At 43.9% G+C, this 144179-nt stretch overlaps 1 pseudogene; it reads right to left on the bottom strand.

Annotated features, from left to right (window-relative positions):
• Nucleotides 1–33395: 33395 nt before the first annotated feature.
• Nucleotides 33396–118645, bottom strand: LOC149524579 (uncharacterized; annotated as a pseudogene).
• Nucleotides 118646–144179: the final 25534 nt, after the last annotated feature.

Below are 144179 nucleotides of genomic sequence, written 5' to 3'. Positions count from 1 at the left end.
TGTGTGTTTAGTTTCTGAGAGAATTTAGTGCCGGTGAGAGGTGCCAGATAAAAAACCCTGTGGACTGAGAACCTTTGTTTTATCCACAGAACAGGCAGCATGGGCAACAGCAGTGCAAGATTATTCACTGATGGCCAGTTCTATAGCCTTGTTGCAGTCAAAGGAAACACATCAACTGATACCAATGGACTGGCTATGAACCTTAATGTGCGTGAACCTTGCCCTAGAAAATCCAACCCGAGGCAAGACAGGGTGCATCTGTTTCCATGCGGTACGTCTACACTACAGGCTTTTGTCGACAGAAGTTTTGTCGACAGATACTGTCGACAAAGCTTCTGTCGACAAAGAGCGTCTAGACTACATCCAGTTCTGTTGACAAAGCAAGACGCTTTGTCAACATGACAGTGTAGTCGCAAAGGACACTGTTATAATGCCTTCTGTCGACAGTGATAGAAATGTAGCCGTGTTAGTCTGGTGTAGCTTGTTAGTCTTTAAAGTGCTACATAGTCCTGTATTTTGTTTCTGTCGACAGAACTCTATCGACAAAAGGCGTTATTCCTCGTAGAATGAGGTTTACCGCCGTTGACAAAACTGCTGAGTTCTGTCGACATTATGTCAACAGAACTCAGTGGCAGTGTAGACACAGGTATAGTTTTATCGACAAAAGTCCACTTCTGTCGACAAAACCCTGTAGTCTAGACACACCCCATGTGTATTTTCATACTTGTGCTGGTGGGTTTTGTGATGTGTTCCAATGGGGCTGGATTAATACCACTGTGTCATCTTCCATGGATCCCTGGCTACGTTACCTCATGGTAATAACTTAGTCACCACCAACCTACACCTCAGATCAGGAAAGCACCCAAATAAACACATGGAACTTCATCCCTAAGCATGGGTTAACTTTAAGCATGTGTTTAAACTCAATGAGAAATTCATATTTTGCAGGAAAGCATTTTGGCTGTAATATTTAAATGAACCTAAGGAAATTAGGCACCCAACTCTCTCTGAATTTCATGAGGCTCCTTTAAAAATCCCTGTTTTTAACTGTGTAATGTTAATGCTCTATTCATTGTATGTTTGAGCATGTAGCCTTATATAGTCATTGATTTTATTACCATTATTTAAACTGAAATAAAAACATAAATAAAACTTATTTATGCAAAAATAACTAGATTTTCCAATATTTAGTGCTAAAAAATTCAGAATTTACGTTTTTATTGGAGCTGGAAAGTTTCCGGTGGTGAGAGAGGATAAAACATGTTAAAAAGGCAAACTGTAGTGGAGTATATATAATTGTGCACTTTGTCTTGATCAATTACTCAAAACTCATCTGACTTCTTAGCACATATTATGTCAGTTTGTCTTATTTCCCTAGCCCTCAATGGGCTGTTTTCAGATAAATTCTTCCTTTGCAGGAACTGTACAGATTCATTATTATTTTCTAGCACCCACAGATGTGCTAGGCATTGCAGACATATAAAAAAGACTGGCCCACATTCAGCCAAAAAATGAAGCATATGGTTAACTTTAGGCACATGTTTAGCACATGGACTTCAATAAAACCAAAGCATGTACTTTAAACCTTTAATGAATTGAAGCTTTACATTCTAAGGGTGTGACCTAACACCTAATTAAATCAGTCAGGGTATGTCTACACTACAAAGTTAATTTGAACTAACGGATGTTAGTTCGAATTAACTTTGATAGGCGCTACACTAGCGCTCCGCTAATTCGAACTTAATTCGAACTAGCGGAGCGCTTAGTTCGAACTAGGTAAACCTCATTGTACGAGGAGTAAGCCTAGTTCAACTTACTAGTTCAAATTAAGGGCTGTGTAGCCCCTTCATTCGAACTAGTGGGAGGCTAGCCCTCCCCAGCTTTCCCTGGTGGCCACTCTGGCCAACACCAGGAAACCTCTACTGCCCCCCTCCCGGCCCCGGCCCCCTTAAAGGCGCACGGGCTGGCTACAATGCCCGTGCCAGGTGCAAGCCTGCCAGCACCCAGCTAGCGGACCCTGCACCTGGCACGGCTCGAGCCACCCACCCGATGCCCCCTAGCCCTCCCGCTCTTCCTGGGACCAGGCTAGTGGCTCCCAGGAGCTTGTCCGGGACCGCAAGAGGTGGGCACCCGCCTGGTCTAGTGTGGACATCGTGGACCTCGTCCACGACCTCTGCACTAGGCACAGGAAAGTGGCCGTCTAGGGCAGGAGAGCTGCCAGCCTGGCCACCCAGGAGCAGGTGTGCATGAAAATCAAGGTGGTCCACTGAGACCCCCGACCCTGAGCCCTGAGCTTACAATGGCCGTCCTGGGTCAGACCAAAGGTCCATCTAGCCCAGTAGCCTGTCCGCCGACAGCGGCCAACCCTAGGGACCCTGGAGGGGATGGACCGAAAACAGTGACCAAGCAATTTGTCTCGTGCCATCCCTCTCCAGCCTTCCACAAACTTTGGGCAGGGACACCACTCCTGCCCTCTGGCTAATACCACTCCATGGACCCAACCTCCATCACTTTATCTCACTTCTCTCTAAACTCGGTTCTAGTTCTAGTCTTCACAGCCTCCTGCAGCAAGGAGTTCCACAGGTTGACTATTTGCTTTGTGAAGAACAACTTTCTGTTACTAGTTTGAAGCCTGCTACCCATTCCTTTCCTTTGGTGTCCTCTAGTCCTTCTATTATGGGAACTAATGAAGAACTTTTCTGTATGCACCCTCTCCACCCCACTCATGCTTTTAGAGACCTCTATCCTATCCCCCCTCAGTCTCCTCTTTTCTAATCTGAGAAGTCCCAATCTCTTTAGCCTCTCTTCATATGGGACCTGTTCCAAACCTCTGATCATTTTAATTGCCCTCCCCTCTCCCATCCTCTCTCTTCCCCTCTCCCACCTCCTTTTCCCAGTCTCCCCGAGTTTTGTTCAATAAAGACAGATTCTATTTTTGACCACACGTTTTCTTTATTTTGTACATCAGGAAGGGGGGGCTAGGGAAGGGTACGTGGAAGGAGGTGAGGGAGAAATGGGGTACGAGCCCCCGATGGGGAGGACTGGGCTGGCTCTGCGAGCTTCTGGGGGTGGAAGCTCTCCTGCAGCCCCCTAATTGCCCCCTCTCCCCAGATGGCAGCCTGCGGCAAGTGCAGCCGGTCTGATGGCCGAGTGCTGTGATGTGCCCAGTGTGGGCACTCAGGGCACTCCAAGCCAGGACTGCTTTGCAAGCGGGGCATCCCTGAGAACTGTCTGTCCGGGGTGGGGGTCGGGTCCCTTTAAGCACAGCCCTCGGCTAGCCTGAGACAGCAGCTCCACGCTCTAAGTCCTCATCTGATGCCCTGCCGGCACTGCTTCCGGCCATCCTTAACCCCGGTTCAGGGTCCACTCAATGTGGACATGTTAGTTCGAATTAGCAAAACGCTAATTTGAACTAGTTTTTAGTTCTAGATGCGTTAGTTCAAATTAGCTTAGTTCGAATTAACTAATTCGAACTAAGTTAGTTCGAATTAGCGCTGTAGTGTAGACATACCCTCAGAGTGTTGCCATTGACATCAGTGGGCTTTGGGTCTAAATAGTTGATTCTTATGGTCATAATATTTATATAAAATTTTAAGAAGTTATAATATTGCTTTCCCTTTTTGGTACATTTCAGTCAAAATGCTTTATGAAAGTTAATTGCTTTATGAAGGTTAATTTTCACAATCTTTATGGGAGGCTAGTAAATGGTGTCACGCCTTTTTTACAGTAATAGAGATGTGGCCGTGTTAGTCTGATCTAGCTGAAACAAAAGACAGGACTATGCAGCCCTTTAAAGACTAACAAGATGGTTTATTAGGTGATGAGCTATGGTCGTGCCAATTTTCTTCCACAATTTGATCTGAGGAAGTGGGTCTGGCCCACGAAAACTCATCACCTAATAAACATCTTGTTAGTCTTTAAAGTGCTGCAGAGTCCTGTCTTTTGTTTCACCTTTTTTACAATCAGGTTAACTGGGGCACAGGCAGTTCAATGACTTGACAATATTCACCTACTAAGTCAGAAGCAGAACTGGAAACTGAGGCCAGAGAGCTTCTTTAACCATAAGATTACTTTCACTCTGAATTTAGGATGGAGTAACTAGAAAATGAAATTAACATGTTTATATGCGCTTTGTATAACTGTTGTGTAATATGGTTTGTGCGATGTAGACATCCAGATCAAGGATGCAGATGCTCCTCTACTTTCTAAAATTAATGGCAATTATCTCTGCCTTCGATGGCAAACAAAGACGGGAGCCTCTCATTTCCACAATCTATCATGCCACATAAGATTTGCTGACTTATGTTTTGTGATGGGCCAGTGTGAAAAATATACAAACACATATGCCAATGCTGCAAATCAGTTCTGCAGCAAAGTGGAAATAAGTCTAGTACCAATAAGCAGCAAAAGCTATGAAAAAATACCTTTTTTTTCTCTAAATTTTCAACTTGCAGATAGAAAGCACAGCCATCAATCATGCTTGAGAGCCTCCATTCCGGGGATGTTGTTCTTAAAGACAAGCCAGATGAAATCAGACAAGACCAGAATATGCAAAGACTTTTTTGTAGGTGTTAAGAGGAGGGAAACTTCTTTTTTCTTTTTCTTTTTTTTTAAGGCAAACTTGTAGCCTGGCAAAGGCATGTATGTTGGCTAAGTTTACTGACAAAATGACTAATTAATTGCTTCACAAATGGCTATTAATCATCCATTAATGAGATAGTCTCTTTTCTTTGGCAAATACAGGTTCTGTGGCAATCCTTTCTCCTTGGTACCCCAAGCAGGCTAAAAGCATGTAGGACTCAATTAATCTTAGAGCAGCATGGGGTGTTCGAAACTGCTCACAAGCTGAAAAGAAGCAAATAGCTAAGACATTTAAACTGTCCATATTTCACTGTGTAAATTCAGAGGCACTTAATCATCCCTCCAACCATTCTTTGTTCCTTTTCTCTCTCTGCCTTGTTATATGTATGTTTCAAGCCCACCTTGGAAAAAAATATGGGAGAGGTTCTAATAAATCTGATTCCAAACACATTCAGAGAAACCTTTAATGAATAGACACAGATGTGCACTGTTCTTCTTGAAAAAATGCTCAGATAATTTTGTTCAAAGCAACTACAGAATACAACCAAGTATCTCTTCAAATCTACCTGGCTGTGTCTACACTGGGCCACTTATTCCGGAAAATCAGCCGCTTTTCCGGAATAAGCTGCGAGCTGTCTACACTGGCACTTGAATTTCCAGAAAAGCAACGACGCTCTACTGTACAAAATCAGCCGCTATTCCGGAAAAACTATTCTGCTTCCGCTTGGGGATAAGTCCTTATTCCGGAACACTGTTCCGGAAAAGGGCCAGTGTAGACAGCCCAGTAGTCTTTTCCGGAAAAAAGCCCAGATCGCGAAAATGGCGATCGGGGCTCTTTTCCGGAAAAGCGCGTCTACATTGGCCACAGACGCTTTTCCGGAAAAAGGGCTTTTCCGGAAAAGCAGCCTGCCAATGTAGACGCTCCCTTTCCGGAAAAACTGAAAATGGAATAGTATTCCGTTTTAAGCAGTTCTGGAAATTCATGCCAGTGTAGACACAGCCCCTGTGTTTAGAAGAAGGGATAGGGCTTGTTTCCCCACAGTGTGACTCCAGTTTCACTTCAGAGGAGTTACATCGATAGATAACTCGCGTTAACACAGTGGTGCTTTAGATACAAAATGTGCAATGCTCGTTTGGTTAAAAGATTAGGCTAGATTGTTGCCTAGTGTAAATTGGTGCAGACTTACACCATCTGAGGATTTGGCTAATTAGACCCTACAGCATGGTATGACTATGTATTGTGACACATATGTAGTGCCTGTCTGAAGACTCCATTGGAAAAAATAGATCATGTAAGGCTAAATCCCACAGTTCTTCTTGAACAAGGCTTGAAGGATTTGGGCTGTTGTCTTTATAGATATCTTAAGAGCCATTTGAGAGCAATACAGCAATTCTACTTTTCTTTTAATCTCTAATAACATTGTAAGAGCTGAAAGGAGCACTGAAGGGGTTGGAATTGGGGGAGTGTGATATTTTAGGGGATAACCCAACCTCTTGCTATTGGGAGTTTATGAGGGAAATTTTCCCTAATGTATGTTACTCCATAAAAGCTTTCTGCAGGGTTTCTTGCACCTTCCTGTGATGCAGCTGGTACTGGCCATTGTCAGTGACAAGATGCTGGATTAGATGGACCACTGGTCTGATCCAACATGTCAGTTCCTGTTTCTGTGTACCATTTGGTGGCCAGTTCAAACTCACTCTTGATAGCAATAGAAAGTGATTCCTTTCTTCTGAGCGTTCAGTAGTCTATGTGAAGTCAATTTGGTGGTCTTAGTCTAATGTCCACATTGCAAAAATCACCACAGTAATTGACCCTATATAGCTTCCTTGCTGGATGTCACAGAAGAAAGGTCAGAGATTGAATGGTTGTGCCCTCTGAGCTATAGAGGGGAGTTAGGCTAGGACAGGTCAGGTCAGGGTTGAGGAACATTGCCTGGATGGTACAGAAAAGCTTGCACTGCTGCTTCCTTAGTAGCAAGTCATCACAGGAGAGTCCCCAAAACTCTCAATCATGGATATGGCAGGACATCAGTCTCATCATTTTCAAAGCAGTTCTGTTAAGTATTTTTATTACGAAGAATGCAATGACTACAAGCATTAAAACATTGGCTTCACTTTCTCTCAACGTCTCTGTCTGTGATAGTCTTTGATGCTCATTTCTACTCTCTAGGAGCTTTCTTCGCATGTCTCCTGTGCCACATGGCCGCTCATTACCAACACTGGTATTGAAATAGCCAAGATAATAAGGGACCAAAGCTGTTCCTTGAAGTGGTTTTGTGCCTTGTTTTACAAAGAACAATGTGTGTTATCTCTGTGTACAGAAGAATTGATTCAAATAAACTAAGTACCCATGGCAAGCTTCCTGTTAAACTCAAATGTACCCTTCTGGACATTTTTAAAAATTAAATTCTAAAGTGTTTACACTTCCTGGCTTTCAAAGGGTCAGGAAGCTGTTCTGGCAAATTATCCAGCACATAGTTATGAATATTAAATTCATTTACGAAACCATGATCAACTGATGATCATGTGGAGACCCAGAAAAGGACTACATTTGTAATTAATATTACCTGTAACAAATCATTTGACCTTCTCTGCTATCTGGCCAAGGGTAACCAACTCAAAATGTATTAGGAAATAGTCTAATAGCTATGTTTGTTAGGTGCAATTCATTACCCAATTGACGAAACTGTAACTTATCCTCCCTTTGTACCTTCCAAATGGCTAAACCTTATTTTTTCCAGGCCTGGATTTTTAAATATTCATCTTATAGGGGAAAGGCATTTTGTTTTCTAAAGGGTACTGTAGAGTGCTCTCCTTTTCCTACAGGACGATGAAAACAATAAATTATTCAGCCTAAGAATATCTACAATGCTGACTCACAGCTAGTTCTGATTTTTTTAGGCCTTGTTTTCATTAACTTCTCCAGTAATAGTCCAAATCTGTAGTCGGATTGAAATGTCCTATGAAATTGCCCTGTTCTACTCAAACCTGGAAGCCCTCAACCTCTAGCAAGTGTTCTGAGATATTGTTTCTGATTCTGTGAAATAAAATATGGTCTAGATTTGACAAGAAAAGATTAAGCTGTAACAATTTGTAGGCTACCCCTCCCCATAAGACAGAATGTGTGCCTTTGCAGCTGCAACCACGGTAGGAGTTGTTATTAGAGAATGTATCAAAATGACCTTTTCTTAACTGTTGAGCTCTATCTCTGACTTGCTTCTTTCCTAATGAAAACAAAGAAATAAGTTCAGAGGACACCAGGGCAAAGTCGACTGTTGGATAATTTTTGCTTTTTCATTCACAGAATATATTTAACAATCAATCAATATATAAATCCCGGTCATGTAAACCAAAACTTTTTTTACCTTATTTAAAATATACATTGGAAACATTCATTCTTTGTCCCTTGAAATACAATACACTGGCCTATTCATCTGCCAAAATATACCATCAAAATATACAAAATATATATTACAGTAATATGGAACCAGATCAAACAGTCCTCGTTCGCAAGTGTAATCACTACTTATGTGAGTAGTTCCACTTATGTCAATGAGATTACTTTTGTGAGGAGAAAGGGTTGCAGGAGGTTGAATGTTGCACTGGAATAAGAACTATGGATTCGGAAATAACCATACTTTTGTGCTGAGTGATATAGATACACAGATTGCATGGGAGAAATCGATTAAAAATTAATTCCATAAAATTTCAAGTTTTATAATTTATAACATTATTTTTGTGGATCTTAGGGCTTTGTGTGACTCAGTTACGGCTTAGCCCATGCATGGAGCAGCCTATAGCTGCACTACCCTAGGAGTAGCCTGGGACTGAATCACACCTCTTCCCCCACCCCTGCCCCCAGGTTTCCTGTCAGTTCCAGGAAGGATAAACCCTGTGCCAGCTTTATACCTGGCAATGAGCTGCATCCCTGGCAAGACAGCCCAGCTGCACTGTTGATGCATAGGACTCCCTGGTGGCATGTATTTTGGGCCTTATGGAACTACTGTATTAGGACATGTTAGGAATCATATCTCTATCCTAACTGTCCTAATATTCCAAACGTGTCTTAGGAACTGCTATAGTAGAAATAATAAAATAATATTAAAGGGATCTCGTGCAAATAAGATATTTTCTGTCTTATTCTGTATCCATTTTTTAATTATTTCTAACATGTGCCAATACAATGGAAATGACATGTGCAATTACATAGGCCATTCCCACCCCAGAGAACTCACAATTTAAGCTCATGAGAAGATGCAGCAAGTAGAAGAAATGGATTGGATTTCAACCTACTGTTGCAGAATGAGCATTTTTTGTCATACCAGTCTGTAGTCTCATGCCAGTGAATGAGAGCAGAATTTTGGCCCTAAAATACCTGCAAACTGGCGAGGAATGTCTTACATTTATCAGAAGTATTTAAAATAAAAATAAATGTACTGTTCTGTTGCTGGGAAATTTTAAAAAATACAGTGTTACTGTAGGACCTAGATAAAACCAGCATTTTACACTATTGTGTTCTCAGCTGCTGGATAAGCAGCAAATGTTTTCTTGCAGTCAGTATTCATTGCTCTAGTACTACCACTTCAGCACAAATGAAGAAGTGAACATTAGAAGTCTGGGGCTTATTGTGCCTGCCAGTTGCTCTTTTCTTTTTCGGTCTTTTGTCAAACAATTTACATAGGAATAACTTTTTTTTTCTTTATTCAGGTAGCTCTACTGTTAATACATCACCACATTGAAACTGTATTCAAAGATGTGATATACTAACCACTTGTTGTACTGTTCTGTTCCAATGTGTGATTGCCAGACAAACCTTTCAGTATTACTGAATGATGTTAAGGTTAGTCACATGATTTGTTATGCTTTGTCTTAAATGTTATTTTTATTTTTACTTACTGCTAATCACTTTCAATGACAGCTTAAAAAGAGGCTAATTTTATGTGACATTGTACTAATTGTCCTATATGAAATGTATGATGTTTCTGAAAGTATCAAACATGGAGTTAGGCCATCATAGAAAAAAGCACTATGTTCCTGCCCTAATCACAAAAGCACTCAGGATATGTCTGTATTGCAGGCTTCTTTGGGAAGAAGCTTTTCCAGAAGAGATCTTCCGAAAAAGCTTCTTCTGAAAAAGTAGGTATACACAAAAGTGCATCAAAGATAGCGTTCACACTGAATGGACACTATCTTGCATTTAAGCTGTGATTACTATGGACGGAGTGGCCACCAGGGGCACCTGTGCTTTTTCCTCTTTTCTCTTCTGAAAAAAATTTCCTCTTCCCCATCCACGCACGCCTTTTTCCGAAAGAGCTCTTTCAGAAAAGGCTTCTTCCTTGTAGAAAGAGGATTACCAATGCCAGAAAAACCCCCTCTGTTCTTTCAATTTTCTTTCAAAAAAATGTGATTGCAGTGTGGACGTAATTGAAGTTTTTTCTGAAAAAACCCTATTGTGTAGACGTAGCCTTAAAGATGTGCTTAAGTCCCTCTCAGATATCGTGCAGAATAAGAGAATTCTGGAAGTAAAGTAGGAGTGCTCATTTGCATGTCACTAACAAGAATGAACTTCTGGCTAGCACATTACTTCACAGAAGTGCTAGGAACAAAGGGTGTGTCTAGACTACAGTTTTGTCGACAAAAGTGGACTTTTGTCGACAAAACTATACCTGCGTCCACACTACCGCTGAGTTCTGTCGACATAACGTCGACAGAACTCAGCAGTTTTGTCGACGTATGTAAACCTCATTTTACGAGGAATAACACCTTCTGTCGACAGAGTTTCTGTCGACAGAAGGTGTTATTGAATGGAAACTGTCCTTTGCGTCCAGACTACCATGTCGACAAAAGCAGCTTGCTTTGTCGACAGAACTCAATGTAGTCTGGACGCGCTTTGTCGACAGAAGTTTTGTCGACAGTATCTGTCGACAAAACTTCTGTCGACAGAAGCCTGTAGTCTAGACGTACCCAAACTGAAAGACCTAGATATCCTTCAGCACACAGGATTCTTTTCCATGCACTTTCCAAACAAAAACTGTAGAAGGCTTTTCCCATTTCTATCTTCAATGTCTCTTTTGGGTATGGAATAACCCCAAATAACACAAATTCCATCCTGTCCCATTATATCACAGAGGTAGCTTTTCCTATTTGTACGGCAAATGTCATTGTTTTCTAGGATTCTTGTCAGATACCATCTGTCTTTTCATCTACACTATTGCACTTCCCAACTCCTCTCTCCAACAACTGAATTCTTTTCTAAGTACGGAAACATTGCCATATATTTAGACTCTCCTGGGAATTTTCTTTTTGTATTTGTGATGACAATAAACTGACAAGCTTCTCTTGGCATGACACTGTGTATCAATCAATCTATGCCAGGTCCAGGCTACTTTGTTCATAGTTAATTTGTTAAATTCTTTGTGGGAATAGACATGTTCCCCACTGAGCACTCAGCACAGCTGCAAGGAGAGTGAGTGGCTGAACAGAACCTACTGTGTAACATGTGTTGAGAGCTTTGATACTGTGGTAGATTTGAGGGCAGCAAAGTTCAAAGAATACACTCTTGCTTTGGGGGTTCTGTCCATAACCAGAATGACAAGTAAACCCTTGAAGCTGCAAGCTCATGCACTTTCTCATCAGTAAACATATAATAGGAGAAGAGAGAGAGAGATTTTCCTCACCTGTATATTCTCTTGTGTCAACAGCAGGTGATAATTCTATAGTTTCAACATTTCAGAACAATTGTTTTTCATCTTGATCATTGTGTGGAGCTGTTTTGGTAACTTACCAGTAGCCTGCACCTGGTACAATTTGACAGAGTCAGAAAAATTAACACTGTGAACTGTGGGTACAGAGACCATGTGGTGATAGTATGAAATGCAAGTGAATACTACTACTACGATCCAATCAGCAGAGATTAAGCACAAATTTAACATCTAAGCACAAACTTAACATCACCTTGGGATTTTCCTTTAGACTATGCTTTCACATTCAAACTTAAGATAGCATCATAACTTCACAAGAACCCCCAAAGGCTTACTTTGCCCTGAAAGTGCATGCTCTTTGATATTTTGCTGCTTTGATTGCATCGATATCTCACCAGTCAATTGCGTGTAACCAAATTCCAGCTGGTCACAGTTTTCTACATGCTCCCATGGACATGAGTTAGATCCAGCTGTTTTCATGCTGTTACTGATTTTTGAATGCCTCAATTATTTGCTCCCAATTTCAGATCTTCAAAGTGCCTGGTTATCCAAAAAGTCCTGAGCATCTAATACTCTAAAAATTGTGCCTCTTCAGAGTGTCTCAAACTAGGTTCTGAAAAACAGAGACTCCCAAAATTGCAAGTAATTTTTTAAAATGTAGTCCACCACTGAGGAAGAAGGGGAGGTTGAGTCACTCTGTTTACCATTGTTCATCACTGCAGACCCTGTAAAATGTATCAATATGATGATTCAATTTCATTTCACAAAGAGCCTATAGAATTCTATTGAGGTTTTTTCAGATTTGTTTTTTTAATTTGGAAGATGAGGAAGTTGGCATAGCAGATTCCCACACAAATCTGGAACTGTGTTCCAACCTATTTTACTATATTTTCTGTAACTACCTTACTAGATAGTACAATATCAAAAGGTGTCTAATTACATGCCAGGGAATTCCAACTGTTCCCCTTGTGTTCTGCATTACACCTGGTGATGTTGGAAGAGCCTGAAAAAGACCCCTTGTCTCAAAGTTGTTTCTAGCTTCAAAAGAGTTTGTGCAGCAGACGATTTCCCTTCCTGTGACTGGTGTGCCCTTCCTGTACCTTTCCATTGATCAAATCACATTAAAGCGGAGTTCTGTTGTGCAGATTAAGTGACCATTCTTTTCCTCCTCCTCTCTTGGTCCCCAGGTCTTGTAAGGCCCCAGCTGATCATGGCTCTGGGAGAGTTAAATAGGCTGTGTTCTTTCAATGTCACTGCCAATATCAACTGGCAGCATTGGAGGCCAGGCTCACTGGCCAGATGCTAGCCTTTTAAATGAGATATTGAGGTTTTCCATTATGCTTGATTTAGACTGACATTTATGTCATTCTTCTGCACAGATGATTTCTGTAGCTGTGTTGTGCCTATGGAAGAATGTGATCAACTCTGAGGTGACTCGGGGTATGTTTCCGTTTTGTATAAATGTTAGGGCAAAGCTGGATGAGCTTATTGTCCAGGTTTATGGAGCTGGTTTCTACAAACAGAGGAAGGTCAGAGACAAGGCTGAATGCCTTCCTTCTTTGCTTTATTTTTGATCTTGAAACACTCACCCTTCAGTCAGGCTAATGCTGGTCCACATTGTGCTTCAGGGAGTCACACATTGTAGGGTCTTCCACATACAGGCCAGTAGATGTGGGGTAAGGCATGAGGAAAACTAACTCAATAAAAACATATTGTTTGGAGCTGGCCCAGTTCAGGGCTGGCCTTACCATGAGGCGAACTGAGGCAGCCGCCTCAGGTGCCAGACTGTGTGTGGGGGCGATGCTACTAGGATCCAGAGTGTAGAAAATTGTGTCTCCTGCTGGTGCATATGTATTCTCTCTGCTCTAGATGCACTTAGATGATGGAGCGCTATGCTGGAGGAAGGAGGGCAGAATTGAGACCTTTCAAAGATTAGGCCCAAGCGACGGGGCATGGGGGCATCATTTGAGCTCCCCGCCTCAGGTGCCAAAATGTTGTGGGCCGGCCCTGGCCCTGTTCTCACTAAAGGCAGTGGGAGTTGTGCCCTCTCTTCAGCAGGAGCAGGACTGAGTACCTATGACCAGATTTTCAAAAATGCTCCGCTCCCATTTAGGCACCTAAATGAAGTGGCCTGACTTTCAAAAGTGCTCTGCATTGCCGCCAAGAACCACAGAACCGGCTGGGGACAGAGCTCTTTTGAAAAGCTGACCATTTTTGGCTGGCATGCCAACGCCATGGATATTATTCATATCAGTGGCATATATATCATTCAGGATGGCCTCTGAAGTAAAGAGAGAGCTTGCTGAACATCCATGAGTCCTCTGACTTGTAACCCACTGACATGCTGCATGAGCAGCTGCATTCTTCTTCGACAGACGTCCCTGGAGGTGCTCCACAGTAGGTGTAGGTGCATCCCAGCACCTTAGAGCGGATTTTTGATAGCAGCGCATTGGGGCTGCGCATGCGCGGCGCACAGTGTGCGTTGGTTCCCCCAGTGCCATTGCGCCTGCGTGGCCACTCTCCCTTCAGTTCCTTTCTACCATCCCCGGCTTCAGACGGTCCTCCGCAGTGCTCCTCATTCCTCAGCTGTTCTGAAGCGATTTAGATAGATAGATTAGTTCATTCCAAGTTCCTTTCCCTTCTAGTTATTAGTGTTAAAGTTTACTAAAAGCCAAAAACCTGCAGCCTCATCAACAGGCCTCCTTGGATAAGGGATAACATTGCCGCCATATGGGCTCACCCGGCTTCAAATGCTGTGCAGACTGCAACAATGCTATGCCTGCCTCAGATGGCCATGATATGTGTGTTCAGTGCCTCAGGCACTCACACTCCCAACGGGACTGCACACACTGATAAATGAGAGCAAATCAATGCTCGCACTCACTCAATCCATACAATTCATCAGCGCCCATCTCGACTCCACCACCGCCATGGCCTCCCTACCTACCAACAGGTTCCTCAGGATCAGCCAACTAGTGTATTCACTCTGTACAATGCCACTCGTCATCGTCAATGACTGTCTACAACTTCTCAGTCACATGGCGTCATGCAACCCTGTGGTCCCCAACGCACGCCTATTTATGAGGAGTATCCAGGCTCAACTACAAGCTCAACATCCATCCAATGAGCAAAACACTATCACTCCCACATGTGGTAAAGATATCACTACAGTGGTGGACAAAACCATACAACCTCTGCAGGGGCATACCTTTTCAAAACCCAGAACCCACAGTGGTCATCACCACAGATGCCTCTCTCACTGGGTGGGGAGTGCACATAAAAGGACTCACAACATACGGCCTATGGACCACAGCAGAGGGGACATTACACATCAGTGTCCTTGAACTCAGAGCCGTATGGCTGGCATGCCAGCATTTCCTTCTCCGCATCACTGGAACCCACGTCAGAATATATATAGACAATACGGCCTGTATGTTCTATATAAACAGACAGGGAGGTGCATGATCACAGGCGCTTTGCAAGGAGGCCATAACACTCTGGAACTGGCGCCTTGCCCACGACATCTCCGTAAGTGCATGTCACCTCCCCGGTGTCCTCAGTACAACAGCGGATGCCCTCAGCTAGTCCTACCCCAAGATCACAAGTGGGAACTCGACAGCGCAGTTCTGACGGACATAGTCATGCGATGGGGATATCCCCATATAGACTTATTCACCACCAAAGCGAACAAGAAATGTCCACTGTACCGCTCCGGAGTGGACATGGGGAAGCAATCCCTCGGAGATGCTCTCGTCCGCAAATGGGATGCACCCTTGACAAATGTGCTGCTGCCACATGGGCATCAGAACACACCTTCGCAAAGCACTCCGGACCTCTCCACTACACTAGAGCAGCAAAAGCCGTACTGCCAACAGCATACCTACCTGATCCAAAGTCCCTGCCTCCTTAAAACAAATTGCTTTGCAGTCACCTACAGTGGAGCACCCCGCAGGAAATCTCTCTCTCGAAGGAGGGGAGGTTTCTCATCTTCCTGTACCTGATGTTCTTTGAGTGGGGATGCTCCACTACCCTCCCTTCCTGCCCTCTACTTTGGAAAATAAAAGAGAAGCTGTTCTCCTACTCTGACTTCCGGATAGAGAAGGAATTGAAGGGAAGGTGGCCACGCATGTGCGATGGTACCGGGGTGGGAGGGAGGCTGTCGTATGTACCGCATGCTGCACGTGTGTGGCCCTAATGCACTGCTATCAAAACTCCACTCTGAGGTGCAGGGACGCATCTACACCTACTGTGGAGCACCCCCAGGGATGCTCATCTCAAAGAGTGTCAGTTACAGAAAGGTGAGTAACCTCCTCTTTTTATTTCCAGGTCAGATCCAAATTTGGTCTTAAAGGCCAATGGCTCCAAGGACCATTGCTGTGCATTCTCAGTCCTTGGAGGAGATTAGTGTGCTTCCTCAGTGAGCCACTGAGTCCTATATTACCCAAAGAACTTTGGGAGAAGGGAGAGTCATGGCATCACTGTACTTAAAAAATGGTGAAGAGTGCGCTCTTTTCCTTGCCTCTCTCCTGGTCCTCCGTCCTCTCCCTCTCACACACTCAGGAGTGCTGGCAGGGTTTCTGCTTACTTGGGCTATGTCTAGACTGCAAGCCTCTTTCGAAAGAGAGCGTCTAGACTGCACACGGAACTTTCGAAAGAGCAAGCCGCTTTTTCGAAAGAAAGCACCCAGTGAGTCTGGATGCTCTCTTTCGAAGAAGCCCTATTTACATTCAAGAACGCCTTCTTTCGAAAAAAGCACTTTCGAAAGAAGGCGTTCTTCCTCGTGAAATGAGGTTTACCGCCGTCGAAAGAAAAGCCGCGTTCTTTCGATTTAATTTCGAAAGAACGCGGCTGCAGTCTAGACGCAGGTGAAGTTTTTTCGGAAAAAGGCTACTTTTCCCGAAAAAAACCCTGAGTCTGGACACAGCCCTGATGGCCAAGTTCTCCCTGGATGTTCCCTTGGCTAGTGCTGTTTCTCACGGCCCTCTATCCAGGGTTGTGCCTAACTTGCCCTTCAAGTATTTCTGAATACAATTTGCTATGCTCATATGTGACCTGATCTATTTTCAGGGAGTCAGAGCCAACTTGGGAAGTACCAGGGAGAAGCCAACCCCTGACCTGCAACATCACACTGAAAGTTCTTTGTTACCCCCACCGACCACCCAGGTATGCTTGTTGCCCTTGCAACCTAAACACACCTTGCAAGCTTTCTGCAGCTTTTCTGAGCTATAAGGAGAAGCCAGTCAGCTCCAAAGGGAATCGTGCCCGGTTAACTTCCATCAGGCATTCTGACTTCATCTGCATTCCTGAAAAAACAAAAGAAAGAGAGAGGAATAAGTGTATACTCATTTGAAAACAGTAACAATGATGCACTGAGATTGCCTTGGCACTTTTTTTATCTCCCTCTGGTCGGGGGGGAGTTTGTTATAAAAAGGTCAGACACATAACTTTGCAGCTTTCAGCCGTCTCTATTCTTTTCTTTTGCAATTCTTCTCTCTGATTAAACTTCCAGATGAGTCTAGGCACTGTTGCCCAGCCCTTCACATTTAATGATTTTATGCATCACTTGCTCTTGGCACTGCTCAGAGCCCTGCCATCTCCACTGCAGTCTGTGATCTTTGCCTTTCAGTGTCTGCCATCCACTAGCATTTCTCTCAGATTTCAAGATGCCTTTTTAGTTTTTCTGGGTAGGATCCAGAGGGAAGGTGCTGATGGGTCCCCCAGACGGGAATTACAAAACACCCCAGGTTTTTCTCAGCTTCCTCACTTTTAATGACTATTATTCACCATCCTTTTCTCTTTAATATTTGAAAAATCAGCATTAAGATCACATAATCAAACAGATGTACGTGCTGAATTCCTGATGGAATGCAGGGCTGGGACTGCATGGGAGGGATCAAAAGGTGACCCCCCCCCCCCCAAAATGGACAATGTTCATTATTCATAAGCAAAAGGGGAAAGACTGCATGTGTTCTGTGTGTGCTGTGATTAGGAGAGGATGAGGTGTTCCATGTAAAGGTTTGTTTTTGCCACTGAAATGTAGAAAAGGACAGACTATTGGATCACTCGGGTAATGCAGGCTGTGAAAGGTTCCAAGGGCAGGTGCAACAAGCTCAGTACAGTTCCTGTTGGCCGAGATAGAATGGAGAGAAGGGCATGCAAAAAAGGATTCTTTTCAGATCTCCTGGCAGAATCTCTTCTTAGCACAGTGCCCCTGATTTAAGTTTTTGATGCAGTAATGCACCACGTGGGTGTTGAGTAATGCACTCTGCTCTGGTGTCTGGTTATCAGCTGGGCAAACCCAATGCAAACCACGGAATGACTGACTCAGAAACATCATTGGCACAGTGGGGTGACAGTCTAACACAATATCACTCTGAGCCCCACAATCATTTACATCTCTCAGACGGACAGGCCCATCTAATATTTTCTTCCAGCGTTACATACTTGTGACTAGTCTCAAACAAAACCTTTTTTTACACACCCAACATTTTTATTTTGCTGGGCCTGGATTTACTCTCTTATCCACAAAGAATCAACGCTTCTATTTCTGTCTGCTCCATTACAGTCATGTCACATTCTTTGTACTTCTTGTTGATTTGCCTGTCTATATGGCCTCAGTGGCTCAGAGTAGCCACCCGAGTATGACAGAGGGAGTCAGGCGAGTTTGCCCTTGAGCAAGTAACATGATCATGGCCACATCAAGGCCACAGTGCTACTTTAGCACACCAGCTCAAACAGAGCCAGTGCCTGTCTGTCTACCTATGCTGGGAATCACCCTCCCTGCTCCTGTGTACACAAATCCAAATACACAGCACAGGCAACTGTGCATTATTACGTAACCCAAGTATGCAAGCACAGCTAGTTTCATAATATCTAAAAGATACAGGGCTAGATTGTGCCTATTAGAGTACATCTAGACAGCGGTGCTATTTCGGGATACCAGAGGTCTACCCTGTGTCTTTTAAATGCTCCCGTTATTTCAAAACATTTTTCAAAATAACAGGTGTGCTATTCTGGCATTACTGTAGCTCTCATTCCATGAGGGCTAAGGGATGTCTTGAAATAGCATGTTATTTTGAAATTTGACAGTGTGTGGACACACCACATTTCAAAATAAGCTCTTTTGAAATCCAATTGAAATAAGATATGCAATTTGCATATCTTATTTTGAGTGTAGGGTGCTGTGTAGACGCACTCCTTGGCTCAGATCCATGTTAAGAAATTCTGTGGAGTTACAAAGGCCCATCAGAAACTCCAGTTGGCTTAATATCTTGTGGAGCTGCTGGAGAAATTAGCCACTATGCCACCTCTTAGGCATAACCACAAAGCCATTAATGAATTAGTGCACAAAATTACAGGGACTGAACTATATTTAAAAATCAGTGTATCTTTCCATATTTACTTAGCAAGATCTGAGTTCAGTGGTTCAGTTTTCTCCCCTGAAGACTGATGATGTCAAGAGCAAACAAAAAAAGGGCAGTCCTTCCACTATTTTGGGTCCTTCGTGTTAGCAGGGGATCATGAAACCTTGGCTCTCACCAGGTAAGTTCAAAGGAAACTGATTCAAATATTTTGTTTAAAAGTGGAAATGCATTTGAAATGTGTAAGTATATGTTATGGAACAAAGGCAATGACTCTATAGTTAAATTCTTTTGAACAGTTTCTGAGAGACATTGATTATTATTGAAATGTTGACATTTAGTATTTGAAAATAATTAACACTAGTAAACATACCGGAAATTAGGAATACATCCCTCTGATAGTGCCAGATCATCACCATTACATGCTCTGTGGGCTTCTCCATGGTGTTTGTAGTATCTGTCCTCCCAGCAACTGTTACAGTAGTTCATGGCCTTTATAATATAATCGGTCTGTTTCTCTATGGGGATTGTAATAGCTGTAAATCCAGAAATAGCCCATTCATACATACTGTACACTCAGTTGGCTCCTTTGTGGAGTTTATAATAGCTAGGAGTATAGAAATAGCTGGTTCATGACCATTACAAACTGTCATCTTGTCAGAGTCGTTTATATTAGCTACGATCCCTGAAGCACAGTATTCATAGAGATTATAAATCCACACCTTATAAGTAGAGCTGCAGGGGCCTGATTCTTTAACACTTTACTTGCATAAGTAGTCTTGCAAAAGCCAAAGGGGCTGTTTGTATGACTACTACTTCTCTGTATGGCTGATGTAAATGTAGAGCAACAACTATCATTTTACCTTTTGGTGGTTAAGCCAGATAATTACATCAGATGGTTAAGCCAGATACTTGCATGTGTCACGTGTTCCAGGGTTTGTTCTGGGTGACTACAGTCATATACTGGAGAGTTTTCCATTTTCCATTTGTGCATCAAGTACCTGCCTCTACCATGATTTGTATGGGTGTGGTTTAAGGTTGCCCAAAAGCTTCAGGGAAGATTGAAGCCAGGGATCTTCTGTATTGCGTCTTTCATAAAGCGTTTTGCTTGTGACTTGTGAAAGCCATTTAGCTTTCCAGTCTTTATCGGGATTGAAGTCACATTATCGAAGTTTAAGCATGTAGGTCCAAATGGCTTGTATGGCTTCAAGTCATGGAGAGGGAGATTCCTGAGGTCCTGGTGGATAGGAAGATGTTTGTTTTCCTCTATGCAATGGACATTTTGGACGATTGAGGCATTGTGGAGAATGGATGAGGGAGCCATGTGTGACAACACAGACAGCCAAGGTATTTGGCTTGAGTTGAGGTTGCCAGTGAATAACTAAGGACTACTAGTGTCAGTTAAGTTTCCAGGATCAGGTGGAGATATTGGTGAGAAACATGAATATTAAAAATGTGTTACCTTAGACCTGGGGTCTCCAAACTACGGCCCGCGGGCCGGATGCGGCCCGCGAGGCCCTCTCATCCGGCCCGTGGAGACCTTTTTGTCTACGGAAACAATTTTGGCATCCAGGAAACAATTTCACCATTCACACTAATACAGGTGTTCATGTGTAGTGTATCAATGTGTTATTAAATAATAACTGAATAAAATAATATTAAATAAATAATTAAAAACAACATCCATGTTTTGATTGTTTTTTATTTGGACCTCAAGTGTGTAGTCGGCCCCCGAACTGCTGTTTGATAGTTAATGCGGCCCTCGGGCTGAAAAGTTTGGAGACCCCTGCCTTAGACTGTCACTGGCATTTTTGCTATTGATTTAAATACTGTGTGTCAGGCTGAGAACACCAATCCCACAATGATGCACAGTAGTCGGAAGGATTAGGCCTGTGAGTAACTGCTTGCCAGTGTGGATAAGAGTTTCACAAGTTGGCCCTTGGATTTATGTTCATTTGGTGGGAGTGCTTCCCTGTCCTATAAGGGTGTTTTAATCCCAGATTTGTCCCATTGCTTTTCCTCCAGGATAAATACATCTAACATGTAGCACACTCCACGTGGATGATATTTTGATGTGCTATGTCAGAAGAGACATCCTGAGTAAAAATTTGCCCTTTCTTTACCTTCATGCATCTGATGAAGTGAGTTGCAACTCATGAAAGCTTATGCCACCAGACTTCTTGTTGTAATTGCTGAAACAAACTAGCCCGGCTACTTCTGAAAATTGTTTTCGGTTGCACTCAGCACATAAAAGTAATGTCTGCTTTGGAGATACCTATGGAAATATCTGTCAGAGATTATATTTAGTTGGCTAGTCTTGCTATGACTCCTTTAAGGAATACATTTATCATTCCTGCCTAGTCTTTTAGATTTAATTTTTTTAACGAGGGTCATTTTTATCTAAATAAATCCTACCAGCCAAGTGATGGTATGTTTAGATACTTGATTTCGATGGGCAATGGATGAGCCCTTCAGTTATTTCCTGCTGTACTGCAATAGTTGTCCATATAACTGGAATTACAGAATCTTATAATGGCATTTTGGCATTGTTTTTATGATCAGATTATTAAGATCTACAGTTTTACAGTTGTTTTCCTTGATATTTTTCTGGATGAGTTTATTTCCTGGAGTTTCCTGAGAGCAGAACATCAATGGCCTGCCTATTACATTTCCAGTTTGGTAAATGAGTCTCTCCAATTTCATTTTCCATTGCATTTTCATGAATATTATCTGTGATCTTTTGTCCTTGACAGGCAAACTGTATGTACATTTTTCTTTTCCTTTATTGCATCACTTGGAAGCAGAGTGGGTAAAATTGGAAAGAAATACAGTGTGCATGTGGGATTTGTTTTGATTAATAGGGCTTTTCCAAAAAGAGAGAGAGGTAGGTCGTGCTACCTTAAAACTTCCTATAAATGTGTGGTACTGCTGGGTTGCTGATATAATATTTGAGTGACAAGTATAGAGCTAAATTCTGCCGCTCATACTCAAATGGAGTATCACCTTACCCCAAGAATAACTTTGTTGAAATAAATGAGGCTAGTTATAGAATAAGGTGAATATGGATGGCAGACTCTAGTGAGTATTTATTAAGATTTGCAGAGAGTTTTTGATAGTGGATTCCAGAATGTTTTCAGACGTGGTATGAAATGGAATAAAATCAATTTACCCATGTTTTGGGACAGTTCCATTCTCCAATATGTAAATCATTGATCATTACTATTTAAATTGCAAGAACTTCAGGGAAGGGATCATCTCTGTTACATATAGATTATCTCCTGTGTACAGTGCCTAACACAAGAGTACCCTGATGCTACTGCAATGAAAATTAATAATAATAATATATAAAATAAATAATAAAATAATAAAAATAAATAATAATGATCAAGATAACGACTAATTAGGTGTAGTTTTCATTCAATGGGAGTGGTTCTGATTTATGCTGATATTGAAGCCTGAGATTTTTAAGAACTTCATCTAGTGAAGTAAGCAAGTCCTCAGTGTTACTTAACTGGTGTCTGCAAGGAGAGGTCTATCTTGTATTCCAGCTATATAAATTGATCTTATTTCCAGCTATAGCTAGTTATTTGCAGATAGCAATTGCTAGTGTTTCTACTCAGGTGGCAAACATAAAAAGGTATTCTTGCTTCAGTCCATATCATAGAGAAAAGTTTCTATTGATTTCCTTTTGAAGTTTAATGAAGCTTCTGGTGACAGGTAATTATCTCACATCTCAAAAGTCAAATTTTGACCAAAATGAAGTCAAATTATGCCTGGCCCTAGTACAGGTTTACTAAAAAAGGACAGAATGCAATTTGATACTTAATATTCAAAATATGTGCTACTGTGCCTAATTTTGATACCATAAGTCACATGATAGTGTTTCCATTTTTCAATTGGCCGAGTTGAATTTTTATAATCTGATTTCAAGTGCTCATGAAAAATAAATTTTAAATTTGCTTTCCAGGATCATTTAAATATATAATATGGACATTCACTTTTGAGAAGATGTATAGCAGTAAAGCCCAACTAAATGAATTTTCACAGCAGGGAAGCAATAGGGGTGAGGATATTTTTATTTACACTCAGATGAATACTTGTGGGAAATGTTTTTCATGATTCACCTAACTCTTGTTCATGGGAATGTTTCTAACATGTTTTTAAAGGGACACAATGATATTCTTCCATTCTATAGGGTGGCGTGCCCTGGATAGTCCCTGTAACATTTTGTTCAATTTTGAAATACTTGAAAGTAGAGCTGGGTCAGATTTTTCAGATTAAACGTTTTTAACTAAAAAATAATTTCAGATCAATTGACATATTTCATGAATTTGTGTCAAATTTATTAAATAAATAAATTCCCCCCCAAAAGAGGAATGTTTCCTTACTACATTTTTGTGTTGACCTATATCAAATTTGCCTTTTAATGTTTTGGTTTGGCCACTGAACCATAGATCAGTTATTCATAGAACACTTGTTGAAAGTTCATGGTGGGATATACGACACAACAGCAAGAATTTAAAGTTACTGCCAATTCACCAGTTACCAGAAAAGGGTTCACAATGGAAAAGGTTCAGGTACTACAGAGCTAGCGAACAAAGATGGAAACATTGACTTTTAATACCATAGCAAAAATAAAATTATCAGAAGGAACTACAGGCAGTCCCCGGGTTACATGGATCCGACTTACATCGGATCCCTACTTACAAACGGGGTGAGGCAACCCCGCACTAGCTGCTTCCCCCCAGCAGACCAAGGAGATGTGAAGCTAGCACCTCCCCCCCCCAGCAGACCAGGGAGATGTGGAGCGGCTTTTCTCAGCAGACACCTCAACTTGAGAATAAAGGACTGAGGGAAGTGAGGTGTGGGAGAATAAAACTGAGCTCTGGAGAAATGTTTGGCTAGAGTTTCCCCTACAATATGTACCAGTTCCGACTTACATACAAATTCAACTTAAGAACAAACCTACAGTCCCTATCTTGTACGTAACCTGGGGACTGCCTGTACCATACTTTTCATTATTTTTGATAATGAATATACCACTTACAGGAGTACTTATACCATTACAATATCAACAAAGCTTTTGTGTTTTAAAGTACTGAACAAAATATAAATTAATCATAACTTACACATTTTCTGTGAGTTACCAATATGACCAGGATCTCTCTCTTTTTATCCACCAACATACCTACGATTTGTGCATGCACATGCTCACACATAGCCTTGTTTGCTAGCCATTTTGTTTGCATTATACTGATTTATGCTCAAACTAGACCATTAAGTTTGGCTCCCTAAGTAAGAGTGGTGGTGAAGAGCTCCTAGGGAAGGATTCCTCCTTGAGTTGATGGAAAACATGTTTTAGGAGAATATAATATGCATCTCGCCTTAGAGGAGTGTGGCATACACATCTCTGTAACTGGCCAGATCTGTTGACAAATATGGAAGAAGTGCAAGGACTGCTCTCCCTTGTTTCTCACACCTTCCCATTTGGATAGTCACTGCCTGTAGTGCAGGGGTGGCCAACCCATTACTGGCAAAGAGACAAAATAGTGGTGGACATAGCGCAAAGAGCCGAGGGGAAAAAGTTGTCATGCAAAAACAAAACACCCAGCCATCACGTTTGGTCGAACAAAAAAAAAAAAAAAAAAAAAGGAAGCTGCCCCTTTAATTTTGGCTTTTTGGCCACATCAGGCTCCCAGTGGCCATCTTGTTGGTGCTATTTTGCTTTGCCGCACTGGACAGCTCAGCACAAGGAGCACCCAGTAAGCACAGGGAACTGGGGGCGGCTTTGCAAGCCAGGAGGAAGCTTCACAAGCCTCACTGTCTGCAGTGAAGAGCTGCATGTGGCTCGCGAGCCACAGGTGGCTCGCGAGCCACAGGTTGGCCACCCCTGTGTAGTGACTCTAACTATGGCAGCTCTTGCATTTGAGGAAAGAGAAAGGTCCTTGTGCCTTCTCTGCAGAGATGCCAGAAACAGCCTATATTAAGGTCTGTGGGTAGTGTTTCAAGTAATCAGTAGGCAATTTTGGATCAGCCATAAGCTGAAAGAAAACTAAAATTGTAGCATGGGTAGGCAAAAATATCTGGTTAATTCTTAAGGTGTCTAGAGTCTGAGCAACTCCCAAAGCAACATCCTGGTTTGTATGTGTGTGCCCCTCCATTCCCTGGGACATTTTCAGTACTGCAGGAGGAAAAAAACACAAGAACCTCAAAGAACAAATAAGAGATGCTCAATGAATGCCGGCAGAATCATTGTAGGCATCCTGACTAGGCCATTTACATAAGTGCCAGGGGAAGCGGGTGTAAAAGCAGCTGTTCTTGTCAGGTAGCATTTTTATACTCACTTTGCACTGATGACATCACATGGTGCAAGCAATGGTGAGTTGGGCCCTTCTCCCTTGTTGGACTAAGTGGGAGTGGGTTACATGGTACAATGCTAGCCAGAGAATGAGATCTTAGTGCTCTGATTCTCCATTGTCCAGACCCTTGTGTAGCTATTTGCATCTGTGCCATTTTGATTCAACACCCACTGTGGACCTCTTTTGCACTGAAATGAACGGCTACATGTGGAGAGCAATGAAGAATCAAGACCTTAATGTTTCCAGAAGCCTGCGCAGAATGACACGAAGTTCAGTGTTAGTAAGAATATTTTGCCTTCTCTCCTGAAAACATAATTCCTGAGTGCTTAGTAAATAATGCAGCAAAACAACATGCGGCTCAATGAATGTGCAGAATAAATGACACATCAAATCTAATTTTCCTCACATTTTACACTAGTTCTACAACAGTGTAAATCACTGGCTTCAGTGGAGATACTTCTGATTTACACTGGTGTGAGCAGAGAATCAGAATTATTTTTAAAAGGCAGCAAACAAAGTCCTGATGAATTCATTGCTTCTTACTACTTTTCTAAAGCAAAATGATTGCCAGCTGATGCAAAACATCTCACAGATTTAAGAATTAGTTAGATTAAGAACAGTTAAGCCTCATAAAGACGTACCACCTATAAAAACAGTCACATTAGGAGGGATTAGAGGGCTAATTTGATCCCTCACACACAAAGCTCTAATTTGAAGCAAAGAAACCAAATTAGTCTTAATTAAAGTCTTGTTTGAGACAACCATTTAAACACATGCTCCCTTCTAATAGGGCTGATTTTACAGATGTAGTGTCATGTATTTACTAAACCAATATGTTCTCTTTCCAAATTTACTTTTACGTGTCAGATATTTTGGATCGGACTTTATCTCTACTTTTAAATAAAACCTTTACTGAACAGGATTGGGAAATCATATCTGTGAATGGAAATGTGAGTGGTTTAAATGGCAATCAGAAATCTTTATAGGCTTAATAAAGTGTCTTTGGGCAATTACTATAGTTTATTTTGAAACAGGACAGATTACAAATAACTCTATGGCTACGTCTACACTGGCATGAATTTCCGAAAATGCTTTTAACGGATAAGTTTTCTGTTCGAAGCATTTTTGGAAAAGTGCGTCTAGATTGGCAGGATGCTTTTCCGCAAAAGCACTTTTTGCGGAAAAGCGTCCGTGGCCAATCTAGACGCGGAAAACAGTACAATGCTGTCTACACTGGCCCTTTTGTGCAAAAGTCTTTCGGAAAAAGACTTTTGCCCAAACGGGAGCAGCATAGTTTTTCCGGAAAAGCAATGATGATTTTACATGAGATCGTCAGTGCCTTTCCGGAAATTCAAGCGGCCAGTGTAAACAGCTGGCAAGTTTTTCCGGAAAAGCAGATGATTTTCCGGAAAAACTTGCCAGTCTAGACACAGCCAACATGTTTACATGAATAGCATCTCATGAGATGTCTGAACAGCAAATCTTCTTTCCATTAAAAATAAATATATCCACAAATATTGTCTTGGTTTCCTCTATGCATCCAATTTGCTTATTTCACCTGTTCGATGCCGTAACGTACAAATGTCTTGTATTGGCTAGCCTCCTAATTTGCATCCCACCTTTCACAGAGAAGTCCCAGAAGAAAACCACAGAAAGCTTCTTTTTTTCTCTGCCACTCTCTGTCTTTTTGTCCCTGACTGAATAAAGTCCTACAACAAGAAATAAGGATCTTTTTCATAGGCTGTAACATTGAAAAATCACCAAAGTACTCTCCAATATAGCTGAAATTAGACAGGAAAGCAGAGGCTTTTGTCTCCAGTAGATCATGTGAAAATATTTACTAGAGAAGATAATGTTACCCGGGGGAAGCTGACAACAACTTAAACATGAAATGCAACCATCAGGAGAGCACAGACTGTCACATCAAGCTGGTGACATGAAAGCCTCGGTCATGCTGTTTAAGAGAACGAGACTTTGTATTTGAACTGGGTCATCAGAAACTTCCCTTTGACCTCAGCAATTTCTAACTGGCAAGAGCTGCCTGCTAACATTTGTCATTTAATTGTCAATGGCCAATAAGCATGACATCTGTTATTTTCTTGCTTGCTTGTTTTCTTCACCCTCTTCATGGTAAGTATGAGTGCCTGGGGTTCTGTGGCTTTGCAAAGCTGTATGTGGCTGTGTAGGCAAATTCTGTGGAGCAACAGAAATGCTCCAGCACTCTTGCTTGGTTACCACTTTACAAGTTGCATAAACTATTCATCTAAACCACACCATTACATAACTGAATACACGCTAATCTTCACAATGCCCCAGGGAGATAAGTATCATTGTTCCCATTTTTTAATCTATTAGGGTATGTCTACACTACAAAGTTAATTCGAACTAACAGACGTTAGTTCAAATTAATTTGATAGGCGCTACACATACAAACCGCTAGTGTGAACTTAATTCGAATTAGCGGAGGGCTTAATTCGAACTAGGTAAACCTCATTCTACGAGGACTAATGCCTAGTTCGAATTAAGTAGTTCGAATTAAGGACTGTGTAGCCACTTAATTCGAACTAGTGGGAGGCTAGCCCTCCCCAGTTTTCCCTGGTAGCCACTCTGGCCAACACCAGGGAAACTCTATTGCCCCCCTCCCGGCCCCGGAGCCCTTAAAGGGGCACGGTCTGGCTACGGTGCCCGTGCCAGGTGCAAGCCTGCCAGCACCCAGCCGGCAGACCCTGCACCTGGCACGGCATGAGCCAGCCACCCGCTGCCACCCAGCCCTCCGCCTCTCCCGGGACCAGACTGGCGGCTCCCGGGAGCCTGCCCAGGTCCGCAAGAGGCGGGCGCCCACCTGGTCTAGTGCGGAGATCGTGGACCTCATCCACGACCTCCGCACTAGGCACAGGAAAGTGGCCATCTAGGGCAGGATAGTTGCCAGCCTGGCCACCCAGGAGCAGGTTTGCATGAAAATCAGGGTGGTCCAGTGAGACCCCCGACCCTGAGCCCTGAGCTTAGAATGGCCGTACTGGGACAGACCAAAGGTCCATCTAGCCCAGTAGCCTGTCTACCGATAGCGGCCAACACTAGGTACCCTGGAGGGGATGGACTGAAGACAATGACCAAGCCATTTGTCTTGTGCCATCCATCTCCAGCCTTCCACAAACAGAGGCCAGGGACACCATTTCTACCCCCTGGCTAATAGCACTCCATGGACCCAACCTCCATGACTTTATCTAACTTCTCTTTAAACTCTGTTCTAGTTCTAGCCTTCACAGCCTCCTGCAGCAAGGAGTTCCACAGGTTGACTATTTGCTTTGTGAAGAACAACTTTCTGTTACTAGTTTGAAGCCTGCTACCCATTCATTTCATTTGGTGTCCTCTAGTCCTTCTATTATGGGAACTAATGAAGAACTTTTCTTTATGCACCCTCTCCACACCACTCATGCTTTTATAGACCTCTATCATATCCCCCCTCAGTCTCCTCTTTTCTAAGCTGAAAAGTCCCAGTCTGTTTAGCCTCTCTTCATATGGGACCTGTTCCAAACCCCTGATCATTTTAGTTGCTCTCCCCTCTCCCACCCTCTCTCTTCCCCTCTCCCACCTCCTTTTCCCAGTCTCCCCGAGTTTTGTTCAATAAAGAGAGTTTCTATTTTTGAACACACATGTTCTTTATTTTGTACATGAGGAAGGGGGGCTAGGGAGGGGTGAGTGGAAGGAGGTGAGGGAGGAATGGGGTACGAGCCCCCAGTAGGGAGGACTGGGGTGGCTCTGCGGGCTTCTGGGGCTGGAAGCTCTCCTGCAGCCCCCTGATTGACCACCCCCCTCCGGATGGCAGCCTGCAGCAAGTGCAGCCGGGCTGATGGTCGAGTGCTGTGATGTGCCCAGTGTGGGCACTCAGGGCACTCCAAGCCAGGACTGCTTTGCAAGCGGGGAACCCCTGAGAACTGTCTGTCCGGGGTGGGGGTCGGGTCCCTTTAAGCACAGCCCTGGGCTAGCCTGAGACAGCAGCTCCACGCTCTAAGTCCTACTCTGATGCCCTGCCGGCACTGCTTCCGGCCATCCTTAACCTCGGTTCAGGGTCCACTCAATGTGGACATGCTAGTTCGAATAAGCAAAATGCTAATTCGAACTAGTTTTTAGGTCTAGATGCACTAGTTCGAATTAGCTTAGTTCAAATTAACTAATTCGAATTAAGTTAGTTCGAATTAGTGTGTAGTGTAGACATACCCTTAGATACTGAACTGAGATCACCTCTAAATGCAGAACCAACATATTCACTCACTTTTCTTCAGGCTATCATGAGCAAAATATAAGGTAAATCCTTGACTTAAAGCAGGTAAAGCTGTGAGTAGTATACATTTTTATTGTTTGGTTTAACTTTATGAGGAATCTTATCATCATCATCATCATCTAGCATTAGAGAATCTACACCTACTTGATGATGTAAAATAAAACCTCTGCCTCTCCAGTTCTTCTTTTTCTCCTCCATTGAATAAAGACCCAAAACAAAAAGGATCTTTTTCAGAGAGGCAAAATTTAACACCCCAGTATGTACAGGTCTAGGGGTTTGGTTCAATCCATAAACTGGGGTCCCACTGTGCAATTTAACCCTGCTCTCTGAGTTTTGAGTTTCCCAAAGTTCAGGGTTATTTATGTATGATGTTTGGATTAGGTCACTCTCTACTTTGGTATGCACATGTTGCAGGGAGGTACAAACACTGTAAAAGCTTAACCAGTAGAAATTGGACCCAGCAACTGCATGAGAACAATAAGTTTGTTTTCTTTCTGAAGTAAAATGGGCAGTTCATATAAATACATTTTAATAGACATCCCATTACCACCAGCAACTTTCCTTTCCCAAATTCCCATCCCACCACCATTACTCTTTGTCTACCACTACATCAATTATAGGGAAGACTTGGCACTCACTGATATCTCCTTCAGTACACATACACACAGCACAAACTGCAACTGCAAGTCAGTTTCACACAGCTATACTTCCTTATCAGCTAGCTAAAAGCATTTGATCAACAGAAAAACATTTTTAACTTCTAAGTTTTGACAAAAAATAGGGGAGGGGGACAAGGGAGAGCTTTTCATGGTCACTTTGTCATTGAAAAGGAAAAATAATTACCGGAAAAATAATATTTTCACTGACAGTTCAGGGTAATTAGTTTCCCAGGGAGAAGGCGTTGGTAGCAAGGGGCTTTACACAGGGAGTCTTTGTCGTTTTATGGATGCTCATCTGTCAACTGTCAGGTTGTTTCAAAGGCGCTCTGGCCATAATGTTTTCCTTCTGCACCTTTCCCATCGTGGTGGCCCAAATTTGCCTGAATAACCATTCGTCTTCCTGTTTGCCTAGTCTGGGCATTTACAATGAGCTGGGATGGAGCGGCGCTGCTGGAGCTGTATAGTGTGAGGGTTCGTTGGGGAGAGTGTTTAACATTTTATAATGGCTTGGATGCGCAAGATGTTCTGGTTGGATACACTTTATTTTTCTGGACAAAGTACTCTTAGCAAATTAGAGACAGCTCCTTAACTTGAAAAACTAAGGATAGTTCAAACAAAATACAGGACTATGTAGTACTTTTTCCTGTAGGGAAGAACTTTTCCTCAGCACAAATACATAGATAAGCAATCTACTGCATTTTTAGTATACCACATTTATCACCATAAACCCCATAACTCATATTCTCAGACAAAAATCTTTGCGAAACTGCAGTGAAAGTTGTAAAACCACATTAAGACCAAAATGTTCAAACCTGGATGCCTAAAGTTTGGGAGCTAATGAGGTGTCCTGATTGTCTGATGTGCTGATTTCAGGAGGAGTTGTGGACAAAATGAGGCCACTTACTTACATGGTTAGAGATGGATGCAAGTTCCTGGTTATAAATATCTAAGTCCAAAACACTTGACCAAGTAATTTAAAGGAGGGGAAAAGTATTAGTGATCTAGAGGTAAAATATGCAAGTGTCTGAATGACAGGATATTCTTAACTCTGCCTCCCTGTGCTTGTCTGCTCTCCAGGTTCAATACCTGCACTAGTTATGTGATTGCCGTTGTGGCAATTAGGGTCACTTGTGGTCAGATGTCAACTTTGTAATAATAGGGCAGTGAGTGATTCCCCACCTCTAAAATTCACTTCTATAAAATATTATTAGGAAAAAAATGCACCATCTTAGAAGTTCATCAGGACCCTGTTTCAATGACCTTTGGCTGAGATGCTTGCATTTACTTTTGAACAAGCAGTTTTGTTGTGTTTCTGATTTTGAACGCCTTATTGCCATAGTGCTGTAGAAATTAATGAATTAACTGGGTTATCCTCTGCATTACTTTTCTCCTCGGCCCCCAACTTGGGAGCCTGCAATCCTCTTAAAAGATATCCACCATGGTTTATGCAGGAAAGTTCATGTAGCCTAATATTGTCAGGAAAACCAGCCATCGTCCGAGGAGGACTCCACTTTTGTGAGGCCCTGGGCCTGAGCAGGTGGCAGGCACTTGTTGGGAAAGCAGGATCAGGGCATGAGAGCATCCCCTGCCTGCCCAGAATTCCTGCCAGGGAGTGGGGTTCAGACATGGGGGCTTGCCCCACTTTGTCCTCTCATCATTCCTGCTGGGGAGCAGGGCACAGGAGCTCGCCCCACGCCCTGGCAGAGCAGGGCAAGCCCCAATGCTCCAATTCTGTTCCTTATCAGGAGTGTAAGGATGCCACTTTCTATGCCCACCCCTTTGGGCAGGGCCCCTTGGCATGGCGCCCACTGACCCAGTGGCTATTCTACCACTGGAAATAGTGAACAGTAAAGAATATATGCCCCAATTCTGGAGTGCCACCGAGATACATTCCTACCTTACAAAATATGAGCAGTTCCACTGAAGGATTACCTGGTTATCTCTCACCTTGGATTGGAAATCTTCTTCAGAATTGTCAGCTGGAACTTGCTGTGGCAAATGGTCCCTTGACAGCTGCTATTACATTCCACTCCTCTCACTCTGCCTGATTTCGAGCACTCTTTGCAGAGCACTGCTGTGACCATGATGACAGTCAGTAGAGCTGTACAGAGGGACTTACCCGCTCAAGTCCCAATTCAGCAATGTGTTTAGACATGTGCTCCATCTTACTGCACATCTTACTCCATCTTACTGCATCAGCAGTCCCGTGGAGTTCAATGGGAAAAGCCACACGCTGAAGTGTTTTGTTGGACTGGGTACTTGTATTTTTCCAATGGGACTATTTGTGAGGGGAATCAGAGAAGCAACAAACCATAAGTTTAGAAGGGACCATAAGGGTTGAGGGGCAGGTTCTGGGCAGGAGGTAGGGTGCAGGAGTGAGCTGGGTATGTGGTAGGGGGCAGGGGATTGGAGAATTTACCTAACACTGCTCCGGGGGGGGGGGGAGGGGTGTCACAGGTAGCCCCACTCTGCCTTCAGCACCTTGCCCTGCCTCCTGCACCTCCCACACACCCCAACCCACTGTCCTGAGCCCCTCATCTAGCCCAACCCCGACTCCAAGATGCAGGATTTGTTGTGTCTAGACCATCCAAGACAAATGTCTGTCTAGCTTCCTTTAGATAAGTCCTCACCTAACGGAATTAAGTTTGAGCAATCTGACTCAAAGTATTGCTTCTCTAACATTTGGTAAAGATCACAACAAAAAAGCTTCAGAGGGGTAGCCGAGTTAGTCTGTAACAGGAAGAACTTAAAAAACAACAAATAGTTTATTAGCACTTTAAGTACTAACCAAACATGTAGATGGTATCATGAGCTTCCGTAGGCACAGCCCACTTCTGCAAATAACCAGAGTGTTGGAAGTCTAGAACCAAGACTAAATAAGGAAGGAGGGGGAGGAAGTTGAAGGGGGGGGAAGACATTGGGTAGATAAGTTTCAAAGCCGAGCCAGTCTGTAACAGGAAAAACTTAAAAAACAACCAATAGTCTATTAGCACCTTAAAGACTAAATAGTTAAAAGAGGCTGATGAGAATCATTAGTTTGCACAGGAAAGGAAGAGTACTAACACCAGATCACAGACATCAAGAACACAGAACACAGACATCAAGAACCATTGGCGCCTTCATTGTTTGATTGGTTGATAATGTGCGAGCCATCCGATATCGCGATTTAGACCATTTGCATGAGTTAAACTTGTGAACGAAGTGGAGTTCCAATCCTTCTCTGTGTATTTGGCTTGTGGAATTGGCCTGAATCAAAACTGCAACTTGGAGATCCATTAATGAGTGTCCAGGGAGGCTAAAGTGTTCCCCAGCAGGTTTTTGTGTTGCCTTTGTGGATATCTGATTTGTGTCCATTAATTCTTTCCCATAGGGACTGTCTAGTTTGTCCACTATATATTGCAGTGGGGCATTGCTGGCATTTGATGGCATAGATCACATTACTGGATGTGCAGTTAAATTACCCTGATTTGGTGGCTGATGTGGTTGGGTCCAGTGATGTAATCACTTGTATAGATGTGTGGGCAGAGTTGGCACCAGGGTTGATTGCAGGAGTTGGTTCCTGGATGCGTATGATGTAACTGTGTAGAGTGGTTACGAGAAAGGATTTGTTTCAGATTACAGGGTTGTCTGTAAGTGAGAATAGGCCTTTCCCCCAATGCCTCTGAGAGTGAGGGGTCATTTTCCAAGATAGGTTGTAGATTGTGGATAATGCGTTGGAGGGGTTTACGTTGTGGACTGTAGGTGATGACAAGTGGAATTCTGTTGTTTTCTCTTTTGGGTCTGTTTTGAAGTAGTTCATGTCTGGGTACATTTTTGACTCTGGCAATCTGTTTTTTCACTTCACCAGGTGGGTATTCAGTTTTAGGAATGCTCTATATAGATCCCGTAGGTGTTTGTGTCTGTCTGTGGGACTGGAGCAAATCTGGTTGTATTTTAGGGCTTGGCTATATACAATTTATTGAGAAATTTGTCTGGGATGGAAGCTAGAGGCATGAAGGCAAGTGTAGCGGTCGGTAGGTTTCTGATATAGGGTGGTGGAAATTTGTCCACCATTTAATTGTACTGTAGTGTCAAGGAAGTGGATTTCTCTTGTGGATTGATCCAGGCTGAGGTTGATGGTGGGGTGGAAGTTGTTGAAATCCTTGTGAAATTCTTCAAGGGTATCTTTTCTGTGGGTCCCTATGATGAAGATGTCATCGATGTAGCGTAAGTCGAGTAAAGGTGTTAGGGGGCGAGACCTGAGGAAATGCTATTGAAGGTCAGCCATAAAGATGTTGGCATATTGTGGTGCCATGTGGGTGCCCATGGCTGTGCTGCTGACTTGAAGATTCCAATTATCTCCAAATCAGAAGTAGTTGTGGGTGAGGACAAAGTCGCAGAGCTCTGTAATCAGGTTTGTAGTGCTGTCTTCAGGGATGGTGTTTCTGATGGCCTGTAATCCGTCTTCATGTGGAATGCTGCTGTAAAGAGCTTCTATGTCCATAGTGGCCCGGATGGTATTTTCAGTTAGATTACTGATGTTTTGTAGTTTCCTCAGGAAGTCAGTGGTGTCGTGGAGATAGTAGGAGTGCTAGTAGCAGAGGGTCTGAAGAGGGAGTCAATATAGCCAGATAATCCTGTTGTAAGTGTGCCAATGCTTGAGATGATGGGTCGTCCGGGATTTCCAAACTTCTGTATCTTGGGTAGCAAATAGAAAACTCCTGATTGGGGATTGAGGGAAGTGAAAAAAAGATGATCATCCAGTCTGAAAAGATGCAAGAGGGCAAAAACTAAACAATTTTACTATTTAATAATAATGGCATGATTGATAGTTGACATTATTTTAATATGGCAAATAGGTTTATAGTTTGCATTTTTCTGGACATATCCCCTAATTCTGATTAATTGAATAAACAAACTACACCGAGCCCCTCAAAAGGACAAATTCACAACTCTATGGACTCCATAGAGTCCATATTTGTCACTAAACAAATATAAAAATTACAGCCAACTACCACCAGTTCTTTTTAATTTCCAGTGTGGTCACTCAGTGATACTTAAGCACTGCAAATGCTCCCTTTTGGAGTCAGATTGCTTCTTTATTAATTCCATTCATAAATATACCCTGGGTGTCCAGAGCAGCATTTGAAACCCTGATAATCAAAAGCTTATTGTTTGTTTGAGGATCTTGAAAAGGAATTTGAAGTAAATGCCAAGGGAGAATAGAATAAAGATGGAGTTTTTCCTGCTAAACCAGCAGGAAGCCATCTAAAGTATAATGTTATGCACAACTTGTAGCTTGAGGGACAGGGGTTTGGAGGTGTGTGTGCCCAAGTGACTCTGTGTGCGTGCAATTATAGTAGTAAAGTCACTGTTCCATGCATAATTAATTTGGCACTTCACAGATGGTAGATTCCCTGTACAGCATTAACAGTCTTATTATGGTTGAGGTGCATGTTTGATGTTTTGAAGACTTGTAGCTTTAGCTCAGATTAGTATTTAACTCAATAGAACACAATATTGAAAAGCCAATCCCCAACTTGTACAACATAGAGGAGAAGAGTAGCTCTGGCAACTTGAGCAAGGCAGGATTTTATTTGTGTGTACAGGCAGTCCCCGGGTTACATGAATCCAACATACATCTGATCCCTACTTACAAACGAGGTGAGGCAACCCCGCACTAGCCGCTTCCCCCCAGCATACCAGGGAGACACAAAGCTAGCGCCCCCCCCCCCCCAGCAGACCAGGGAGACGCGAAGCTAGCGCCCCCTTCCCCCGCCAGCAGACCAGGGAGACGCGGAGTGGCTTTTCTCAGCAGACACCTCAGCTTGAGAATAAAGGTGTGGGAGAATAAAACTGAGCTCTGGAGAAATGTTTGGCTAGAGTTTCCCCTACAATATGTACCAGTTCCGACTTACATACAAATTCAACTTAAGAACAAACCTACAGTCCCTATCTTGTACGTAACCTGGGCACTGCCTGTATATGTATGTGTGTGCGCACTTGTGCATAGAGCAGTAAACAGAGGGTCAGACCTGCAGCTGGTATAATATCACCATGGCTCCATTGACTTCAGTGGTATCTGTTTGCTTCAGCTGGAGAGCGCACATCTATTACACACTTCTTAAAGGAAATGCGTTTCTGCTTTTGGACTGGTGTTGCTTTCCTTTAAAGCATATATACCTGCACTCCTGTGAAAGGATTAAAGATAAATAGAGGCTGCAATGCCATAGTATAATGAATATGGCATATATTGACTGTATATTATTTGAACTGTAGCCTAGTGTAAAAATGATCACACTGTTTGGCAAAGAGAATAGATACCAAATGATGTCTGTTTGCTCTAATTTAAAGCATTGTTGCATTTCCAACTAGAAAAGGGATGAACTGTTGTTGGCATAAGCTTCTCTCTGCTACAGAGCTATCCTGCTATAAAGTCAGTGTACTGCCACTGTGACTCTTAAATTCACCATATCTCTGTATTACACATACATTCTTGGCTCAGCACACTTCTTAACTGGCCCTCACTTTCAAGGATAGCCTAAATGTACCCCCAGTGCCTCTGCATGCAAACGCAAAGATCAATCCTGCAGCCCACTTAAAAGGCCTGATTTTGTAGCCTCTTATTTAAATGTGCTAATTCAATGGGATTCCAGCAAAACTCTCCTTAATATCAAAAGGAGTGAGTAAGGACTGGAAGATTTGGCCACTCGTGTTTTTATAATGTTGCTATTAAGAATTATTTCTACTAAAATGCTGACTGATGAAAATACAGCAGGAAATGTTTATGATACAAGAATCAGACACAATTTTAAGTTTCCTTCTCTTTATGTTGTGTCCCATATTTTGGCTCTCTCGTCTCTCACATGTGAATGTTAGCAGGTTAATAGATACTGGGCTGAATGCAGATGTGGAATACATTGTGGTGCATTGTATATTAGGGTATGTCTACACTACAAAGTTAGTTCGAACTAACTTTCATAGGCGCTACACTAGTGCTCCGTTAGTTTGAATTTAAATCGAACTAGCGGAGCGCTTAGTTCGAACTAGGAAAACCTCATTTTACGAGGATTAAGCCTAGTTCGAACTAGCTAGTTCAAATTAAGGGCTGTGTAGCCCCTTAATTCGAACTAGTGGGAGGCTAGCCCTCCCCAGGTTTCCCTGGTGGCCACTCTGGCCAACACCAGGGAAACTCTTCTGCCCCCCTCCCGGCCCCGGACCCCTTAAAGGGGCACGGGCTGGCTACGGTGCCCGTGCCAGGTGCAAGCTTGCCAGCACCCAGCCAGCAGACCCTGCACCTGGCACGGATCGAGCCACCCACCCGATGCCCCCCAGCCCTCCCACTCTTCCCGGGACCAAGCTGGCGGCTCCCGGGAGCTTGCCCGGGACTGCAAGAGGCGGGCACCCGCCTGGGCTAGTGTAGACATCGTGGACCTCGTCCACGATCTCCGCACTAGGCACAGGAAAGTGGCCGTCTAGGGCAGGAGAGATGCCAGCCTGGCCACCCAGGAGCAGGTGTGCATGAGAATCAAGGGGGTCCAGTGAGACCCCCCCGACCCTGAGCCCTGAGCTTACAATGGCCGTCCTGGGTCAGACCAAAGGTCCATCTAGCCCAGTAGCCTGTCTGCCGACAGTGGCCAACCCTAGGGACCCTGGAGGGGATGGACCGAAGACAGTGACCAAGCCATTTGTCTCATGCCATCCCTCTCCAGCCTTCCACAAACCTTGGGCAGGGACACCACTCCTACCCCCTGGCTAATACCACTCCATGGACCCAGCCTCCATAACTTGATCTCACTTCCCTTTAAACTCTGTTCTAGTTCTAGCCTTCACAGCCTCCTGCAGCAAGGAGTTCCACAGGTTGACTATTTGCTTTGTGAAGAACAACTTTCTGTTACTAGTTTGAAGCCTGCTACCCATTCCTTTCCTTTGGTGTCTTCTAGTCCTTCTTTATGGGAACTAATGAAGAACTTTTCTGTATGCACCCTCTCCACCCCACTCATGCTTTTATAGACCTCTATCCTGTCCCCCCTCCGTCTCCTCTTTTCTAAGCTGAAAAGTCCCAGTCTGTTTAGCCTCTCTTCATATGGGACCTGTTCCCAACCCCTGATCATTTTAGTTGCCCTCCCCTCTCCCAGCCTCTCTCTTCCCCTCTCCCACCTCCTTTTCCCAGTCTCCCCCAGTTTTGTTCAATAAAGACAGATTCCATTTTGGAAGACACGTTATTTTTATTTTGTACATCAAGAAAAGGGGCTAGGGAAGGGTAAGTGGAAGGAGGTGAGGGAGGAATGGGGCACGAGCCCCCGATGGGGAGGACTGGGCTGGCTCTGCGAGCTTCTGGAGGTGGAAGCTCTCCTGCAGCCCCCCAATTGCCCCCTCTCCCCAGATGGCAGCCTGCGGCAAGTGCAGCCGGGCTGATGGCCGAGTGGTGTGATGTGCCCAGTGTGGGTAGTCCGGGCAATGCAAGCCAGGACTGCTTTGCAAGCGGGGCACCCCTGAGAACTGTCTGTCCGGGGTGGGGGTCGGGACCCTTTAAGCACAGCCCTTGGCTAGCCTGAGACAGCAGCTCCACGCTCTAAGTTCTTCTCTGATGCCCTGCTGGCACTGCTTCCGGCCATCCTTAAGCCCGGTTCAGGGTCCACTTAATGTGGACATGCTAGTTCGAATTAGCAAAACGCTAATTCGAACTAGTTTTTTAGTCTGGATCTGTTAGTTCGAATTAGTTTAGTTCGAATTAACGTTGTAGTGTAGACATACCCTTACACACTGCTAAATGGGTGCAACTTGCACAGTAAGGGTGTGTCTAGACTACATGCCTCTGTCGTCAGAGGCATATAGATTAGACACTTAGGCAAAGGCAAATGAAGCCACGATTTAAATGATCGCGGCTTCATTTAAATTTACATGGCTGCCGCGTTGAGCCAACAAACAGCTGATCAGCTGTTTGTCCGCTTAGCGCGCTATTCTGGACGCTCCCCTGTCGACATCAAAGCCCTTTGTCGGCAGCCCCGTTATTCCTCGTGGGATGAGGTTTACCGAGGCATACAGATAGTTCGGAATGGCTTGCTAGTTCGAACTATCTAGCCCGTGCTGCGTGTAGCCGCGCGGCACGGGGTTCGAACAAGCCGGCATTTAAAAATGGCGCCAGCCGGCTTATGCAAATGAAGCCCGGGAAATTCAAATCTCGGGCTTCATTTGCACGTTCGGTATGCATACATTACCCTGCTAGTTCGAACTAGCGGGGTAGTGTAGACATACCCCATGCCTCTGACAACAGAGGCATGTAGTCTAGACACACCCTAAGTGGCTGATTGTTCACCACCTTAAACCTCATGTAGCTATTTCCATGACAACCCAAGGCACTTGGGGGAAGCTGTTCTTGATTTGATTTTAACAAATAGGGAGGAACCGGTTGAAAATTTGAAAGTGGAAGGCAGCTTGGGTGAAAGGGATTGTTAAATTATAGAGTTCGTGATTCTAAGGAATGGTAGAAGGGAGACCAGCAAAATAGAGACAATGGATTTCAGGAGGGCAGATTTTAGTAAACTCAGAGAGCTTGTAGGTAAGGTCCCATGGAATGTAAGGAAGCAAGACTAAGAGGAAAGACAACTGAAGAAAGTTGGCAGTTTTCTATAGTTTAACTATTCCACTGCAGAGGTGTAATGGACAGGAGAAGTGCTGACCAGAACCCAGTGACTAAGGGGTTAACTCATGTAGCTAGCAAAGGTGACTAAGGAGTTAACTCATATAGCCAGGAGGCCAGTAGAACCAATTGATATAGAGTGTTGAAATTTGAATTGGATATAGGTTCCCTGCCATCTTTCTTTGTGTGGGAGAGAGAGACCAGGAATTGAGAGAGACAGAATGATTTAAACTCAGGCAGGACTACCATGTCTCCAAACAATTTCAGGCATGGGAGTGGACTGAACAAAGAGAAAATTAGAAGTAAGTAAAAAGGGAAAAGTGAATCCAGTCACATTCAGGGTAATTTTTCTTTATTTTGTGGTTTGGTCTCAACTGCTCTGTGTGATTCTATGCCTTCCCTCCCCAATTACATCTAAACATTATTCCTAGAGATTTTCTTTGTTTTTTAATTTATTTTCCCTTGTTGCTCCGTGACACCTAGCAAACAAGTATGCTTTAGCAAGTTTATTTTTTGTTTTGTAATAAAAATCACTTTTTTCGAGGTGATGATTTGATTCTTGTGTCCTGGAAGGTCTGTGTGTGTGTATCTGCATGACTTTGACTGAGGGGTCAGCTACCAACGACTGCAGCTTGTTTTTCTCTTTTCTTTTTTAAAGCTCTTTTAGGGCAAAACTGCCAACTTTCTTCAGTTGTCTTTTTTTTATCCCTAAAAACCACGAGTGAACATTTGAAATCATCCCCAGCAGCATCCCCAAGCTCTTTTAGGGCAAAAGAGCTTGGGGACGCTGCTGGGGATGATTTCAAAGGTTCACTCCTGGTTTTTAGGGATAAAAAGCACTTGCTGATGGCAGCAATACTCCAAAATCTGTGTATTATGATTCTGGGGAGAAGTTTTTTGTAACCACAGTCTGTAGAGGCAAGGTTTTGAAGCTCTCTTGCGGGCACTCACCTTCTGCACTTGGCGTGGCGGAGTGGGGAACAGCCCTAACAGGAGCAAAGATAGAATGATCCAGGAGGCCACCTTGGATCAACCTGGAGATCTTACATGATCTAAAAATCAAAAAGCAGTCATATAAAAAGTGGAAGCTATGTCAAATTACAAAGGATGAATATAAGCAAATAATACAGGTATGTAGGGGCATGATTAGAAAGGCAAAGGCACAAAACAAGCTAAACCTAGCTGGAGATATAAAGGGTAACAAGAAGACAGTCTACAAATATATTAGAAGCAAAAGGAAGACCAAGGACAGAATAGTCTCATTGCTCAGTGAAGAGGGAGAAACAATACCAGGAAACTTGGAAATGGTGGAGGTGCTTAATGACTTCTTTGTTTTGGTTTTCATCAAGAAGTTTTATGGTGACCGGATGCCTTACATAGTGAATGCTAGTGGGAAGGGGATAGATTTAGAAGTTAAAATAGAAAAGAACATCTTAAAATGTCTTAGAAAAGTTAGATGTCTCCAAGTCACCAGAGCCTGATGAAATGCAACCTAGAATACTCAAGGAGCTGATAGAGGAGGTATCTGAGTCTTTAGCTATCATCTTTGAAAAATCATGAAAGTCAGGAGAGATTCCAGAAGACTGGAAAAGGGCAAATATAGTGCCCATCTATAAAAAGGGAAATAAGAACAACCCAAGAAACTACAGACCAGTCAGTTTAACTTCTGTAACAGGGAAGATAATAGCGTAAGTAATTAAGGACTCCATCTGCAAACATCTGGAAGATACGTCTACACTTGCTCCCTAGTTCGAACTAGGGATGCAAATGTAGGCGACCGAAATTGCTAATGAAGCAGGGATTTAAATATCCCACCCTTCATTAGCATGATCTTGCCGGCGCATTACTCCGCTCAACAGCTGTTTCAAAAGTGAAAGTGCACGCCAGGACGTGTTAGTTCGAACCAAACCCCTTGGTTCGAACTAACATTACTCCTGAGGAGTAACCAAGGGTTTGGTTCGAACTAATGCATCCTGGCGTGAACTTTCACTTTTGAAACAGGTGTTGAGCGGAGTAACGCACCGGTGAGATATTTAAATCCCTGCTTCATTAGCAATTTCGGTCGCCTATTTTTACATCCCTAGTTCGAACTAGGGAGCAAATGTAGACATACCCGAGGATAATAAGATGATGGGAAACAACCAGCATGGATCTGTAAAGAACAAATCATGTCAAACCAGTCTGATAGCTTCCTTTGATAAGACACCAAGCCTTGTGGATCAGAGAGAAGTGGTGGATGTGGTATACCTAGATTTTAGTAAGGCATTTGTCATGGTTTTGCATGACCTTCTTATCAATAAACTAGGGAAATACCACCTAGATGGAGCTACAATAAGGTGGGTGCATAACTAGCTGGATAACCATTCTCAAGAGTAGCTATTCACAGTCATGCTGGAAAGGCATAAAAAGTGGGGTCCACAGGGGTCTGTTTTGAGAGTGGTTATGTTCAATATCTTCATTAATGATTTAGATGATGGCATAAAGTGTATCCTTATTAAGTTTGGAGATGATACCAAGCTGGGAGGGGTTACAAGTGCTTTGAAGGATAAGGTCAAAATTCCAAGTGATCTGAACAAACTAGAGAAATGGTCTGAGAAAAATAGGATGAAGTTTAGTAAGGGCATATTCAAAGTATTCCACTTAGGAAGGAACAATCAGTTTCATGTATATAAAATGGGAAGTGATTATCTAGGAAGGAGTACTCCAGAAATGGATCTAGGGGTTATAGTGGACCTCAGTTGGAGTATTGTGTCCAGTTCTGGGCACTACATTTCAAGAAAGATGTGGAGAAATTTTAGAAGGTCCAGAGAAGAGCAACAAGAATTATTAAAGGTCTAGAGAACATGACCTATGAGGCAAGACTGAAAGAATTGGGCCTTTTAGTTTAGAAAATAAAAGACTGAGAGGGGCCATTATAGCAGTTTTCAAGTATCTAAAAGGGTGTTACAAGGAGGAGGGAAAAAAATTGTTCTCCTTGGCCTCTGATGATAGGACAAGAAGCAATGGGCTTAAACTGCAGCAAGGGAGGTTTAGGTTGGACATTAGGAAAATCTTCCTAACTGTCAGAGTGGTTAAACACTGGAATGAATTTCTTCGGGAGGCTGTGGAATCTCCATCTCTGGAGATACTTAAGAGCAGGTTAGATAGACATCTATCTGGGATGGTCTAAACCAGTGTTTTTGAAAGTGCTCCACAGAACCACTGGCCCATGCCGCTTCCCATGGCGCTTCTTGGCTGCAAAGAGCAAAACAGAGCCAGTGGGAGCTGCGATGCTCCGTGGCTGCAGCGCCAGTAAATAAACAAACTGGGATGGCCAGTTAATGTGTTTCTCAAAGTGGTTTCCCAGAGCACTTTCAGAAACACTGGTCTAGATGATACTGGGTCCTACCATGAGGGCAGGGGACTGGACTCGATGACCTCTCGAGGTCTCTTCCAGTACTAGTGTTCCATAATTCTAAGACAGTAAAAAATCCCAGATGAGGAGCTCTGGGAAATGCTGAGAATTGGAAATAAGAGTACCAATTAGATAAACAATTACATTTTGACCTCAAGGAGGAAGCAAAATTGGCTGAGTAATGCTCGATCTCTCCCAGGGCTCCCATGCATGGGTCTTTGCAACTTCAAGCTCCTCTTATGGACAGTGTTATCAAATGTCGCCAATGTGGTGCCCTGACATGTCTTTCTCTGCTGAATTTTGATAACCTTGCAGGAGGAATACCAGGTAGTTTGATTTAGGGCTTTAATTCAAAATACCAGGTCCCTGCCGCGTGTAGACGCGGGCAGTTAGTCCGGACTTGTAAATTTCAAAAATGGCGACCGGCCAGGAAAATGCAAATCAAGTGCGGGATATTTAAATCCCGGGCTTGATTTGCAACTTCGAAAGCCTACATTAGCCTCCCTATTTCGAAATAGGGGGCTAGTGTAGAGATACCCAATCTTCTCTTTTCTAAACTAAACAAGCCCAATTCTTTCAGTCTTCCTTCAAAGACCTTTAATCATCCTTGTTGCTCTTCTCTGGACCTTCTCCAATTTCTCCACATCTTTCCTGAAATGTGGTGCCTGGAACTGGACACAATACTCCAACTGAGGCCTAATCAGCACAGAGTAGAGCGGAAGAATGACTTCTCGTGTCTTGCTCACAACACTCCTGTTAATGCATCCCAGAATCATGTTTGCTTTTTTTGCAACAGCATCACACTGTTGACTCAAATTTAGCTGGTGGTCCACTATGACAAATGTATTGCCTTTGTTGCAATATGCTCCTTCATACGTGCCAGGGCTGAGTTTCATTCCTGCTTCTTTTCCTTTTCAGAATATACAGATTGTCCCTGATGGTCAGACTTTCCTGTAAAGGACCCAAATCTGTTGCCCTTGCATCCATGTCAATGGGACTGCTTTCCCAGCAAGATTCTACTGTTTTCTCCTTGAAAACTTTTCCACACTGTCATAATCCTGCATTCACATGGATCCCCAATGAAACCAAGCTGTCTCTATGAGGGTGCAGGGGTCCACCTTCATAGAGCAACTTTCAGGATCAGAGCTTAAATTCAACCTAGTCCAGGTGAGAAGTGATGAGTTGCAACTGTTTACAAACACATGAATTGTTTTTTATCATATGCAACCTGTTGTTTAAAAACAGTTTCAGTATTTCCCCAGGACCCGAAGACAAACATTTGAGGATATGTGGTTATTTGTGAGGCCAAGAAAGTTACAGCATTTCCTTTTGATGTTGCATCAGATAGAATTTTCTCATGGCTTATGAGTTTATAAAATAAAGAATGGGGAAAGGCAGTAAATCATTCAGGATCAGACAAGGAAACTTTTTTTTTAAAAGCCCTACAAAACAATAGATATTTAAGGAGAAAGTGTTCCAGCTCCTTCTGACAAAGACCCTCCAGAGGATTACAATGCAGTCAATGTTGCTTTAATTAAATTTAATGCTGTGTGAAATGCACTCCGAGAAACTTTGATGAATGACTGGGGCAATTCACACAGCACACTAAAGGGCATCCAGTCCTTGCAGGGGTGTCAAGCCACGATGAATTGGTTAGTACAGGCATGTTTATAGACTGCCTAAGGAACCTTGTATCTGTGTGGTAATGTCAGAGATAATGTTATGATTCGCTGGACCTTGGGGGGCTTTGATGACACGGTTAATGAGATGTCCCAAGGAGTGTCCCAGCAGGTTACTCTCAGACCTCCCACATCAAACGAAGCAGCTTTGCTTCTTCAGAGCCTGCCGTCCTCCAAATCCCTCAGCTGAGCTTTTCTTTCCATAGGCTACTTTTTTTGTGTGTCCTTAGTCAACATTAACTTTGTCTGGCAGCTGCAATGCAAAAAGTTAGTTTTTAATTTGGTTTCTCTTTGACCTGCCTATACAATGGCTTTCTAGAATTTTACAGAAAGGGGGGAGGGGAGGAGGATAAAGCAAAGGAGGAAAATAAGGAAACAAAAACTTTTTAAAAAGCTGAGGAATGTTTCCTTCACACTGACTTTGGTTGCAAAGCAATGAGCTGTGATAGTGGGACTGGATCTTTTATCTGCTTCATGCAAAGAAGTGAAGAAGAAGAAAAACCTGATGGATTAATTGATAAATACAATTGTTGTTGTTGTTGAAGTTTGTTCTAAAGGGTTGATTATAGGGCCATACTAAAGGTTGAACTTCTCTTTGTAGGACAAAAAACTCACTATAGGTTTTGGTTAAAAGTGAGGTTAAATGGCAAGTAAACATTCTTACAATAATACATCTATCTGTAAAATTCCCAGGGCAGGAAATGGACTTGAGGAATTACATCATTAAAGGGGGATGGACATCAAAGTGAACACAAGACCATCTCAAATGACCCCTCTCAAATATAAAAACTGTATTTTTTTGGTATCTTTGAAGTTTTGCAAAAACATTTTGGGCTGATAATGGTTCACAGATTTGACAGATCTATGAATGGCATCAGCCATAAGAAACACTCTCATTTGGACAGTATAACAACCAATTAAGGCAAGAAGTCATATACTCGTCTAGACAGAGATACAATATTTAAGAAAAATTAAGATGAACACCTTTGTATCTACAATATTGCAACTGTGCCCAGGAACATTTTGACACAGACCACAGAAGGGTGCAGTGATCTGTATTCTGATGTGCAATGGTTTATGGGCTTTATATATTGCTTTTGATTGATTATTTTATCATTGTTGCGTAGCAATATGAATATCTACTTCACAGACAATAGCCAAGACACTAAGGCTGTGTCTACACTGGGCCACTTATTCTGGAAAATCAGCTGCTTTTCCGGAATAAGCTGCGAGCTGTCTATACTGGCCCTTGAATTTCCGGAAAAGCAATGACGCTCTACTGTACAAAATCAGCCACTATTCCGGAAAAACTATTCTGCTCCCGCTCAGGCATAAGTCCTTATTCCGGAACACTGTTCCAGAAAAGGGCAGTGTAGACAGCCCAGTAGTCTTTTCCAGAAAAAAGCCCCGATCGCGAAAATGGCTTTTTTCCGGAAAAGCGCGTCTACATTGGCCACAGATGCTTTTCCGGAAAAAGGGCTTTTCCGGAAATGCAGCCTTGCCAATGTAGACGCTCCCTTTCCGGAAAAACTGAAAACGGAATAGTATTCCGTTTTAAGCAGTTCCGGAAATTCATGCCAGTGTAGACACAGCCTAATATAAAAGTGGGCCTGATTCTTGTTTAGAGAAAGGTCACATGGTGTTGCTAAGACAGTGGAAAGGGGCCTTCGAGTGGGCATAATTTATATTTATAATCTCTTAAAGGCCTTTACATTGCTAGAGCACTGTAAAGTATCTTTGGTGGAATGCAAATTAGGGCCAGAATCTGAGGGTCTGATCCTCAGACAGATCTGATCCAAAGCCCACTGAAATCAGTGGAAATTTTCCCACTGACTCTAATGAGTTATAGATCAAGTTCCTGGTGTAAACCAACATAGCCCTATTGAAAGTAATGTAAATAGGCTGATTTATTTCAGTAAAGTGTATTAAGGTGGCATGCAGTTGTAGATATGTCAGTCACATGATATTAGAGAGACAAGGTGGATGAGGATCTTTTATTGGATCAGACTTCCAATAAAATACAGTATCTCTCCCCCCCTTGTCTCTGTATTAAGTCAGTACAGCTTTCCATGGATCTTTATTTCAATTTTTCACTGAAATTGAGTTTTGAAAAATCATGAAATATAAAGCTTGACATTTATATTTCAATATGGTTTCAGCCTCATTGCCCATTCAACATATGGATGTGAATGTTGTGGTATCTACATGGAACACACCTAGGAGTGTGTCAAAGAGGTGTGGGGAGTCACTCGGCCCTGCACCCCAAACCGCAGCCAGATGTGACTCTCAGCCAGCAAGTAGGAACAGAAGGTTTATTGGTTCACAGGGACACTGCATAGAACAGACTTCTTGTTAGCACAAGAACCAGGAGCAGTCAGTCAATTCAACTTGGGGACATGGGGCCCTGGGCCCTGTTCACCCTATCCTGCACCAAGCCCCCCGAAAAAACCCACACTCTCAGCAATCTGTCCCCGTCTCTGGCAGCCCCGCCTTCCTCTTTGACTAGCACAAGGTTTCTCCTGGTCACATCCCTTCCCATGCTCAGGTTACAGGGATCATTGTCTACTTGATGGGCTGCATTATCTCTCAGTGAGTCACCTGCAATTCCCATCCCCATCTAGATAGTAAAGCAGTACCCAGGGAAACAGAGAAACTGAGGCACACATGGGACTACTACAGGAAAGTGGAAATCACGTACAAGAAAGCAAACAGAGTGAACACTTCGTCACAGAGTGATACATAAACAAGAGATTTAGAAACAGCAACAAAACAGGAAACAGAAAATACCAACGGACAAACTGATTTGGATTATATGCTCATGAAAGAGAGCGAGGGGGAGTCAGACTATACCATTCCTTTTATATCTCTGCATATGTTACCTGGAACTTTGTCTGGGCTTTCAGAAGTAAGAGGTGTGACAGGGTCAGGCCAGAGGGATTCAAGAGAGTAATGGAAGGGAGATACATTAGCCTTAGATTGAGTAAATCTCTGTTCCCAGGGCAAACTGTCAAGGGCTAGTCCAGAACCAGTGAGAACTTGCCAGAATCAATCAGGGCAGATAAGCACCTGGAGCTAATTAAGTGGGCTTACAAAGCCAAATGAGCCAAGGCTGGTTAGAACACCATGAGCCAATTAAAGAACCCATTGAGACTGGTTATAAAAAGAGCTGCTCTACAGTTCGTGCCCAAGGAGTTGAGAGGCTCAAGCAATAATGAATAGTAGGAGGAAGTGCCTGAGAGAAGGCAGGTGCTGGGGAAGGTGTGAGAAAGTAGCCCAGGGGTTTTGTAGCTGTCTCTCAACTGATGTTAAAGATTTTTATAGGGAGCTGCTATTACAGGGTCCTGGGCTGGAACCCAGAGTAGAGAGTTAGCCTGGGTCCTCCTGATCTCCACTTGGGGAAAAGACTGAAGTCTACCCAGTGCTGTATCATTTGGGGATCCACCAAAACTGTGGAGTTTGCTTTCCCTTTATAGCTTATACTGGCTAGGAATAAGAGTAGCTCAACAAACAGCCAGCTGATGCCCTAGGTGTGGTGCTTAAAATGAGGGCTGCTGTGAGCTTCTCAGGCAGAAATCCTGCTGGAAGCTCAGGATCCCCCAAGTTTGAGTAGGAACTTGGTCACAGAAGGCACAGCATACCTTCTTACTCCCTTGAGCAACTGGATTGGGAAAGAGCAAGGAAGTCTAAGTAGGAAGTGGGTAATAGGGTGATACCTTGAATCCAGACCCCTATTTATTGTGCTGCAAAGCTGAGCCTGTGTAGGGATGGTAGGGTATTCCTGCTCCACAAGAGCAATAGGGAAAACCATGTGATTCAGGTGTCTCCAAATCATTAGGGCTCCTGAGGAGTATTCCCTGGGGTAGTGCATCTTGCATATCTCAATCTCTAAGTCACTCGCTGTCTGTGCAACAACTGCAGTGCAGCTATGCAAATCCTACCACAGGAACCTTGTTCTTTGCACTACAGCTTGTTATATAATGTCACACATGTAGATTTTGATGTTAATTTTCTAGGGGAGGGGGTTGTGTGACTTGCTTTACTGGTTCAGTTTTTTGTTAATTTTGTTCTTAATATTTACAAAAATAAACAAGAAAACGAATGCTTGTGTGAGCAACAGGGAATGGATATGTTTGGAAAGCATTGATGTCCTGTCTGTAGAAGTGCACTCAGCTTTAGCTGTACAATTAATACAAATGCTCCTCAAGGATTGCATAATTAATTGACAATTGACACTCTGTTTAAACCAGCTGCACCAGTACTTCCTTCAATTCAGCAAAGGGCCTGAACAGGCAACTCCAGCCAGCTAGAATGGGGAGGGGGAGCAAATAAAGTGTTGTGTAACCTCTCCCTACCAGGAGGAGAATGGACTAGTTGGTTCCTACTATCCATTATTTTTGTATCTCTGTAGTCGAAACCAAGCAGAAACATTTAAAGTTAAATGGCATTTATTTAATATGTTACTCACTGCTGGCCAATATTGTTATAATGAAGTTGAAACGAGATCACAGAGGAAGCAAATGCCAGATTTGGTTTGTCTTGCAGGAAAAAAACAACAGAAGAGCAGGCTGGAGTGTTTTCCAAGAATCTAATCTATTTTTAAATAGGTGTCTCTCTAAATTGTAACACCCACAACAATCTCTGCTATCGTTAATGGGCTGCCAGTTCTTCCATTTAAATGACTGGTTTCCGAATTAGAAGTTAAAGACATCATGTCATTGTCACTGAGTCAGTGGCAGTAAATCTAGCAAAGGACCCTAACATCATTGGGAGCAACAATGTCTGTCAGTTTCAAACAAAATAGCAAGGTCAGCAAAGAGTCAAAAAAATGGCTTATGGTGTGATGGTCTCATCAACATGGCCAAATGTGTGAAGCAAGCCTATAATAAAAGACTTGCTTTATGGTGGACTTTTGGCAATAATAAACATATTAATAAACATATCTTATTTCTTATGTAGTAGAAGCACCTGTTACTTGAAGTCTTCAAAAATAGACCTGTACAGTATTATTTAAAAAATTAAATGTAGACTCAAGGAGCTGTAACTTCTTAACACGCTTGAGGACTACACGAATAGCTCATTGATGCAAAACATGCTCTGTCTATTGCTCTGTTACAAATCCAGTGGATTGTTTAGACTGAAATCCTGATACAAGAGTGTGATTATCCTCTGACTCGGCCTCACAAGCATTTAATATACAGCGCTTCTAGTGACTTCAGTGGGAGTACCACATACTGAGGTCTAGCAGAATTTGGATCTAGGTCTTTAAATGTTTGGGAAAGACCAATGCTGTAAGCAGAACTCCATCACGTTGACAAGGTGCAATTCAATTTTTAACATATAAAGAGGCATTTTCTTTCTTTAGACTTTATTTTCATGGTATAAAATTGCTCAATCTTGAGGTATTGCCTGGTACAAATGATTGGTTAGTTTAAGGGCCATCATCTTCACCTTGATTCCTAGACTCTTCCAGCCAGAGTCTAGTGTATAGAAAAGAGGAGGCATGTTAAGGGCATTGCAGGATGGGTAGAGGAAAGGTCAGAGCAGAGTAAAGCTCCACTGTTATTTAATATTTGTATTCCTACAGGATCCAGTCATAGATCAGGAATGCATTGTACTAGGTGTTGCTGAAACACAGGACAAAAAGACAGCAGTTGCCCATTTACAATTTAGGTATGTGCAATGATCTTGAGTAAGTGGAGACTGCCCCTGTGTGGCCCCAAATGGTCTGGGATTGAGAGGCCCTGAATCAAGCAGCCACAACTAGTCCACCTTCCACTAATTCAAAGTAGTAAATCATGGCTAGACTATCTTCAGCACTTATGCGGCAAAAACTCCATATAGTGATCTTTCCCTTAAACAGATTTACCTTAAATTATTTTTATCACTACCTCAAGCAGCCACCTCTTGATGCTGATAATCTTGCCAGTTATTGTCCTGTCTTCAGTCTCCCTTTTTTAAGGGGAACGTCCCTGATAAAGTTGTGGCCATGCAATTATGGCAAAACTGGCTGGCCTCACACTAACTTGACTACTCTTGCCTGTCTGGAATGCTCTGCTCTCCTTTGATTAATGACCTTCCCTGGCAATGGGCAAAGGTTAAACGGCCGCACCAGTTTTATTAGCTCTGTCAGGTGCCTCGATCCTGTTGGCTACTGTATTGCTGGCGATCTTGGTAGTTAAAAATGGAGCTGCTTTCAAGAGGCACCACTCATTTTATTCGTAAAGCAACCAGAGATAGAAATGGATAATTGCATCCCAACACCAACTGTGCTGTCGTGGGGCTTGACAGAGGCCTGTTTTTGTTGGATGTGAATGTGTGATTGTTAAGGGAGATCCTAGAGCGGTGCCTAGTGGGGGGATATCTCTTTAAGAGTCCTACAGGGGTGGGAGAGGTAGAAGTGAGTAGTGTCTGGGACACTGATGCTAGGCAGATTTAGCACTCCACCCCCACGAGCTTCTGGAATTGGGTGTGGTAGTTTGGGGTCTGCTCCAATAGATTCTGTCTCTGTTGCTGAGGTCAGGCTCCATGATCAAGCAGGCAGGGTAGCTGCTTTTCTAAGGCCATGTGGCCTGGGTGAGCTGGGAGAAGCTGAGCTAGGAGCAGGAAGCAGGCTGCCGTCCCTCACTCTGAAGCACTTTGCAGCAGGTAGTGAGGATGTTAACCCTCTGCCAGCGAACACGGGCAATGTTAGTTACAGCAAGGGGAACTGGGAAGGAAAATAACTTCTCCTGGGTTTGTTGTCTGCTTGGAATGTTGTTTGCTTTTAGTCGAACTGTTCTAGTTACTGTCTCAGCCAGTGATATTCTTCAGCTACTCTTTAAATGTAGCAGTGGGAAAGAGTCATTTCTATTTCGCTGGTCTCAGTTTTCGTATGATCTTGTAACAGGGTTTTCTTTAAGTTTGTATACTTGTGAGCAAGGCTCCCTGCCAGCTGCACACCTGCACAGGTACATAACCCTTTTCTGAACCCCGCACAGAGGTTCAGAGCTCCCCCCAAAGGCAGGGAGCTCAGCTGAGCTGGGGGGGGGGGGCACTCACCCTCTCAGAGGAGCAGAAGCAGCAGCTGCTGCTGCTGCCTACATATAAATGGAGAAGCTGGCTGTAGCCAGAACTTCAGGGCTGGGCAAAAGATGATTGGCAGGCCAGATCCAGTGATGAGAACCTCAGCCGTCTCCCTGCCTGCCCCGCACCTGCTGGGCACTCAGGAAAGCCAGATTCAGGGTCACATATGTTTTTCTGAATAGGAATGTTAAAATGCGGTTAATTGACTAGTCAACTAGTCGATAGAATTTTCATCGATTAGTCGATAGGCACGTCCACATTCCTCCTTTGAAATGTACAAGAGCCCCAGCTGGGCGGAAGCACCACTTCAAAGGGGCTTTGCAATGGGGAGCTGGGGATCAGCTGGGCACTCCAGCTGATCCCCGGATCCGCTTGCACTTCTGCCCCTTTGAAGCGCCGGAGCAGCACTTCAAAGGGGGAGTGCAGCATTATTGCCTGCGATTAATAGGTTAAAAAAATTAACGCATTAATCCTGTCCTGGGTTAATCGCAGGCGTTAACGCAGGTCAATTGACAGCCCATATTTTTTAAAATCCTGTGTCACTAATTAGTACATGGTAAACCATATTGCATGAAGGCCAGATCTTTGCTATCTGGTAGAGTTCTCACTCTTACGAGTCAGAAGCAGCAAGTACTAGGTGTGATTATAGCTGTTTCGTAGGGTATAACCTTATTTGCAAAATCTTTGAAACATGCATCTGTTAGAAGGGATGATGACACACTTACTCCAAGGTTTCAGAGGGGTAGCCGTGTTAATCTATAACTAAAAAAACTTAAACAATGGCCCTGTAGAACCTTAGACTAACAAATATATAAATAGTATCATGAACTTTCAGGTTCAAATAGAAGAGTTAGCATGGCATCCTAATGAGGAGTTCCTGACATTCCCCGCCTCTGTCCAGGATGGTCCGAATCTATTGATTTTTTTCAGGTCTTATTGTGAAGCAGATTTATTTTCCTATGATGTAATTTATGGTAAATTTGTTAAATGGGTAAGATGAGGAAAGTCTTGATTTTTTTTTTTTTTTTTTTTTTTTTTTTTTGCTGGGTGGAGGTCAGCTGTGGTCACAGAACTTTCTTGAATTTTGTGTGCATTTTATAAACAGATTGATAAAAGATCCTAGAGCTACGACAGAAACAGCAATAAAAAATAAGACATACATTAAGTTCAGGATAAATCATTGTACAGAATCAGTTAATGTTAACAAGTGAGAAAATATGAGGATGGTTCCAGGGGAACTTTATAATAGCACATCATCTCCTTTTACTTGTTTTAAAAGAAATCTACAGAAATGGAAACTAAATGAAATCCATTAAGTCTCTGTAATACCAAATATCATCTCCCACCATTGGATGATTTTACTACCATATGGATTGCAATGTCTGGACCTAGTGTGGTAGGCTGAAACTGAAGTTCCAGCTTTCATTTGGACTTTCTTTCCTTTGGCAGGTTGTAATCAGACCTTTAATACTGTTTTAACATAGGTTTTTCTGTATTCAATTTTCTTACATGGGTTAAATTAATTTCAGAGCTATGATCTAATGGCAGTAATTGCCTCAGAAGTGTGTACAGTATAGGATATGTTTATTTTAGTTTCAGCCAAGGCAAATGATTGGCTTCACTTGGCTTCACTTCAGGGATCAGTTGTGTTAGGGGAGCCAAAAACAACAGCTACCTTTGCAATCTGGCAAGCAGGTCCAAAATACCTTACACGAATATTTGATTTAATGATATGAAGGGCAGTGAGAGTAACAGAGCAAAGCTCTTTGTGTCCTGCTTTTCTAGTGGGTGGCTGGAGTGGAAATCCCTCTGTAGCTCTTCATTGTGGTGTGAACCATCCTTGTCATATAATGACTGCTATTCCCTAATTTCAAATGGCAATTTATTCTCTAGGTTCTAAGAGTTTCTGAGGTACTTTTCAAGTAGATCATAGCTAATTCTGACAACAGGAAAGAAGAAAAATAATTGAATAATTTAATTTATTACTCCAAAGTGTGTGTGTGTGTGTGTGTGTGTGTGTGTGTGTGTGTGTGTGTGTGTGTGTGTGTGTGTGTGTGTATCTATCTATCTAGTGCATCTGTGTGTCTGCAACTCCATTTGTTCAAGTACTCCTCCTAACTGTAAGTGCTAGGACCACCAAATTTGCTTGCAGCTTCTTCCTACCCTAACTTAAACCAAGATCAGGGTTTGGATGTGCCTGGAAAATGGGAAGTGCCAGGAAAGGTACTGTGTTCCATAACATGGAAAGGGATGGCAGAGAGAAGAGGAATGTGAAAGGGAGGGGCAGAGGGAAGGGATGCAATACTGAGAGTGGCCTCTGGGGGCAGCTGCAGCACCAAGAGAGTGGCCAGCAGGGTTAGGGCTCTGCCATCTTGCCTGCCAGCACACTGAAAAGGAGCCCCCCCCCCCCCCCCCCCCCCCCCCCGCTGTAAACCTATAGCCTGACCCCCTGTGGAAAGGCTGCAGGGGAGCTCTGAAGGAGGAGGCACTCCCCAGAGCCTTGCCCCCCAGTCAATTTGCAGTCTGCAGAGTGTGCTGGAGTGGGGGGGACTATTGGAGAGGGACAGCCCCCCCCCCCCCCCCCGACAACTTGCCAGGGGAGTGAATCACTGTCTCACCCCTGAATTCTCACTCCAGCTTTAATTTTCCTTTGTTTTTGGAAAAATACAGTCATTGAAATCTCTCTCTCTCTCTCTCTCTCTCTCTCTCTCTCACTCACACACACACTCACTCACACACACACACACACACACACACACACACACACTGTGTGTGTGTGTGTGTGTGTAAAAATAAATGTAACTACAGTATTTCAAACATAACTCTGCCTTCTATGCTATTAATGTCAGTTGTTTGTGGAAGGGAAGGTCTGTGTAGAGGCTGACATATTTATGGGTTTCAGCAGACAGTTGGTTGACAGAGGATGGGAACTTGTTTAGGATACCTTTCCTTCATATTTGGCTTCAGAGATTTCTTTAAAATATCAAACTAAGTGCCAGACTTCATGCAGTTTCTGTAAGGTCATGAAAGCATGCGAGGCAAGCAAGAAATGTCTCCTCCCCGTATTCTCCTCATATGGTCTCTGTGCTATATATAGGGCAGGTCTGCCTGTTATGTTCATGGCATACACCCGGGGAAGTTAGATAAAAACACAGATTCTCTTCCGGTAAGGTTGCAATGCAACACTATTTTATTTCTTAGAATTGAGAATAATACACCAAGGGTGTGTCTAGACTATATGCCTTTTCTCGAAAAAGGAATGTAAATTAGACACTTTGAAATTGCAAGTGAAGCCAGGATTTAAATTTCCTGTGCTTCATTTGCATAATGGCGGCTGCGGTTTTTTCAACACGGGGCTTTTCGATAGAAAAAAGGCAGTTTAGATGGGGATCTTTCGAAAATAAAACCCTTTTTCGAAAGATCCTGTACTCCTCAAAAAATGAAAATAAAGGGGTTTGATTTTCGAAAGATCCCCATCTAAACTGCCATTTTTCTATCGAAAAGCCCCGTGTCGAAAAAAACTGGCCGCCATTATGCAAATGAAGCATGGGAAATTTAAATCCTGGCTTCACTTGCAATTTTGAAGTGTCTAATTTACATCCCTTTTCTCGAAAAAGGGAACCACCCCAAGACAAAAGAGAGAGACAAAACAGACTGCTCCTTAAAAGAGAGGCACAACTCACTTCACTAGGTTCTCTGTCTGCAAGCTGACTCTTCATTCCATGCTTTCCTACATAGTGGCCTAGTTTGCAAGCAGACCAGGAAAGCCCTTACAAATTAAAGTGACGGTGTGATGAAGTGGGCCGGGTCTAGTCACAGCTGAAGGCGTCCACTCAGGGCGAATTGCTTAAACTCGGGACTCCTTAGAGCCCCAGACTGGAGACCTTCCCAAACAGGCCACAAACCAGTCACACTGAGCACTCCAGCTGCCTATCTGGCTGGCCTGAAGCCTCACTATCAAAACCCCTCTGATATCCCAGCTCCCTTTGTGCTGCAATCACCCCTGGGCCTAACACACAGGTGAAGGGTTATAGAACCCAATCCCACTTACCCTGAATGAGTTCTTCCCATCCCAAGAAACCAGCCACAGTTCCCAGTCAATTTACACTCTGGATCTTACCCACAAGATCACGCTGGGCCAATCCTTTAGAATCTACAATCTAAGGCTACGTCTACATTGGCGCGATCTTGTGCCAAAGCTACCGCTTTTGCGCAAAAACATGCTGCCTGTCTACACTGGCAAGGAGTTCTTGTGCAAGAACACTGACATTCTAATGTGTGAAATCAGTGCTTCTTGCGCAAGAACAATGATGCTCCCACTCAGGAATAAGCCCTCTTGTGCAACTATTCTTGCGCAAGAGGCCAGTGTAGATAGGCAACATGAATTTCTTGCGAGAGCCCGATGGTTAAAATGGTCATCGGAGCTTTCTTGCGCAAGAGAGCGTCTACACTGGCACGGATGCTCTTGCGCAAAATCACATCTCTTGAGCAAAGGCACATGCCAGTGTAGACGCTCTCTTGCGCAAATACTTTAATGCAAGAACTCTTGCGTTAAAGAGTATTTGTGCAAGATCATGCCAATGTAGACGTAGCCCAAAGGTTTATTACTAAAAGAAAGAAAAGCATGAGAGTAAGGTTAAGGAGAATACATTACATGCATCGAATCACCCAGTTCTTGATACAGATTCTTAGCAGAGATGTTATAATCTGCTATTTTAAAAGTCTCTGGTGTACATCCTATGTCAGGATGGGTTCATGGTTCTTTACGGCTCGCTGTTCCTTGCAAGGCTACATCTGGTACCAGTAGCTGAACTGAAGACAAGACGGAGATTGCCACATGGCACTTATATATCCAGGGGCAGATGACGGTTTTGCGGGGCCCCGGGCAGCATACTTCCACGAGGCCCCCCCTTTGCCACGGCGCATGCGCAGTGACGCCATGCGCATGCGCAGCGGCGCCACAGCACATGCGCTGGGCTTTCTGAAGCGCGGGGCCTGGGGCGGCCGCCCCGTTCTCCCTGCCATATATCCGCCCCTGTATATCTCTCTCCTGGCATCTCCCTGTCCAGAGCAGGTCACATGGTCGAGTGACCTATCTGTTTCACATGCTCGCAGCCATTATGCCCTGGCTGGTTTGCAGGTATCTAGATTTCCAGACGCGTTCCTCAGGTGTGTATTGGCACCTAGAGATTCATTGTCCTTGGAGCTTTGCTAATTCGCATAGACACTGAACGAACATTCTTTACCCATTGCTTTGTCTCTTCCAGCATACGCACAGAGAACATATTTATAACTCCACATACAGATATCATACAAATACATTAATACCATGTACAGAATCAGTAAAACACAAGCTTTTATTTGACACCTCACATGGCCCCCTTTGTACCGACTTTTGGGGAAAACACCTCCCACCCATGGGTGCAGCAATTATCTTTTTCAGAGATGCTGAACACCCACAATCCTCCTAAAATCAGTGGGCCCCACTACTAAAAATAGGGCCATCATGCTTGAGAATTTTGTTTGACTCAGTCTGTTTTCTAGCAGAATGAGACTTGATGTGATGTTACATTCTAGTCTGTTTTTCCCTGTTTTCGTCTGGGTGATTTCAGTGGCCACAACAGAGCTACTTCAGATTTACTCTGGAATCACCAAGGATCAAATTGACCCCTTGGAAAAAATATTATTTCAATATTTTCTGTCTTTCTCACTTCATAGTCTGAATTTCTCTTCTCCCACAGATCCACTCACTCACATCTACATTTAAAATTTAAAAGCAATATATATTTAAATGTAAAACAATTGTAAGTGTAAGTATGTGTGCATACATATCTCTTCCTCTCAAGCACGCGCGCGCACACACACACACACACACACACGAGATTGGGCCTCAACCCAGACAAGGAAAAGCCCCCATAGGGATAGTTCAGACTCCATACCTACTCAATTCTTGGCCCTCCTCTTGAGATTATCCACCTGTCTGTGTCAGGCCCCATTACTCTAGTAATTAAGGACTTAAACGTAGAAATAACATATCTCCCACCCCCCATACATATACACATACACCCTGCTTCTCAACCTGGAGGAGAAATAGCTTGATTAGTCTGCTTTTTTATGTTTGTGCATGGTATTTAGTGTGTTTCTTTACATTTACTCTTTGAGCTACGGTTTGATTCCCCTGCTTGTGTATACACACTTGCTCTAGCACTCATAGAACTAGTGTGAGTATAAATAATAGGGTAGTCACAAGCAGTAGCCACTGTGAACATTACAAAGCTGCCTGAAACTGGTGAGTACATACCTGGCGCAGCAAAAACATGTCTCCACTACCATGTCTATTTATTTCACACTAGCATGACTGTGCAAGTAGAAGAATTGCTACCTCGTGGAATAGACAAGCCTGAAAGTGATCCAGTCTGTGGTCATTCATATCTCTTGCAGAAGTGATTTTTATAGTGTAAATTTGTCAGCCCAGACAGGTCTTGAACACAGGTCTGTGGCAGTCATCACACACCAATTCCCCACCAGCGTCTTACAGACAACTGCTGTGACCAAAGTCCATGAAGCACAACTATGGCAGAAGATATACCCCTGTGCCCAGACTGAGAGAGATCTAAGGCCCCGATTGGGTGCAATCTCTATTTATTTCTAGAGGAGGAAACTGGAAGTTGTCCATACAAGTAGGATTCATTCTGCCATGGACCACTACTCTGGTGTTTTCCTGATCTCCTGGTATCCTGACTTGGCCTGTCTGTTAGTAAGTGGCTCTTGATCCCTGCCTACTAGTTTGCCTCATGTTTCTGATCTTCAGGTGTTCCAACCCAGCTGATTCCTGATAACTGGCAGTTGGACCCCTCTTCCATGCCCAGTGCTAACCCCAGAGCAGTATTCCCGTGCTCTCACCCTGACAGCAGCACGGCTTCTGAGAGAGTGCTCTTTCTCACACTCACGAGGTCTGCACTATTAGATAATGGTGTAATGCTTCCAGTAGAATATAACTGTCAAAGCGAAGCCACACCCACAGAGTGAGAGACTATCTCTAAGATAGGCAGGTCCGGTTCCATAAAAACCTATGAATATCTGGACTCATCTGGGAGCTGGTGCAAAGAGCAGAGTTCCAGGTCAATGTATTCATAGGACCTGAATTGCTAAGCAGACAGGTTGCTGTAATTCTAACAGCTGGACTTCTCAGGCTATGTGGCTTGCTTCCTCGATTTAATTAACTTCAAATAGTGTCAGTTATGATGTGGACACTTGTCCAGTAGGAACTGGATTGAGTCCACTATCTAATCTCAAACAGATCATCAGCTAGTAACAGCTCTTGTCATTGCCAACCTAATGTAGCTTTGCACAGGAGACACAGAGGTGAAAAGCTTCCTATCTTTCTCATTTAGCCCTGAGAGATCCTCTGGATTTTAACAGTCTTTTAAAAGACATTTACTGTGGTTTTTAAAAACTGGTGTCAAAGCTGCTCAAAGGAAACCACACACTGGTAAGGTAGGATTGTACAGGTCCTATGACCTGTATAATACCTGAATGACAAAAGGTAGTAGAGCTCACATATCATATGAATATTTTCCCAAGAAGATTTTGAAGGTGGATATTAAAGTTATCCCAGTTTTCTTGAAACAAATGACAGAGTTTATTTAACATTACTATTGTGCTTATTGTGGCAACCACTAGTTACTGTTATTAAAGCAGGGGAGATGTCAATATTATTATATCTAGAGATGTCTCTTGACTCCAACTCAGAGAAGACAAACAAAATGTAAAAGCCTTTGAAAACATACCTTTGATTGGACCAACTTCAGTCAGTGAAAGATGGTATCAAAGTTTGTCTCTTTCACCAACAGAAGCTGTCCAATAAAAGATAGTGTGTCATGCACCTTGTCTCCCAGGAACAATAGGGCTACAACAACACTGTAAATAAGAAAACATAGTTACACTCTGTCATTAATGTTAGACTCCAAAATATTAAGAAGCCAAGATATTCAAAACTAAAGGAAAAGGCCAAAAAAAGGCATTTTAAAATGTCCTTAGTCACATAGACATTAGAAAAGCAAAGATAAACTCCAACCGTACCATTCAGACATAAGCAAACTCAAATGAAAGGCACATACATTTGATACATTTAGCTACCCTGTTAGGCTATATCTAGACTACATCCCTCTGTTGGCAGAGGGATGAAAATGAAGCACTTTGAAAGTGCAAATGATTAGTAAATGGGAAAAACTTTTCTAAAAACAGACCTTCCCTAGTTAAATCTTTTTAAATAAAAAAAAATCATACTACAAAAACTAAATTTTCTACACTGTTGTAGCTGAGAATTTAAATATTAGCAAATGCTAAAAATATTGGGACATTTTCATGTAAAATTCCAACAATTTTTCTGTCCCTGTGTCCCCACTAACCTGCCACATCTGGACCAGAGACGCTTCCATATGCCCAATGAATCTTGATTCTGCCAATGCTTCCTCCCCATCACCCGTTCTCTATTGTAACCTCCCAGTAGAGGCCAACAACCACAACCATCTCAATTTACCATCTGCAATGCACAATTGCAATACTCTCTGGATCCTTTCCTTTTCCCCCTATGTTCAGTCCACAATTTTGATATGGATTGGGAAGGTGTATTTGGTTCTCCTACCTTTTCCGTGTCTTGCCTTTTCAGACTAACTTTTCAGGACAGGAACTATTACTTACTAGGTATATATAGAGTGCTTAGCATAATAGAATCCCAAGCTCATTCGGAATCTGTAGTTGCTACTGTAATACATCTAGTAATAATAGAAACAGAATATTACAATTGGCCTGGATGTTTCAGACCACTTTTTGTAGGGCTGCATAAGGTGGGTGAGGGAATATTTGTATTGAAAGAGGCAAGGTTCCCAGCTACACAGAGCTCTTGTTTGGGTCTAGGAAAGGTCTATGTAAGTTTTTAATTCATACTAAAAGTAAGTGAATCTTTGAAGAATGTTTGTAATTTTCAGCCGTATCCAGTAATGGTGCTAATTGTGCTTTAATTATGTCACCTTGAGAAACATAAAATATTTTTAATTGAATAAAGGTCCCTCCCTAAGTATTTCCCCTTGGTGTAAATACAGAACACACAATCAAACAAAAAAGAAGGATAACAAAGATGAAAGGGATAGAGTACAGTATGAGCCAGATTTTCAAAAGAGCTCAGACCAATTTTTCAAATGCTCAATACCTACAACGGGAGCCAGACTTTTTTTAAAAAAAAAGCTGAGCACCCAACAGCTTCTACTGGGACATTTATGGCTGTAAATTCTGAGATCTTTTGAAAATCTGGCCCTATATCTTTATCTAGAACAATTGTATGTTATTTTTTTACTTACGTCAACTAGTAGCTGAGCCCAGCTCATTTCAAGCAAGAGAAAGACTTGCAATATCAAAGATGTACTTAATTTTCATTGCTGCACATAAAACATCTGACAATATTTGCGGAGGAAACCAAAATGTCTTCCTTTGTTTGAACAAGCAAAAGGATCAGTACAATGTATCCATCTGCAAATGAACATCAAAGCACTTGCATAGAACTCAGGGATGGTGACATATATTTGGAGAAGCAGTATGAGAGCAGTCTTTTGCAGTCATGGGGGGTCTCTGCGTTTAGCAAGAACAATGCTGATTGGAGCTGCATCTTTTCTTTTTTCTTTTTATTATCACTTCATGGTTAACATCTGTGGATAAGTAGGATTAACAGCACATTTTCAGTGACATTTAGCTCTTTTAACAAGTTCTCTCCAGTCAAAGGTGGCTGGCCTGAAAAAAAGGAGAAAAGTCATTAAGCAAACAAATCTTTGCCAAGATTTGATGCTAAACATGCCATCGCCCTGTGTGAGTTATTCACTGTATATGAAATTTATTCCACAAGACTGTGACCTTGATGTTGATTAACCAGAAATCCCCTTTTTCTTGTCATTATTAACAGCTTTAGGTGCCTGAATTGCCCTTTTTTTAAAAAAAAAATCCATTAAAGAGGATTTTCTTAATTTATCATTTATTTAGTAATGCGGCTCGTCAGCATAGCCTCAGGAGACACAACAGCTCAATTCCATGGAACCGCCAAGGATGGCAGCAGGGGATTCCTGCAATCAGTCTCCCCTTTCTATGCTTAGTATATCTACAGCCATGTGAATAATGACTGACCTGTGACAAACAGGGAACAACCCTCATGAGTAACTGAGATGTTCATTTACAGTGACAACACATTTGAAGAATCGTATAGATTCATACCAATTGGGGGGATCCTGTGGGTGACATTGTCTTGTTTCAGGCAATTTAGTCCATTATTCAGAAATTGGTAGGCATATGTGGTTCTTTCTTAGTTGTGCTTTTCCAATTCTGGATTTTCTGGGCACACTAAGACCCTTTTATGCCAATCTGGTGACCGCACAGAATGGGTGGAAAATGCTCACTGAGAATACACTTGGCAAAGAGGGTTTCCACAGTCAGTGCCAAACTGGTAGAAATGGTTCTACATTCATCATGGTCCTTGTGAAGGGACCCATTTTGGGACTTGGCTGGGATACACAGCACTATGTCTGTTCTCATCTTCCAGGGACTTCTGGGAAGACATGGGAAGCAGATTGTAAGTGAGGATACCCTGAAGTTACTCTGACTTACATTTGTGGACAGTAGAGCCATGCTCATTGCTAGGCTATAGGGAAAATGAAGATGACTTAAATCCACCCTTGTCTGTTCCATTCTATCTCCGTCCCAAACACAGGACCAGAGTAACTAAGAATCAGGTCCTTTGTGTGCCAGCTGCTGCGTGTAAACTGAGATAGTGAACAGAGAGGGGAAAGGTGAAGCTATCTTACCTCCAAAATGTCCCCAGGCAGCTGTGACCTATGAAAGAGAGAGAAAAGAAAAGTCAGGTATGCTTCTTATGATTCTGTTTGCATAGAGTTACACAATTGGGAAAAATAATCCCAACTATACATACAAAATTTAGCTATAACTACTCAAGAGAGAGATCTTGGAGTCATTGTGGATAGTTCTCTGAAAACATCCACTCAATGTGCAGTGGCAGTCAAAAAAGCAAACAGAATGTTAGGAATCATTTTAAAAGGGATAGAGAATAAGACAGAGAACGTCTTATTGTCTTTCTGTAAAACCATGGTACACCCACATCTTGAATAATGCGTACAGATGTGGTCGCCTCATCTCAAAAAATATATTGGCATTGGAAAAGGTTCAGAAGAGTGCAACAAAAATGATTAGGAGTTTGGAAAGGGACTTTTCAGCTTAGAAAAAAAGGAGACTAAGGGGGAATATGATAGAGGTCTATGAAATCATGACTGATGTGGAAAAAGTGAACAAGGAAAAGTTATTTACTTGTTCCCATAAGAGCTAGAGGTCACTACATGAAATTAATAGGCAGGAGGTTTAAAACAAACAAAAGGAAGTTTTACTTCACACAGCACATAGTCAACCTGTGGAACTCCTCGCCAGAGGAATTTGTGAAGACCAGAACATTAACAGGGTTCAAGAAAGAACTAGATAAATTCATGGAGGCTGTTAGCCAGGATGGGTAGGAATTATGTCCCTGGCCTCTGTCCGAGGCTGGGAATGGGCGACAGGAGAGAGATTACTTGATGATTCCCTGTTCTGTTCACTCCCTCTGGGGCATCTGGCACTGGCCACTGTTGGAAGACCAGATACTGGCCTAGATCAACCTTTGGTCTGACCCAGTATGATTGTTCTTATGTTGTTATGTTCACAGTGATAAATTGCATAGATATGGAGTATTGTAAACCTAACTTGTTCTAAGGAATGATTAGATAGTATTACATTACAGAGAAGAGCTGGCACCCTTTTCTATATAGAGAGCCTTTCTGCCTTGGCTTTTATGCCAATGTGCATAGATTAACTCATAATGCTTTGTGACGATACTGTTAAACTGTCACCTTTGGCCGTCCCTTGGAACTCTGTTATGGCAGGACATCAAATGTTATCACTGCAGTTTATGAGATTGTACCTGCCTGCAAACCTGCCATAATCAATTCTTGATCATCAGAATCCATCATTGACTCTTTGTCACTTGAGACTCTACACACTTCTGCTTTTTATTATTTTTCAAGTATTGTTAGTCCTACTGCACATATCGTATTACATACAAACAGCCCACAGTCACGCAGTCAGAAGTTTACATCAGTAAATATTTCATTGCAGCTGGGCATAATCTAAATTAGTGACATTTCGGTCCAGCTTTAGATTTCATATTGTCCAACTTCAAGTTGCATCGATTGGACTTTATGCCGTAGTTGAAGTCCCATGGTGTTTGTGGTATTTCTAGTTGGCTGAGCATCCTTTGTTTACTCAGGAGAGTCAGCAGAAGCCATTCTGACTTGGATTTAATGGCCTGTTTTGAAGAGAGGCAAGAGAAATATCAACAAAAGGTGTTAGAAGAGGAACAAAATCTGTCATCCAACTAAGGTGCCAGACATGGGTAGCAGGAGGACAAGACCAGATGCAGGGAATGAAGATTGTTCACAGGAGGTTGTGCAGCAGGACGTGTTTGGGCATGAACACTGGATGTGGAAACAGGAAGCTATGGGGCTGGGCCAAGGTGTTTGAAGTGTGGGAGGAGGCTCAAGAGAGGACACTGGAGTACAGGGTCTGGGGCAGTGTTCCCTCTAACATTTTCTATCATTGGGCGGGTTGAAATTTCTTATGTGTACCACCAATATTGAAGTAGTGTGTGTGTGGGGATGTGCATCACCAATACAAATAAAACACATGCATAATATTAAGCAGCCCATATGTGTGGAAGAAAATATATTAAAACAAGGGATATTTAACACAGGGCAATGCATATGATATTTAATGTGAAATTAAATAAAAAAGAGAATTAACACTACCCTTGGAATACATGTAATAACCTAACAGTGCAAGTTAGTACTCACTACTTCTGACTCATAAGAGCTAGAACTCTACCAAATAGTAACGATCTGGCCTTAATGCAATATAGTATACCATGTAGTAATTAGTAACACAGACTTTTAAAGCAAAATGCAGGACAATGTAGCACTTTAAAGACTAACAAGATGGTTTATTAGATGATGAGCTTTCGTGGGCCAGACCCACTTCCTCAGATCAAATAGTGGAAGAAAGTAGTCACAACCATATATACCAAAGGATACAATTTAAAAAAATGAACAAATATGAAAAGGACAAATCACATTGCAGAACAGAAGGAGGATGCGGGGGGGTGGGAAGGGGGAGGAAGGAAGGTAAGAACACCACTTGTCATCACCTACAACCCCCAACTTAAACCTGTCCAACACATTATCAAGAAACTACAGCCTATATTGGAACAGGATACCATACTCAAAGAGGCTCTGGGAGACAGACCCATAGTCTCCTATAGACAACCACCTAACCTCAAGATGATTCTTACCAACCACCACAGGACATACCACACTAATACCAACCCTGGTACCTTCCCTTGCAACAAACCCCGTTGCCAGCTTTGTCCACATATTCATTCTGCTGATACCATTATTGGACCTAACCAAGTGAGTTATAAGATCAAGAACACATATTCCTGCGCATCCAGAAATATAATCTACGCTATCATGTGCCGAAAGTGTCCGTCTGCTATGTACATTGGACAAACATCTCAGACACTTCGCCAAAGGATTAATGCCCACAAAACAGATATTAGACAAGATCACAAAGAGAAAACAGTTTCTTGCCACTTTAACCAGAAAGGACACTCTCTAAATGACTTAGCCACCTGCATTCTGCTACAAAGACCTTTTACATCTGCACTTGAAAGGGAATCCTCTGAACTGTCATTCATGTTAAAATTCGACACTTACCGACAAGGACTTAACAAGTCTTTGAACTTTCTCACCCATTATCAAGACAGTTTCCCCAATTATCACCTGTAATACCATTAACTCACAAACATCCCACTCTCCCTACCTTTAATATCAGCAATTCACAGACACTTACCTTCCTTCCTCCCCCTTCCCACCCCCCCGCATCCTCCTTCTGTTCTGCAATGTGATTTGTCCTTTTCATATTTGTTCATTTTTTTTAAATTGTATCCTTTGGTATATATGGTTGTGACTACTTTCTTCCACTATTTGATCTGAGGAAGTGGGTCTGGCCCACGAAAGCTCATCATCTAATAAACCATCTTGTTAGTCTTTAAAGTGCTACATTGTCCTGCATTTTGCTTCAACTACCCCAGACTAACACGGCTACATTTCTATCACTATTCTACAGACTTTTAAAAAATTATTAAGTTTAGAGTTTTAGATATCTGCAACACTCCAAAAACCTTCTGTTAAAAGAAAATTTTCTTTCTTACCTTAAGCCATTAATACCTTATGCAAACTTTGTTTGAAATGCAATCTTTCTAATGTCCTGGCCCACACACTTCCCTGGTAGCCTGCTGCCTCCCCAATATAATCAGACAGAGGGGACTGCAGCTTGTCAGACACCCCAAGTAAATTGCCCCCAGCCTCTACCTCACTGCACAGATGCGAGCACCCACCCACCCTGTCTTTTCCCAACCTACCCCATGCAGTCAGTCCCTTATCCCCCCCTTCCCAGGAGGCTTGAGAATGCTGAGCTTTGCCTCTCTCTCCTCCTGCAGAGGGACACTCTCAACTCCCCTCCCTTCGGGCTCCTCATCAGCCAATTAATTACTTATGCAGTCATTCACTCACTCCCCATCCCCCCAGCCTCTCCTTATCTCCCTTTTCATAGAATTATAGAACCATAGAGCTGGAAGAGACCTCAGAAGGTCATCAAGTCCAGCCCCCTGCCCAAGGCAGGACCAATCCCAACCAAATCAACCCAGCCAGGGCTTTGTCAAGCCAAGACTTAAACACCTCTAGGGATGGAGTCTCCTCTACTTCCCTAGGTAACCCATTCCAGTGCTTCACCACTCTCCTAGTGAAATAGTTTTTCCTAATATCCAACCTGGACCTCTCCCACCACAACTTGAGACCATTGCTCCTTGTCCTGCCATCTGTCACTACTGAGAACAGCCTTTCTCCGACCTCTTTGGAACCTCCCTTCAGGAAATTGAAGGCTGCTATCAAATCCCCTCTCACTCTTTGCTTCTGCAGACTAAACAGACCCAAGTCCCTCAGCCTCTCCTTATAAGTCATATGCTCCAGCCTCCTAATCATTTTGGTTGCCCTCCGCTGGACCCTCTCCAATTCATCCACATCCTTTTTGTAGTGGGGGCCCCAGAACTGGACACAATACTCCAGATGTGGCCTCACCAGAGCCGAATAAAGGGGAATAATGACATCTCTGGATCTGCTGGCAATGCTCCTCTTAATGCAACCTAATATGCCATTAGCCTTCTTGGCTACAAGGGCACACTATTGACTCATATCTAGCTTCTCATCCACTGTAACCCCCAGGTCCTTTTCTGCAGAACTACTACTTAACTGGTTGGTCCCCAGCTTGTAACTATGCTTGGGATTCTTCCGTCCCAAGTGCAGGACTCTGCACTTGTCCTTGTTGAACCTCATCAGATTTCTTGTGGCCCAATCCTCCAATTTGTCTAAGTTACTCTGGACCCTATCTCTGCCCTCAAGCGTATCTACCTCTCCCCCTAGCTTAGTATCAGAGGGGTAGCCATGTTAGTCTGAATCTGCAAAAGCGACGAGGAGTCCTGTGGCACCTTATAGACTAACTGAAGTGTAGGAGCATAAGCTTTCGTGGGCAAAGACCCACTTCATCAGACATGCATCTGACGAAGTGGGTCTTTGCCCACGAAAGCTTATGCTCCCACACTTCAGTTAGTCTATAAGGTGCCACAGGACTCCTCGTCCCCCCTAGCTTAGTGTCATCCACAAACATCCTGAGGGTGCAATCCATCCCCTGATCCAGGTCATTAATAAAGATATTGAACAAAACCGGTCTAGAACCAAACCTTGGGGCACTCCGCTAGAAACTGACCGCCATCCTGACATCGAGCCGTTGATCACTACCCGCTGGGCCTGGCCTTCTAGCCATCTTTCTATCCATCTTACCGTCCATTTATCCAATCCATATTCCCTTAACTTGCTGGCAAGAATATTGTGGGAGACTGTATCAAAAGTCTTGCTAAAGTCAAGGTATATCACATCCACTGACTTTCCCACATCCACAGAGCCAGTTACCTCATCATAAAAGCTAATCAGATTGGTCAGGCACGGCTTGCCTTTTGTGAATCCATGCTCACAATTCCTAATCACTTTCCTTTCGTCCAAGTGCCTCAAAATGGGTTCCTTAAAGATACCTTCCTTGATTTTTCCAGGAACCGAGGTAAGACTGATGGGCCTATCGTTCCCTGGATCGTCCTTTTTCTCTTTTTTGAAAATGGGCACTACATTTGTCTTTTTCCAATCATCTGGGATTTCTCTCGATCTCCACGACTTTTCAAAGATAATAGCCAAACGCTCCTCAATGATATTTGCCAACTCCCTCAGTACCCTCGGATGCATTAAGTCCGGACCCATGGATTTGTGTACGTTTAGCTTCTCTAAATAGTTCCTAACCTGTTCTTTACCCACCACGGGTTGTCCATCTTCATCCCATCTTTCATCACTTAGCACACAAGTCCAGGAGCCAACCTTGTCCGTGAATACAGAGGCAAAGAAAGCATTGAGTACTTTGGCTTTCCCCACATCATCTGTCACTAGGTTACCTCCTTCATCCAGTAGGGGCTGCACACCCTCTCTGATCACCTTCCTCTTGTTAACATGCCTGTAGAAACCTTTCTTGTTATCATTCACATCCTTAGCCAGTCACAATTCCATCTGCACTTTCGCCTTCCTGATAACCCCCCGGCAGTCTCGAGCTATACATTTAAACTGCTCCCTGGTCATTTGTCCAAGTTTCCACTTTTTGTAAACTTCCTTTTTGTGCTTAAGTTCACCAAGGATTTCCCCTGTAAGCCGGTCCGATCTCCTACCATGTTTGCCTCTCTTGCTAAGCGTCGGTATGGTTTCTTTCTGTGCTTTCAATAAGGCTTCTTTAAAATACTGCCAGCTGTCCTGGACTCCTTTCCCCTTCATGTTAACATCCCAAGGGATTCTGCCCATCAGATCTCGGAGGGAGTCAAAATCTGCTTTTTTGAAGTCCAAGGTGTGTATTTTACTACTCTCTTTTCTTCCTTTGGTCAGGATCCTGAAATCTACCATCTCATGATCACTGCTTCCCAGGTTGTCACCCACCTCCACTTCCCCTATTGGTTCCTCCCTGTTTGTGAGCAGAAGGCTCAAGCCGTGCAGGTCTTCCAGCTTCTCAATTCAACCAGGCAGCTAGCTTCTTTTAGCTGCTTGCTTAGTGAGACTGCCCCTCCCCTGGTAAATCAGCTGAGCTCCCTGCCTGTGTGGGGCCTTTGAACTTCTGAGCAGAGCTCAGAAAACTGTTGTATGAGTGCACAGGCACACACTTTACAGAGAACCTTGGTCTGGGTGGGAGTTAGGGTGCGGTGTGGGGGCTCAGGGCAACAGGTAGGAGTGAGGTGCAGCTTCTAGGTGGGAGTTATGGTGCAGCAAGGGAGCTGACAGCCTGTGTGGGCCCTTGGGCAAGGTGTGGGGAGGGGCTGGCTTTCTGCTTCCAGAATGGGCAGAGCCTCAAGCAGAAGGGTCAAGGCCTTCTCCAAGCCCTCAGAGCCACCCGGAGCACATGGCACAATGCTCTGGAGTCAATTTAAAGGCCCCAGGTGCCTTTGAATCACTGGGCCCTGAGGTAACTTCCCCTTTGCCCCCTCCCCCACTTCCCCTGGAGTTCAAGGGAGGGCTCAGGGCAAGAGGCTGGGTTGAAGGTGCAGATTTTGAGGGGGGGGATTAAGGTGCTGGGGGAGTCTCGGAGCAGGAGCTTCCTCATGCTTTCAGTGCCGGTTGTGGGTAGTGGCAGCACACGGAGCCTTGTATCTTCCTATGGGTCTGCCCCAACAGAGCTTAGTTAGGAATTACTTTGAGTTTTCTTTCCAAACGTAATGGATAATACTTATACCATTTATTTTCACCCAGCCCTAGTGAAACTTTCATTTGTAGGTGTGTGTTTGGGGAGCATTTACAGTGAACTCAGCAAGGGCTAGAGCCTAGGGATAGTGCCTCCCATGCATAACTTTCAGCTTGGAGTTTGTATAGCTTGTTCTTATCCAAATATCTGAAAGGGTTTTTAGAGTAGGATAATGCTGAGAGGACCTCGACATAGGATGACTGGTTGCCCTACCTAGTGTATTTGGTGTAACGCAGCTGAAGAACCCTTGACTTGATCAGATCTGTCCTTGCTTTGTGGTAATCCCTAAACTGAGTCCAAATCCAAAAGCATAGGCTGTGGAAACAAACACAAATAGCTGCAGTCCTTGTGAAAAATACAAAATTGCAGTTGACAGGCAATTTCAGATGCTTTTACAACTAAACCAGAATATTTGGAAAAATACAGTTTTGCAGGCAGTTAATAAAAATCAATAGGCTAAACATTTTTGTTATACTTTGAAAATTGAAAAGAAAAACTCTATGACCTGGTTTATTGTCACAATTTTGGCTTTAAAACATAGGATTAGCTGCACGACAAATTTATGAATTAGTTTAATTCTCATTCAGTTCCTGGATTAAAACCAACAGGAAATATTATAAGAAATATCAGTAAAAATATATGTCAATGCAATATTAAAATTGATTTTTGAAATGCACAGTAAGCAGAACAACTTGAGACAGTTTCTCTGAAGTCAATTGAGTTTTGCCAGAAGAATTTAACCTTCTAAAGTGAAAGCTGCCACATCAACCCAACAAGCTCCCTTCCCTTGTGTTTCTATAACATTTTTATGATAGAATTAAGTGTTCCATGACATGTGTCCAATGTGACAGAGTTAACATTGTCCTGAGTTCTTAGGCTTAAATTTTCAAACTTCACATTCTGTGGATGCAGTTCTAATATTTAATCTCCTCATTTTGTATGGTTAGAAAAAAAGGAAACAAGGAGTGAGTGGTGCAAAAAAAAAGATGGTTTCATTTGTTTAATATTATCTGTATATGAATGTTTGAAGATCAACTGCAGCTGCTTCAATCTTCTCTGTAGTGTAGACATGGCCACTGATAAAAGAGTGCCTGCTTTTGTGGAAATAGTGCAATAACCTTATGATAAGTAATAGTCAGCTGCACCAAAAAATCATCTGTGCAGATTGGCATAGCTTTTCACAGATTGGCATAGCTTTTAATATCACCTGAGACTGAGTTCAAACTAATTATGGACTTCAGCTGCAAAATGAGGCTTTAGTTAGAGAAGAAGGATGACCCAGTGGTTAGAGCACCAGTGTAGGAGCTCAGAAACCTGGTTTCATTTCCTTGGTTTGCCCCAGCCTTTCTATGTGATCTTGACACACTAGCTTCTCTGTGTCTCAGTTCCCCATCTGTCAAATGTAGAGAATAGCACTACCCTACTTCACTGGATTGTTAACAGGCTAAATGTGTTACAGATGATAAGATGCGAGGTGACTAGGGTAATGGGGTTAGATAGGTGCCATGGCTACCTGGAGGCATAATATTCAGCTTGGGCATGCTAAAAATAGCAGTATAGCCATGGTGTGACAGGCTAGCTGCCAATGAGCCCAATCCTCTCTCAAGCCCTATGTATACAGGCAGTCCCCAGGTTACGTACAAGATAGGGACTGTAGGTTTGTTCTTAAGTTGAATCTGTATGTAAGTCAGAACTGGCGTCAGCCGCTGCTGAAACTGATCAGTTTCAACAGCGGCTGAATCTGGACGCCAGTTCTGACTTACATACGGATTAAACTTAAGAAACCCAGGCGTCCCCAAGTCAGCTGCTGCTGAAACTGATCAGCGGCTGATTCCAGGAAGCCCGGGGCAGAGCAACTTTGCCTCTGGCTTCCTGTAGTCAGCCCCTGGTCAGTTTCAGCAGCGGCTGACTTGGGGACGCCTGGGGCAGAGCAGCTGGGGTGCTGCTGGGGTGCTGGCGGCGGCTTTGCTCGGGTGTCCCTGGTCTGCTGGGGGGGGGTCCAGCGGCTTTGCTGGACCCCCCCCCCCCAGCAGACCAGGGAGACCGGGAGAAGCTTTTCTCGCCCCAGAGGACACGGGTGGCGACCTGCCGCCCGTGAGCTCCGGGGCGAGAAAAGCCCTGTTCGTAAGTGCGGATCCGACATAAGTCGGATCCACGTAAGTTGGGGACTGCCTGTATACTGGGGGCAACTACCCTGCTTCCTCCCTCCCCACGGTGGCAGCTTACACCAACAGCTCCAGTGTAGACATATCACAGATAGTTCCTAAAAGTAGAATACTGCAATAAAAATCCACCAGGGGTATTTCAGAGGAGAATTTTACTATTTGTTTCTAGCTATATTGTCAGCATTCACGGGGTTTTTCCCTTCTGGAGATGCTGGGCCAAGTTATGGTTCCTTACTGACATCAGTGTGGTTGCGCACATGCAACTAAGGGTATGTCTACACTGCAACGCTATTTTGAGATACCAAAGTATCCCGAAGTACCTATCCCACATTTTCACAGCAAGCCAGTTATTTTGGGCTCACTGTTCCGACGTCCCTGTAAACCTCATTCTACAAGGAGTAAGTGACATTACAGAACAGCGCTTTATTTCGAAATTTGGCGTTGTGTAGTCAGATCCAAATGATGAAATAAGCTATTTTGAAATAGCATTGAAATAAGATACGCAATTTGAGTAGCTCAAATTGTGTCTCCTACTTTGAGTTGCAGTGCAGTGTAGATGCACCCTAGGAGAAGAACTTGGCCCAATATGTTTCTAGTAAAGACCAATAAAACAAGATCTTTTCCCATAAGCTGTACTATCTATAACACACATGTAGTAGTCCTGTTGATGTTCTTGATGAAATTTTAAATGCACTTTAAGACCTGGCATAATTGGCTTGGGTTTGTGTGTGTCATGGTGGAGACTTGAAGACTGTTCAGGACTCAGCTTGTGTTGCACCCTGGCACCATTTCCCCTGTTGATTTAGTTTCATTTTCTGTTTTTCTGGCTTGCTTAACTGCCTGTAACAGCATTGAAAGGTGTTTTAAATCTATCTTTGCTTCTCTCTCTACTTCTGTGCCAAACCAAACCAGAAATGGTGGCTCATTGAATCTAGCATCCCATGAGAAGTAAACATGTCTTATTATCTTACAACTCAGCACTCAGATTGAAGAGATTTCCATTATTCAGCTGGCTCAGTCACTCAAAATTGTCCTGTTTTGGTTACTAACAAATCCAGTTTCTGTAAGCAAGGAGAATGAGTAAGGCCTCTACTCTACATTGTTCACCAGCTAAGGTGGACTTTTTTTTTAAGCACTTCCATTTACTAAAGATTTTCATAGTGAAATAAGTCAGGCAAGAGCATCATGGCATCAGTCATGATTGTTTTAATTCCAGTTCTTGTCTTGATAATGTCACAGTCATGAATTGTCTGCTGTGCCATGCAAACAGCAACATGGTCTTGATAAACTAGTAACCCACTTGGGAGCGCTGCTACTGCTTCCAGTAAATATTTATTCATTTTCAAAATATTTTTGCCTTTTATTTCTAATCAGGGAAATTCCTGAAAAAGGAAGAGATCTATTTCTGGTTAGGGGCTCCCATTGGACTGCTAAAGTGCTGACAATTTAACATGTGCTTAAGTGCTGTGCTGAATCAGGACCCATTGAGTTTTCCATCAACCCCATAAAAGCCTTGCCTTTTCTAAGATTATGCATGTCTCATTATACGTTATCACTGCATTTCTAAAACACCAATCATATAATTAAGCCTTGAAAAAATAGTAAGATTCTCTGCCTACTTTACAGTTTTTACAACTACTGCACGGATTTCTGGTAAATCAATGGAGTTGCACTGCTCTGCAGAATTTAGCCCATTTAACAGTTAGATAAATAGTTCTTTGCTCTTAGGTCTTGTAGTGGCAACAAATCTATCTTCACAAAACGAATATATTTTATCAGTTCTTTTCCATATTGTCTCAGGCAAGTTCAGACATCTCACTTCGCAACAGGAATTTTAAATGGAAAAAATACAAGTAGCAATCTTTCCCCCCCCCCCTTCATTTTGATGGGATTGCTGGTGATCGAATACATTACAAGTTATAGGAATTTTAGACAGACTTTTTCTAAGCATCTTACAAACTTTAATTCAGCCTCATGAGACCCTCTCGATTTATTTTGATATCTGTTTTACAGCTTGACAAATGAGGCATAAAGATGTTACTTGACCTGTTGAAGGTTACACACCAGGGCTACGTCTAGACTGGCATGATTTTCCGCAAATACTTTTAACAGAAAAGTTTTCCATTAAAAGCATTTGCGGAAAAGAGCGTCTAGATTGGCACGGACGCTTTTCCGCAAAATCAGTTTTTGCGGAAAAGCGTCTGTGCCAATCTAGATGTGGTTTTGTGCAAAAAAGCTCCGATTGCCATTTTCGCGATCGGGGCTTTTTTGCGCAAACAAATCTGAGCTGTCTACACTGGCCCGAATGGGAGCAGAATAGTATTTCCACAAGAAGCACTGATTTCAGACAGTAGGAAGTCAGTGTTCTTGTGGAAATTCAAGCGGCCAGTGTAGACAGCTGGCAAGTTTTTCTGCAAAAGCAGCTGCTTTTGCGGAAAACCTTGCCAGTCTAGACACAGCCCTGGTCAGTATTAGTGTTAGGACTAGAACATTAATATTTTTGACTTGCTGTCCCTTACTCTATGTGCTAGTCTAAATTTCTTGCCTATGTGCTAGATGTTTGAACTGATATGAAATAGTTAAAGAAAGCACAGTGGTAGTAACTCAAGGGCAGATTTTACTGCTAATCAAAAGCTGTTTAAGCTTTTGCTCTCACTGTTTTGGATATAATCAGGACTTCTCTCCATTCAGTCTGAGTCTGAGACTATACATTATTTTACCTCGATAGCAGCATAACTGTTTCAGAGACTGCACAAGAAACTTCCTTTAAGCTGGCAGCATAAACTGCCACATTCACTTCATCAAGTGTAAGTGTTAACTACTTCCCATTAACTCAAATGTTCACAGGTTCAGGATCATCAGAGCCTTTTTAAGCAAAGCATCTGTCTGAGTTTCTTTCAAGTTAATGTTCCGTACAGTATTCTTCTGAAAGGCTGGCAAGAAAGGAGGAGGGAAAAAGGATAGAAGAACCCTTGCAAATATTCTTTTTCTTCCATGAATTTGAAAAAGAGACTGTGCAAGCAAGACAAAACATCACTCCAGTTAAGGATCTTCCTTGTAAACTGATACTTCACAAGGAGAGAGAGAAAGAGAAAGAAAGAGGTCCTGTGGTCTGATCACAGAAAAAGATGCCAGGAATTTCCAAACCTAGACATTTGATCCCCACCACATTTCAATTCACAATCTGCTCAGCAGAATTGGAAAGCAAATGGTGACTGTTTTTTTGAAAGAACAGTAAGTGCTATTTTAATATCAATACATTGTCAGGATTCATAACATGAATTTCATAACATGTCCAACAGCAAAAGTAAAAGCTGGTCTCTTTAACTGGTAAAGAGTTCAATGGAGAGAGATTGAGGTGCCTGGTGTTTAGCACAAAATTATCAAAACAAGTATTAATGGTTTGAAGTGGTGAACCATAAAATACTCCCAAGTAGGCCCAAATTTCATTTCAGATACAGAACTGTACTGAATTAAACAAGGGTCAATCAGTATGTGCCAAATGACAAGAACAGTACTTAGACTATGGAGAAGCACACCAGTGTTTATGAACCCACAGTGTTTGCTTAATCGTGGTTGGCTTCTCATCCAGAAATATGAATAATTTATTATATAACACTAGTCTATCTGAAGGGAATTTGCTATGATGTGAAATCCTCGTTCCATTTGTGTGTGTGTGAGAGAAAGGGTGACCTCCGGCTCCAGCTAAAAGTTCATACCCGTATCTGGATGAATTTTGATCCAGTATGTTCAGTCAGAACATCTTTGACATAGTTGGGATTGGTCCTGCCTTGGGCAGGGGGCTGGACTTAATGACCTCCTGAGGTCTCTTCCAGCTCTATGATTCTATAAGGCTACAAATTTCTACTGGTGGATTGCTTCACAGTGAAATGTGCAAAATAAAGGCAGACTCTCACCACATTTTGTATCAGTGACCAAAGAATAGATTTTGAATGTGTTTACTATGCTTTTTGGGGGTTTTTTCTATTTAATGTTGGATGAGAAAAACTGTTGGCTAAAAAATTCATGGAAAAAATAAAATCTCAGGGTTGTTTTACTATCAGAGGCGGAAAAAAAAGTTTCACACTTCTAAGTGCTTCATATTTCCATATTTCCCTTATTTATGATACTCCTGCACCCTTAATTTCCCCACTCTAGCAATTGACTTCTGAATATTAAAAATGCTGTATATTAATACAGTACCTTTCATCTATTATTTATACTAGCCAAGACCTGCCTCACAGCTGCAGTGCAGTAGGCTGAGGGGCAGCAGACACAGGAGAATGTGGTGGTGAGGTGAGATGGGGGACAGGTGTGGAGGAGGACAGGGCATAGGAAGACTCTGGGGCTCTGGTTTGGGGGGGGCTGAGGGAGGGACAGGCAGAGTGCAGTGGGCAGGGATTTACCTCCAGCCCCACTGCTTACAGCATCTCCTGCTTCTCTTTGTCTCTGCGCCCAATGTGCTGCTTAGAGAAGTCATTGTGCCGTGGCAGCAGCTGCTCGATGCACTGTGAAGCACTGTCCCCCACTGTGCTCTGCTGTCCCCAGTGTCCCCATCTGTCAGACAAAGCTGCCTCCTGGGTGCAGGAGCAGCACGGGGCCCCAGCCTGTGAGCCGCCCACCCCAGAGGGCATAGACCAGTGGTCCCCAACCATTTGACGTCGCCGGGCGCCAGGGGGCATGGCCGTTCGCCTGCTAGGCACCAGAGGGCAGGGACACTCGCGCACCAGGGGGCAGGGTTGCGCATATGCCGCACCCCCATGAGCCACGTGCCTGGGGCCTGCACCCCCCATAGCCGCGTACCGGGGGGCTGGTGCTCCTCATGCGCCGCACGCCTGGAGCATGGGCAGCCACTTCGCCGTGTTCCAAGGGCCAGCGCCCCCCCCCCCATAGCCGCGCGTCTGGGGCCGGTGTCCCCCTACCCTCCATAGCCACACGACCGGAGCATGGGCAGCTACTTCGCCACGCACCCGGGGCCGGCACCCCCACCCGCCCATATCCATGCACCCGGGGCCGGCTCTCACCGTGCGCCATGCGCCCGAGGCTGGCTCCGGCACAGCGCATGCGCCACCTGTCTGGGGCCAGGCCAGCCCCAAGCACTTGGTGGACGCACACAAATGCTCCCGTGGGCACCATGGTGCCCGTGGGCACCGTGTTGGGGACCACTGGCATAGATCTGCATGGTACCACCACTGCCACCAGCTCCCTGCCTCACCTGTTGGCCACTTGCTATGGAGGCACTGAGCCCTGCCGCAAGCCCCCACCAATGGCAGCCTGAAGAGAGGGGCCCTGGCCAGGCCCCACCCAACCCGGCTTGCCGGGCCACCTGCTGCTGTGCCTGCTGCCACCACAGGGCGGGGTTCCCCTCAGCTCGTCATTTCTCACTCATTCTGGCATTTTCCAAAAACTTCTCAAGTCTTACAATGTATTCTTAAATGTTCCCTGTGACAGACAGCTCTCCTTTTATAATAGTTCAGATTATACTAGTGTCTAAGGTTCTAACAATCTCTGAGCCTCTTAGTGCTAGGAACTAAATAAGAGATCGTTGCTGTCCTATAGAGTTCAGAACAATAGATAAGGTGAGAGGAAGGCAGTATCATTGCCTTTCTTCATAGATTAGGAACTGAGACATGGAGAAATTAAGTGACTTACCAAAGGCCACTGGAGATAGGTAGCAGACCCAGGAATCAAACCCAGATTTCCAGTTGAGGATATTTACTTCATGACCCCATGCTGCTTCTCTTCCCTGCCGAATGCTACAAAACATGTTCTTTACTGCCATGCAGCTGTCCTGAGGTGCAGTATTGCATTATCCTCATTTTATATCTGGGAAAACTGTTTCATGGGAGAAATGACCAGTCCCAGATTGCAGGTGGAACTGAGAATAGGACTTAGGAATTCTGATTCCCTGGATGTGCCCTAATCACAAGACTTCTTCCTTATTAAGTTGAAATGACAGCCATACTTTTACTGTTTTTTAATCAAGTTACTTTTCCCTTTTCCTCAACATAAAGCCGTTCCTTTGGCTAACATCCTGAAATTCATCACCAGAAACACCTATTGAGAAAGGGGATATTGGAGTGTGTGGCAGAGGTGCTGCTCTCCTTCCCTAGAGCCCCTGATTCAGCAATATTTCCATGTGGCACAAGGTATTCCTTAAAGCCAAATGGGGCTTGGATAAGCTAGTAACATGGGGTTGCAAACCTGCTGCTGGACAAGGGTGGGAGGAAACATTGAGAGCTCCCTGTGAATCTTCTTGTCAGAGATGGTCATGGGGAAATTATTATGGAGCACGAGAATCAGATCAGCAGGTCCATTTGATCCTGCCTTAATTCACCTCTGGGAGCAGTGCCATATGGATTCCATTGTTGTCAAATAGACACAGGGAGACGCATCCAGTCCTGGAACACTGACATTAAAGTTAAGGAGTTGAGCCCACTTACATCAGAGCTGAAATTGTCCTTTCTTTCCCAATGGGTGGTTGAATATACAGTATATAGGAACCAAGGCCAGTGAGGGTCCATCTAGGCCAGAGGTGGGGAACCTTTTTTGAATCGGGGGCCATTGACCCACAGAAAAATAAGTTAGGGTTTGCACACAAGTGATAAGCAGGAAAAAAAACCTTTCACTTTGTCCCCCGACAGAGGAGAAAGACACTCTCCACATTCCATTTGCACACCAGAGCCTGGGGGGACCCAGCCTAGAAGATTTTGTGCACTCCAGCCCCCACAGCGTTAGAAGAGGGGCTGGAGCACCAGCATGGGCTCCCCAGTGCTGGGGGGGTGCCCTGCGGATTGGGGGCTGGATCCAGGCAAGCCAAGGGCCTTATCTGGCCCCTGGGCCTGAAGTTCCCTACTCCTGATCTACACTAATGAGTGGGTCACATGAGTGGCCCTCTTTCATTTCAGTGGGTCACAAGATTGTCATAACCAAGACAGTCTCCCAGGGTAGGGTAGTTTTGCTAACTGCACTTGTGTACCTAGAATTTGCAGGGTGTGCCAACTGAACCATTGCAGTGCTGTGACTGGATGCAGAGAGAGCACATGGCTCTCGCAATGTTGTGTTCAATCAGCAGGCATCTCACTTCACATGCCCTTGCTTTTAAGTGTGTGTCACTTTTTTAAAAAGGAAAAAAACCCAACATGGATGAAAATCAGCATAATCTGGGAAACCAGGATGTTGGCAACAGTAAACAAAATGTCTTGTGGGCCACACACAGAACCCAAATGGGCTGCAGGCTGTTCGCTACTGGCCTAGACTGATGATAGCGAGACAAAATAGATTAGCTTCATTCAAAGGCCCCCTATTATGCAACTAGATCTACTAAGGTAGACTCCGGCTGATCCAGTTGCAGAACCAGGACTTAAAATATCAATGATTTGACTGTTGGCGAAATCCCATGCACTAGAAAACAGAAGAGTGAGGCAAGAAAACAATGTGAATTAACCATTTACAAATATGAACCCAACACTAAATTACAACCAATTACTCTGAAAAGTATATTAGAATAAAAAGGGTATTTGAATGTAGCATTGCAGATTGTAAACAAATTACAGTAAACTTCCGATAATCCAGCACCTTTAGGACCCAGGGAGTGCCGAATTATCAGATATGCCGGACTATCGGAAGGGGGGGCTATGAGGGGTCTGGGGTGGAGTGGGAGGGAGGGATGCACCCCTCGGCGCTGTGGGACCAACCCGGCAGCACCCCAGCTGCTCTGCCCCAGACTTCCCCGATTCAGCCACTGCTGAAACTGACCAGTTTCAGCAACAGCTGAATCAGAGAAGCCGAGGGCAGAGCAGCTCCAATTGTCTGGCTGCCCGGAGCACTTCCGGGTTCCAGATGGTGCCAGACCATCAGAAGTGCTGGACCATTGGATGCCGGACCACTGGAGTTTTACTGTATTAGGCAGGCCTAGATAATGCTGTAACTATTATGATGATAATATTATAGCTGTGTACTTCAGAAGTACAGGGAACACTACTTTTTATTGGAATGGTAATGTGTTAGTGTGTATAAATTATGTTGCTACATACTGCTATCCAGTGAAACTAGTCTTCATCAGTTGCATGGCATTTGTACTGTCAGACACTTATTATATCTGGATGGTGGCAGGAAGACATCAGCCTATGTATAAATACTAAAGCAAGCTGGAAAATCCTCTACTGAAGGCATAAATGTAAACACAAATGATCAAGAAAAGGCTGGATACCTTTATATCCAGTTTCCCCACAGCAGTCAGGAAGTGAGAAAACCAAGGTTTAAGTTTGCAGATGATACCAAACTGGGTGGGGTTGCAACTTCTTTGGAGGATAGGGACATAATTCAAAATGACCTTAGCAAGTTAGAGAAATGGTCAGAGGTAAACAGGATGAGGTTTAATAAAGAGAAATGCAAAGTGCTCCACTTAGGAAGGAACAATCAGTTCCATACATACAAGATGGGAAGCGACTGTCTAGGAAGGAGCATGGCGGAAAGGGATCTAGGGGTCATAGTGGACCACAAGTTGAATATGAGCCAACAGTGTGATGCTGTTGCAAAAAAAGCAAATATGATTCTAGGTTGTATCAACAGGTGTGTTGTAAGCAAAACTCGTGAAGTCATTCTGCCGCTCTACTCTGCACTAGTTAGGCCTCAGCTGGAGTACTGTGTCCAGTTCTGGGCGCCACATTTCAAGAAAGATGTGGAGAAATTGGAAAGGGTACAGAGAAGAGCGACAAGAATGATTAAAGGTTTAGAGAACATGACCTATGAAGCCAGGCTTCATGAACTGGGCTTGTTTAGTTTGGAAAAAAGAAGATTAAGGGGGGACATGATAGCGGTTTTCAAATATCTAAAAGGGTGTCACAAGGAGGAAGGCGAAAATTTGTTCCTCTTGGTTTCTGAGGACAGGACAAGAAGTAATGGGCTTAAAGTGCAGCAGGGGAGGTTTAGATTGGACATTAGGAAAAAATTCCTAACTGTCAGGGTGGTCAAATATTGGAATAAATTGCCAAGGGAGGTGGTGGAATCTCCCTCTCTGGAGATATTTAAGAACAGGTTAGATAGACATCTGTCAGGGATGGTGTAGACGGAGCTTGATCCTGCCTTGAGGTCGGGGGGCTGGACTCGATGACCTCTCGAGATCCCTTCCAGTCCTATTATTCTATGATTCTATGATTCTATAAGGTGATTACATTTAAAATAGCTAGGAAATTATAAAGAAAAAACATACTGGTTAAATATAAGTCCCCTGTTTTAAGAAGATATTCCTAAAAGGAAATGTATTGCAATTAGAACTGGCCAGAAATTTGTTTCATGTAATATTTTTCTCCAGAAAGCAGATTCTCTTCATGAAAAAATGTTTAGTCAAAAAGTCAATTTTCTATTAAAACACAGTTTTGATGGAAAAAAAATTATTCACCCTAATACTGACACGTTTTAGTCTTCTGGGTTATTTATTTACATGTGTTATATCTCAGATTATAGGGAGCTCCTTAGATCAAAGAACTGAAATAGGAGGATGAGTACATAAGTTTAAAGATGAACCTTTTTGATCAAGTCTGCATGAGTATTCGTTCAAAATAGACAAAGTTGCCAAAGGCTTGCCCCAGTATGCACTAGGCTCAGTTTAAAATGTGAGAAGGATTCTTTGTAGGAGGGGAGAGGACTTTGATTTGTTTATTCAATGGAGGGGTATCCCTAGGGAACAACAAGTAATTTTATAAAGATTTCTAGTACATCACAGCAGTAGTTCGAAAAAAAGCAAATAGTAACAGTCCACCCAGAGCATACTCATCTCATTTTACTTGAAGCAGCACTACCTCTGCATCTGTGGAAAATACTTCTTTCACATCTGCATGATGGCTCAGGACAGAGAGAACCCTTCGTTTGAGTAAATGGGAGTCCTGTGCATAGAAGGCAATATTCATTCCCCCACAGAGGTCCAAAACGAGGCTTATGCTCTACATAAGTCATACTTAAGCCCTGTTTTAAGGACCTAATTATGACTTAAATCTCCCACACTTATATAGAGAGAGTTGTGTCAGATCTAAGAGCAGAATTTTATCTCTAAATTGCTAATGATTTTTTTTAAAGTGTCTATTTGTGTCTCTTGCATAAATTAATCCAGTGAAACCTCAGAGATCATTTTGTTCTTTTGTCTAATAAAAGTTTTTAAATGATCTTCCCCCTTCCTAAAAGCCCCAATGGGCTTCGTCTATACTGCAAGGTTTTTGTGCAAGAAGTCTTTTGCAGAAGAGTTCTTGCGCAAAATGTCCACACCTCAAAGTGCATCGCTTTTGTGATGTGCTTTTGCACAAGAGAGTGTTCATACTGCGTGGACGCTTTTGCGCAAGAAAGATCTGATTCCCATTCATAGAATGGCTACCAGAGCACCTGTGCTTTTTCACATAGGCTCTACTTGCACAAGAAACCCCTGCGGAGCGTCCACACATGCCTTTTTGCGCAACAGCTGTAGTGCAAAAGGAGTTATGCTTTGTAGAAGGAGGTTTACCTACACCGCAAAAAGCCCTCTGTTCTGTTGATTAACTGTCGATTTGCTTGCGCAAAAGCACACTTGAGGTGGGGACACTCTGCGGGTTCTTGTGCAAAACTAGCCAGTTTTGCGTAAAAACCTTGTAGTATAGACGTAGCCCAACTGTTTTTGAGAGTTGTATGTATTTTATTTTGAAATGTACTGATATCTTTAAATCAGTCATATGAATTCGTCAGATCTCTAGTTATGGACTTCTTAATGAGCAACTGTAAACAAATCCCATAGCCACAAATAAGGATCTAGCTACTTGCTGCATGATGTTCCAAAAACTGGCTGTAGTAGCAGCGTTATACTTTATAAAACTCTCTTACAAACACTGTGCAGCAGGGGAGCCAACAGCCTGTATGGGCCCCTGGGCAACGTGAGGGGGGCCTAACTCTGTGCTCCCAGGACGGGGTCAAGGCAGCCTGTCCTCTGCACCGCTCAGAGCACAGCATGGCCCTCTGCCCTATCCCTGAGAGCCGTACTGAGTGTGCTGCATTGGGCTCTGGCAGCAATTTTAAGCACCCGGGGCTCAAGCCACTGTTGCCACAGAAGCTGTGGTGACCAGGAGCTGTGAGCCCTTTCGAGTTGTCAGGCCTGCAGAGCAGTGATTTTCAAAACTTAAGACCCAGTGCACTATACCTAAAACTCAAAAGCACTTACCATACTGTTATTGACATTTCATTCCGTGTAGTTACAATGGATTCTTAATCTGATAAACCAAACCATATACCACTGCATTGCAGACCATTTTTTGAGAACTGTCATTCAAAGAAAATCGCAGGAGTAACAGAATATGACTAGCAATGAGAAATGTTCAACTTCGCTATTCAATCAACACCACCCTAGACCCCAGTGGTGACCCAGTCAAGAGAGCTCATTAAAAACAGTTGCTCTTTCCCAACATCTCCAAGTCTGTGATAAAGGACATGAGTAGAAAGAATATGATTCAGTCTCAGAACACAAATGTGAAGATTGGGTTAATAGAGGAGCAATAAAATGTCATCATTTCTAAAGCTACATAAGCAGTAAAACTGAACATTTTGCATGGGCACATCTTATTCTGTATAATCATCCACTCCTTTTCCTATTGCCCTCTATCTTTTCACCATCAATATTTGCAGATGCATAACAAAGGAATGACCTACTAAAAATGATTCTTTGCAGCAATTCCAATGCACGTCACTTTCCATAAGGTGCACGTGTGTATCCAGACATGGATACATATGACATCCATTGGATGCCAGCAGTACACAAATCATACTGTATGTGTCTCTGAAGTTTGACAGACAGCTGCTAAATGTGAGTTTGACTTTCAAAAGCTGAGCAAAGGAGGAATTTTGAAGAAATGGAGACTGAAGAAAAGAAAATGATAGGCAGCAAGTGCCAGACCCATGTTAGCAAGAAAAAGATCATTGATATCAAAACAGAACCATCTATAGGGGAAAGTAGTGTGCATATCAATTAACATGGTTTAGATTTAACTGACTTATTATTTATATAGTTCCCACAGGGTGCTAAACTCATTACAAAAAAAGATACCTCTCTGTGACCATGAAAACTCCTTAACTCTAACTGGAAAAGTTGTTCACTGTTCTGTAACAGTCACTTCTATTTGCCTGTCAAATTCACTAAACCTAACACACTGCGTTCATAGAATTTACCCAAAAAGGGTCATGTAAGGCGCTGAATAGAAGCTGACCTCATACTGACTCTCATAATCATTGTGTCATACATGTATGGGTGATGTTTACAGAGTTGCTTGTATGTACTAAGAGTACATTTTAGGATCCATGTCTCAGATAGGATTGACAAACAAGTGTTTTCTACACAGGCACCATTTATGGGGTATTAGAAGGTCTGTAGCCCCCCCTACAGTTTGAATCCTTGGATTTCATACTTGAGGTCTGCTTAAAGCACGTGGCCCTAGTTCCAGCGGCAATTTGGGTGGCCAGGTGTCCAGTTTTCGCCTGTACTGTCCTTTATTCGGGTCCCCAGTCTGGTTAAAAAAAAAAGAAAGAAAATACTGGATATGTGAAATGTCCAGTATTTCCTGTTTCTCTTGGACAGAAGCCTGGTGGGGACAATTTTCCCCTGCCGCATGTGATGAGGAAGTGAGAGGGGGGTGTTTGGTATTTTTTGTTAAACCATCTGGCAACCCTAGAGGTAATTCGTAACTGCAACAGAGTTTGTGCTGCTTTCAGCTTTGTCTTGGGACAGGTAATTTGTTTATAAACAGAGGGTGATTAAGATAACAAAAGGCTTGTCATTCAAGTAATTGAAGAATCTTTAGATTCTGGGTATTCCACTTAAAAGGTAGGAATAAAAGAGTAAGGATAAATAGTGGTTGCTCCTGGGAATAAATGGTGGTTTGCTCCAGCATCTAGACCACTGGTGTAAAACTTACTCATAAATGTTCTTGAAAAAGAAATAAACAGTGAGGTGGCAAAATTTGCAGATGGTACAAAATTACTCAAAATAGTTAAGTCCAAAGTAGACAGCAAAGAGTTACAAAGGGAGCTCACAACACTGTGTGATTGGGCAACACAAAGTCAGAGAAAATTATGTGTCGATGAATGCAAAGTAATGCACGTGGAAAAATATAATCCCAACTATATGTACAAAAAATGATTTGGTCTAAAATAGCTGTTATCACTGAAAGAAAGGGATCTTGGAATCATTGTGGATAGTTCCCTGAAAACATCTGCTCAGTGTGCAGGGGCAATCTAAAAAGCTAACAGAACATTGGGAACTATTAGGAAAGGAATAGATACTAAGACAAAAAATACCATATTACCTCTATAAAAAGTTACGGTATGCCCACATCTTGAATACTGCATGCAGATCTGGTCACTCCATTGAAAAAAAGGTATATTGGATTTGGAAAAAGGTACAGAAAGGGCAACAGAAATGATTAAGGGTAAAGAACAGCTTCAGTATGAGGTGAGATTAACAAGACTGGGACTTTTCAGCTTGGAAGAGAAATGACACAAGGATGAGGATATGTGTTAGAGGTCTAGAAAATCATGAGTGGTGTGGAAAAATAGAATAAGGAAATGTTATTTACTCCATCACTAACATAGCACAAGAAGCTCACCCAATGAAATGCATAGGTAGCAGATTTATAACAACAAAACCAATTATTTCTTCGTGGTCAACCTGTGGAACTCTTTGCTAGGAGATGGTAGAAAGGCCCAAACTATAACAAGGTTCCAATAATAACAAAATAAGTTCAAGGAGGACAGGTCCATCAATGATTACTAGCCAGAATGGGCAGGGAGAGTGTCCCTAGCTACTGTTTGCAGAAGCTGGGAATGGACGACAGGATGGATCATTTGATGGTTGTTCATGTATTCTGATGCAGCTGGCATTGGCCGCTGTTGAAAGACAGAATACTGGGTTAGATGGACCATTGGTCTGACCCAGTATGGCCATTCTCTTATATAGAACCCAGATGTATCTGCCCCCTGGTGCAACCCACGAGACTCCATTTCCCTTCCAGAGATGAGATAGGACCCAGGAGTCCTGGCAGTGTCTTTTTCTCTCTGAAGAGTTAGAAACAAAGTCAAAATACAGATTACAATTTTTAGTTTAACCAGTGTCCCTTAAGTGATTTGCCACAAGATGTCAGAATATGTTAATATTAGAACTGAGTGTGTCTAATATTTATTTAATTTTCTTTTCTATACGAATTAAATACAGGCTTCTGGCAGCTAATTGCTAAGTTATCTGGCAAAAAAGAGAGAGATTTCCAGTGCCTTAATAACCCCTTGAAAGAGATGATGTGTGTGGGTGGAAGGGTAGATAGGGTCAGTCCCTCCCCCTCCCCAATTTGCTGCTTGGCTTTTACTGAACATGCTCAGTAACACTGCTGAACCTGCTGCCTTCAGTCTGCCCCTCCATGCTCTTACTCTTCCCCTCCCCCCATGCACAAGTCACCCTTCCCGCACCAAAATCTGAAATGGCACACCTGTTCCTACACAAAGGAATATTTAATGACTTGTTTGCCTAGGGTCACCTGTAAATTAAGCATTGCAAGCCAATACTATGGAAAGCACATTGACAGAGGAAATTAAGAGGGGGATGAGAAATCAACAGAAGAAAGCAAAGTGGAGACCAAACCTAGCAGATCAGCCTCACTCTGGGATCAAAAGCAGTGAACTCTGGGAAATGTCGGGAGACAGAAACATTTGAAGTCCTGGTTCATTTGGTGGAAAACCAGCAAGCTCTGCAGAAAAACCTGAGATGGACTGTTTTATCATCTGTAGCTTATTAACGTTAGATTTTAGTCTTTGGGAAATGTTGCACTTTTGTTTTGTTTATAACAGTTTTTTTTTCCATTATCCTTGTTCTTTATCTTTGAAATCTCTGTTCTTTCTAAATAAAGGTATATTTGTTTTCACTATACATAGATTCTATTGCTAGGTTGTCATATTGGAGCTGATACTCAGCTGAATCAGTATATAGGCTATGTCTACACTACAGGGTTTTTGTGCAGAAACAGCCGTTTTTGTGCGGAAACCTGCAGAAGCATCCACACCTCAAGCATGTTTTTGCACAAGAAAATTTACAGTAAAACAGCAGAACAGAGGGCTCTTTTGTGGTGTAGGTATACCTCTTGCTATAGGGAATAACTCCTTTTTGTGCAAGGGTTCTTGCACAAAAAGGTGTGTGTGGATGCTCAACAGGAGTTTCTTGTGCAAAAAGAGCCTATCTGAAAAAGCACAGGAGCTCTGATGGCCATTCTCCAAATGGCCATCAGCTTTCTTTCTCAAGAATGTCCATGCAGTGTGGATGCTCTCTTGTGCAAAGTGCTTTTGAGGTGTGGACGCGCTTTTGCGTAAGAAGTTTTTGCTGAAGATCTTTTCCGCAAAAAGCTTCTTGTGCAAAAACCCTGCAGTGTAGACAAAGCCTATGGGTATAGTATTTATTCAGTTGGAAGTAACACACTGTGGCTACGTCTACACTGCAGGCTTCTTGTGCAAGAACTGTTTTGCGGAAGAGTTCTTGTGCAAAAGGTCTTCCACAAGAGCGCATCCACACTGCCATGTGCTTTTGCGCAAGAGATGTGCTTTTGCGCAAAAGCATCCATGGCAGTGTGGACGCTCTATTGCTCAAGAAAGCTCTGATGGCCATTTTAGCCATAGGGGTTTCTTGCACAAGAAATTCATGTTGCCTGTCTACAATGCCTTACCGTGTTAGATAATACTTACCCCAATTTATAAATGGTGAAATGACACTGAAGATCTGCCACATATAAAGGTACAGGGCCTGATTCTGATCTCAAACCAAGAATCCAAAGTAACTCCTCTGCAGTTACCACAATCTAAGATGAACATCAGTCAGATAAGAATCAGGTCCTAATGTTTTGCCTAAGTGTCGTATTCTGACTGATCATCAAGAGTAGAACCAGGTGGGCCCATTGACAGTCCAGTGTTAGCTACCTCTCCAGTCAACCAAATTCTGTCCTCAGTTCTGTGTGTGCAATAGGCATGAACAGGAGATGTGATCCTGAACCCGAGGGCAGAATCTATCCAGACACGTGTGGAGGGAAGGTTTATAGGGGTCAATTGAGGAAGAACTCTGTACGTGTGAAGTATGGGGGTGGTGAGGCCTGCATTCTCTCCCCTTTCCCATTCCCCCTACCCCTTCCCTACTACTGATGAGCCAGAAGCTAGCCTCTAGGAACATATGCCATTGTAGCAAGAAAAAATTGTAGATAAGGGCGGGAACATAACAATCTTGTATACCTAAATGTACTGATCACATAAACAAAGTCAAAGGACAAGCAGTACAGCTGTGCCATACTATAATAAGCAATGAGTAACACCCGGAAATCTCCAAACTGCCACAAACAAGGTAGACATGCAGTATTTAAACCTGCATCAGAGCACAGCAATTTGGACCTCACTGATGGGCTTTGGGTACCGGTGCCTTGGAAGCTGAGACAGTCTCCCACTTCATCCGCAGCCAAAATGGGGTTCCCGACTAGCCGAAGGGGTGTAAGAAATGCCGCTTTTCCTATCATATTGTTCTTTTAGTTAAGGGGCACAGCTGATAGCTATCAGGAAAAAAACTACTTGGCTACGTCTACATTGGCATCCCTTTCCGGAAAAGGGATGCTAATGAGATGAGTCGGAATTGCAAATCCGCAGGGGATTTAAATATCCCCCACAGCATTTGCATTTACATGGCTGCCGCTTTTTTCTGGCTTGGGGATAAGCCGGTGAAAAGCGCCAGTCTAGACGCGATTCTCCGGAAAATAAGCCCTTTTCCGGAGGATTTCTTATTCCTACAAGTAGCATCCCTTGTACAAGTAGGAATAAGAAATCCTCCGGAAAAGGGCTTATTTTCCGGAGAATTGCATCTAGACTGGCGCTTTTCTCCGGCTTATCCCCAAGCCGGAAAAAAGCGGCAGCCATGTAAATGCAAATGCCGCGGGGGATATTTAAATCCCCCGCGGATTTGCAATTCCGAAGTGTCTCATTGGCATCCCTTTCCGGAAAAGGGATGCTAATGTAGACACAGCCCTTGTATTTGACAGATACCTGTGTAGCATCCTTTGTAATTTGAGAACCCAGTGTCGGACCTGAGACTTACTCTTGCCGACAACAGGGTTGTACATCTATATGAACTGGAGTATGGTGGAAAGAGGTTCAATGTATCTTTGGAAGCGTGCTCTGTTGTAATATATTCAGCATATATTTGATTTAGCCAAAACTAATCGGCATCACTCCAAAAAGGCTATATAACTACAAATGTACTCACATTCTTCTTTATTGTGAAGGACAGAAAAGACAGACAGTGATAGTGTTTCTGCCAAAGTGATCTGTAGCATTCCAGTTGTCAGAAGAATGTGGCCCTAATATTCCCTCAAATGCCAAGGAAGTGCTCCAGGGTAAGAGTTTCGCTCATCTGGCTGCCTAGTGCACCAGCTTAGAAGACAAGCCCATAAAGTCATGTGAGTCAGAGTGCTAGGTCGTGAGGCCACGTCATCTCTTTGTTACAGTAACAAGATGCACTGTATTAAACCCGTGGTTCTTAACCATGGGTGCATTGGATAGTTGATGGTTTTAAAACAGACTACATAAAAAGCACTAGCAAAGTCAATGCAAACTAAAATTTCATAGAGCCAATATGAGAAAGTAGGCAATTTTTCAGTAATATTGCATAGTAACAGTTTTGTATTTATTTCTGTTTTTCTAAGCAAGTAGTTTTTAAGTGAGATGAAACTTGGGGGTGTGCAAGGCAAAGCCGACCTCTGAAAGGGAGACAGTAGTCTGGAAAGATTGAGAACCATTGAATTAAATTACATATTTTGTCCCAAATTCCCAGAAATGCCTTTGTAAAATTTTCCACAGGTAATTTAGTACAGACACGAGCAGTCCTGAAAACCTGGGCCTTTGTGTTTCAGTGCACCAGACAAGGTAAGCAAAGAGTTCATACCCAGACATGTTTGTCTAGGGTAAGTTTTTAGGCTCAGCTCCTCAGTTGAGGTAAATCCTCATAACAGAGTTAAACCAATTCACACCAGTTAAACAACCAGTCCTTAGTGTGTCCTTGGCCTTTTTTTATTATTTTCATTGGTCTTTTCTGTTTGTCAGTGTAGTCAAACCTTTATTTCCTGAACTCCAGTTAATCAACACTCTCAGGGCATGTCTACACTAGGAAATTATTTCAAAGTAACTACATTCGACATCATAACTCCCAATTTAACAAAAACAAAATAGCGTGTCCACACTATGGGCAAGCATTGAAATTAGTCAGAATTATTTTGAAATATTGTATCCACACTGATTGGAGCCTGTCTCGGACTTAGACCTCGCAGAAGCACTGTGGGGAGTGTACTGGGAGGGAGGAGACTGCCGGTGACTGCTTGGTTAGGCAAGCTACGACGCATGCTTTCAGGAGCTCCTCCTTACACCCGCATCTCACATGCCACTCCTCCGCTGCCTCACCCCTTGTGGGACACAAAATGGATCCAGTGTGCTCTGATTGCCCTTGTGGATGCCACAGCACTCACAACATGGAGTCAGAGCTGCTGCAAAGCAGTGCCAGGCTCACGGGCCTCATGCTGCGCCTCATGGCGCAGGTCGTCCAGACTTCCCAAATGTTGCTCCAGCAGGATGAGGGCCAGCCTGGACCATAGGCCCTGATCACCCAGGTCCTGCCGCTCTTGCTGCTGTGCATGCCCACAATCCCCTGGACACCGTGGAATGCTGCTTCTGTCAGTGGGAGACCAGTTTGGACAGGTGGGACCGCATCGTCCTGCAGCTATGGGACGACCAGCAGTGGCTCCAGAACTTCCCCGGGCTCAAGGCCACCTTCCTCAAGCTCTGCAAGTGACTCGCCCCTTTCCTCCGGCGACAGACACCCTGTATAAGACCCGTCATCCCCATACAAAGTGTGTGGCCATCACACTCTGGAAGCTCACCACACCAGACAGCTACCGCTCCATTGGGAACCAGTTCAGCATGGGGAAATCCACAGTTTGCAGGTAGCAAAGGTGCTATTACGGAGGGTCATCACTCTGGGGAATGTGGACACCATTCTGAATTACTTTGCCGCCATGGGCTTCCTCAACTGCTGGGGCCATAGATGGCACATCCCCCATTCTGGGCACCAACCACCAGCCCTTGGACTTTATCAACAGGAAAGGTTATTTCTTTAGGGTGTTGCAGGCCCTCTTGGACCACAAGGGTCGCTTCACCAACACCAGGTAGTCGGGGAAGGCGCACAACGCCTGCATCCTCCGGAACTCCTGCCTATTCTGAAAGATGCACTCTGGCACTTTTTTCCCTGACCACACCATCAGAGTCGGGGATGTGCACATGCCCATCTGTGTCCTGAGTGGCACATCCTGCCCCTTACTCCCCTGGCCCTTCATAGGCAGCCTGGACCCACCAAGGAGCAATTCAGTGCCAGGCTGAGTAGGTGCCGCATGGTTGTGGAGTGTGTGTTTGGCCATTTAAAGAGGAGGTTCAGGAGTCTCCTCACCTGCCTGGACAACATCCCCTTTGTGGTGGCAGACTGCTGTGTGCTCCACAACTTGTGCTAAAGTAAGGGTGAGACTTTTCTGCCAGGGTGGAGGGGTAAAGGCTGAATGGCTGGCCACGGCATTCAAGCAGCTGGATGCCAGCACCATCAGGAGAGCACATCAAGTAGCTGTGCTCATCAGGGAGGCCTTGAGGGAGAGTTTCGTGCAAGGCCAGTTGTGAGACTCTCCCCTCTGCGTCTCCATTGTTGTGTACTTTTGGCATCCAATGGATGTTTCATTTAGGTAAATCTGAAATGTTTGTCTGAATTTTGACTTTTTAATGCTTTTAATTTTTTTATATAAAATATATTTGGAAATGAATAAAATATTCCAAATTTTTTAAAAACCTGATGTTTTATTCCAGAAATGTTGCAACGGGATGTTTTGACATTTTTGAAATGCTTTGTACCAATTTATTTTCCCCTAAACAAAATTTCATCACAATTGACTTGTTTCCCTGAAACAATTTGCTTTCAGTGAATCAACATTTTCTGACAGGTTTTCTTGGAAATTTTCCCATGCATTAGTCAGGCACCTGCTTGTTCAGAGGAGAATAAGAAGTGCTGCTCTCTCTATTGTTGTAAATGAGAAGTAACTCCACAGGGATCAATGGAGCGACACCAGTGTAAAACAAGTACAGTACTCTTGAGAGGAGCAGGTCCATTGTACTTGCTGACTCTGAACTGACTCTGAACTGACTCTGAACTGTCCTGCTGTGCAGCTGCAGAAAGCTTTTGATGCCAAATGCATTCTGGCACAACTCAGCTGCTCACCTCTATACTCTCTTGAGCTATGTCTACACTCGCGGCTTCTTGCATCAGAAATATGCAAATGAGGATAAGCAATGCCGTTACGCCAGTTAATTTCAGGAATAACGGCATTGCGCAAGAGGGGTTTTCTTGCGCAAGAAGGGGCAGTGTAGACAGCTCCTTCTGGCGCAAGAGCCTCTTCTGCAAAAATGGCAGCTCATTAGGTATGCAAATGAGGCTCGGCAATATTCCACACTTAGCCTCATTTGCATATTCTGATGCAGAAGCTGCAAGTGTAGACATAGCCTTGGGGTATGTCTACACTTGCACCCTAGTTCAAACTAGGGATGCAAGTGCAGGCATTTGAAATAGTTAATGAAGTGGAGATTTAAATATCCCACGCTTCATTAGCATGATCTCGCCGGCGCGTTACTCTGAATGCAAACTGTTTCGAAAGTGAAAGTGCACAAATCACCAATGGTAAATTAGATACCACTCTCTACAGAAAGCCCACTGACTCATACAGTTACCTCAAGCCTCCAGCTCCCATCCAGAACACACCATACAATCTATCGTCTATAGCCAAGCTTTAAGATACAACCGCATATACTCTAATTCCACTGAGAGAGACCAGAAACTTCAGGATCTCTACCAAGCCTTTGTAAACTTCACTTCCCCACCTGGGGAAATAAAAAAACAAATTGAAAGAGCCAGACGAATATCCAGAAACCACCTACTTCAAGACAGACCCAAGAAAACCAACAATAGAACACCACTTGTCATCACCTATAACCCCCAACTTAAACCCAACCAATGCATTATCAATAACCTACAACCTATACTGGAACAGAATACTACAGTCCGAGAGGCTCTGGGAGACAAACCCATAGGCTGTGTCTAGACTGCCAAGTTTTTCCGGAAAATCATCTGCTTTTCCGGAAAAACTTGCCAGCTGTCTACACTGGCCGCTTGAATTTCTGGAAAAGCACTGACGATCTCATGTAAAATCATCAGTGCTTTTCCGGAGAAACTATGCTGCTCCCGTTCGGGCAAATGTCTTTTTCCGAAAGACTTTTCCACAAAAGGGCCCGTGTAGACAGCACAGTACTGTTTTCCGCAAAAAAGCCCCGATCGTGAAAAAGGCGATCGGGGCTTTTTTGCGGAAAACCGCGTCTAGATTGTCCACGGACACTTTTCCACAAAAAGTGCTTTTGCGGAAAAGCATCCTGCCAATCTAGACGCGCTTTTCCGAAAATGCTTTTAGCGGAAAACTTTTCAGTTAAAAGCATTTTCGGAAATTCATGCCAGTGTAGATGTAGCCATAGTCTCCTAGGGTAGGTCTACACTACAAAGTTAGTTCGAACTAACGGACGTTAGTTCGAACTAACTTTAATAGGTGCTACACTAGTGCTCCGCTAGTTCGAATTTGAATCGAACTAGCGGAGCGCTTAGTTCGACTAGGTAAACCTCATTTTACGAGGACTAACGCCTAGTTCGAACTAGCTAGTTCGAACTAAGGGCTGTGTAGCCCTTTAGTTCGAACTAGTGGGAGGCTAGCCCTCCCCAGGTTTCCCTGGTGGCCACTCTGGCCAACACCAGGGAAACTCTATGCCCCCCTCCCGGCCCCGGACCCCTTAAAGGGGCACGGGCTGGCTACGGTGCCTGTGCCAGGTGCAAGCCTGCCAGCACCCAGCTAGCAGACCCTGCACCTGGCACGGCACAGAGCCACCCACCCGATGCCCCCCAGCCCACCCCCCCTTGCCGGGACCAGGCTGGCGGCTCCCGGGAGCTTGCCCTGGACCGCAAGAGGCGGGCACCTGCCTGGGCTAGTGCGGACATCGTGGACCTCGTCCACGATCTCCGCACTAGGCACAGGAAAGTGGCCGTCTAGGGCAGGATAGCTGCCAGCCTGGCCACCCAGGACCAGGTGTGCATGAAAATCAAGGGGGTCCACTGAGACCCCCGACCCTGAGCCCCTGAGCTTACAATGGCCGTCCTGGGTCAGACCAAAGGTCCATCTAGCCCAGTAGCCTGTCTACCGACAGCGGCCAACCCTAGGGACCCTGGAGGGGATGGACCGAAGACAGTGACCAAGCCATTTGTCTCGTGCCATCCCTCTCCAGCCTTCCACAAACTTTGGGCAGGGACACCACTCCTACCCCCTGGCTAATAGGACTCCATGGGCCCAACCTCCATCACTTTATCTCACTTCCCTTTAAACTCTGTTCTAGTTGTAGCCTTCACAGCCTCCTGCAGCAAGGAGTTCCACAGGTTAACTAATTGCTTTGTCAAGAAGAACAACTTTCTCTTACTAGTTTCAAGCCTGCTACCCATTCCTTTCCTTTGGTGTCCTCTAGTCCTTCTTTATGGGAACTCATGAAGAACTTTTCTGAATGCACCCTCTCCACCCAACCCCTGCTTTTAGAGACCTCTATCCTGTCCCCCCTCCGTCTCCTCTTTTCTAAGCTGAACAGTCCCAGTCTCTGTAGCCTTTCTTCATCTGGGACCTGTTCCCAACCCCTGATCATGTTAGTTGCCCTCCCTTCTCCCAGCCTTTCTCTTCCCCTCTCCCACCTCCTTTTCCCAGTCTCCCCCAGTTTTGTTCAATAAAGACAGAGTCAATGTTGGAAGAAACGTTATCTTTATTTTGTACATCAATCAGAAGGGGGGCTAGGGAAGGGTAAGTGGAAGGAGGTGAGGGAGGAATGGGGTACGAGCCCCCGATGGGGAGGACTGGGCTGGCTCTGCGGGCTTCTGGGGGTGGAAGCTCTCCTGCAGCCCCCCAATTACTCCCTCTCCCCAGATGGCAGCCTGCGGCAAGTGCAGCCGGGCTGATGGCCAAGTGGTGTGATGTGCCCAGTGTGGGCACTCAGGGCACTCCAAGCCAGAACTTCTTTGCAAGCGGGGCACCCCTTAGAACTGTGTGTCTGGGGTGGGGGTCGGGACCCTTTAAGCGCAGCCCTCGGCTAGCCTGAGACAGCATCTCCATGCTCTAAGTCCTCCTTTTATGCCCTGCCGGCACTGCTTCCGGCCATCCTTAAGCCCTGTTCAGAGTCCACTCAATGTGGACTTGCTAGTTCGAACTAGCAAAACGCTAGTTCGAACTAGTTTTTAGTTCTAGATGCGTTAGTTCGAACTAGCTTAGTTCGAATTAACTAATTCGAACTAAGTTAGTTCGAACTAGCGCTGTAGTGTAGACGTACCCCTATAGACAACCACCTAACCTCAGGATGATTCTTACCAACAACCACAGGACATACCACACTAATACCAACCCTGGTACCTTCCCTTGCAACAAACCCTGTTGCCAGCTTTGTCCACATAGTTACTCTGCTGACACCATCATTGGACTAACCACATCAGTTACAAGATCAAGAACACATATTCCTGTTCATTCAGAAACATAATTTATGCCATCATGTGCCAACAGTGTCCGTCTGCTATGTATATTGGACAAACTTCTCAGACACTTCACCACAGAATTAATGCCTACAAATCAGACAGTTTCATAAAGAAAAAACAGTTTCTTGTCATTTCAACCAGATTGGGCATTGTCTCAACAACCTCACTATCTGTATCTTACCCGTATTTTCCGGCGTATAAGGCTACTGGGCGTATAAGACGACCCCCTAATTTTTTAGTTAAAAGATAGGTTTTCGTCTTATACCCCAGCGCCCCTCCGCCTCCCCGGTTTTCCTCCCGGTGTCCCTGGTCTGCTGGAGATGGTCCCCAGCAGACCAGAGGCACCGGGAGCAAAGCCGCAGCAGCGGCGGGGTCCCGCGCCTCTGAGGCTTTGCCAGAGCAAAGCTTCAGAAGCGCGGCACCCCGCCGCCGCTTTGGCTTTGCTCCCGGTGCCTCTGGTCTGCTGGGGACCGTCTCCGGCAGACCAGGGACACTAGGGGTGTGTCTAGACTACATGCCTCCTTCGACGGAGGCATGTAGATTAGCCAGATCGGAAGAGGGAAATGAAGCCGCGATTAAAATAATCGCGGCTTCATTTAAATTTAAATGGCTGCCCCGATCTGCCGATCAGCTGTTTGTCGGCAGATCGGGGGAGTCTGGACGCGATGCCCCGACAAAGAAGCCTTTCTTCATCGACACAGGTAAACCTGGTTTCACGAGGCTTACCTGTGTCGATGAAGAAAGGCTTCTTTGTCGGGGCATCGCGTCCAGACTCCCCCGATCTGCCGACAAACAGCTGATCGGCAGATCGGGGCAGCCATTTAAATTTAAATGAAGCCGCGATTATTTTAATCGCGGCTTCATTTCCCTCTTCCGATCTGGCTAATCTACATGCCTCCGTCGAAGGAGGCATGTAGTCTAGACACACCCTAGGAGCAAAGCCTCTGAGGACGCCCCAGGTGCGGGACAGCCCCGGCACGCCTGGGCTGCCCCGCCGCCGGAGCCCCTCCGCGGCTTTGTAAAGCCTCGGGAGAAGCCGGCGGCGGGGCATCCCAGGCGCGCCTGGGCTGCCCTGCCGCCTGTATACCCGGCGTATAAGACGACCCCCGATTTTTGGGGGATGTTTTTTAGCATCAAAAGTCGTCTTATACGCCGGAAAATACGGTACTTCAAAGAGACTTTAACACCAGACTACAAAGGGAAACCTCAGAACTGTCATTCATGCTTAAATTTGACATTTTACGAATGGGCCTTAACAAAGATGCTAACTACCATACCCATTACAAAGATAGCTTCCCCAATTATCACCCCTAATATCATTATCTCATAGAACTAATCTCCCCCCTCCCCCCTCCCACACATTCCCCCTCTGTTCTAAAACCTGATTTCTCAATTTTATTTGTGTTCACTTTTATTTTATTGTATCCCTTTGGTATATATGGTCATGCCAATTTTCTTCCACAATTTCATCTGAGGAAGTGGGTCTGGCCCATGAAAGCTGATCACCTAATAAACCATCTTGTTAGTCTTTAAACTGCTGCATAGTCCTGTCTTTTGTCCGATCATTTAAAACACACTTGCAGCGTAACACAGCTTCAATATTAAAGTTCCTGACACCAATGCAGAAGCAAGGAAAATGAAGTGGCTGTTATGATGAGAAATGCCAAGGGCAGATATGAAGCAAATACACGTGATTTTACATGAACAACTGACCTTGCATAACTACCGATAACAGCATTGACCACTCTTTATCCTACTTCCTTTGTGCTCTTCTTACCTTAACAATAACTACTCCTTGGCTTGAATATATATAAACCTGAGAGGTCACTGAAAAATGAAATACTAAGAACTGCATGTCTCAACATAACACTAATGTCTGAAACACTGTCCTCTTGTGGCGATTTCACTATACCGCCATGGCTGCAGTAGCACACAGCCTTGCCACGGGTCAAAGGCAGAGTCGGGGCAGCTAGCTGAAGACGGGAAATAAAATGGGAACTTCTTCATATTGCAGAGATGAAGACACAGAGTTGGTTTTGTGCAAAAAGAAAATGAATCAGATGAGACAGGTGCCCAGTCAGATGATGACAAAGTAACTGAACTGCTGCCAAGTGAGAAGCAGCCCCGGATTCCCTTGATGGTTGTCTGTGCTTCCGTGAGTCTCGGAGCCACGTAGAATGCAGTCACCTTGCTGGAGCAGTTCAGTGTCTACATCGACAGACGGTCAAGAAGGTTTACAACTCAGGAAGGCAGATGACCCCGGATGGCTTTTTCAAAAAGTGAACTTGCTTCTTTTTCATGCCAAATTTGCTCTACAGCATCCAGCACATCCTGTCATATAAACCCAGTACAAAGTGTTACAGTAATTTTGCAATAAATATCAGGTGAAGGTATCCTAAATGAGATTAATCGTTTTTCTCCAAGCAAAAGTCAGGAGATTTCCTGCAATGAATTGTTTCAATATTCATTACTTAACTGAAAAAAAATGTTCTTACTGGATGAATTCTGCTTATTCATAGCATTTTACCTTGTGTTTTCCAATGTGCTTTTAAAAATGAATCAGCATCTGTCTTACATTTTTTGCTATGTTCATTAATAACGAAGATTTGTGTTAATAATGATGCAGGAATTAGAATCAAGTTTTCTGTTCAGGGAGTGTGTAATTTAAATACCAAAACATTTTCCAAACAGATGCTTTGTGCAAGATAAAAGTATTCATACTGACAAGGTCAGCCGCTATAACTGGCAGTCTATTTAAGACCTAATCCAAAGCCCATACAAGCTAATGTAAGTCTTTCCATTCACAGCAATAGGCTTAGAATCATACCCTTCATGAATAAATTTCTTGTCCCATGCTATATGTGTTGACCTCCAGTCCAGTGAATAATCTATGCCAGGATTTATGTGTCCAGTTGAATGAATTATACACCACTGTCACGTATTGACCCCCCCCTTTTGTGGGGAATGTAGGATCGATTCACCCTCAGTGACAACTCAGAGGGCTCTGATCCCCCAAGCTTACTCTAGACCCCCCAAGTTCCGGGGAGAGGTTTGCACGCGCACTAAGGCTGTAAAGCCTGCACGATGGTCTCTTCCCCGGCAGGTCACTCGTCCCTCACCATGACTCCATGCTACTGGGCTAATGTTCCCGCCTGGATCAGGCGTCCCGCTGCCCATCGCTCGCCTGAGTCCCGTCGTGCTTGGGCTGGACCATAAAACTGCCTCGTTTAGCGTCTATCTCTCCAACTTGCCAGTATCAGTTCATGTAGGGTAGGGGAACCTGGGCCCTCCCGCACTTGCGGGTTCCAGTCCCAGGACCCTGAGGTGAGGCCACAGGGACCTTACCTGAATGGTGAGCCAATGATTAGCCACTCACCACCCATCTCGGGGATTAGTAGCCAACTTCCACCCATCCTGGGACCACTTCCTACGGGCTTAGATGCTCCACCGTTGGCTGCTCCTTCTGGAGTGGAGAGACAGCTGCTCCGGTGCTGGCAGTGGGTGTCCCTGCTCAGGGGTCAATCTCCCCGCCTCCCTTGTCTGGGAGCCTAGCCACCTGCTTCTGGAGCCGTCTGTCTCTGCAGGCCGGCCAAATCCGGCATCCCTGGTGCGTCCTGCCGCTTCCCCCGCTGCTCTGGCGTATCCAGCCACTTCCTCCCCGACTGCCCCAGCGCATCCGGCGGCTCTCTCCCCTGCTGCCCCGGTGCCTCCGATGGCTTCCTCCCCCACTGCTCCGGTGTGTCCGGCGCGTCTGGCGGCTTCCCCACGATCATCTGAGCCGGCACCACTTTTGAACGCGGCATGCAGCTCGACACATGTGCAACAGCGCCGGAGGGAGCCGTGCTGGCCTGATTCTGGGCCGGGAGACTCGCGTGCTTCTGGACCCAGGAGGAGGGATGGGCCCGGCCCATCACAACCACAATCTATCCCAAGATTTTATTAGAAACTCTTGTGAGTCAGTGAAAGTACAGAATGCTAGGAAAATAAGGGGTTCATTGCTTAATACCTCACTTGTTGTCTGTTTTATAACTAACTAGAAGAGTTACCTGGTGTTGCTCGGGTCCTTAAGTCAAGTAATTTGTGTTTTATGTAAAATAAAATGAAACTGTACATGTTTAATTTAAATCTTTGCTCTGGTATGGGACTGGGGGTGAGAGGTTCAAGCTACCCCAGGGGGGAGAGGACTAACCTCAACCCTGTCTTGCCACAGCAGTCTGCGACCAGGTGAGAAGTAAGGATGTGAAGTATTGGGTAATTGACTAATTGAATAGTCAATGCATTTTTGCATCAACTATTCGATTAGTCAATAGGGCGCCTCTACCTTTGAAATGGAGCAATAGCCCTACAGCTGTTGCTACACTTCAAAGGCGAAAGCGCTGAAGCCTGGGGTCAGCTGGGAACTCCCTGCTGAACCTGGGCTCCGTGTGGCACTGCCACTTTGAAATGCCACGAGGAGCCCAACGCCGGGCTCCCTGCAGCATTTCAAAGCGGCAGCGCTATGTGGAGCCCAGGGTCAACTGGAGTCCGCAGCTGCTCCTGGGCTTTCCGTGGCATTTCAAAGCAACAGCATCACACGGGGTCTGGAGTCAGCTGGAGAGTCCATGGCCATTGCCACTCTCATTTTGTTTTGATGTCCCTGGTTAGAGAATCTCCCATTAAGATGTCTATTTATGTCTATGTCTTTCATGTTTGTCCACAGAGAAAACTGGTAATAGATACTAATAGTGTTTTATCTGTGTACAGCAAATGATCTAAAATACATATTTTGTTTATGAACCTGCTTTAACATGGTTCATATAAAGAATAAATAAACAAGTAAAGTTGCTCAGTTTAGGGGATTTTTTAAAAAGCTCATTACATGGAAAACTTTGATTTTAATATTTGGTTTTCAGTGAAGATTTAGGGCCCAAGCCTGCTTCTATTGTCTTAAGTGGGAGCGAGGTTAGATCTTTGGGGGTTTTATTAGCTGGGTTTACTAAGACACAAAGGATTAACACATGACTTTCCGAGGCCTGATCTACACTAGGACCTTTCTCCAAAATTAGCACCCCTCTGGTCAATTATCTAAGCAATGCGTCCACACAACCAAGCCTGTTATTCTGCAATTAGGGACTGCAGAATTTGAACCCTGTAGTCCTACTTTTCACAAGGAGTAATGCTATTCCCAGCCTTGTATCTCCAGTAGTGTAGACACTATGGTGCCACTAATTCAAACTAATTGGCCTCCAGGAGGCCTCCCACAGCCGCCCACTTTGGCCACACCTGGCATCTCCACTGCTCCCCCCTCCCAAAGAGCTCTATAAGTCCTGGGAACTGGGGGAGGAGCCTGTCCCACATGGCCAGTTTCATGAGCCCTGTGCAAGTGATGAACACACAGAAACATGAGTGCCCCAATGTCCATGATGTTGTCCACATTGCCCAGAGTGATGACCTTCTGTAGCAGGACATGGTTGATGACCTTGGCTACTTGTACAAGCACAGTCCCGACTGTGGATTTCCCCTCCCTGAACTGATTCCCAACTGAGCGGTCACTGTCCAGCATGGCAAGCTTCCAAAGGGCAATGGCCACGCCCTTCTGCACAGGGATGGCAGGTCTCAGTAGGGCATCCTGTCACCTGAGGGCAGGGATAAGCCACTTGCAGAGCTCAAGGAAGGTGGCCTTCCACATGCAGAAGTTGTGCAGCCACAGCTGATCATCCCACCCCAGAAGGACGATTTGGTCCCACCAGAGTTGGTCCCACCGAACTTGTCTCCCTCCACCAGAAGTGGCGTTTCACTGTGTCCAGGAGATTGAGGGGTGTGCACTGTAGCAAGAGCGCTAGGACTTGGCTGAGCAGGGCATGCCAGGGTTCATCCTCCTCATCTCTGTCCTGTTCCTGGTGGAGCAACAGGCAGGCACTATTTTAGGATACCGGCAATATCCCAAAATAGCTACACCGCATCTTCACAAGCCGCCTGTTATTTCGAAATATTTTTTGAAATAACGGACGTGCTATTTCAGCATACTAGTAACCCTCATTCCACGACGGTTAAGGGGTGTCTCAAAAGAGCGCATTATTTCAAAATTTGGCACTGGGTAGACGCACCAAATTTCAAAATAGCCTATTTAGAAATTTAATCAGAATAAGATACGCAATTTGCTTGTTTCGAGTTTAGGGTGCTGTGTAGACACACCCATAGTGCATACACTGTCCTAAAGTCCTCCAGTGGGTAAGTGGCTCATAGGACTAGAATCATAGGACAAAATCCTTAAACGTGATTGCCTACACTTAGGCATCTCATTAAGTGGACTGATTTGCAAAAATGCTGAACAAGTAGAGTTGCCACAGAAGTCAGTGGCTCACTGCCCAAGGTTCTGAGCTCTCTGGCCCTGACCCAGCAAAGCACTTGACTACATGCTTAATGTTAAGCATGTGAGTAGTCTCACTGAAGTGAATGGGAGAATTCTCCTGCTTAAAGTTAAGAATATACTTAAGTGTTCTGCTGACTGGCACCAGAATGCCGAACATCTTGCAGGATCAAGCCTGTCACTGTAAATAGCTTGGTCCTGTTTTGCCAACATGGCTCATTTTAGTGATCCCAATGAAATCATATGAGTAATTCCCATTAACCTCTAGCAATAATCTGCCAGGACAAAAAAGAGCAACTGAAAATACAGCTGCTTATTAAATTCCTATACATTAAAACTTTCTAAGATTTTATGACTGCACCATATTTTGAATAGACTTAAATGGAACTATGGGCAGGAGACTAGGTTTGCAGGGAAGGTCCTAAGTGCTGTTGTTTGGCATATTCTTTTGCTCTACATTAACTCATTTTATTATTGTTCGTGCATTTAAAAGGCACTCGTCACCATAGCCCCTGCGCTCCACATGTTATCTTGTGGTAACATTAGTCTGTGCCTGGCTTTTTTTGTTCATGTCCCCCATAGCTCAAGCATATTTTCAGTCCTTTCCCCCCACTTTATTCACAATTTGTCAGGCTTTCCTGCACATTTCCTTAATAAAGGAAATCAGGTCACACAATTGCAGGGCACTTCATATGGGGTAAGGCAAATTGTTTTGTTATAGGAAAAAGTATTTCACTATGAATTGCTGTGTGTCACCCCACCTCTGAGTCAGTCTGTTGAATAAAGAAATTTTGATCAGCTAAGGTTTCATAACTTATAACTCTTTGCTTTGTCTTCAAGTGAACCCAAGGGCTGGCTGTGAGTTAGCTAGCTTTGATCTTGAGTTAGCACAGCGTAAGCCACTTCTCACAAAGCTGTCCTCCATGGTTTGTTTTTGATATTTAATCTGTTTGAATATCCCTAAAAGTGGAGCAATTTTTGAGGCAGCAGAAAGATTTGGTTCAGTTTAGTCAGTGATCTTGTACAAAAATGACAAATTTCAGCTGCCTTGGGAGCCTGACTAATCCAGCCAAAGAGAAGCATAGGGAAAACTACACATCTCATTTTTTCTTGCTTATAAATTGACAATATCTGGTGTCCAACCAGACTCACAGCCATAGACATAGGGAGACATGCACAGAGCAGAAACAAAGATTTATACTTTAAAAGCCTCAGATGGGGTAGGTATGTGCCACTAGCTTCAGGTGTGGCTACACTGGAGCAGAGGGGTACGTTTCCCAGCACAGATAGACACATTCTCTCTAGCTCACTAAAAATAGTAGTATGGATGCTGTGGCACAGGCAGCACTTCAGATCATCCACCCACATTTGCACTCAGGGCATCCGGTGGGCTTGGGTTGGGGTATCTGTGCTGCAGCATTCATGCGGCCATTTTTAGTGTGCATTGCTAGCTCGAATGGAGCTAGCATGAGAGGCTTCCTGCTCCTCACATGCTTCCTGCTCCTCACCCAGAATCCCAGCCCTGTGCACTGATTTCTTGACCACAGTGCTCAATATCTTTCTCATCATACGGACACTAGTCAGAGAGGCAAGAAACTTGGGTTCTGTTCCCTCCTCCTCTGTTGACCTACTGTATGACTTTGAGTAAGCCACTTCCCCTTTAGTTTTCCCATCTGCAAAATAAGGATCAAGATGAGTTTGCTTCCCTTAGAAAAGTACTTTGAGATCTACTAATGAAAAGCGTTCTGTTAATAATTAAGTATTATTATTATTATTTATTCTATTGAAGTAGAAATGTAAGTTTTTAAATGGTTTATTCCTCTAAAAGGTAATCAGCTTTCTCAAATTTATCTATATGTTTGGTTTAACGCATAGAAAATATTCCTGTTACATGTCTCTCCTATTAACAAGTCAAATCAACTCTGATTTGTTTAACTGATGTAATAAATTACATAGCAAGAGACTTGAAAAAAACAACACTAATAGTTCTCACCTAAAGTTGACATTTTTTCCTCTTCTAACGTTTTAAATGCTGATAAAAACATTTTAAATGCTGATAAAAAGAGACCTGATCTTTGTTGCCAAGACAATTAAAATGAAGAGCAAATGATATAATAATGGATGAATGTGTTACTGTGGGAGCAACTGTGTTAGACCCTTACAGTAATGAAATTTACTATTTGATAGAGCGGAGTGAATACTGTAAAAGTAATTCTGCAAATATTCATTCAGATTCAGTTGAGTCATTCAGTTTTAATGACTTCATTGCACTGAGAGAGTGCCCTCTTATGTTTCCTCTCCCTGAATAGTCTAGCGTGGAAGTTTATGATGCAAATGTTTATGGAAACAGAAATTTTGCAGAATATTCATAGAATCATAGAACACTAGAACTGGAAGGGACCTTGAGAGGTCATAGAGTCCAATCCCGTGCCCTCATGGCAAGACCCAGTACCATTTAGACCATCATAAAAAGCACATTTCAAATTTATGATCATATTTCCCCTGGAAGCCTGATTCTGGCCATGATTCAGGAAAGCAGCCTTAATCAGGCAAGCACAATTGCTTAACTTTAAGCATGTACTTAAGTCTCATTCAGTTTTGCTACCATTGAAGACAATGAAATGTCAATGACAGAAGGTTTGGGCAATTTCTTCAGTGACCTACAGATGATATTCCAATTCTTTATTTATCGACTTCTGAATTGAAACAGAGTTCTCAATGGTGCCATCAACAGGCTTCAGACCTCTGGTTGTTGTCTTTGGTTCCATCATGATCTCCTCAACTTGCCACTAAGGAATGTGGAGAGAGGTATCACTTCTCTCTCAACATGGCTACTCTGTCTCTTGATGTCATGTGACAGGTACAGTGGAGTCATGCGGGGAGATTTAAAGCTGGCCAAGAATTTTTTGTCTTAATTATTTTTCCATTTGAAAATGTCAAAACCACAATGTCCCAAGAGTAGGTGTCAATGTTTGTAACTCCTCTATTTAAAAAAAATGTAAAAACTAAGAATATGTAGACATATTTTAATTTATCAATTTGAAATTACTTTTCAATTAGAAATCTGTTACTTTTTATTTATAAAGGTGAAAGTCAAAATGAAATGTTTTACCATTTGTTTTCCATTTACATTATTTTTGAGATTTTTTGTCCCAATTCAGAATGGGAAAAAAAATTCAAAATCTGGAATTTTGTTCTGGGTGATGTTCCAGTGGCGCATAGCTGAGGATGCCAAATTCAGAATAAACTGCTGAGAAATAAGGCAGACTCATCCCAAAATGGTGGTTAGTGTATCATTAGATTACATCAATACAGTAACAAATGTCTGTCTTACTGCAATGGTGAAAGAAAAATAAAGTCTCCTTAAGCATTCTAGCCCTTGTTTCACTAACCAGGTACTGGACTCTGTGTTGAATGGTTACTAATTTCATCAAAATATAGGGTCCTCTAATACCAAGACATCAGCCACTTAGCCAGGTTTTACCCAGTAACCACAGATGTCAGTTCTTTAGTGACTAAAATGTAAAGGTTTAATAATAACAGAAAATAAAAGAGTTAATAATGGTTAATAAATCATATACATGCAACTAACTGCAAAGCCTTATATCACATTATATCTGAAGTGTAGCAGTGATGGAATAGACTACTAACTTGTAAAATCTCTTCACTAAGATTGGAAGGCCCTCACTACATTGCTCAAAATTCTCCTTTTAGCTGAAATCCATAGTCCAAAGAATCAGGGCAGAAAAGAGGCAAAATGGAGACATCTTAGGATCCTCTGCCATGTCCCTGGAAATGTACTGTCTCAAACAAAGCTCACAACCAAGATGCAGTCTAGGGTCACAGGAGCATACCACATGACCTTACATAGCTTGATGACTTACAGTGCGTGGCCATTGGGACTACAGGATCTTTAGGAAAAGGTGGGAGGATACGAAAGAACCTTGATGGCGGTTTCACTTTCGAAATACCCTTTTTTGAAAGACCGCTGTGATACGATTATGCAAATGAAGCACGGGATATTTAATCCCTGCTTCATTTGCACTTTCGATCTGCTTAATTTACATCCCTCTTTTGACAGAGGGATGTAGTTTAGACATACCCTGGAGTCTGAGGCATCTACAAGAAGAGCTGTCTGGGCAAACTGAGATTCTTATATGACCCATTATGAGAAGTTAAGTGAGAAGATAAGGAGAGCTGTCTGGCTCTAATGTAAATTTACGAGGCGGGTGTTAGCCAGGAATACAAGACATGTATGATGCCAGTAAATATTCAATATTCATAACTTCAAAAGAAAGATGACACATGCATGCAAACAGGATAGTCATACTTAGCAAATCATAATTTTTCCATTGACACCTTACATGACATACTTTTTTACAAGATTTGTTGCAGTTGTATAACTGTGGCAATAACAATTATATAAATGGTCATATTCAATCATACAGCATCACAGATGGGAAATCAGTTCAAGAGCTGATGAGATTCTTTGCTGTGCCTCTGACTACAGCATAAAACACATAATGCAGGGCGTAAAAGGGACTATGATGGTTTTAAGCAGCTCCTGGAATAATATTAACTGCCTTGAAGACCTGTCTAAATTATGACAGAAACACTGCATTTCTTACAACCCTGGCCTGTTTTTTTTGTTTGTTTGTTTGTTTGTTTTGTTTTTTTAAGTTTCACCTGAAGAATTTCATCCATGTTTCTGATTTTTTACAAACACCTTGCCTTCTGGGTAAAGATCCATCTGGGTCTTTTAGAAGAATCACATCTGACTGGGTGGCAATATTCAGGACCACCCCTGGAGGGATGCGGGACCCAGGACAAATCAGCCTGTGTTTCTAATCTGCTGGGAGATGCTCCTCCCTGACTCCACTCAGGCCCTGCCCATGCTCCATCGCTTCCCCAGTGCCCCATTCCCATCTTGTTTCTTCCCACCCCTGTCCCTACCCTGCCTTTTCCCACCTTTTCACTCCCAGTTCCACCCCTTCTCCTAAGTGCACTGCTCTCTTGCTCTTCCCCCTCCCCATGTACCTCCTGACACTACAGAATGGCTGATCCACGGTAGGCACTGAGAAGGAGAGGAAGGCACTGATCCATGGGCCCACTAGTGAGCAGGAGGCACTAGGGGGAAAAAAGAGGTGTTGATAGGGGGTTGTCTTGTGGTGCTGAGCACCCATCTTTTTTTTTTTTCCATCCCTGGAGCAGCCTATGGCTGCTGCTGCCAGAGCCCGAGCCTCACGTGATACATTGCATTGAAGCATGGAGCTCCCCAAAGAGTGAGGCCTGGAGCAGTCATGCCCATTCACCATACTTAAGGGACGTCTCTGCCAATACTCCTCAAGCTCTCCACTGGCTGGTGGAAACAAACAGAGAACCGCTGATAAGCATTACTCTGCTTGGGGTCCAACTTGATTTGCTAAGGACAGAAGGGGACCCTAACCACATACCACTTACACCTGCTTTGTGCCTCTTCTTCATACTCTTGGGGCTGCTTTCTTCTAAGCAGTTTTTGTTGAGAGCTCATTTTGCTCTGGCATACACATATGCCAACTCCTCTGCCTTCCTCTTGTAGTAAAAACTAAGTGTGCTTCTTTCCCTCATTGCTTAAGCTCAAAACAGCACGTATCATTTAGCTGATTGCGCATGCCTCAGAAGCTGCTAAACTTTCTGCTAGCTCTTTCCATATAAGAGAACTAAGTAAACTTGCAGTAACCAATCACGTTGCGACACGCTGGCCAGAAGGAATGTGGAATCCACAAAAGTTTCAGCTCAGGCGTTGCCCGGGGTCGACTTTGCTTTGAGCACAGAGCTCCTCTGTTGACCTTGTTTGCAAACAATAAAATGGAGTTGGACCCAGCCTGAAAGTGTGACTCTCTTCTTGAGGCAAATTGGACTAGCCTCCAGAGGACGAAACTAGTAATTTATGCAACACTCTTCATATGCAAAAGAGAGAGAGACAGAAAGTATTCTGCTGGCACAGCCAGTTTACCTGGCATTTAGATCATGTTTCACATGACAGTGCCCTCCTCTGGAAGCCATTAGTATAAGAGGGCCGGTAGTGCCACAGCGATGCTAGAGGATTGATGAGCCTGTAAAGAGATTCGTAGGCTGATTGGGGAGTGCACTGTTAATACTATTAAATATTACTTAGACTAGAGCAAGCTGCATGTTCAACAGTTTAAATTTTAATTGCTTGCTGATGCAGACACAAGACTGAATATATGTAAATCCTATTGAAAGCTAATATCATTTTGGCTACTCAGATGGATTAGCAGTGGCTACAATTAGCAGCATGTGCAGCTAATGATATTAGTGGAGAATCCATCATACAGTGGCGTGGGGTGCATTTAAATTTGAACACAAGTAATGTGCCTGCTTTTTTTTCCCACTATAGGGGTACTGCCAACCAGATTATGTACAACCCTCCCATATTGTATTCTTCAGGAGAGGGCCAGGAGCAGGCAGAACATGTGACTGACATACTATAACCTTGAACATTTCTCCCCTTTCTCATTATGTTCATGGTTTCTGAGTGATTCCAGCTGAGAAGCATCCATTTTCCTTTGGCCTGCTCTTTTACTGTGACATGGCAATGTTTGTTTGGGAGAAGAGGGAGGAGAGAAAAGGGGGGTGGGGAGAAACTCTCTTGTGGCGAATGCAATCATTCCAAACTCAAGCCCTATAATACCTTTGTGTCATGTGCATGTGTGTGCATTACACATAAAAAACCTACATTAAAATGCTAAGGTTCAAAGTCTAACATTCAAAAGTTAAGAAATGCCAGAACTGTATGTGCAAAATGCTATGTTTACTGCATGCTATTCAAACCCTGCTTTATATACAGAATTATTAATTTCCATATGGGCTTTTCAGTGGCACTCACCACTACAGTGTTTGAATGCTTCAAAAACATTGATGAATTTATTTTCACAACTCTCTTGCTAGGTGCAGTGATATTATCTTAATTTTAGAGTTGCAGAATTAAGGCTACGGGAGATTAAGGTCAAAAGTGTCCACTCATTTTGGGTGTTGAGACACCTAGGGCTAATTTTTATAAAATTAGTGTTGGATAGCACTTTATATGTTCAAAGCATAGTTTCCTTTGACTTCAGATGCAGTTGTGAGCACTCTGCAAATCAGATTCCAGTATCTTGAATCAAGCAACCAGAGAATGAGGAACATAAAATTTTTGGCAACCTGATAAAAGTTTGGTTTAAGCGACTTGCCTAGATTCACCCAAGATTTCTATGACAGAAGCAAAGGTACACAATGAAACTCTACAACCTGGCACACTCTGGTCCAGCAACATTAATGGTGCAGCAAGACCCCACGTATTACTGGAGCAGAGATCCCCTCTGGGTGTGGGGATGGCCAGGGTCAGAAGTGCAGGCTCGGCTGGTGACAGAGGGGCCAGAGGCTGGGAGTGCAGCAAAGGCTGGCAATCAGGAGTGCAGCTCTGGCTCAGGCTGGCGGTAGCAAGGCTGGTGGCAGGGAGCACAGCGCCAGCCAAAGCCAGGAGCAGAGCCCAGTGGCCAGGGTTGGCACCCGGGAGCGAGGTTGATGGCGGAGAGGGGATCCTTGACTTTCTCTGGTTTGGAAAACCCTCTGGTTTGGGACCACGCAAACTTTGCCACCTCACTGTTTACCTCTTTCTCCAGATCATTAATGAATAAGTTGAATAGGATTGGTCCTATGACTGACCCTTGGGGAACACCACTAGTTGCCTTTCTCCATTCTGAAAATTTGCCATTTATTCCTACCCTTTGTTTCCTGTCTTTTAACCAGTTCTCAATCCATGAAAGGATCTTCCCTCTTATCCAATGACAACTTAATTTACGTAAGAGCCTTTGGTGAGGGACCTTGTCAAAGGCTTTCTGGAAATCTAAGTACACTATAGCTACTGAAACCCCCTTGTCCACATGTTTGTTGATCCCTTCAAAGAACTCTAATAGATCAGTAAGACATGATTTCCCTTTACAGAAACCATGTTGACTTTCTGCCAACAAATTATGTGCATGTATGTGTCTGACAATTTTATTCTTAACTATAGTTTCAACTAATTTGCCCAGTACTGACGTTAGACTTACTAGGCTGTAATTGCCAGGATCACCACTAAAGCCCTTTTTAAATGTTGGCGTTACATTATCTATTTTCCAGTCATTGGGTACAGAAGCTGATTTAAAGGATAGGTTACAAACCATAGTTAATGGTTCCACAATTTCATATTTGAGTTGTTTCAGAACTCTTGGGTGAATACCATCTGGTCCCAGTGACTTCTTATTGTTAAGTTTATCAATTAATTCTAAAATCTCCCCTAGTGACACTTCAATCTTTATAAAGCCCTGACCTTCCTGATAGCCCCGCCCCCTGACTAAGGCTCAGCCAATTAACATTCTTTTTCTTCCTGTCTCTTTCCCTGCCTCATTCACTACATATCTTCTGACTTCTGTGACAAATGAGGCAGGGTCCTACAAACAACAGCTTCTATCACTACATAGTCCTGGTTGCTCCCCAGAGCAGGTCCAGCTTGTGTGCTGAATGAGGCAGTCCTGGGGAAAAAATAGCCTGTAAGCATATAATTAATGACTGTCTTATAATGGAGACACACTTGCACATGCCAGCGTTTCCTGATTTCTGAACAGTTGTCTTTGCAACTGAAATCTTCTTTTAAGACTGTTTGTGGAACACTGTTGAGTGGCATTTGCTAGATTTTCTAAAAAGAAAACTGAAAGAAAAATAAACTATGTTGTGTGACAACATATGGACACTGCACGGTTCACCCACTGGGTTGGAATACTACACAAACCTCTGCCACTTTAGCTGATGAAGTAATTGGTCCCAGTACTAGGTTGTCATCATCTATTGTGAACAACTCTAGAGGGGGATGAGAGAGAGACTTTGCCAGTGAGCTTCAGAACTTTTTATGGACAGCAGAGGAATGGTGAGACTTGGGAATTGAGAGCTCAGTTCCAGGTTCTAAAAGGGAATGTGCTCTAGTGACCGCAGCTCATTCCATCCTATTCTCTCAAGCCTGTGCCTGTCCTCAGCCCTTTCTTTCTTTGTCCCCATCTCCTTACCTCAATCGCCTTGCCTAGGCAGCCCCTCCATAGGTGCCAACGTCCTCTCCAGCTGGGGCTGCGCAACCCCCAACACTCATCCCCAGCCCTGCCCTCTTTTTATCCCTTCCCCTAAGCCTGGCCCTGCCTCTTTCTGCCCCTGCTCAGCCCCTGTTCCACCTCTATTCCACCTCTTCCCCACCTCCTCCCTTGAGAGCACCCATTCTCACTCCTCTTCCTCCTCCTCCCTCCCAGAGCACTGGGAAGGAGGTGCAGGAGTTGGCCAGTGGGGCTGCAGGTGTGTGAGAGGCACTAGGGAGAGCGGGGAGCTTGGCTGCTTGTGGGTGCTGAGCACTCACTAATTTTTCCCTGTGGGTGCTCCGGGTCTGGAGCTCATATGGAAATGACACCAGTGAGCCCCACTCTCCGCCATACTGGGCTCTTTATGCTAGTCTTAGTCTGCGTGCCTACCCAGTCCTAGTTTCCCCTCCCTCCCCCCCCCCCCCACTACACACACACGGTTTGGACTCTTGTTCCAGGAATCTCTTTGTCCAGCCAGTCACAGTTCTCCCACTCTCGCTCTGGCTCTAACAATCAGTCTCATCCCCACCTGCCAGTTTCTAGGCAACTTCCTTTGCCAAATCCCCAGGCCTCTCTTTTGTCCCATCTGCATTCCCGTCAGGATGTTTTCTTCTCCAGACCACCTGGCTGACAACAGGGTGAGCAGAGAGGACACAGGAGACACAGTCCACAGAAACCCGGAGCAGCAATTTCAGTGAAGACAAGGCCTGGGCTTTGACACCTAAAAGCGATATTGTGGCCTGTGAGCAACAGGCCTGATTTTCAGAATTGTTCAGCACCTACAGCTCCTCCTTACATCAGTGACCCAGAAACTTGGCAACTCAGGCCACCTATTTAGGTGCATAAATCGAACTACCTTACTTCAGGCCTCCAATTTTGAACATTTTGATATAGGTGTTTAAAACTGAACAAATAAAACTGAAGACCCTCCCCCACTACCCTGCCCTCAACATCAGAGGTGGTTTTAGAAAAGTACTACCAATCTGCATACACAAATAATATTTGCATGCATGCAAATCTAAAAGAGGTTTTATGCCCAAAATTTTGCACACACACAAATAAAGTTGCAAATGGAAAGGCTACTTTTGGGCTTGAACAAATCAGTTAACTTTACTTTTATTTTGAGCTCTTTTGGGCAGAAAGCCATCTTGTTCTGCATTTGTACAGCACCAACCACAGTGGTGTCCTAGTTTGAGACTGGGGCTTCCAGACACTATGGAAATACTATAAATAATAGTAATAATAATGACAACTTAGAGCTTTTAAAAGTTCTTAACCAGAGCAGCAATACTCCTAGAAATAGCCATCTCTGGAGATACGTAGCTGACAAATGGCTGCCTCGTGACAGCATGCCGCATACGTAACAAAAGAGGCATAGACAATACTGTTCAGTTACTTCTTATTTCAAGGGATTTCTTCATTACAAAGAACCACATTTATCTTCATTCTGCACCCGTCTCCTCTTACCCCATTTTTCTGTTGCTTAAATAATTGGCTTAAGCAAGAGTGGATAATGAAAGTGTAATAGCTACATTATTTGTATATATTTAAATGATCTCCCATCATTTCAAGCTTCCTCCTTTACTCTTATTTATTGTTTCCTTTATTGTGGGAATTCATTTGACACTTTGTCCCTGGTAGATTTTGAGCAGCATGAGAACTCTTACTATCACAGGGTATGTCTACACTACAAAGTTAATTCGAACTAACAGCTGTTAGTTCGAATTAACTTTGATAGGCGCTACACAGGTAAACCACTAGTTCGAACTTAATTTGAACTAGCGGAGCACTTAATTCGAACTAGGTAAACCTCATTCTACGATGACTAACGCCTAGTTAGAATTAAGTAGTTCGAATTAAGGGCTGTGTAGCCACTTAATTCGAACTAGTGGGAGGCTAGCCCTCCCCAGCTTTCCCTGGTGGCCACTCTGGGCACCACCAGGGAAACTCCTCTGCCCCCCTCCCGGCCCCAGAGCCCTTAAAGGGGCACAGACTAGCTATGGTGCCCGTGCCAGGTGCAAGCCTACCAACACCCAGCCAGCAGACCCTGCACCTGGCATGGCACGAACCAGCCACCCACTGCCACCCAGCCCTCCGCCTCTTCCCGGGACCAGGCTGGTGGCTCCCGGGAGTCTGCCCAGGTCCGCAAAAGGCGGACACCCACCTCGTTTAGTGCAGAAATCGTGGACCTCATCCATGACCTCCGCACTAGGCACAGGAAGGTGGCCATCTACGGCAGGAGAGCTGCCAGCCTGGCCACCCAGGAGCAGGTTTGCATGAAAATCAGGGTGGTCCAGTGAGACCCCCGACCCTGAGCTTGGAATGGCCGTACTGGGTCAGGCCAAAGGTCCATCTAGCCCAGTAGCCTGTCTGCTAACAGCGGCCAACACTAGAGACCCTGGAGGGGATGGACTGAAGACAATGACCAAGTCATTTGTCTCGTGCCATCCATCTCCAGCCTTCACAAACAGAGGTTAGAATTTATCTAACTTCTCTTTAAACTCTGTTCTAGTTGTAGCCTTCACAGCCTCCTGCAGCAAGGAGTTCCACAGGTTGACTATTTGCTTTGTGAAGAAGAACTTTATGTTATTAGTTTGAAGCCTGCTACCCATTCATTTCATTTAGTGTCCTCTAGTCCTTCTATTATGGGAACTAATGAAGAACTTTTCTTTATGCACCCTCTCCACACCACTCGTGCTTTTATAGACCTCTATCATATCCCCCCTCAGTCTCCTCTTTTCTAAGCTGAAAAGTTCCAGTCTCTTTAGCCTCTCTTCATATGGGACCTGTGCCAAACCCCTGATCATTTTAGTTGCCCTCCCCTCTCCCACCCTCTCTCTTCCTCTCTCCCACCTCCTTTTCCCAGTCTCCCCGAGTTTTGTTCAATAAAGAGAATTTCTGTTTTTGAACACACGTGTCCTTTATTTTGTACATCAGGAAGGGGGACTAGGGAGGGGTAAGTGGAAGGAGGTGAGGGAGGAATGGGGTACGATCCCCCGATGGGGAGGACTGGAGTGGCTCTGCGGGCTCCTCGGGGTGGAAGCTCTCCTGCAATCCCCCAGTTAACCCCCCCGGATGGCAGCCTGCGGCAAGTGCAGCCGGGCTGATGGCCGAGTGCTGTGATGTGCTGAGTGTGGGCACTCAGGGCACTCCAAGCCAGGACTGCTTTGCAAGCGGGGAACCCCTGAGAACTGTCTGTCCGGGGTGGGGGTCGGGTCCCTTTAAGCACAGCCCTTGGCTAGCCTGAGACAGCAGCTCCACACTCTAAGTCCTAAACTGATGCTCTGCCGGCACTGCTTCCGGCCATCCTTAGCCTCGGTTCAGGGTCCACTCAATGTGGACATGCTAGTTCGAATTAGCAAAATGCTAATTCGAACTTGTTTTTAGGTCTAGATGCACTAATTCGAATTAGCTTAGTTCGAATTAACTAATTCGAATTAAGTTAGTTCGAATTAGTGCTGTAGTGTAGACATACCCACAGTTTCCAAAAAGGAGGGGTAAAATCATGACTTTACTAAAGCCAATGGTTGACTTCATTTGCCATTATTTTCAATGTGTCCAAAATTTTCACTCCAGGTTTTTCATTGATGTTGAGGAAGGTGTTAGGTCACTCCAGTACCGTGAAAGGTGTCTGCTTGACAGATCTGAAATAAAGTCTTCTGTTTTGTGCACATGTAACTCTATGCCAACATTTTTTTTTTTCTGGTTAGCCCACTCTTTCTAGGCTAGAACTTCAGCCTGTGATCTAGCAGTAAAAGTCTCCATTGACTCCAGTATTGTTTATTTGTGCTTTTCAGGCATTTTTCTTTCTACTGAGTGGTCCCTGAAGGTCATTTTTCAAAGCAACTAATGAAAGCCATACAGCTAGCTCCCCAAGCACCATTTTGGAAGTCCCTTTGCACAAGTAAATCCATATAGATTTCTGAATCACGTGTCACTTTTGAAAATGTAGCTTTACTCTGCAGGGACATTCCATTAGTTTCATTATGTTTGAATGAAGCAGCACAGGGCATGTGTTGCTATCCAAGCTAGTGGGGCAAGCATCAGGAAGAAGAGACATGCCATGAAAGTACATCTGGTTTTTCCTTTTTGAAAATGGCTTTTAGACCAAGTTGTTATGAAATATTGTTGCTCCATTATTTAAGATCCTTTTAAGGAGCAGTCTTTTTCCACATCCCCACCTCAGAAATGTTAATCTTATCACAGGTATCAATCGCTTGGGTAAAGAAGAGGAACTGCTACTTAAAAGGATTTTAAATAATGTCAGTAAGAAATATAGCAGCTTTTTTCCTCAAATGAAACTACTAGCCAAGAGTATACTAAACGGGGGGATCTTTTCAAAAGGTCTTTAAATAATGTGACTATGCTTCTTGGCAACACTCTTCAAAGCCATTTAAAAAGCAGCTCTGCTCTGGACAGCTTGACAGCTCAGCTTGTGTGTGACTGTAACTCACAGCTTGTGTGTGACTGTAACCCAGAGAGGCTGAAGAACTTGTGAATGGTGTTCGCTCATCACCATTTGGGAGCTGGTTGAATCTGGGAGCACTGTGACTATGCAGCTTTATGTCTTCATGAGTGGGGAATGGTTATTTAGCCACGCACCATATAAGTTGAGTCACTCCCCGGTGGCGATGAGATGGTATCTTCTGCCTTCAGAAGCTTATATGAGTTTGAGTCGGTCTACATTGCAGAGGTTTGTGAAACCACATGCATGGTTTGGGATTTTGGTTCAGATTTGACAAACATTTAGCCAAGCTTCAAGAGAGGATTTCTTTTAAAAAATTGGGTCATTCAAGCTTAGAACTCAAACTGAAGTAAAACTCATGGTGCCGATTCCTCCCTAAGAACATAAAGGTTTCAGCAAACCTCTGTGAACCAGAACTGCACAATGCCATGGAGCTTTAGCTACTCAGGGCAGGTCTACACTGCAATTAAAAACCCGTGGCTGGCCTGTATGATCTGACTTGGGTTCCTGGGGCTTGGAGTAGGGGGCTGCAGTGTAATCTGTGGGACTCTCCCACACTGTGTGGTCCCAGTGCCTACATTCTAGTCTGAACCTGAATGTCTACACTGCAAATAAACAGTTCCTGAGCCCTGAAAGCCCGAGCCAGCTGACAAGGGCCAGCCACAGATGTTTCACTGTAGTGTAGATTTACCCTCAGATCAGGGCCAGAATTTGGCTCCATGCATGTTTCTTAGCTAGATACCATGCATGCCTTAAAGTACTGTCATTTTGAACTTATCATATGCAGAGTGTTGGCCCATCAGTAGGCCAGATTATCCCAGCCCAAGTGCACCCCACAACAGAGTATAAGGGCATCTGTAAAGATAACAAAGTACACAACAGTCAGCACAATAATACACTCCCTCTTCTTTCTGAACACAGTCCAGTGAGGAAGGCATTGCATCAGCTGTGCACAATCAATGATTGCAGTGAGGATAAGGGCTGTGGGCTGAATAAACAGAGATGGGTGGTTGAAAAGAGCTTCTCTGAAGGCCTCAGACCAAACCTATGTAATAACAATGATTAAAGGAAGTCACAGTGTCAAACTGCCACAGCCTTTTTTAAGCTACCATAAACCTGTGCTGACAGTTGTGTATTTTGTGATCTGGTGAATTTCACCCAGCTCTGGTCTACACTAGGACTTTATTTCGAAATAATGCTCCCGTCCAAGATAGAATTTATAAGCGAAGCACCCACACAACCAAGCCTGTTATTTCAAACTAACAGGTCGCTTAATTTGAAATCTCTACTCCTGCTTTTCATCCAGAATAACACTAATTCTTCTTCGAGTCATTGCTCATGTGCATTCCAATATACCTGTGTGCGCACAGTGTGCATGCGTCGTCGGAGACTTTTCCCTCAGCAGTACCCTTAGGGCCAGCAGGAGCCCCCTGGAATGGCGCCGACATATCAGCCCATATATACCCCTGTTAGCCCCCTCATCCACTCAGTTCCTTCTTACCACCGTGACGGTCATTGGAACAACCCTCAGCTCATCTTCGAGTCATTCTCTTCACTGTTCTTTTCTTGTCAGCAGGGCCGGCCTGAGGTATTCTGGAGCCCCAGGCACGAGCACGTGACACCGCCCCCAGGCGCATGGCACATGTGTGGGCCCGCCCGTGGGGAGCAGGCCCACTGCCTAGGGTGCGCAGGCCCGCCCCTGGGGCGTACTGCGCATGTGCGGCCCGGCTACAGTCACTGGCGCGCAGCCCAGGGCCTGCCCCCAGGGCACATGGCGCATGCGCGGCCCAGTCCGGCTCGGCCATAGCTACTGGCACGTGCGCTGAGCCGTGTAGGGCCCCGCATCCGTGGGGGAAGGGCGTTGCTGGCCGGTGCCGCGGGCAGGTTGGCGCTGCGGGAGCTGGGCATGCAGCGCCTGATGGCAGCTGTAAGGGACGCTGCGTGCCCCTTAGAGCTGCTATCAGGCGCCTCTCATTGGTTGGAGCCCTGGGCAGCTGCCCAGTTCACCCATGCCTCCATCCGGCCCTGCTTGTCAGCAGTCTTCTGTTAAGTACCTGTTAATTTAGTTAAAGACTTTCATTTGTAGTTTTCTTTTTACCCTGCTGTGGAGCGCAAGGCTTTAAGCCCTGCAAGAAGTGCAACAAGTCTAGAACGGGTTGTTGACCCACACTTATCGTGTTTGAAGTGCCTGGGAGAATCGCACATTACAGACGCGTGCAAGATTTGTAAAGCGTTTAAGCCCAGGACCAAACGAGAGCATGCGTAGCGGCTCAAGGCACTCCTGATGGAGGCGGCACTCCGGCCAGCACCAGCTCCGGCACTGGCACCGGACTCAGCGCCAAGCTCCAACAGCGCACCGGCCTCGGTATGTGACAGCTCCGCACACCTTGCCTCCCCAGTACCGCACAGGGCCAGACTTTGCTCCCAGTTGCCAGTACTGATATGGAAGAGGAGGCCTAACACAGGTTGGTCACTGCCCAGGCACGTGCCCTCCATGTGCTCTACAGTGTGGCACGCAGCGCCAGCCAGTCCAGAGCCCTGGCCTTCTAGGTTGGGTGACTGCTCTTCCCACTGGAGGGATGTGAGTCCTTCAGAGGACCTCCCGGACCCGTCCAGCCCAGAGCCTTTAGAGGCAGCAAGGATCCTTATAGACTCTTCTCCCTCCCCACTGCCAACTCCGGCACTCTCAAGACGGCACGGGGATGCCTAGTACCGCTCCCCTCCTAGGGTGCCAGGCGAAACAGTGCACAAGGTGCGGCAAAGCCATGTGGCACACGCGACACCTCCCCCGGCACCGGCTACTGTCAAGCCAGTGCTGATGCCACCGGCACCAGCAACGGATCCGGCACCGGACGTGATGCAGATTACCCACCCAGCACCGCTACCGGCCCCTGATACCACGGCACCTACCGTGAGGGATCCTGTCTCGGCCATGCTGCCTCCTCCACCTCGGCACCGGGGCAAGCTGGAAGCCATGTCTCGGCACGCCGCAGGACAATCAACATCGGCATCGGCATCACCATGGACCGCCTCGGAGTACTCCTCCGATTCTGACGCGGCGTCTGCATGGTCTTCACGAGGCTCAGTCCCATTCCTGACATCGCTCCCACTCCCGGCACCGGTCCCGGCACTGTACTTCTCCACATCGGTACCAGCAACAGGTGGGCTTAGCTGATCCCCGTACCGATGGTCCAGCAGACATGGCTGCCCCAGCCATCCGGACAGTGGCCTTTTTGGTCCCGCTGAGCCTACCATCAGGGCCAGGGTGTGAATCCTCCTAGACCGGCTTCTGTCACATCAGGTCCACAAGTCCCTCCACTGGTGACTCCTTTGGTCTAGTCCCCGACGTCAGCCCACTCGCTACCTCCAGGCCAGTTATTTCCAGGCCCAAGGGAGAGCGCAGCTCCAGTTAGCCAACCTCTCTCCGCTCCTTCCATGGCCACTTTGGACGATCCAAGCCATACAGACTCCCCTGTGGGTGATATGGCAAAGGGGTCGTTGTCCTCCTCCCCTGACGAGGCTTTGGCCGACTCTGCACCCTCCATGCCCTCCATGGATGCCAGGGCCCTCCAAGACCTCCTCCGCCGCCTGGCCCAAAGTCTGGGAGTCCAGGTGGACAAGGTCTCTGAGGACTCATACCCAGCCGTTGACATCTTGCACGCAGACAGTCCCTCCAGGGTGGCATTGCCGATCAACAAGACAGTAGCCAAGATCTCGGCAGCCTTGTGGCAAACCCCAGCGTCCATCCCGCCCACCGATAAGTGGGCAGAACAGAGGTATTTTGACCCCCAGGAGGGTAATGAACACCTCTTCTCCCACCCTCCCCCTTTAGTAGTTCAGGCAGTCAACCAGAGCAAGAGGCAGGGACAGCCCATGGCCACTCCTAAGAACAGGGAGGCTAAAAAGACCGACTTACTGGGTCGAAAAATCTACGCATCCAGTGAGGAGACTCCTGAACTGCCCCTTTAAATGCCTGAACACACATTCCATGACCATGTGGCATCTGACCAGCCTGGTGTTGAACTCTTCCTTGCTGGGGTCCATGCTGCCTGTATAGGGCTTCATGAGCCGGGGAGCAAGAGGTGGGCTGTGTCGCCCAGGATCACTACGGGTATGTCCATCTCTCTGACTCTTATGGTGAGGTCTGGGAAAAAGAGCCAGCATGCATCTTTTGGAAGAGGCAGAAGTTCCGGAAGATGAGGCATTGTGCGCATTTCCCAACTATCTGATGTTGATGTTGGTGAAGCGACCATTGTGATCCATGAGGGCCTGCAGCACCATGGAGAAGTCCCCCTTCCTGTTGATAAAGTCTGAGGCCTGGAGGTCAGGCACCAGGTTGGGGATATGCATTCCATCTGTGGCCCCTTCACAGTTGGGGAGGTCCATAGTAGCAAAGCCATTGACGATGGTGTCCACGTGGCCAGGAGTGACAACCCTCCGTAGCACATGTGTTTGTTGCCTTTGGCTACCTGAGCAAGTGTGGCCCCAACTGCAGAATTCCCCACACTAAACTGGTTTCCGAAGGAGTGGTAGCTGCCCAGTGTGACGAGCTTCCACAGGGCGAAGGCCACACGCTTTTGCACGGGGATGGCGGGTCTCATGCTGGTGTCCTGTCACTTGAGGGCAGGGGTGAGTCACTCACAGAGTTCCAAGAAGGTTCCTGTCTGGTCGCCATTTTAAATTCCACTAGTCCAAAGTAACTGCTCGCGGCTACACGTGGCAGTGAAACAGCAATTCGAACTAAATCCTTAGTTCGAATTGACTGTTACGCCTCATTCCATGAGGAGTAACATTCCATGAGGAGTAACAATTAATTCAAACTAAGGACTTAGTTCGAATTGCCGTTTCACTGCCGCGTGTAGCCGCGGGCAGTTACTTCGGACTAGTGGAATTTAAAAATGGCGACTGGGCGGGAAGATGCAAATAAAGCCCAGGATATTTAAATCCCGGGCTTCATTTGCAACTTCAAATGCCTACATTAGCCTCCCTAGTTCGAACTAGGGGGCTAGTGTAGACATACCCTCTAAGTCTGAGGCAGGTTCCCTTCAAGATGAGCTTGCTATTTTGGACTAATTCTAACTAATTTCAAGGCTTTCCCATAGTGAAGACAGGCTAATTTTGAAGTTGATAAATAGGAAGTTATTAAGTCAAATTTAGTCTTTTCAAAATCGTTTCCTAGTATAGACATGGCCCCAGTGATTCCAGCATCCAGCCCACCGTAACTTCTTGTTAAGCTGGAGTGGATCTTTAGAATAAACAATAATGTCTTACCTGTCATGTTGTCTTGGTATGCACAATGTCTTCAATAAGTACTGTCCCTATTTAGAGACCATTGAATAATTCTTACTTGGCTTTGGGAAACAGAGATATATAGGGCCAAGTGCCAGTCCTTGTACAATCCCCATTGAATTGTTGACCTTCTAGTAGAACATTGGCAACTGGACAAACACCAATGCTAGCAGCAAGGAAGCAGAAGAACTTAGGAACATGATTAAATATGTCAACTGTGTATTTTTCATTAATTTATTTGCTTGTTTGTTAGTAACTCTCAGCCCATTATGCGTCCTGATCGATCATTATTGTTTTTGTAGTTGTTAATTTTTAATGAGCTGAAACAGAAAGAGCTCTTGTTCATCACTCACATGACCAGATTATGAGACAATTTTTCCATCTACTCTCAATTATTTCAGGAGAGTTTGGCAAACATCCCATAACCAAGGATCCAAGGACAACTTAATATTTCATCTTTCAACTGCACTACTTCTCATTAAGATGCAAAAAGAGTAGTGTAAAGTCTGAGGTTGGGGTGTAATATTCTGTTCTCTTATTTCTAAATTCATAAATTCCTAGATTCTGAGATCAGAAGGGATCATTATGATCAGACCTCCTGCATAACACAGACTATAATAGTGTAACATTTAAACTTGTTTTGCTGACTAGACTTTTATGCAGATTAGTAACAATTCAAATGGCCGAAAACTACAGAGATTATATCAGACCATGTGGTGCCACTAAGCCCACCTTTTAAGGAAGGTTACTCCTATCCTATAATGGCTTGAGAGATAGAGATTTGAAGATGTGACTATTGCAGACAGCAATTCAATTGCTCCATGTTTGATAAGATTTACACTCTGAAACCTGATTTCAGTTGCAGATATATATTATGTTTCTCTGTAGACAAAGATCATTTAAGTACTTTCAATCTGGATCACTTTTATTTTTAGAATCAACTGAGATAAAGCTACCTCCATGACATAACACAGTGGTACGTCTAGACTGACCCCTTTTCCGGAAGAGGCATGCTAATTTCTAACTTTGGAATAGGGAAATCCGCGGGGGATTTAAATATCCCCCGCGGGATTTAAATAAACATGGCTGCCACTTTTTTTCCGGCTTGGGGAAAAGCCAGAAAAGAGCGTCCAGACTGGCGTGATCCTCCGGAATAAAGCCCTATTTTGGAGGATCTCTTATTCCTACTTGCGAGATCCTCCGGAATAGGGCTTTATTCCGGAGGATCGCGCCAGTCTGGACACTCTTTTCCGGCTTTCCCCAAGCTGGAAAAAAGCAGCGGCCATGTTTATTTAAATCCCAGGGGGGATATTTAAATCCCCCGCGGATTTCCCTATTCCAAAGTTAGAAATTAGCATGCCTCTTCCGGAGAAGGGGCCAGTCTAGACGTAGCCAGTGTGTGTGATTCACCATGTCAAATCAGACAACTTGGGGTATGTCTAGACTGCGGCACTATTTTGGAAGATATCCTGTATCCCGAAATAGTATTTGCCGCATCTTTATAGCATGCCCGTTATTTTGAAATGCAATCAAAATAACGGGTGTGTTATTCTGACGTCCTGATAACCTCGTTCCATGAGTATTAAGGAACTTTTCAAAATAGACTATCTCAAAATAAGTTCCAAATAAGTTATGCCATTTGCGTAGCTCAAATTGCATAGCTTATTTCGAGCTAGCAGTGTGGATGCACCCTTAGTGAGAAAGGGAATGTCCTTGCAGATTGGTTAAAGGAGCAAATGTTATGCTTAAAGGTGCAGCTCACAGAAAACAGTCTCACAGGCACATAACAATATACTGTACATTAGAGCTTAAGGATTCATCTGAATAGCTGAAAAATCATTGTTAGATATTACTTATGTCCCATGGCATATTGTTGAGGTATGTTGAGTGTCTCTGGTGAAAGGATCCTGCCTCAGCAGCTGTTTTAAACTAAGATAAAAAGGAAAAGCCATATGAGACTCAGGCTGAGTAGCTGTCTCTGTGATACCAGGCTTATAGATGATGGTTGTGGTTTCATAGCCTTTTGCTTGTATTATAATTTTGGATGAGTGTTCAGCAGTTAAGTATAGACCCACCACATAAAAATCACAAATTGTTTCTCGGTGATTAACATATCAGTTTGAAATGTTCCAAATGCTGCTGTCTTGCCTGATAAAAAGAATAATATAGTGCGTGTGAAAGTGGCTCGCTGGGAAGGGGGAACAAGAAGGTAAGCCCAACCTCAGTTTTCTGAGAACCAAAAGAGCTTTCAGAAAAGGTCTTTTTTTTCTCCCCCTTCCAGATGTTTGTGAGCCAGATGCTTGTCACTGACTTGCCAAACTTTGTTTTACTCCAGTGCTTTGAGGGCTGCCTAGGATAGAAGAACAGAACAGATTGCACCAATGAACTAGAACATAAACACGTTGCAGGCTAAGAAGACATTCTGGTAAGAGAGCCTCTTCAAATCAATCGACAGAACAGGGGGGAAGGGCTTCAAGATCCTCACAGAGTACAAAATCCTGTAGCAGAATAACGCAATTCTTGTCCAGCCACTTTTCAAATCCATACCTTGCATGGAGCTAGCCTTTGCATACTCTTTTCTCCTGCTTTAGAACTCAACACATGCCTTCTTACTCCACTGATGAGCAGAGCCGGTGGTATGTTCTCTTTCTGTGCACATACAAAACCACTGTCTCTCAGAGACAGATCAGCAGTAAGTCATGTAATGAATCACACATGTCAAACCTAACATGGAGTATGGACAGATATTCACAAAGATATTCACACATGCATGTGTTCAGATATGCACATTAAGTAAAATACAGTAATAAAATGGAGTTTGTCAGAATCATAGAACACTAGAACTGGAAGGGACCTCGAGAGGTCATTGAGTCCAGTCTCCTGCCCTCATGGCAGGACCCAGTACCATCTAGAAAGTTCCTGGGCCCCACGGCACTCTCATCTGCCCCTGTTTCTGCAGTACTCCTTCCTAGACAGTCGCTTCCCATTCTGTATGTGTGAGAACTATATTAAGTATTAGATTCTGTCTGACACATAATGAGACATATTGGATCTTCTAAACTGCAAACAAATAAACAAACAAACAGACAGCAATGAGTCTCTGGGTCTACAGACTTGACCTCACAGGTTTTATGCTTACAACATCAAACCCAGCAGTGTAGGTGCTAGAGGTTCATCTCTGAAACCTGGGCTGGGAGGCCAAAATGGACACAATACTCCAGATGTGGCCTCATCAGTGCTGATTAGAGGGGTATAATCACTTTCCTCAATCTGTTGGAAATGCTTCTACTAAGGCAGCCCAATATGCCATTAACCTTCTTGGCAGCAATGGCACATTGTTGACTCATATCCAACTTCTCATCCACTGTAATCTACAGGTCCTTTTCTGCAGAGCTGCTTAGCTTGTCAGTTCCCAGCTATTCATCCTAACTGTAGGACTCTGCACTTGTCCCTGTTGAACCTCAGCAGATTTCTCTTGGCCCAATCCTCCAATTTATCTAGATCACTTTGGACCCTAGCCCTATACCCTAGCATATCTATCTCTCCCTCTAGCTTAGAGTCATCCACAAACTTGCTGAGGGTGAAAACCTGCCCCTTATCCAGACCAGATAATTAATGAAGATGTTGAACAAAACCAGCCCCTGGACTAAAACTGCTTGATACTGGCTGTCAATTAGACATTGCGCTGTTGATCGCTACTCATTGATCTGAAAAATTGAGCCAGCTTTCTATCCACCTTATATTCGATTCATGCAGGCCATGCTTTTTTAATTTGCCAGCAAAAATACTTTGCTTAAGTCAAGGTATATCACGTCCACTGCTTTCCCTATATCCATAGAGCCAGTTATATCATCATAGAAGGCAATCAGGTTGGTCAGGCATGACTTGTCTTTGGTGAATACTTGTTGACTATTCCTGATCACCTTCCTCTCCTCCAAATGTTTTAAAATTAATTCCTTGAGGACCTGCTCTGTGATTTTTCCAGGGACTGAGGTGAGGCTGACCAGTCTGTAGTTCCCCGGATCCTCCTCCTTCCCCTTTCTAAAGATGGACACTACATTTGCCCTTTTCCAATCGTCCAAGACCTCCCCTGATCGCCAAGAGTTTTCAAAGATCAATTACGCAGCTATTACATTAGCTCTGCAATTACATCAGCCAGCTCTCTCATCACACTTGGATGCATTAGATCCAGCCCCAGGGAATTGTGCATGTCCAGCTTTCTAAATAGTCCTTAACCTGTTCTTTCAGTACTGAGGGCTGCCTACCTCCTCCACATACTGTGCTGCCCAGTCAGCAGTCTGGGAGCTGACCTAATCTGTGAAGACTGAGACAAAAAAGCTTTGAGAACTTCAGCTTTTCCCACATGATCTGTCATTAGGTTGCCTTCCCCATTCAGTAAGGGTACATCTACATTGCACTCTTATTTCAAAATAGCATGTCTACATTGCAGGGAAGCCTCAAAATGAGTATGAGGCAGGCTTCCCTAATATAGATGTACTATCTCGATTTGGAACCACAGGAGGCACTGGGGAGGAAAAACTTAGAATGGCCCTGGTTAGGGGCTATTTCAAAATAGCAGCAATGGAGCGTCTACACACGCCTTATTTCAAAATAGCTATTTCGGAATAGGTGTTATTCCTCATAGAATGAGGTTTACAGATTTCAGAATAAGCCGTCCATTATTTTGAAATTATTTTGAAATAACAGAATGGCTGTACAAATGCTTGCATTGTTATTTTGAAATAATGCTAGTTATCTCGAAATAACAGTGCAGTGTAGATGCACCCTAAGGGTCCCATTCTTCCTGACCTTCTTGTTTCTAACAGACCTGTAGAAACCCTTGTTGTTATCCTTCACATCCCTTATTAGATGCATTTCCAACTGCACTTTAGCTTTCCTGATTACACCCCTGTGCATGCTCAAGCAATGTTTTTATACTCCTCCCTAGTCATCTGTCCATGTTTTCCCTTTAAGCACGGAGCTCAGTTAGCCTCAGGCAGCAGCCCCACACATTAAGTCCTAACCTGATGCCCTGCTGGCACCGGTTCCGGCCAGCCTTAACTTCGGTTCAGGGTCCGCTCAATGTGGATGCGCTATTTCGAAATAGCATTTTTCTATTAAACAAATTAACTATTTCGAATTAAGTTAACTCGAATTAATGCTGTAGTTTAGACATACCCTAAGGGAAGTTGTTCCAGGAACAAGGATTTCTAGGATTCGTTTGGATCCACCTAATGAAGAGAGGGAAGAATAGCTTCACAGGCACGCTTGCTAACCTACTGAGAAAGGCTTTAAACTAAGTTCTCCAGGGGATAGCTACCTAAACCATAATTCAGTGGTCTCTCCTTTTCTTTCAACAGGAAAGATGGATGAAAATGCAACTTTCACCTCAAACTCCTTTATCCTTCTTCCCAGAACCATGTAGTCTGCAGTGACCCGTGCTCAAGGTTATTCTTGGCAATATCATTGGTGCCTACGTGGAGAAGTAGGAAGTGGAGAAGTGGAGAAAGTAGGATGGCTTGATCAACCTTAGTAACAGAGATGCAGCTGTGTTAGTCTGGTCTTGCTGAAACAAAAGACAGGACTATGCAGCACTGTAAAGACTAACAAGATGGTTTATTAGGTGATGAGCTTTCATGGGCCAGACCCACTTCCTTAGATCAAATTGTTGAAGAAAATTGGCATGACCATGTATACCAAAGGGATACAATCAAAAAAGTGAACATTTTGGAGGGGGTCTATTGCTTGGTGTCACACGTCTCTGCAGATCCAAATGTGTGCAGAAGATGGAGAGGAAAAATAGAAGAACAGAAACCCCATCCAAACTTTTTCAAGCCAAAGTCTGATTAAACACTGAGGAAAAATGTTGCAGTTCAAGTCAATTGTCCTCGCTGTACATTAATGCCAGTACCCAAGTTGCTGTCTATGCCAAGTTTTGTTTCTTTTTTATTAGCCTGTTCAACTCAGCTTAGTTCAGAATTTTTTTTTCTTCTGGTGTTTTTGAGTCAATCCTTCCCACCCTCTAACCCACCTGTGGATCAAGTCACTGTTTCAATATTGGTCTGTTAATATTTTCATGAAGAGTGGTGTGCAATGATAATTTGTTCTGTGAAACCCATAATGACTTTTAATTGTGGCTCCCAATATCATACACTGTCACTTAAATCTCAATGTCTGTCACTTCCTTGTTCTAGCCCTGAAAAAACACAGCTTCTCTCCCTTCAAACAGCTGCATTAGCACATTGTTTATGCCTGCCTAGAATGGGCTAAGGAGTCAGAAGATGCTGGCTTCTGGAATTATCTGCTGTGACTTAGCCAAGGTGAAGAAACATAACAAATTTCTTACTATTATTCCCGTGCTCTAAATATAAAAGATGTACTACCATTTTAAATGTTCCAAAATGTATGTATGTTTGTTTGTTTGCTTGCTTGCTTGCTTGTTTTTAAAGTACTCTCGTATGTGGCTCAGATTCTATTTTTTAGAATGAAATAAAACATGATCTAAGAAATTTGGAGTGTGGTTGCATTCATATCCAAGTGCAAAACCCTGGCCCTACTGAAGCCAGGAGTTTTAATTTTGAGTTCAGTGGAGTTAGGGTGTCATCCCTGGAACATTTAAGTAACTTTTTAAAACCAGTTTGTAGACGATAAAGACAAAAGTTACCTAGAGGATCACCCCAATAAGATAGCAAATAATGTTAGTGACATTATTATTCAAGAAATGTACTACAAATAAAAGCACCTGAACACTCAGCTAATTTCCAAATTTCAATATAAGTCACTTATATAAGCTGCCTAGTCACATGCTTACAAGTGTACGGTTAAATCAGAAAAATACCCAAACCAGGACATAGTTACTGTTCTACTTCTTTGTCTGGTTGATGTACATTCAAATGGTTAAGCCAGATAATTGCATCAGGAGTAGCAGAGTGCATTGCTGTGATGCAACCTTCTATTTGTGAATCATACACTGTCATATGTTCTGAGGTCTGTTCTGGGTGACCACAGTTGAACACTGGGAGTCTTAACTTTTCCTTTGTGCCACAAGTATCCCCTTCTGCCATGGTTTGTGTGGATGCGATTTTGAGTTGTTCAGGAGCCTTGTGGGAGATTGAAGCCAAGGATGTTCTGCATGGGTCCTTTATGAGGTGTCAGCTCCATTTGGCTTTCCCAGCTTCATAAGAGTTGAAGTGGCATTAGTGAAGATTAAATGCTTGGGTACAAGGGCTTGTGCAACTTGGAGCAGAGTTTAGGAATGTTGTTAAACTCCTCTTAATGAGATGTTCATTTTCCATGATTCTCTGGAATTCCCAACGTTTTGTGGCATCCCAGTGAATGGATGACCACAATGGCAGCCAAGGTGTTGGGGTCGACTAAAGGGTTCCAGTGATGCACCACATTGCAGTGTTCCATTGGACATCAAGTTGAATGTGGCTACTTCCGGTCCATGCCATTTCAAAGAACACTGACTTGACCCCATTCCAACCTTTCTCAGAGTGAAGATGGATCCCATGCTAATCTACCACAACCATGTGGAGAAAGTAGCTGCCAACAAAGGTCAAACTGGTCAAGAAACTGGCAAGCACAAGCTGACTAGTGTCAGCTCAGTGTTATAGACATTAGCAACATCACTTGTGTACTCTGTAGCTAAGTACTTTGAAATGGTATGGACAGGAAGTAGCCACAGATGACTTGTTGCTTTACTCTGCTTATTTAAGACTAAGATTATTGATGAAAGTTAGGTATAGGCTAGCAAAAATCTTTGAAAAATGAATACATTTTCAATGAGCTGTTCATGAACAATTCACAAATTGAAGGACAAAGCTCACTGAATAAATTGGCTGCAATGAATAAATCAAGCAGTTCTCATGTAGACACTGTAGAGGGTGTTTTGCCTTATGAATCGGCACTAAGAAAAGTGGGACTATTTTGAAAGGAGCATTTTTCCCTTTATTCTGAAAGAAAAACAGAGTTTGATAAAAGAGTCATGAACACCTGACTTCCAAAGGTAGCGAGAAGAGAAGTCAACATGTGTGAAAGTGAGGAGCTGTTTTCAGAAGATCCATCATAGTGGCTTGAATTCTCATTGGCACCAAAACCCCTTTATATGGCCATATGGCATAAAGAAGCCTTAATATACATGGAAACCTGCCCTACTTGTACCATTGGTTGAGTCAGCAATTGGAACCTGGGACCTCTGGATCTTAAAACATAAGTCTTAAAATGTATAACTTGAGCTAACTGTCCAGTCCTGTAATTTAGAAGCAGTAGCAGATTCAAACCATTGCATGATTCAGTAAGTGGAGTGTGACAGAAACACAACTAGCCAGGGCATATTAATGTGATTAGCTAGCACTGCTGTTAACCACAGCAAAGGAATAAGAAAAGAATAGACATGACAGGAAACTGCAAGTTTGTGACTTTGTTCCATTTACTGCTTTGGTTTTCTAAACTGAAGTTGAAAGTTAAAATTGTTCATGTTAATAGTTATGAATAATAACACAAGGGAATATACAGTAGGATTTTCATTTGAGCCTAAAGGAGTTGGACTCTCAAAAACCCATTGAACTATAAACAGAGCTGAGTACCTGATTCCCATAAGTTTCTTTGAAAATCTCAGCCTTAGTCTTGCAAATAAATGTCTTTCTGGAATACTGGCATTCATGAAAGTCACTGATCTGTACAGGCTAGGAGGTTTTGTTGTTTTGTTTTTCAAACTGTGCTTATACCCTGATTGGTTTCATCCTCCTTGCTTAATTTTTACCACAATTATTAATTGTCATCATTGCACAGAGAATGCTGTCAACACAGCTGTTTGGACAAGCTGCTGTCAGATTCTTCTGTGTCCTTATTATGCAAGAATAAAACCTTCTTCCTCCATTGAGTATCAAAGACACACTTTTGGTCAATATGTCATCCAGAACAAAGTGACTCAGACAGCTGTTGACTATCGGAGAACCCCAGTAGAGCCTGTATGCCTTATTAAAAATGGTATATCTTCACTATATCCCTAATGCAATCACTTTTGTGCATGCCCACTTACAGTACGAGGCACTTGCATTTTGTAGTTTACTGTACTGTGCGGGCCTTTGATTTTGCTGAAAATATTATAGTTTATATTACTGGGGATGAAAATAGGAAAGGGCAAAAGGGATGTATTACATTGTGAGGTGCTATTGTACTTAAAAATCAAGATGATATCTAAACTATAATTACATTGCAGTCTGCTTTATGTGGAGGTGGTTTCTACACATGATGGCAGAAGGTGAAAAGTGTTGACTTTCCCATTACCAGCCACCTTCATCTTTCCCTCTCTTTTGCAGAGACTTGGATTTCATGTCAACACTCCACCTTCATCTTTACCAACTCGTAGCAATTGAGGTAACCTGCTGAAGGCAGGTCTTTGTCCAATTAGTCTTGTGGGACAGGTAAGAAGGTCCTGTATGAGACCTTTTTATTCTTCTTGTGAGCCACATTGTGTCTGGCTGCTGCACAAATGTGCAAGAGAATGAGAGGATACAAGAGGGTTCCCCCTTTTGCTGCCTATACAGTTAATGGACACAGTTGCAGTTGCTGCTGGTTAGTGGAGGTTTAGCACTAAGAGCTGAAGGAGAGTAGGAATGGGCATGCTCTTCAGCATGTTCAGGAGCTCCAGAATGGATTATTCATCCCACTCCACCCACAGGGCATAATTCCTGCAGGCCACCCCTCTTGGGCAACATGGCTCTGCACCTTCCTGTATGTGGGTCAGTAACTAAAGGTCATCACTGTAACAACAATTGCATAGTAAGTGTTATATGGCTTCTTCTTGAAATTTGTTTGCTATAAGTTTGGGTGGAAGCCAATGGAGGTGGTAGCAGGAGATGGACTCTTTTATCTTTAGATCATCAGTTCAGATTCAATGTGGAAAATTCTTTCCATTGGATGGCTAGTTCATATATCAATGTGAGAAATTAGTCTGTACTCTGAGTCTAGGCCCCAGCAGATAAGTGACTACAAGTGTCATTAACAAGCAGCATTCACTGAGAAATCCAGGATCCAGTGGGCAAAAAAGTTTGCTCTTCTCCCTGGGGCGGAGTGGAGCAAAGCCTCCAGCAGGGGACGTCGGGGTCTAGTCCACCCCGTCACAGGGTCTTTTTTTAAAATTGATGGACGCATAGAAACAAAACCTTTATAAAAAACTTAAAATGTTTTAATTTTTAAGAAATGTGGGGGGAGGGGAGTTTGAGGAGAGGGGTGTGGGGTGGCAAGCAGTCACAGAAGACCCTTTGGGATTATATCCAGGTGTGCTGATCATGCCACTGATCCCGCCTTCTTGCTCTCTGGGGCTCCCCACCACCCTGTCCTGCTGGTCCAGATCCTCTGGTCTCCCCTAGACAAGGCACAGAGTTCAGGTTACTGCCCCCTGAAGAGCAATGCAGACACTGAAGCACTTCAGCCCTGGGAGAATGCAGTTCTAGGGTATAGCACCCAGGAAATCAACCCCTGAAGGGGAGCAAAACCCCAGATAAATCAGTCTTTCACTATGTAAAAGTTTTACACATAAAAGCTCATTCCGTTAAGCCCCCTTTATCAATGAAAGAGGAATATGCACACTGGGGGTGTGTCTAGGCTACATGGCTCCATCGACAGAGCCATGTAGATGAGTTTATTAGACATAGGAAAATGAAGCGGCAATTTAAATAATCACTGCTTCATTTACATCAAAATGGCCACCACGCTGTGCCGATCAGCTGTTTGGCGGCACAGCGGGGCAGTCTGGACGCGCCGTGGTTGACAAGGGAAGCTTTTGTTGACCACTCCGGTAAACCTCATTTCACGAGGCATAAGGGATCGGTCAACAAAGGCGTTCCCTGTCGACCGATCTGTGTCTTGACTGCTGCGTTGTGCCAACGATTAGCTGAGCTGGCACAGCGTGGCGGCCATTTTTATTTTAATGAAGCCGGGGATATTTAAATCCCTGCTTCATTGACTATGTCGCGTAGTCTAATTTACATGCCTCTGGCGACAGAGGCATGTAGTCTAGACATATCCTGTATGACCATTTGTTCTCTGGCTCCCCGCCAACAGCTTTGCTAGCTACCTAAGTTTAACCCCTTGGTCACTGAGTTTTGGTCATCACTCCCATCCAATAAGGCACAGGCGAACACCTAGGTTTCTCTGGCAAAATTGCTGCCTCCAGCACTGAGCTCATCTAGGGAGAGTATAGGTGACAAGTCTAGCTACAAGAGCTTTCCCAGTTCCTTCCAGAGCAAAAAAGATCACAGTTTACCAGTATAATTCAAGAGGGACACACCATTGCCTGCACCACTTTACAGTCTGCAATGGATGTGGTGGACATTGTGGCTCGCACCATGGCAACTACCATCATCATGAGCAGAGCCTCCTGGCTCTAAGCATCAGGCATAAATAGGGAACTGCAGAACAAGGTGGAGGATTTCCCCTTTGATAAAACCAATCTTTTTGCAGCCAAAACTGACAAAGTCCTACAATCCATGAAGGACTCTCGAACCACATTATGAACCACATTACAACACTTTTTACGCTTTATAGTCGGTAATCAACACTATCAATACCACATCCTTCCATTCAGCCTTTCGACAGCTCTGAGAGTTTTTTCAAAGACTCTGGCTGTAGTAACTGCACACCTCCACCATCAAGGAGTATTAATAGTCCCATATCTCGACAACTGCCTCATAAAGGGCACTTTGTTTCAGGAAACCCAGTGTATGGTCAACATAATCATCTGTCTGCTGCTTGACTTCAGGTTTCACATAAATTACCAAAAATCCACACTCGAGCCTACACAAACTCCAGAGTTTATAGGAGCTCACCTCAACACTACTATGGCCATAGCAATGCTACCCAGACACAGATTCAAGGCCTAAAAGCCTTCAAGACCTAATAGCCCCGGCCCGCACATCTCTAACTAACAAGGTGCACAAATGTCTGAAAATTCTGGGTCATACGGCAGCAACACCATATGTGGTGAGACTGGCCAGACTGCACTTGAGATTCTTACAAGTGCGGCTTACTGTGGTCTATATTCTTTCCAGGGACTCCCTGCTCAAAGCTGTCACCATGCCACCTCAAGTCCTCACTTTCCTATTCTGGTGGACAGAGCCTCACAATATGCTACAGGGCATGCCCTTCCAACAACCCGCTCCCATGGTTACCATAATGACAGACGCGCATCTCATGGGGTGGGGAGCCTATCTTGGACCCCCAAGACAAGACAAGTGGTCCTGCAATGAACAAACACTCCACATCAACTTGCTAGACCTCAGAGCAGTCCGTTATGCATGCTGCTATTTCCTACTGTATATAGCACACTAGACAATCAACATCATAACAGACAATACCAAGTGTATGTACTACATCAACTGGTAGAGGGTAGCCTGGTCCAACTCCCTTTATAGAGTAACAGTAAAACTATGGAATTGGTTCACCACACACCACGTCACTCCCATAGCCACATAGGCCCCTGGGGTACTCAATGTGACAGTGGACAACCTCAGCTTCAATTTCTTCAATCACTACAGTGGGAATCAGACTCAAGCCCTACAAGATGTATTTCACAAATGGGGACAACCAGACATAGACCTGTTTGCAAACAGGGCCAATCGAAAATCCCACCTACACTGCTCCAGAGCGGCCCTCGGAAACGGCACTCTAGAAGACACCTTTCTTCTAAAATTGGATGCACCTCTTCTATATTCATTCCCATCACATCCTCTGATCCATGGAGTAGTAACGAAAATCAAACTAGATCAATCACGGGTAATTCTCATTGCACCAGCAAGGTCAAGACAAATCTGGTTTCCATACCTGCACAGACAATCAGCAGCATATCTCACACCTTCTTCTCACAACGTGACCACCTTACTCAATATCACAGCAGAACTCTCCATCCTAATCCAGAGAGACTCCATCTGAAGGTGTGGCTCCTTCATGGCTCCAGGATGATGAAAATAGCTGTTCAGATAGAGTAAAACAAATACTGATCAAAAGTAGGAGGGAATCCAACAGGAAAACTTACCTGTGCAAGTAGAAGAGGTTCTCCAAATGGATGAATCGGAATCACCATACACCACCCAACGCCGCTCCCCTTCCCATGATTTTAGACTACCTCTTGGAGTTAAGGAAAGGGGGGCTATCTTTCAACACAGTAAAGGTTCATGCAGCAGCAATAGCAGCCTTCCACAGAGCCAAGGAGAGCGTTTCAGTCTTTTTGCATCCAGTCATCAAACTGTTTCTCACTGGTCTCCAGAATACATTCCCATTGGTGTGACCACCAACCCCTATTTGGGACTTGAGCCATGTCCTCAAGAGCCTAATCAAACCTCCCTTTGAACCACTAGCCACCTGTTCCTGGTTGCACTTCTCTATGAAAGTTGCCTTTTTAGTGGCCATAACTTCTGGCAGGAGAGTTGGTTGAGTTAGCAGTACTAATGGCTGACTTGCCATTCACAATATTCACCAAGCACAGAGTAACACTTTGACTCCATCCCAAATTTCTCCTGAAGGTGCCAACTAAGGAATAGTTTGGAATTATTTGTAGTTAACCGACTGTAACACAACGCTCTGGTCTCTTTATGATTTGGGTAGCTTGGCTAGCAGTCCCTGGCTGCCAATCAGCAGCATATCTCACACCTTCTTCTCACAACGTGACCACCTTACTCAATATCACAGCAGAACTCTCCATCCTGATCCAGAGAGCAATCCAAATACCCAGTAAATATATATATATTTTTCCTTTTGTGTGAACTCCAAGTCTCCACCCCAGACAACATCCTCCCTTCTGCTCCAGGTCTCTTCCACTGGCCAGAACTCAGGGGGCGGGAACCCCAGTCCAAGCAAACCTTGGGGTAGGTTAGCTCTCAACCCTGCCCTTTCCGTCCCAGGCCCTGCCCCTTCTGGAACGGCCCACAACCACTTCCAAAACATATGAAATAGCTCCCCTTCAAAAATTATTGCCCACCCCTGCACTAAACTGGCCGCAGCATCGATCCGCCCTGTAATGAAGACGTACCCTTAGATACGCCTGCCATAGCAGTTGGTAGGATCACTTTAAATAAAATGTTTCTGAGATTGCTCTCAGCCCTACTCTGAATGCACCAAGCACAGCAGCCTGTAACCAAGCTGCTCTGTATTGCAGTGAGGGGAAGAATTGTACAATGGTGGGGAGGGGTAAGGGAGGAAATGAAATTGGCAGCCCGAAAAGATGCTGTATGTTAGTTTCTGTGATGTAAAATGCCCCAGTAGAACTCAGTGCAACATCTGCCCTGCTTATCTTGTGCATGCCTACATATTCATGCACAGCTTTCTGATCCCTCAAGAGACACTTGTGCATGTAGGAAGAAGAGTTCCAATGCGCTGCAGGAGCTTTAGCTGATGGGAGAGGAAGCCTTTTTTCACTGCTGTACTTTTGTCTTCAAAGACCTTTCCAGCATCTGGAAAAGCACATCTTTCATCTGCCTCTCGTAACCTGTTTCCAGGGAGGTGGGAAGAGCAAGCAGAACGTTATTGACTAACAATAAGCCCTTACAAAGAAGGTGTATATCTTTGAATAGGCACCATTGTCTACCGCTAAATCAGGCTCTTGGGAACAAACTGCAGTGGTAGCAGGATATAGAGGGCAGTGGGGTGGCTAGAGGAAGAGGGTTGGTTCTTAAAACACAGTGTGGAATGTTTTCTAAAAATCTTGGGCCACGTCCTCAGCCCTGCTCTGGCTGTGTTGTATTATTCTCCCCATACAGCTATGTGGCAGTCCAAGTGGGGAGTGTTTGGTGCAATGGCCAAAAACGGACCTCTAGAAAGATGCCATGAGATCACTGCATGCTGAGCCAGCCTGTAGGGAAGGGATTCAGGTGGTCAGGCAAGAGGAAATGGATTTACATTTTGCAGGCTTGTAAGGGGGCAGGATGGATAGCTGGTCATCTGAATACAGGGCAGTGGAGTTCAGACTCCTGACCAGAGTGGCTGCTTGGGAATTGTGGGCCACTCGGAGGCCAGAATCAGCAACAAAATGCCTGGAGGTGTCTACATTTCATGTTTGTTGACAACACAGTGGCATCTAGACAGACAACTTTTTTTTGGAAAAAGCTATGCAAATTGTGCTCCGCAATTCGCGTATCTTTTTCCGATTGTTTTTTTGGAAGAGGCTTTTCCAAAATTTGGCATGTCTACACTGGGCCAAATTTTGGAATAGCCTCCTCTTTCATAAGAGGCCCTCTTCCTCATGAAACAAGGAAGACAGGGCTTCCGAAAGAGCACATCTATTCTTCCGCAAAAAATGTCGGAAGAGTAGATGCATTCCCTAGACGTGGCCGAGTTTTCTAGACATAGCCACTGGGAGGGGAAAAGAGAAAAGTCCCTTGTGCAGCAGGAAGATTTTGCCAATGAAAATGTCTGAGTTTCTTGACAAAAGTTACGAAGAGTCCTGTGGCACCTTATAGACTAACTGAAGTGTAGGAGCATAAGCTTTCGTGGGCAAAGACCCACTTCGTCAGATGCATGCATCTGACGAAGTGGGTCTTTGCCCACGAAAGCTTATGCTCCTACACTTCAGTTAGTCTATAAGGTGCCACAGGACTCTTCGTCGCTTTTGCAGATTCAGACTAACACGGCTACCCCTCTGATACTTGACAAAAGTTGTGTTGCTGTGTAAATGCTCACAGTTTTGTCACGAAAAGGCACCTCAACAAAATTTGCCAGTTCAGACAAAGCTTAAATCAGTCATACCTAGGAGCCTCTAATAAAGAGTTGTGCCTGGGGTCCTGTAATAAGGAGGGTCATCATTTAAGTTACTTTGCATATTACTGCTTCCACTGATAAATTCAGCAAAGAAAATGATACAATCTGTAGTTGCTTATAAGGCTTGATTTGGATCTTGCTTAAGCTGGTGTAACTTGGGAGTGACTTTGCAACACTGTAAATTCAGTGTGAGGTCAGAATCAGGTACACATAGTAGAAAGTATTCTTACTATTGGAATCATTTAACAAGGAGATTAATTGCAGTGGAAGAATGAAAATTAAAGGGCAAGTCTACCCACACAAGATGTACTGCTTAACTATATCAGTATAGATAAAGCAGTTTACATCCTCCTTCCACATGGATGCAGTTTTAGCAATATAATGATGATTATGCCATTATAGCCTTTCCATACAGAAAAAGAAATGAGATAAATTCATATAGGGCATCATATAGGCATCATATAAATTCATATAGGGCATCCACTGTATAATGGCATCTACTCCAGGACTGTAGTGGCATTGATATGCTGTTTTTTTTTAAAAAAAATCCCTCTGCCAATCAAAATAGTTATACTGGTATAATTATGCCATGTAGACCAGGCTTTGCTTAAATGTTAGGATTTCTTAACATTCACTCTTAAGATGGAACTAATCATTTTAGGACAAAATCCTGCCTAAATTCCTGGGGAGAGGGCAGAGCAAACGTATACTCCCCACGCCTGCTGTGCAGGACCTGGGCATGTTGGCCAGTTAGCCTTTGAGAAAAGCCGGGTTGACACAGGATGGCAAGAGCAGATACGCCTCACTTCTGTGCAGGCCTGCTGACATGGTTGGGGGACAAAGGGAGCAATTGTCCCAGAGGCCCAGCGATTCAAAGGGGTCCAGAGCTCCTGGCCACCACCGGAGCCCTGACCCCTTTGAACTGCTGCTAGCGTGCCAGAGCGTCATTCCAGGTGCTCCAAGAGGCTCTAAGGACTGGGGGGGTAGTCACAACCTGGGCGACGCTAAGGGCTGACTGCTTTCGGCCCCACCCCTTCTGGGGGGGTGGAGCCTGCCCTCCCCATACTTTGTCCCATGCCCCGCGGTGGCTGCTTCTGTGGCTGCCAGCTTGGGATTGTGGTCAGACCTGTGGGCCTCAGGGCATATGCTATGGTGTGTGGCAGGAGCTGAGAGGAGGCGAATTCTGTTGCTTTTGATTCAGAGGCAGACAGATGGCCACTTACCCCCATCTACAAGCCTTCCTCTCCTGGGCCAGCACAGTGACTCCAACTGTACGTCTGCTCTTCCCTGCCCTGTGGCTCTAATTAGCAAGGGCAAGAATTCACCCCTAATAGCATCCCTTTTACCTAGACTATGATTGCTTTTGATCATGGCACAAGAAAATGCCCCCACAGATAGAAATTAGCAACTGACAACCCCACTGTGCTTCAGAAATTTGTCTAGACTGAGTCTTTAGCCACCAGCTTAGCTGCACAGGTTCTGCACCATGCCAAATACCCAGAGTATCTATACCTTGTGAAGTTCTAGAATGTATAGCCTCGGGCAGTCATATGTGCTGGGTAGGGCTGTCAAGAGATTAAAAAAATTAATCACGATTAATTGCATGATTAATTGCGCGATTAATTGCATGATTAACCACAGCGGCGTTTCAATGGGGCAGTGCTGCATGGAGCCCTGGATAAGCTGGAATCCCCCACTGACCCTGGGTTCCATGCAGTGCTGCCCTGTGGGGACTCCCGCTGATTCCCGGCTCTGCTGTTGCAAAGTCCCTTTGAAGTGCTGGAGCGGCACTTCAAAGGGGCTTTGCTACATGGAGCTGGAGATCAACTGCGCACTCCAGCTGATCCCCGGCTCCGCTTGTGCTGCCCCTTTGAAGCACCGGAGCGGCATTTCAAAGGGGCAGCGCAGCATTAATAGCTGCGATTAATGCGTTTTAAAAATTAATGCGTTAATCCTGTCCTGCGTTAATCATAGACATTAACTCAGGTCAATTGACAGTCCTAGTGCTGGGGTGAAATTCAGCCCTGTGCCTCGTTCCAACCTAGTTCCAACTGAAGACCCATTTAAGACCTATTCTAAGGACTGGCATTGAACATCAGTAGTTCATAGGTATTGCTGCATTCATCTCTGCCCAAGGGTGAATTTTACACTTCCAGCCAGACTTTCAAAAGCAGAGTAACAATTCAGGCACCAAATAGATCAAACCTTCTAGAAATCTGGGACAAAACTTCAGTTGGCGTCTATAGTGCAGATATTTCCACAGGGCTCACCACATTCAGGGGCTGAATCCTTTTTCAAATCTAATCACGTAACATTTACTGTACACTTGACTTCCAGAAGAAAAAAGTCCCAGGAAGAAATGTATGTGCCATGGCATAGTATCAAGCTCCAATCCAGAAAGCACCACGCTATTGCACTTTTAATATAAATACTTATAAAAATGTTGTAAGCAAGATCTAGTCAAAGCTGGAATGGCAGAAAGGTCTCATACCACTTGGACATGTTTTGACATGTAGCCCAAACTAGGATTTATATAAGATTCTAGTCCTCTAAATTTTTGCTTAATTTCCACATGTTGAGCTACAATTAATGAGAAAACAAAGCAAAGAAAAGGTTCTATCCCAGATTTAAAAAAAGAACAACGTGATTAAAGTGCTCTTTAGTTTATTTTGATAAGTGCAGTGGGTTAACATGAGAGCCGTATTGTTGATGTCAGCATCGCAAGCCAAAGATAAACATAGCTTTTCTGCATTTACATCACATGTTCAGGGCATTTTTCTTCCTTGATGAGTATTTTCTTCTCTGAAGGAAAAGAATGACTTTATCATACATATAATAGCTTCTGATATTAAGAGTCCTTTTCTTCAAGTTTGTTAGTTTGTTTGGGTTTTTTTACTTTTGAAAAAAAAAGCACTCATTTTTAAATTTAGCTTTGAATTGTTTCAATACCCACTTTTGATTCTCATTTACTTTGAGTCTTTATCTATTTTTTATTGGTGTTATTTTCCCTTTCCGAAGAATTTGATTCTTTATATGTACGTTCTCTGTGGTTACGTCTGTTGTTTTATACTAAAGGAAAATATTTTAAAATTGAGCCTCTTGCTTCTATAAAGTACCAGATTTCTTGTTGGCTGAAGCTGATTGCAAAGAGTATCTACTAGTGTGTTTGTTTTCAACTTTTATTTTCTTTCCTTTTGGTTAGACTCATTATTGGGAGAAGCTAATTGTTTTAACATTAAAGTAAATGTAGTCATTTGTTGACTGGAGGATGATATCCATAGTTTTCCATAGTTTCATCCTAGCTTCATCCTCCCCATTAATTTTTTTGTGAAGACTGAAATTGGAAGGTAGGGAAGCACCATCTGGAATCCCCTTCCTAATATGGATCAGGAAGGTAAGAGCTGGAACTAAAATATGACTTCCAAAGATAGAGATGGGCAGCTAGGACATTTAACTTATTGGTGCCAAAAAACATGTTTCCAAAATCTCTTTCTGTAGGCATTGACCCTTGGAACTTGTTAATGAGTTGAACTTATTCAGTCACGGAACAGAAATAATAATGTGACATCCTCAACCAGTTACACCTAACCAACGTGGTTTGAATATCAAGGCAGAGTCAAGAATACTGAGCACAAATTTTCATTGAGTAATTTTGAATGAATAAATTCAAGAAAACAACAATTCTGTTTAGAGAGGATACAGCTACGATTCTTTGAATAAATTATTAATTATGAAATATTTGCTCTCTGTGATCTCAGTACTGTCTGGTTTTTCTTAGACTTAAAATCTGGGTGCAAGAAGCTGAAAACAGATTAAAAAGATATCATGAAAGATGGACAGGAAAGCAGGTAATTGACCGATTAAGTTGAATTAATGGCAACACGGTGACTGTTAAATTATAGAGGTAGTCAATGGAAGCCAACAGCACTGAAAGGACCCTGCTCTGTGGGATAAAAAGCACAGAAATAAACAACATATAATCAATGAGCAATGGTTTTTTGGCCATCTTTGGACAGTTTAACAGCACAAATGACATTTTTAAGGGGATTGCATAAACAGATAAAGATCAGCTTTTTATAGTTGGATATACTGAAGTCTACACAGATTGATCTGTATGTGCAAATATCTCGTGTACATGTTAATCATGTATTTGCATATATATAAATGTGTGCAGATCAGGAATTTGTGCCTCTATCTATCATCACTATAGTATCTCAGCAATTACTTATACATCTAAAAATGTGTGAGTAAAATTCAGCCCCCTTCTCTACCTGGCTTATTTTGAGCATCTACCTCAGGACTCCTCAATTTTGCAAGCCCCAATGATACTCACAGCACATGCTCACAGCACATGCCACAATGATACTCACAGCACATGCCAAGAGCCACAACTTAAGTGTGATTGCATTTACATGCAAATATATATGCAAATATATGCATATAGCATCAAGATTCATGGTGCTGTTGCAAGTTTGTTTTCTTTAACGCAGTGATAGTCTTTTGGCAAAGAAGACATATTGGTTTTCCATTTATCTCTGCAAAAGCGAATTCCATCTCTCAAACAGGGTTGAAGACCTTGTGTTCATTCAACAAGCGTCTCTTCTTTGTTGCCATTTTTAATGCTTCTTATTAAAAAGAAAATTGTATACCCGTGTTTTGGGTGTTTCGCTTGACACTTCAGGTTGTGCGTTTCTTGGAGTGATTTTACTCAAAAAAAGTTTCCAAGCCAGAGCGCTCCAACCTGCATTGGCGGCGGGGAGCTGGGTGAGTCAGGCAAAAAAGGACGGGTGCCTATGAGGAAAAAAAAGACGGGTGCCCAGGAGCCCCATCCTGAATTCCCAGCAGGGCTGATGTCGCCACCCGGGTGTCAATCACTTTGTGCAGGACAGAGACAAGAATGCGCAGCTGCGGCGCTGGACCCAAACGTGGCCAATGTGAGGCAGTCAGCAGCTCTCAGGCTTTGCTCGAAAGGCTAAGCAGCCAGCACTTCCCGCAATGTCCCGATGCTCCAGGCACCTCCTCCCTGGGGGCTAGAAACGCCGACACCCTGTACCCGTCTATTCCAGCCAGTCCGTCTGCCTGTGTCTTTCAGTGTGCCTGAGAGATGCCTTGCTGTTGTGGAGCACATTCTCAGTGGAGGCCATGTTCAAAGGATCCCACCTGCAGAGCACATGTTGAACCCTGCGTAAACCCAAATTGCTCCGCGGGCCGCAAACAAATGGGCCACGGGCCGCATGTGGCCAGTGAGCCGTGTGTTGAGTAGCCCTGATTTACCTCTTTAAAAAAAATCATGGATTTAGACAGCAATTATTTAGTATTCGCTACAGTGATCTCCCTAAAAAAAGTGAAGGAAGGATGGCCTCCTGGTTAAAACCCAGGACTGGGGCTCAGGAAACCTAGGTTGAATTCCTCCCTGTGCCATACACTTCCTGCATGATCTTAGGTAAATCACTTAATCTGTAGGTGCTTCTTTTTCGTTTTTGTGAAATAGGAGTGATAGTAATAGTGCTTCCCTTCCTTACAGGATGTGGTGAGGTTAAATTCATTAATGTCCGATGCTCTGATATTATCGTGACAGGGACTATAAAAGTAGAGAAACAGAAAGTCAGTGTTTACCCATAGTTACCACATGATGGGACTGGAGACAATTTCATGATTTCTTATGCAAACTGTAGGGGGAAACATGTTTATGAAAACTTAGACATGATTGTGTGCTAACGGGTTTTCTCTGCTTTTGGTTTTATCTATAATGAGGCTACATCAGAATTTTCCTTGACATGACATAAGGGCCAGATAATGAGGCAATTTCTAAATGGTCTCTGATTGTCAAGCCCCTTGCTCGTGCATCTTTCATTATTTTAAATGTTATTAATCATTTCATCACACACCCTTCCATAAGAATGAGTGAAACAAGGTCCATAAGGAAAAACACTCATTTTAACATCATGTACAAGAAAATTATTTAGGGCCTTGAAGAGATAACAAAAAGACCTCTGGGATTTAGAACAAAACAGAAGAGGTCACTAGACTTCAAAACAAATTAAAGGGGGGGGGAGGGTTCCCTAGTCTCATTTATAATTAATCAGAAAGTCGCTATGGCAGGCATATATTCTTAACTAATCATATTACAGCATCGTTCAAGTGAGTAGCTCATCTTCAGCACCAAGCTTACTGCTATAAAGAGTACGTCTTAAACTTGAACAAAGTCATATTGCTTTTCCTGGCATAATTGGTAATTATTTAAATAGCAGTACTATAGATAACGAATTTAAAGTTAATCAGATTGTTGTACCAATGAACTTGGTAGTTCATCTTCAGTATCAAGCTCACAAGATCCTTTCTTGTCAACTGTCTAGAAAGAAAAGCCTCATCTTCATCAAAACTGTAGTCGGTTTCTCTGTGTCAAGATGAGGTTTAGCTGGAATAAAACAGAAGAATAAAGCCAGAGGACTCCATTTGCGCTCTGAGAATCAAATAGCCTATTTCAAAAATGAAATCGTTTCGATAGGTGAAGAGGATTAATATCACTGATATAATTTAAATTTTAAGCATTAAATTATTCAGATCTTTCCTTTCAAACTCTTTAAGAAAATACAAACTCTCTTATTTTCTATGTGATCCCCAACCCTGCAAAAATGCCACTGAAACACCTGTATATCTGTTCCAATATCTTTCCCATAACTATTTTTTCTTGCATTCTTGCTTCCCATCAAGGTGCCTACAAGAGTGCAGTGAAGTTTAGTGTAGCCCTTATTACTGTACCAAATACACTTAGCCTATGCAAAGTAGACTAGATTTATTATTATAGTGGCACAGCAACACCACTGTAGCTATGGCTGTATCGCATCTTCAGTTTGAAAGCCAACATTTCAAAGTCCTCTAAAACTGATGTTAGATCAGGTTTCTTAGAAATTTGGTGTACCTCAAGAACATGAAATGTAGGGTGTGAGACCAAATTTGGGGGTGACTTGAGATACTGGAGATGTAAGCCCCCAAAGTATCCATTTTTTAAAGTGAGTTGGTTTGGGGCAGAGCTAGCAAACTGTTTCTGTGAAATGAGTAAAAATGGTCTCAGTCTATCAACTTTTACTCAAGGTAATGCATGGCATGCATTAAATCTTTGGGGCAACCAAATGGAGAATGGTATTTTTGAAAAAAATTGATTTTTATAATGCACATGTGCCAAGACAGAAAAATGACTATAGGGTTTCCACTCCCACCAGTTTATGTGCTTTAAAGCTTGACTCTTGTAAGTGCTGTAAAATCGAAATGGTTACTCATATCGTATCACTTTGAAACATAGTGTGGCTCATACAGGGGGCGCCGACCGCCTCCGCAAGCCCCTGGGCAAGGTGCAGAAGGGGCTGTCTACGCAAGGGGCAGGGTCTTGGGAGAAGGGGCGGGGCAGCATGCACTCCCAGTCCTCAGAGCTGCTCAGAGTGTGCAGCTCACAGTGCTCTGGGAGCGATTTAAAGGGCCCAGGATTCCAGCCCGGCTCATAGAGGTATGAGAAGATGTTAATTATCCAACGTTGGGGTCATTTGACTGAAGGATCCCACAATTACAGCCACCCCTCAAAACATGCACTTT

This window comes from Pelodiscus sinensis, chromosome 4, assembly GCF_052426305.1.
Source record: "Pelodiscus sinensis isolate ZL-2025 chromosome 4, ASM5242630v1, whole genome shotgun sequence".
NCBI lineage: Eukaryota > Metazoa > Chordata > Testudines > Trionychidae > Pelodiscus > Pelodiscus sinensis.
This window is presented reverse-complemented; position numbering and strand designations above follow the sequence as displayed.